General features: G+C 43.3%; 1 protein-coding gene and 1 long non-coding RNA gene across 2 annotated transcripts; one reads left to right on the top strand and one right to left on the bottom strand.

Moving 5' to 3' along the window:
- Positions 1-45809: 45809 nt before the first annotated feature.
- On the bottom strand, positions 45810-58663 carry LOC116496429. Its single transcript, XR_004254021.1, has 4 exons — positions 58497-58663; positions 49059-49270; positions 48079-48131; positions 45810-46867 (listed from the first exon to the last, which is right to left on the bottom strand). It is a non-coding gene; the product is annotated as an uncharacterized LOC116496429 (long non-coding RNA).
- Positions 58664-72819: 14156 nt separating this feature from the next.
- Positions 72820-106811, top strand: AKR1D1 (aldo-keto reductase family 1 member D1). The gene is made up of 8 exons (XM_032195184.1): positions 72820-73045; positions 88933-89100; positions 93691-93807; positions 97552-97629; positions 101381-101490; positions 101945-102110; positions 102917-102999; positions 106645-106811. Exons 1-8 carry the CDS (start codon positions 72953-72955, stop codon positions 106685-106687), a joined length of 858 nt encoding a protein of 285 aa, XP_032051075.1. The 5' UTR covers positions 72820-72952; the 3' UTR covers positions 106688-106811.
- The last annotated feature ends 26322 nt before the right edge of the window (positions 106812-133133 follow it).

The raw sequence follows: 133133 nt of genomic DNA on the forward strand, positions 1-133133 counted from the left end.
GGGAGGGCACTAAAATAGTCTGTGGGCAATTGCCTGCAAATTGTATCTAATACTAGAAACTGTTAGTAAATATCAATTATGTGGTGAGTATATAAGTTGTAATTCTTGTGACATCAGCACAACTAGCATTTCAATTTTCCAAACATTTTAAACAAGCATGAATCTGCAAAGGATTCTCTTCACAGAGGAAGCTGCTAAGAGAAATTCAATCTATTTAGTTTCTACGCAACACCGAGAACATAAGGTTGGGTTACAGCCTTATGCCACCACAGCAGGAAGCTCAACTTATGCGTAAGTAAGTAGCACATACTGTGGTTGTATTTTCTTGAATACAGTACTCTGCTTTCCTTACAGGTGAGCTTTTGATTTGGACTAGGGCTATACAGAATCACAGAACAGTTTGGGTTGGAAGGGACCTTAAAGACTATGGAGTTCCAACCCCCCCGACACAGGAAGGGACACCTCCCACCAGACTGATACCGAGGCAGAAGGACATATGGTTCTCTCCCTAACAGAATAATACAACCAAATGTTTTTAGAACAGATAGACCAAACCTTTAGTATGTTCAGCTAGATAGAAGGAAGTCTAGAAAATTTGTATCCCTGGTGCTACCTTACTCACTAATTAGTCAGCCTTATCTATAAGAACATACAGAATTTTATGCCAGGGCAGGAGGCAAGATAACCCAGACCTTGAGGATGTGTCTGAAAAGAATAGGTGGGAGTTCATGGTACACGTCCTTGGATGTGTAACCGACTAAGCTCAGTATGCATTCCTAAGTTGAAACAGTAAGATAAAATAAGAACAAGATGGCCTGAGCACGCGCAAGAACTGGATTCAACCAGCAAACATAGTGAGGAAGACTATCAGCGACCACCAGAAGACCCCAAAAGACCATCCCACCAGTAGAAACAACAGCACATGTGCCAGAGATATTTACATATTTTTAATGAGTTACAAGAAATAGAATGAACATGTTAATTATTTCTTGGAAATCTAATGAATATGTATATTTTGATTGCATATAACCCCTGTAGTTTGAGCAATTCAGCACGCACGCTAAGTGGAGCGATCCCCCATGCATCCGGTGCTGCAAAAAAAAGAATGTCTGCTTTTTAAAACTCCTTACTGAGTCTCAGAGAGTTTCTTTGACTGACTTTTACAGTTTCAAGGCCATGTTGCTCAAAGCATCATCCAACCTGGCCTTGAACACTTCAAGGGATGGGACATCCAGAGCTTCTCTGAGCAACCTGTTCCAGTGCCTCACCACCTTCATATTAAAGAATTTCTTCCTAATGTTTAAATCTAAATCTTCCCTCTATTACGTCAAAGCCATTACCCCTTGCACTATCACTACACTTCCTGGCATAGTCACTCTCCAGCTTTCTGGCAGACCCCTTTTATGTACTGGAAGGCTGCTTTAAGGTCTCCCCAAAGCCTTCTCCAGTCTGAGCAACCCTAGCTCTCTCAGCCTGTCTTCATAGGAGAGGTGCTTCAGCCCTTTGATTATCTTTGTGGCCCCGCTCTGGACTCACTCTAAGAGCTCCATGACTTTCTTCTGCTGGAGGCCCCAGAGCTGAAGTCAGTGCTCCAAGTGGGGTCTCACAAGAGCAGAGGAGCAGAATCACCTACTTCAACCTGCTTGCCACGCTTCTTTTGATGCAGCCCAGGATATATAGCTGGCTTTCTGGGGTGCTAGCACACATTACCAGCTCCTGTTGAGCTTTTTATCCACCAGTACCCTCAAGTCCTTTTTCTCAGGGCTGCTCTCAATCCATTCTCCATTCAGCCTGTATTCGTGCTTGGGATTGCCCTGACCCAGATGCAGTACCTTGCACTTGGCCTTCCTGAACCTCGTGAGGTTCATGCAGGCCCACCTCTCAGGCCTGTCCAGGTCCATCTGGATGGCATCCCTTCCATCCAGCATGTCAACCACACCACACAGCTTGGTGTTGTCCGCAAATGAAGTTACTACTTTCAGTCACAGAAACATTTTGCTTATCAGCAGGCAAAACACATTGCTTCTGTATGTGACTATCTGCAAACAACATGTGTGGTTACAGTCAACATTCACATAGAATTAAGTTGCTTTCTATATCTAAAAATGAATCTTTTATTGTAAAACAGTTCCTTGCTGTTATTCCAAGCAAAGGGAGAAAGTAACAGTAAAGTAAATAATAAAGGACTGGCTTGTTTTCTCCGCATCACTTCAGCAGTGCAAAGGGACTCCAATGGGAATGATAATCATGGCCAAAGCCATTACACAGCACAGCTGTAAAATTAGTAGAACAGTCCGAGGCACCAGCTCCACATTTGGACCAGCACTCCTTAAATAGATATTTTTCAGCCCAATCAACAATCAATTCCCTGATCTGGTTCACTGCACAAACTATTGTGCTGACAGAAAACAGCAGTGGGAAAGAGGGGTGGGCAAAAAAACTACAGGGTAAAACACTTCTTAAGCCCTCACCACCAGCAGGTGAAGGTGCTTGGAGCCATGGCCTTACACACACATTCCTGTGGAGTTCATCTTCCAGTAGCATTTTGTGGTGTCCTTACTAGGGGTTGTTAGGATGGAATAGATTTAGAACTAAGCAGCCTGTGGTAGTACATTTAGGAGAAAGTCCAATCTTATGAAATGGCCGACAAAATATAAACATTAGGTGAGAGCTGATCAATCTGTCTACACAAATCTAGCAACAATCTAAGTACCCGTGACATGGTAAAATAATACAAAAACAGCCTTATAGCACTGTAGAGCCACAACCATCAACTGATTTCTGCACACACATAATAAGCGCATACAAAACTCAAAAACTGTGTGTATTATTCAAACCTGAAGTGAACACTTGAAGTTAGTTTTCCCAACCCTGAATATAACTGTAGCAACAATGTCTTCAAAAGGGACTTTGGTCTAATCAAGGTATTGCAAGGTATATGGTGGCTATCATTTTCCCAGACAGAATTTTGGCCTGGCTGCTAGACAGGGAATTGTCCTCTTTGCTTCCAAAGCCAGCTGAAATGTAGTTGATTATTTTCTCAGAGTTTAAAATTCACCAACCTGAGGATTCCAGGCAAAGTTTAATATCAGCTGTCTTCTAAAGTTCAGATTATTTCAACACGGCTTAGTCTTTTTCAGCCCATAAGACTGGATGAGAAGTTGAATTCATCTACTTCAATTTATTTTGCAAAACTAAATAACTAGAAAATCTGCACTCCAAAGACCTGATATGTAGAAAAGTTTGCCCACAGCAAGCCAGACTGGTGAGCCTAGAAAGCCATGTTCACTGTTGTCTTTTTTTTTTTTTCTTTTTAAGTCTGTGAGGTCATAAAGATATAGATCCCAAATAAACTTGTATAAAAATAGATTGGACTAGCTATTTTGTTTTCTCCCAATCTGCTACATTTTGCCTTCAAAGACTGGAATTTTAATCATTTCTGCTCCAAGTTTCACTGTAGAGTTTTATATGTGTTAGCAAACTGTTCTATTACATATCTCTAGAGATGTCAAAACTTCATAAAACAAAGACACTTTGAATGCAATTAGACCACTTCTCACTCTATGTTGTTTGACCAGGGTGAAACATCTCAATGAACCTCTTCACCAGTTTTTCTAGGCTACTTCATTTGTCTGTCAACAGCTTTCCTTATGATCACAACAATTATAATTACAACACCCTAGGAGAGCTTTTTTTTTTTTTTTTTTTTTTTTGAAGGTACTCATTTCCTCATTTGTGATTTATTTACAAGCATAGTCTTGAGCCAAGAATTTGCACATAACTTTATGGTTTCTCTTTAGGCATACAGTCTGTCAGTATTACTAATTCCCTGTAAAATACTTAAGCAAAAATCTGAGTTTGAACCAGTTCAGTGAATTTACCGGAAAGATAAAGAAGAGAGGAAACAAAACCAGGATCTATTTCACTGACACTCTGTCACTGAGCAAACAGCTTCTACACTAAATGGTCCCTGAGAGCTACCAGAGAGTCAGAGCATGTCACATCATGTGGATGCAGAGTTGCCATGCTTTTCTTTTCAATGCTGTGCCAATACACATGCTTGTTTATGACATGCCTTGAGACAACTCTCAGCAACAGAAGAAAAACGTCCTAGCCCTCAGAGCTTCTTGTATTCCTACACAATGCAAGCAGGATGGCATGGAAAAGCTGGCCAAAAACACCAGGACCAGTAGCCACAGCCATAAATTTGGGGCTTGAACATTGGCAGTCTGCTGTGCACCATGTTTGTCCTGGTGTGAAACAAGTGTCATCATGCCTGGTAAAGATAGCCAAGAAACTGGCAGCTAGTGTAGTACTGAGTGTCACAGGGCATGGCCTTTCTTCACCAGCCAAGGGACAGAGCTATGGCACTCACACAGAAAATGTAGGGGTGCAACCACACTGCAGACGCAATGTCCGCTCACAGACAAATGCAGCTGGAGAAAAGTGGCAAGAGAAAACTAAACAGGTCTGTCACATGATTGGTAATATTAAATATCTTGCTGTATAACCTTGTCTTAGGTCTCCTCAAGTACAAAAAAAGCAAATAGTCACTGGAAGATTAAGGCAGATGTGAACAAACACACTAAAGAGGGAGTAGAAGCAGCTCTACCTTTAGCAAATTACCTTTTTCTTGGGTGGACAAGTAAATCTGTGCATATTCAGACAAACACACACACACACACATACATATATATAAACAATATGTCCACATTCTTACAATGCTCTGCTTCTTCATTTATTTACAGACTTCTGTTTGGAAAGAGCAGAATGGGTGACCCAAATGCAGCCCACCAATCAAGCAAGCACGCTCATGTTCAGAGAAGAGGTGCTATGCCTCTGGCCCATAGCAGCACTGAGAAATTGGACCCATGAGTTTCCCACCACCGTGGCAAAAGCTAGCCAAATGCTTGTCTTCTCACTCTTATTTAGTTATTTCCTGTTCAGCAGAATGATCTAAAATGTCTCCTAATTTAGCAACATTTTTATAAAGGCCCTGCCACTACATTTCCTGTCTGAGAGGGTATGTCTGTTTTCATATTTCCAAGACAACAACTCAATACAACAGTCAAAGTTGCCTCATCAGACAAAAGCCATTGGCCAGGTATCTCTAGCTCTCCATTGCTCTTTTGTTTTGCTTGGACTGGAGTATCCTCTCCTCTGGTGCATCATTTACTACTACATTCTCCATTGCAGATATATTATATATATACCTCTGGCAGCAGAGAATCAAAGGAGGAATTTCCCAAATAGGTGGCAAACCTTGTGCATCTGTTAAGACTGACTCCATTCCTCATCACAGAAAGTCAGTCCCAATTTATGCTCTTTGAGCAGAGTCTCACATCGCTGTAAAATCCCAGAGCAATTTGTCTAACAACTGCCTGTTACATTCAGCTTTTATTACTGGCAGGCTTGCAACCCTCAAAGGAAGAGGTTTCTGAAATGTGCAGTAGAAGAGCTCTTTCCACATCCCGCGGGCAACACAAAACCTCCACCACAGATGTACCTAGGGCCCCTTTCTTTGCAGTGGGCCTCCGACACCCCTGTGGCCAGATTTTAGTGACCAGTGACAGCCTGTGACATTGTTCCACCTAATTTCAGCTCTAATCTGCATGCATTCCCAGTCAAAATGTCCCAGATTCCAAAATTTCCCACTGCTCAAAGCATTTTCAAATCCTCAGTAATCCCTGTTAAACCTTGCAGGACATTGCTCTGCCCCTTCTATCCCAAAAGCTGCACAACTCCCTCCAACACTCATTCCTGTGGAGGAGCAATGCTACTCTTCCCATGAAAACTCCCTGCACCCAGCTGACACCCTCCCTGCCTTCTGCGCTCTTTTAATCGCCCTCATCCTTCCTTGCACTGCTGCTTCTGAGCTTCCCAGCTCGGGATCTGCCACTTTCTGACTATGGATTTGTGCTGGTTGACGTCAAGTGCAATGCTCCGTGCTGCTGCTGTACAGGCACCCTGCGTAGCCAGGGGCTCAGGCCAGCCTGCTCCATATGGCGGTTCTCATCCCTGAACAGGCTTCTGCTGCTCATCAGGCTCCCACACAGGCTCCAGTGCACCTATTAGGGCTCTTTAATCCATTGGTACCAGACAGACACACACCCAAGTCCAAAATCCTGCCCTTTGAAGGTTAATAGCCCCAAATCTGCCTTCTCTCCTTCAGACCTGACTCCTTGTAGCTTAATAATGGTGCATTACCTAGGAGACATTTTCTCACTCAACCACTAAAAGTATTTAAGGTGTTAAAAGCAAGCAGAGAGGTCTGCAGCTTTATTGTCCCTAACTGCCTCTGCTATTCTTTGCCCACCATTTCCTCCCCTCTCCCTGTGGGATGGCCATCCCACCCCATACCTCTGCAGCATTTTCAGTGTATGTAGGTCAGTGCACAGATATGCACACCCACATTCGGCCTGGGATGTGGATGGCACTACTGAAAGTGCAAACAGAGGCAGCCAAAGCAGCTGGGGTTATGTACTCCCGCCAACACCAGCTTTCTCCAGGCATGAAGTGTTTTCCTGGGCCTGCACAGAGACTGAGCTGCAATAGCTGGTCCTGAGCTCTTTCTTTGGCTACTCATTTGTCAAGTCTGAGGTCTGCTGAAGCAGCCAAGTAGAAATAATCATTCTAAAAGAAAACAAGAAAGCATGAGGTTTTTGATGACCTAAGATCCCAAGAGACAACTCGTTGACCAGCTCACTCTTTTTCACCCTCTTGCAACATAATCCCAATTGCTTTGAATCAAAAGTTCAAGGATTCTTTGGTAATTTGCATTTTAAATACACTCAAGTAAGCTCCAATAGGTCATTTGGTAAGAGGGTCTGCAAGAGGTGGCTCTGCCAGTCCATCTGGGGGGACCAGGAGGGCTCTGCAGGAGGCCTGTGGAGGTGCTGGGGGATGCTGATGTGTTTATCCTGGATGTACACACAGGGGGGAAGAAATTGCCTGAAAACAAACCATGAAAAGCTATAAAGGATGTAGCTACACCCAAAAGGCATCAGAGATGAGGCAACTTTTAGATTTGTTAAGCTACAGGGTAGGCTTGCAACAGAAAGCCTACAGTACATGGCCAAGTGACTGAGCTCAGGGAAGCCCAGCAGGCCAGCCCCAGCCAGGCACATAGGACAAGCCTTCCTGGACCCCTTCATCTTCTGACAGGACCCCAGTGTGACCAGTACCCCCTGCTCCTGACCCCAATATGGTTAGCACAGCCAGCAATGAGGCAAATAGCCATAATATGTAAGTGGGCTGTTAATGTACACCCCATCCCCTTCTCTCTCCCCATCTCTGGTGTTGGGGTGTAGGGACATCCATAGTCAGGGTGATAAAAGACATAAGTGTTGTCAAGACCCAGGTGCTGAACCACCAAGAGGGCATAGGAGCACCAACTGACAGGGTGCTTGTGCCCATCAGTGTTATCAATACCCAGGTGCTGGGCTGCCAGAAGATGGTGACACCTACCCTGGAGCAGGGAAGCATAACAGCACAGGGGACACTGTCTATAAAAACCAGGCAGCAACAAGCCCTAAGTGGGACTTAGGACACAACTGCTGCTGGATAGCAAAACCAGTGATCCCCCGGTGGCCAAGGATGCTTCCACAATGGTCATCTTCCTCAGAGGGTTGAGTGACTGACTCATGGTTCATTTGTGTAAAGACTGAATCTAGGTTATGATTGCATTGCTCGTTGGCTGAAAAGAATTTGACCTAATCTGCACAGGATCCACCCAGCTGTCTATTTGAGAATTCTAGAAATTCTGTGCAAATATAAGCTACTCTAAGTGCTAGAAATTGTAAATAAATTATGCTGACTGTTATTAATATTTTTTTAATGTAATAATGAACCTCTAACGAGAACTACAGCCTCTGGCAAGTCTTTATTCTGCCAAGGGTCCCTGAAGAACCTATCTGTCCTCCCTACTGTTGTTGACATTAAGGAAGGAGCCCAACTGCCAGGTATATCCAAAATCTCGGCCTCAATGGCCCTTTCACCTCCACGTATCATCAGAGCAGCCACTACACCCCACAGGCTGGAGCAAACCCACCCTTGACTGCCAGCATTGCTGAAGCTGAGGGGTTGCAAATCTAGTATGGGATAATGCAAGTTTGGGGGAGAAGGGGAAGGCATGGGAATTCAGAACATATGCTGGGAAAATCAGAAACTCTTGGGTTTCTCTGGGAAGCAATGTTCTCGGATGAAACAAATTGCCTTCTGAACATGCTAATGATGGTCCATCTGTTTTCCCTCAGTAAGAAACTGGCCTCAGTTGCAAGCTCCTTGTAAAAATTCCTGGTCCAGGGTGAAATTCCACCCCAGCAGCAGTGAGGGTTTGCAGGTGGGCTCTAATCTCAGTGTCTATCAATACTCAGCCTTCAGGATGATGTGCCAGCCATGATTTGTATTCCAGTTGCCTCTAAGACCAGCAGTACAACCAGAAATAGGATTGGTAGGGACAACCTCCCCATTAGGAGGACAGTGTTTGCCTAGGAACGAGCCTGTAAGATAATCTTGCTGTTGAGTGACCCATCTGGGTCTTGCCACTGAACATTTGCATGGCTCCCAAAAATTTAAAAAGTAGAATGTTTTTCTTTCATCAGTTCTTGGCAGTAGTAGGAATGGTTGATTAGTTTTCTTGTTAAAGGGTTACTGATGTGCCATTTTGGAGTTTTCAGACAATCAGATCTTGATTAATTTTGGTCATGTAAACAAAATTCTTACAAGGATTATTTTCAAGCCTACTTAACTCTATATATAAATACAGCATTATTTTCAAATTTCAGCTTCCCTTGCTCCAACTAAAAGTGTGCTTTTATGCACATGGCATGCAAAATGAAGAGCTTTTGTGGAAATATTTAAAATTCACTTTTGCAGACAAAGCAAGCATAGAAAATCTCATCCAAAAAGATCATTTTTCTTCTGATTAGAAGGTGCAAACTCTAAACCTTGGAAACAACATTCATCCTGCCAAAATAATTTCATTGTAATCACTCTGTTTACTGGATAATTATAATGCACATGCAGAAGATTAAAGATGGATGGATGGACGGATATAAACTGTGCAGAGCTTGGGAAAGAACCCCAGATTCTGGATTTGGAGAGTTCATTGGAAATTCTTGGTGAGAATTCTTATTTCCATAATAAAACCAGAAAGCAGACACCTTCCAAATGCACTGGATGCTCTGCAGCTGCCTATGCCCACAAGTACATGTACTTTGGGAAGAGCCCAGATTACCAAGCTCCTGGGCCAAGGAACAAACAAACAGCAACAGAAACATTTCTGGGCAGAGATGGACCCTTGCCTGGAGGACTGTGGGCTTCCCTGGCAGACCCAAGCATCCTCAAGGCAAGATGTGTTTCAAAAGCATGCAACACGCCAATCTAAACATAAATCCTTGATTCATCTCTCCTTGCACAACTTCACACTCATGCTTTCACTGAATGTTCCTGAAGGAAAAGGAAAGGTTCTGGGGGGGAAAAAAGGGCACATTTTCCAAAGTTAAATCAAAGCAAGTCTATGAGGAAAGCGCATTGACAGAAACATCCGCTCTACAGACACAATTTGTCTCATTCCTTGTTAGCCTGTAACTTTATTACATACTGTGTAGGGGGGGCCCAAGGCACAGCTAACGCAGGATCTGAACAGTGACAAAAAAGCAAATGACAGGAATTTTTAAATCATCTGGGAACAAAACTGAAATGTTTTTCTTCAGAAAAAAAAAAAAAAAAAAGTCAAAAGAAAATTTGTAGAAGAAGAAGAATATCTGATTGATAGGACAGAAAGAAACTTCAAGAGTCAGTTCAATGCAAGAAGAAAAGATCTGGGAGATGTTTTTTCCACAAGCAGTAAGTTTGAACAAACAAAAAGAAAATTCAGGTTGAATTCAGCTAAACTCTTGGCTGAAAGAAGTGTACAGGAAAAATTTCTGAAAATGGCAAATCCTTCCATTCCAACAGCTAGCAAATAAAATTTTGCAGCTTGTCCATTCAAAGTGTCATTCGATTGAAAAAGAGGAGGAGAGTTTAAATAATCTGAACACAAACCATTCCAGTTAGGTCCACTGAAGCATTTTGGTTAATTCAAGGTTTTGGCGTGACGTTTTTTTAGTTTCATTTTGCCAAAGAAAACTTTAGCAAATTCTGACCCAAGTCAAGATATTTTTTCCCTCTTTTTCAGTTTGGCCTCTAAACAAACAAAACCCAAACAAAAGAATGGTATTTGCCTCAACCTATTGGGGTCATTGAATGAAATTATGCCAAGGTAACATCATTTTATGATACTGAAATGGAGATGCTGAAGCATCAGTTTAATCTAAAGCAGCTGTGAGCTGTTTTTATGCTTGCTGACAGCTGAAAGAAATATAAGAACGACATAAAGCTGTACATGATGAATTCTGGAATACAGTCAGTGTGTCTAGATCCAGAAGAGAAGGGAGGTTTTCTCTCCCCCTTTGCTTTATTTCCTAAACTCCTGTCCACACAGACCAATAATCTACCATTACTTGGACAGACAGGTGATCCCCAAAACTTTTTTTAAAAATGACTTCACTGACAAACAGCATCTGTCTTTTGCTAGCACCAGGTATTGTCTTGGCCTTCACAGGTTATTTATCAATGCAGCACAGCAACATACTTCATTTCAAAAGACATAATTCATTATAGCTGTAAAGTTATCTGAAGTTCTTTCAAAATTGTGTGCCCTCACTTTTAATGGCAAATGTCCTCCAGGAGGCAAGAAGTGATGGTTCATAAGGCAGGCACAGCCTCCTGCTGCTCTCTCTGCTCCCATTTGCACAGCTCCTGTGGTCATTCCTGCCACTGCTGAGGCCACTGCTGGGACCAGTGAACTGCTGCCAGCATCAGGAAGAGCAGCATGAAGGAAAACATGTTTTGGACCCTTTTACGTATTTGGCAAACCTAAATTTCAGGGCTCATTTCTCAGAGAGAAAAATCCCATATTGTCTTCACCAGAAAATATATACACAGAAAACACAGAAAGAAAAATGAATGGAAGTTAACAGAGCAGGTATTAATGAAACAGGAGTTCTCACAGCACTCCTCTTCCAGCAACAACCTGTCCCTGCCTTGGCAATGATCCATGTCTGGGCCTTGGGGGGCCAAGAGCTCTCAGTCTGGGTAAAGAGCTCCTTCGTGCTCTCTGTTACAAATCCGCCAGAGAACAGCTCCATCTTACATGAAAATAAATTAACAAAGTCATCACCAAAAAAAAAGAGATCATCTAAGTAAAGTGCGCAGTCAAACCTGCTGGTTAAGTGCTTCATGACAACTGCAGTAAAGTGCAGTGGGAACTATAGCCAAAAAGGAAAGAGTTTTTCCAACACAACAGTAAACAAGGAAAGCAAAGGAGAAATAACAGAAATGATTAATTAAGGGCAGGGGCAACTGCATTTTGACACTCATTCAAGAACCTATGAATATTATTATTATTATTATTATTATTGCTAGCACAAAAACTGTAACTACAGTAATATGTGACGTGATATTTTCAGTGATTGTCAACCTATGAGACAGCACATGTGATATCCAAATGCTTTGACAGTGATATTAAGACTTGCTTAAGGCCACCTCAGAGGAGAAAGAGTAATTTACAGCAACATTTTTTGGTCTGGTGAAGCTCAGATTAGTATTCTACTGTGTACTAGAAAGGTTCAAAGACGAAGCAAGGCAAAAGAGGACTTAGTAGAGAAATGTCTGCTTCTTAAAATTCAGGAGGATAGCAAAATAACTTCCAAATGCGTAGCGGTACATACCATAAATCTCTCCTTAGATTTTATAGAACAATTCCAGTCAGAACATGGTTAAAGCAGAAATACTCTTGTCAAAAGGCAAAGACACTATAACCATTGGCTGAAACGTGGCTAGATGACCATTTTCCAAGTTATTGGAAAAAGATTTTACAGGAAGCACCAAAAAGTGAGCTTACACTCACATGCTCACATCCTCACTCCCATTCCCACACTGAAGTCATTCCCCAAAAGAACAAGTTTAGATTTAGAATCCTGATGTCATGTCATATTTATCATCCATCATGTGGCACACACAACAGGTGAGGTTTTCACTTCGTAACTTTCAGGTTTGTAATGAAAACAAGTCAAAACTGTATACCCAGGTGACAACTGGGATTCACCCACTGCGGATCTGGTATTGTGGGCACCTGCTTTGGAAGAAATCCTAAATAACAGATAAGGGACTATTATTTTTACTTATTGAACTTGTCTCCTTTAAACTGAGGAGTCACAGGAAATATCCTTAATGCGGAACTGAAAGAGGAAGATGTTAAATCAACATAAAATAAGAATGTTTTTGGAAACAAACAAAAGAAAACTTGCTTGTATGATTGTAACCAACCTTGATTTCAGTGTTAAGGACCCATTCACCAGCACTAGCACCCTATTCCCAGAGTTGCCATGAGCTAAACGGCAGGAGTTTGGAGACCTTCCCTTTAGACAATGGGTTTGCCAGTACTAAATTACCTCTGCTTCCTTCAACCTGGTATCAGTTTTCTGTCTCCCAGATGCACTTTGTCCTTGGTATTTGTTTGACACAGTTTACACAATCCCACTGGAATGGGACTGCCGCTGTCTGGTACACAGAGGATTCACTGTCATCCCAACAACTTGTCTACTTATCTATGTTTGCTGTGAGGACCCTACTTTGAAATGCTACTGCAATGAGCTGTGTTTAAAATGCCACTTACAGAACTCTTGAAAACAGGCTTAAAGGCAATTTATACTCTTCTTCATGTTGCTTGTCTTATTCCATGTCGAGTCAGTCCAGAAGTAACTCCGATATTTTCCCCAAAAAGAATTCAGGAGTTTTTCCTTTGCTCTGATGGCCTCTTCTGTCCCTAGGATCTGTTTGCTGTGTGGATGCAGCCTTCTCCAAACCCACCTGCCCTTCAGTGACGGCAGCAGGCAGACCACATCATCTCACGAGGGCAGGTGAGACCTAAAATCTTGGGCCTAATTTAGGGAGGCAAGAACCCCCAAGATGAGCATGGGTTACTAGAGCTACAGAGTGGCATAGTCTTCAAAGCACTGCAGGACCAGTCCACTGGGTACGGAGCAGATGTTGCTCAAGTTAAGGACATGAGTTGGCATCTGCAATACTGAGATTAGATTTTAGGATCTTTGCACCAGGAAAACCATCTTCAACTCCGTAGCACTGAGGTATATATATTAAAAAAAGCTTTCAAACGTGACAAAAATCTCTACTATAAATTATGCATTAGCTTTCTGTGCAAAGTCTTTCAGGTGACAGAGAAGCAGATGGTTTTCAAGTCATGTGTACATATGTTTCTCTGCACAAGAGATGCCCGTGGAAGCTTCTAGGAAGAAAGAACACAGAAAAGATCAGACAAAATCTTTTCAAAGAAGAGGAAAGTGCCATACCAGTCTTTCAGTGACAGTTAAAAAAAAGGAAAATCTCCAATACTGCAAAAGTTACTTCAGCATATTTTTAAGGCTGAGTGGAAGATTCCTGGTATGAGACTCAAATTGTTATATGAGGCTTTGTGCCTTTTTTTCTTTTTAGCATTTTTTCTTGAACACGTTGTTACAAGGACCCCTGAGAATACACCCAGAGTATAACAGAAGAGGCCTTGGACACAAGAAGTAAAAACACAAATCATAAATGGTCAAGGACTTGTCAATAAAGGAATGCAGCCCTGAGAATTTGGCAGGGTTTATTTTACAGTATATCAAAGAAACCATTAAAAATAGAACAAAGAACGTGTATCAGTTAGAAATAAACCATCTCTTATATGGTGAAAATGCAAAGGAGGAAGACAAGGATGAAGGAAGAGCTGAACAAGAGAAGGTACCCCTGCACTGTGCCATCATTCCCCTCCCAGGCAGTAACAGCATCATGTCCGGCCAACATCAATGCTCAGGTACTGCTCTCCTGCGGAGGGAGTGCTGCCCTACTGAAACCCAGCAGCCATCTATCAGGTGTTACCTTTTAAAATTCTAGTTAATTTAACCCATAGATGGAGTAAAGAGCTTTGTACACTTGCACATGTGTGCGTGTATTAATACACACGCATTTTCTGCTCCAGCCTTCCCACATAACATAGTGATTGAGACCCCAGCACCAAGTTGGACTAAATTCAGATGCAACCAAATGGGCTGTTAAAACTTGAATTAAAAATATGGAATAGTTAAAACCACAAAACCTTTAAATACATAAACATGTCTAAATTGGTATAAAATTTCAGTTAATGAGTAAATAATTCATTACACAAATACTTCCTAAAGACGCACTTCCTCGCTAGAGGAATTCCTGAAGCGAACCTTGGCAAATTCAATGGAACTACAAAAAGAACGACATTAATTCCAGAAGGTTCTGAATTTAACAGCTTTCTACCTTAATATGAGATGGGAATTATTATTCTGTCACTCTTTCTGGAATGATATTAAGATTCAGACGTCGAGCATGGCAATTGAGTGCGAAGGCTCACTGTACTCCGAGCAGCTCCTCACTGCACCTGTTTGCGATCGATTGCCTCATTATCATTTTGCACAGCAGGAGAGAACACAGCTAAATTCTCCTTCAGAGAAAACTGAAAATTCATTGGGCTTATTAACGTTCCTTTCATCTGCAGCCCGGCGTGCTGCTTCCTGGGGGCCGGGCAGCACTGCGCTGCCCAAACAGGGAGCTGTAGTGCCCTGTGCCGGATGGCAGAGAACTGCATCAGAGGGGACTCCAAGCTACCAAGAGGTCCAAGTGCATATGATGCAGCATGAAAATGAGAAGCCATGCCCATACCATGATTTCTGCCCCCAACTGACACCCAGTGGGTAAATCTAACAGAACAAAGGTGGCATAAAGTGGTGAAGAAAGCAGGAAAGTCATTGTGTTTTTCATGTTTTCCTCCCTATTTTAATCTCTGCAGCCATGAGGCCCCTGTTTTGCACTGCACAGAGAATTTGGGCTTCACAGCATGGCTTTTCACTTTTGGGGCAAGCGAGGGCTGGATGCTTGGCATTGTGGTCAGGGCTACCAGGAGAGATTCAGCCACCCCTCTGGGTGCTCCCCATAGTTAGTTTGGGGAGCAACTCTGAGCTGCAGCCTGCTGTCCTCTTGGAAATGAAGTTATTACAACCAGAGCATCGTAAGACAAAAGCAATGGAGATACTAATTTCATCAGTACCAATGTTTCTCCTGGCAATATCTGCAACCCCTTATCTCTATTTGTTTTTTTTCATGTAGCTGAAAACAAAACTTATTTGCTTATAGGGAAAGCTTGGAAAATATTTGTATTTTTTCACCCCAAAGAGATGCACATAAGAATCGCATGTGCAGAGGTTGGTAACAATCATGTGGAAATAGGTGACCAACCACATACCCCAAAATAGCAAATACCCAGTGAAATGGTGGCAATACTGGAATATCTTTGCACAAATTATTCACAGAATAATTGAATATGTGAAATGATAAGGCAAGTCAGTAGAACTCTGCACACATACATTTTTCCTTTTTATAATTTTTTAATACATTTGTTCTGCTGCTCCCTTTAATTCCCTCTCTCTCCCCCACAACCTTTGCATATAAACATAAGCAAGTGGCTCTTTCCATCAGCAACCCTCATAAATCAGCCTAAGCAATTCTGAACAATAAGAGCCGTGGTTTACCCAAGCAAAACAGTCAAATGAATATTCTTTTTTTTGTTACACCAACTGCCAGTCTGTTTTTAACCAATCTTATCTTCTTGATGCTGAAAACACTTCAGGAAAACGAAGAGAGCTGATTTGCTTTACTCCCAGCCAGAGCACTGCACTGGCTTTTGGCTGCCTAGATCTTACTCTGACCAGTCCACATCAATCTGTCACTTGCCCAAGAACTGCTCACTTCTAAGTGAGACAAAATACCAAAGAACACTAACTCTTAAGCACCTGTAAGAACATCTTGAAGGTCTAAAGAGAGGCATTTTGACACCACTTTGTATTTCTTGTGATTGATTCAACATTATACAAGTGGTACCTTGTAATAACTTCAGTCCTTCTGCAGAGTGAAAGGATGCAAGAAAAATAAGCATTCCTTGCTTAAAGTTCACCAAAGCCTGAGAATGAGGATTCTGTTGGTTCATCATGACCACAGTATTTATTCTATTCTGACATGTGCATTAATTTCAGTCAACACATCTTTGGGAGATAAGGTATGAATCAAACAATTTCATTTTATTTCTAGTCAATAGGATATAAAAAAAAAAATAGATGACAAAAATCTTACACCAATTTTCCTTTACTGATTCTCCAGCAACAAGTACAGAATATAGTGTTTTGTGCAGGGTTGTATATCCTCCTACAAACGTTGTTCCCTGTGGTATGTATGCACAATAAAACAAAGAGAAAGCAACGCTAGTTCGTGCCTGAAAGAAAAGTTAGAAAATTAATGTTTGACAGGTAGAAGAGGACAACCACAGAAGGAGAAGGTGGCAAACAACAAAGGTCAAATGAAAGGAGTAAAACAATCAAAACTTCTAAGAGGTTTTGGAGGCAGAAACACACTGCTTTTCTTTCAGTAAAGCCCTAAGCAGAAAGTCATTAGCTTGTGGCCACATGCAATCCTTATTTTCAATGCTGAACTGCATCCAAATATATTCTTATAACAAGTGTCTCAGGTTACATCTACATGGCACAATACCAGGCCGCACAGAGACCCTGAATGAACTCACTCAGAGAACTAAGGCAACTAAAGCCCCACTGAGAAGTGTATTAAGATCGTCACTTTATCCTGGCTAGACTGCTTTTGGTCCCGAGAGGACAATTGAATATAAATCTCTCAAGCTCTAGAGAAAAATGTAGCCATTGAGCAGTCTCTCCTAATCCCTCTTAGCTTGTGTGCCATCTGCATGGTACAGTAGTTTTCCATCTAGACAAACTCATCATTGCCCTGACTGATGCTGAATGTTTCTTCTGTATGAAAAACTTACAGGTTTAGTAATGTATACTTCATTTCAATTATTCTGGGAAGATAAATTAAAATAATAAGAAGAGTAAGTGGATCCACGGAAGCCAATAATAAAAATCACCACTGATCTCAATATTACAAGAACTTCATCTTTACAGCCAAAAACATCCTTCAAAAAGAGACAGAAAGGTCAAATTAGCATCAGGAACAATGTAGTCCTATTTGCCATAAATTTATAACTTCTATATCTATTAGGGATGACAATTTCACAGTTGCTGGTAGGTACATTTATCAAGCATATGAATCATCCCATCCACATTCTTCAGGTACAAACTCAAATGCCCCTTAGAGGACATCAAGATACTTAGCATCTAACCTCAACCAATTTCCATGGAAAACAAATAGGTGTTATACCTTGAAGAATCTGACACTAAATTATTTCCCTGAAGTCTTATAAGTAATCAACTGCAGAGCAGAAAGCTGAATCCAATTTCCCAAGTCCAAGGCTAGCAACCCAATCTCTGGACAGGTTCCCTCTCCTCAGCATTAAAGCAGCAGCCTTGGAAAGGAGCCACGTGGTGCACATTGGCCAAGCCCTTGACCTTTTCATGGCACAAAGGACCGGTGGAATTTCTTGGAGCAGGCTACAAGAGGGCTTGCTGTACAGTCAGCACTTAGTGTAGGATCTTATTGCTCAGAAGAGCATGTGCGGGTCATTATTGCTACAAAAAATACCACGAATGCAGAATTTATTTATTTATTAATCTCTCCCACTGTGTAAGTGTGAGCAAAATCAGTGCTATCCTTGAAAGGAGCCACGGTGGTAAATCCATGAACTCTGCACATTGCAAACACTGGCACATGCTGGTCCTGTTACCAGCAGCCCCACAAGCTTTGCTAAGAGCAGCCACTGAGGGCCTCAAGGGAAAAGAGAACTGCACAAGAAGAGTGGCTTTCTTGAGCAGGCAAGACCTGCAAGTTCAGAAGCAGATCTATCTTGGGCTCTATGGCATTTCTCTGTTCTCAGTAATTTTTTATTTATTTTTTTTTTTTCTCCACAGGCCCTAGAAGATGCTTCTTCCTGACCTCTAACCCACAAGTGAGTTGTAAGTTGAAAAACATCTCAAGGTGAATGTTGAAATGTTTTCTATGCCTCCTGCCCCACTTCTGCAGGCTTTACTCAAGAGATTGCTGTAAAAGCACCAAGGCTGGAAGGGCTCCCATAATCCCTGGGATTTACATGTAAAAATCCTATCAGGATTAGCTCTGCGTTCCTCATCTCTAAAGCAAATGTGTGAGACTTTGCATTTGTGAACTCTAGGAATGAGTTCTTTAAATTATTGAAGCCTGTTTATTCAATGCGGACAAGAAATCTGTTCCTCAGTGCATTTATAGGACTATCAAATAAATTCCACAGACAATCCTTAATCTTCCATTTCCTGCTCCTCATCACAACAGAAGCTTTATTTAAATCTAATTAGCTTGTTTATTTTTTAATTCAATTCTTCCCTTATGAAAGGTTATAAATTCTGAATGATTACTTGACAGAGTTCAGAAATTACTTAAACAAGGGCTGGATCCCAAGACTAGTGAAATCAAAATTTCCAATGGATTTTTTTTTTGAATCTGGCCCTGCACAAAATAAATTGTGTATAAATATTTAAACATTGCATAGAAACAGTCTAGAAATACTACTGCTTCCTTATACAACATTGCATTACTCTTATCTGTTGCTTCCTCAAAAAGATTTGAAAGACATTTGGAAAAAATCTTACCCATGTCTTGTACAGTGTATACTTTCCCCACCACTTTGTTTCAATTACTACTAGTATTATTAATAGTAATAAATCACAATTAGTTGCTATGGAAATAATTAAGTCAGCAAATAAAAGATTATGACTGAGCTTCCCAGGCAAATAAGCAGTAAGTATCAGGAACAGATTAAACTAACAATGAGTTTACATCCATGTAAGTCATGTAATCAGTAAAGAGACAAGAATAAAAAAAAATAGAACTAAATCACTCTCCATATCCAGCATTTCCTGATGTCTTCCGGGAGACATCATGGCTTCTAGAGTGCTTCATTTCAAAATCTGAGTATTTATTAAATTACATTATAGCCACTCCAAGGGCCTGGGACTAACGTTATCACACCAATATGGTACCACTGACAGCAATGGCAGTCAAAGACGAGCAATAAATGCACGGTATGCATAGCTTTGTATATGCACTTATTGAAATATGACTGCAGAGTTAGAGGCAAATACACACTAACTTTGACACAGATGTAAGCTTTAGCGTGTGAAAAAAGGCTTTAGCCTTGAGCTATGAATGTGACTGTACGAGGCTGGCAAGAGTATTTAAGAAGGGCTGCTAACAGAGCTTCTTCGTGATCTAGGCAGGAGATTTTTTTCACCTAGCCATGCCCAGAACACACAAGTGTTTCTGAAAGTTAGGTGGCAGATGGGAGGCAATCCCTTGGGAAAAGATTGAAATCAACATTTTGATTAAAATGCCTTCTAAATGGAACCACAGAGAATAAATTAGATGTTAATGTTATACTCAGAAAGGATCCCAAACAACAAATTTGGTTAAACATTTTTCACTGCACAGAGAAAAGACTCTTTGAGCTCATTTAAGTATGGGTGGATAAAAGAACAGTTTTCTTCTCAGTTCTGTCTCTAAATTCATTGTAATTGCATTGCCAGCATTTAAGCTATGTAAACAAATCCTCATTTGCATTTACTTTCATCTTTACTGCTGTTCAGGGTGATTTCAGGAGCACTAGAAAGCAATGAGGTGTGAGTGCAGTAAGCCTTGAAGCTCCCTGTGCTGGCCACTGCAATGCCATCGCCAGGGGCTCCCAGAGGAAAACTGTGCTCTTCAGGAAGCCAGAGGGGTTGAGGCCAGAGCTGGCACTACAGAAATGTCCATCCACACCCAGAATTATGATAGGTTTGCCCCTACAGCAGGACACCTAGGAAGACTGCCAACACCCGATGGTCTTATGTTGAGTTTGTACAGGAAAGCTTTACTCCTTGTGAAATTTAAGGAAAACAGTCCTCCCCATTAACACTTCTCCTTCCCAACTTGAAAGCTTTGTGTCAATGGAATAAAGCACAGCCTCTCTCTTCTTCACAAGGTTGACTGCATGTGGTCATGGTCAGAGTCTCACACAATAGCACACCAAGTGCAACTCCTGTTCTGCTAATTAGAAGAGGTTCTCAGCACCTCGTGGAAACAGAATGAACTTTAAAATAATAAAGTCAACAGCTGAGATAAACAGAGAACACTGCTAAGCAAACCTGAGATTTTGAAGATCAAAGCAACAGCAAAGACCTTTACAGCCAAGGCCTGAAGAAATGCCTGTAGGAACAGTCTTTTTCTTTATAATCTGGCTGATGCATCACTTCATGCGAAGGGCTGTTCAGACTTTCCAGCACATGTGTGTGACATAGTCCTATCACAGCCCTGATTTTTTCAGGAGTGTTCAATATCCACAAGGACATAACTTCAGCTAAACTCAGTGGCACCTGGATTTGCATAGCAGCTCTGAAAAACTAATATTTTATTTCTTTTCTTCTTTGAACAGGCTTTGTAGCACAAAACAGACTGAAAAAAATATAGAGAAAATTACACATTTACAGCAGTCCTACTTTCAGAAATTCCAAACAAGGCAAAGTATAGTGTTTTGGCTGATTGCAAAATGATACTTTAAACAGAGAAGTCTACATCTGACCTTCAGTGCCAAAATGGAAAAAATTTTTGAAATCATGGAATTTCCTGGGGGAAAATACAATACAATAAAATAATAATAATAAAAAAGAACCTCTGGTTCCTACCCAGGTCTGTTCTCTCCAGCTTTGCTCCTGGCTCAAGCACGAAACCTAGGAAACCCAGTCCCTGCCACACTCCCCCCTTCACATCTCATGGTCTTGCCAGGTGGCTCCAGCTGTGCTTTGTGCTACAGAAAAAGAGGCTCAGCTGCTTCTATTGCTGAACACAAAGACTGATAGTTTAGCACATTCAGCTGTGTTAGAGATTTATGATTGCCTTGGTATAAGATCTCTGCTCATGGGCCATTAAGCTTCCTCTTTTGTATCTAGAGCACATAGGAAATTTTGTATGACAAAAGAAATGCCAGATGAAAAAGTCAGTTTGAAAGCTTCCCCAAAAAGTACTGTCTTGGGGAAAAAAAGTCCAACACCTTTACATTTATTTTTTTTTTTTCCAAAAAATACTCAAATGCTTTCATATGACTCTGATGACAATCTGTGATTACCTGAATTTCCATAAGGCCTTGAGAGAGCTGTTGTTCAAATAGCTGAAGAGCATTCTCCAGCACAAGCTGAGCTTTTTGGTCAAACTAACTCCCACAATGAGCCCATTACTTAAAACATAAACAAAATAGTGGAAGTCCTCCAAAGAAGAAACGTGTTCCCCACCGCCACCATCTAATTCAGTTTAGAAAGATTTTCTCTTTACTGAGATTCACGCTTTCATCGGTTGTTTTCAAAGCAAACAGGCTTGTTGGATCTTGGATAAGATCTGCTCAGAGCCTCCAGCACCATAAGCACACTCCTATGATCGCTACTAAATGGCTGCAAAATCTCTCTTCAAGACTGAGCTTTCTTCAGTACATGAGTAAGACATGTTTTCCAGGGATTTAGCTGGAAACCCCCTGAAGAATCATTTCTGACACTTTTACAAGCCTACCTGGTGCACAGCCAGCCACAGCGCTGAATGTGAAGAACTTTACCATGCCCTAACAGGAACAAGTAGCAACCATGAGTTATACCCAGTTAGTTTGAAGATAAGACCCTGAGGTCTGAAGCTGAGGCATAAACTTCTACACTGGAGTTCAACTGAATGTAAACATTTGTTTTCTTTTAAGAATGCAAGGGTATCATCTCATGGTACAATCCCATCTGAATAGTCATCTTATCTGAATTTAGCTACCTAAGAACTAGACGCTGAATCTCAGCTTATCATCTCGTCTACCCCGTGATGTCTGCAGAGAAACACAAACACTCCTGGAGGTGATTCAGTCAACCTATCAGGGATGCTTAGACTAGGTACCTTAATTTTTAGCAGCTAAAGTTAAGTCAGGTAACTCTGGACTAATGGCAAGTTACCATCGAGCTTACTCAAGGCAACTTTTTAATGTATATGTGGGCATCGGTTTGTTTCTTTCTACTCTGTAACGAGTATGTGAGTGTCAGGGCCATGAAGGCACCGACAAGCTTTAATTGCCCTGTCCAGTTGGTAACCTCCTTTCTCTGTAGTCCTCTACCCTCTGCATCTTCTTCCCTCTGAGATTTAGCTGGCTGTGCTCAAGGTCAGCTCTGATGCATATAGCAGTGGTTTAGCTGTAAGTCCTTGAGGCGAAGATGACTAACCACATACTGGCTTGTTTTAGCAAGAGCGTAGCCAGCAGCTCAGGCAAATCAATCCTCCTCCCTTCTATTTGGCACTTGCAAGACCACCTGTGGGTTACCACATTCAGTTACAAGATCTCTAGTTAAAGAAAGACACTGACAAACTGGGATAAGTCCAAGGGACAACCACCAGCACAGGAGGACTGTCAAACTGGATCACACAAGTCCAAGGAGAGGATGAGGAACCAGGCTTGTTCAGCCCTAAGAACGGGAAAATGTTCAGGGGTGATCTATTAGCTGTCTTCAACAGCCTAATGGCAAGGTGTAGAGTAGACAGGGAAACCTACTCAAATGTACACAGTGAAAGCACAAGAGCCAAAATCATTCAACAGGTAGTAGCTAAGTAGCAAGGGAAATTCTAGACAGATATTAACAAAAGCATTTCCACACCAAGTGTGGACAATTATTGGAAAAGATGTTCAGAGAAGCCACAAAGTCTGCATCTTTGCGCTCAAAACTCAATTGGACAAGGCCACGACAACCAGACCTAGCTGACCATGCCATGAGCAAGAGGTGGGGTTGGATGATACCCTGGTGTTACCTCCACCGTACACAGATCTCTGTGCACTTCAGGGTAGACTCAGTTCCCACTAAGTTGATTCCAGTCCTCCTCCAACTTCGGTGTGGGTTTTCTATCCATTCCCGCATATGCTTGAAATATAAAGATGAAATTTCATGCTGAAAATGGGACAAAATAGTGAGACAGAAAGATTGCTTCAGAAATGAAGAAATAGTATTTCAACATTCCCCAAACAAAATCAAAATGTTTTATTTCAGTTCTAGATGTAGTGGAACCCCCAGTTTTACAACCTTCACTAGCATGCACATACAAAAATTAAAACTGAATTTTTCAAAATTGTGTAACTTTTGTACTTCAGAAAGGCTTTCACAGATCAACAGTATACAAAAGTAAACATAATTCAAAGGTGTGAAGAATAATGAATCACCTATAATCACAGGACCAAAACAAGATGGGAAACTTAAAGCCAGGTTTCTGCTCTGAAACAGCTCCCAGTAACAGTAGGGAGAGAAGGAGAAAGCTGACACTCTCTCTTGCATTCAGAGAGGCACAAAGCAGAATTACTGAACGAGTTGGGGTGGGGGGAGGAGGGAGAGAGAGAGAAGTGAATGGGCTGGACAGTGTTCAAGGCAGTACTGGTTTTGAATGCTAATGTTCTTGCTGCAATTCCAAACTAAGCCAATTTAATGTGATGACAAACAGCAATAAAACCTAACACTGCATCATGCTCCTACCATAACATCATGACACTGCACATCACAATTTAAAGATAATTAACTTAGTTCATCATAAAAGTTTTGCCATGGTGCATGGCCTTAAAGTACATCAAGAAGATAAGAAGATAAGGAAATTCTCCACTATTGTAGGGCTGGAGATTCACAGCAATTTCCCTTGAGGGTAACAGTGAAAAAAAATGTATGGCTACCAAAGTACATTTCCTAGTTCAGCAATGTTAAATCAATTGCTTTGTAGTCTTCATTGCAGTGTTCCTTTCATTAATTGAAGAATATTTATATAATCTCTAACAGTTGCTTAGGTTATTAAATTTACTCCCTATAGAATTTGAATCCTACCAACACAAGGGGCACAGATTTACATTACAAAGGTTTTTGTTCCAATTTTTCTTGCTTTGCAGGAAAACTCTGCATCCCACTCCTTTCTTCAGAGCATGGGGCTGTCCTATGGCATCTGAGCAACTCTCAGTCTTTGTTCATAGCCCTCACATTTAGGCAGGGCAATGTGATCAGTTTCCAAAGTTTGCAGAGCTTGTGTAAGGCTCAGAGCTAAGTATCTTCAGTCTTCAGAAATGTACTTTCCTAAGCAAACTTGATTAAAAATGGAATGTTTGATGAAAGATTCTGTGTCAGAGTTCAGTTAAAGAATTCATGGATAAGTTTCTTGTTTCATAGGACTACATGAAAGGGAGAAGGCATACAGTTCCTGAATTAGGGTCAAGAGTCAGGCAGAAGTGTTTGACCTCCACTTGGGTTATATCTATCAATTTGGCTTCTTTCTTTTATGCATGATTTTCCAGCTCAGCTGAATTGATGGTTTCAATATATTTTCTTCAGAATAAAAATACTATCATCTAGGAAACAGCTCCTGATATTAATTATTTTACCACCGTCCAAGAACATTTTAAAGATGAATCTCTCGGTTATCAATTTATCACTTGCAAGACTGTTGAAGATAAGTAGTATATCTCACATTGCTAACACAGGCTGAAATCTGTGCTGTCATCTCTTAGCTTTAATGATTTAGTCATGGTAGGATAATAACTAATTATAGGTATTTCTAAATCTGCTGTGGTCATGCTTTCAAACACAGGGTACCCACCCTCTCTGAAAGCTCCCCACACTTCATCATCTTTTTATCAACCCAGTTGAAGAAACACAATTAATGTTGCAACACAATGCCACCAATGTAGTAAAGCTCAAATCAAGACTGTATATGGAGGAGAAGCAGATAATTTTAAAGCAGAACTGATTTCATTTACTGAATGTCATACGTACAAGGACCAAGATTTGCATGCCCAAGTGTATTTGAGCACCAGCCTCCAAGAGATCTGGCCAACATTACTTGCTATTGCAGGGAAGACAAGCTGTGTAGTTGTCAAATCCTCACTACCTCTTCAGGGCTTTTCTTAGTTTGGTTTTGGATATGTATAGACTTTCATTCACTTCAGGAACTGACAGGGATTGTGATTCTCTGTCTCTTCATCCTGCCTTACCTCTATGAGTAATTAGGATTTACTCAGCCCTCCCTTTTGCAAATACAAAACCTTATTCATTCAACTTGTCTGTATGGTCACATAATATTCCATACCACTGAAGATTCAGATCTCATGTGAATTTCATCAATCTTATCAATGTTTGGTTTAAAACAGATATAGAAATAAATCAAACTGCTCAAAGGCACTGGATATGCACCCCAAAATATAATATGTTGATGAGTTCACAGGAAATTTTCGTTTCAAATATGTACATATAATCACATAGTAATGGTGTCTAAACATGATTCACACGCTATTTTTTTCCTTTCAGTCATATATAACCTCAGATATTTCTGGAAGCAACATTAGCTAGTACTAATTTCTCTTTAAATGTGTGAATTTATATTAAATATTTGTTCTGTGTCAGTCAAGTATCCAGAAATGTCCTGTAACAGTGTTGAACTTTTTTAGTAATTTTGCTAAGCTATTATTCTGTTTTGTCTATTAGTTCATTAATTAAAGTCTAAATTTTTCTCTGTTTAACTTGCCAAGCTTGCCTGCTTTCTTCTCCTGTCCATTTACTCTCTTTTTATGAATTTATGATGCTTTTATTTCCATTTTAGGTACTCTTCAGTGGTTTTATTTAAGGTGCTGACCTAAATGGCATTATGTACATTATAAATCTAAGCAATACAAAACTGCACTCTTTGTTCTTAAGTTATTCAGAGTTAGTACATTCCATTACCAGTGAACAATTTTCCTTAATCTTAATTTGATTTATTTTGGTTATTAAATAAATTATTACAGAACTTTGCTGATACAGTGTCTCGCTTCTCAGGACAAATCCCAAAGAAACTGTTTTCATTTATACACTAGAACACGCCTTCTTTAGAAAGATAGTATAAAAGAATCTGAGTATGTGTATTTACTTTCTGTTGTTCTTTTCTGATGGTTTTATTCCTTTTGTTATATTCTACAGTGTCCTTTATGCTGTGTGTCATCCAACTATCATCACCGCCACTCTGATTTTTCACTTAAACTAAAAATCCTTCCCTCATTTTCATTGTCTTTTTCTTGATTTGCCTTTTACTGAAGGAAATTGCACATCATTTTTTTTAAGGTTTCCTACAATGGGCTGCCATTTCTCATCTATTTATGCAAATGGCCACATAACCCAAAGATCCATAAATTCATATGTTAAATGAGTTGCAAGTAAAACCACCCAAAATCACTTTTATTCTGTTTGAGCTCCTCTTGTCATAGGCAATAATGAAGCCCAGCAGCAAACATGGGAAATGACTAGATGCACATCACAACCCCAAATTTATTTGCGTCTGAACTGGGCGTCTTTCAAAGAAAGTGTTTAATCAAAGATCTTTTCAAAATATTTTGCTGTTTTTTTTACCTTATCTCTGTTTGTTAATGCATTTTCCTCAGAATACTCATCCCAATTGAATGAGATAAAAATCTAGGCAAAACAACAACAAAATCAAAACTAGACACCAGGGAAGTGAGAGAGATTGTGACCTAAACAGTTCACATCAACAAAACTTCCCCTTCCCTTTATTGCCTCTGGTTCCTTTGAGGACTACCAAGAGGTTGCTTCTACCTCACCCTGTATCTGCTCCAGGCAAGGAGGAAAAAGGGAAAAACCACAACACTGAAAAGAAGCCAATCTTAACAAAATACTTCAGCACATGTTTAAAGTTAAGCCCACACATGACTTATCCTGTCTACAGACAAGAATTACTGGATAAAATACAAGGGTCTGTTGACAGCCACACTTATTTCTTCTGTCTTAGTATCTTAGTTTTCCCTTTCCCCCGATCTTTATCAGCAGCATCCATTGTTTTGTATGTGAGCATCATGACCTGCTCTTCAAGACCTTCAGATATGATCACTGGCTAATTTTAGCCCTCTTTCTTTGATATTCCTGTGCATAGAGGGCTACCCACTGAGGAGATTCTCCACAATCTTACTATCACATTTTCACAAGCTTGGGAGAACAGATGCTAAAAGCCTGTTGCAAGTCTGGACTAAGATGTAGATTTCTCACATGAGGTAATACAAACAACATCGATGACCTTCAGGAACGGCCAGGGTCAAGTTGCCAGCGGTCGTAGCTGACCTCTGTGTACACAGAGCAGCTCACAGCCCTGTGGAAATAAATTATTTCTTTCAGTTTTTCTTTTCTTTCTTTGTTGGCAGCTTTCCTCCATGACCCTTATTTAAAAAAATAATAATCATCATAAAATTGAGCACAAATTAAGACATCAGTTTCTCGACTCTGCCAAGACGTGTCTCTGCATGACAGGAGGCCCTCTACTGACAGTCTCCAAAGGCAGATGCTTTGAGCATGATTCACAGTGGAAAACAAGAACAGCAGTGAAGTTGCTCCACAGTATAGACAGATGTTAGCAATTAATGCAGTACAACAAACATTCAAAATTATGATTTAGGGGGCTAAAGAGCAGGAATTGCATTAGTCTTCAGAATCACATTCTGTAGGACACAACACAGGGAAGCAAAGTGCCAGTGAAAGGGAAAAACAGGCCAACCACTACCTCCACTAACAACTCTGCCTTTCTAGCATCAGAATTATTTCTGGTTCACCATCAAAAACCATCTGTCCTACCAGAATTACAGGATGAATGTCAGTGAAGCAGGGTGGGGGAGGACCACCTCTGCATTCTGCTGCATGAAAACATGCTGCTTTGTCTATTTTTTCATAAATAGAAAGACATACATCTTCATGAAAATGCTCCACACCTCTGGTGTATTTTCATGGTGGAAGTAATTGCAGAGCCTGCTTTTCATTGTAGCTAGAAGCTGTAAAGGCAAGGTCTTTTGTAATCAGTATAACAAGCGTTTTTGCTTTGTTACCTAAGGAAAACCTATTTCCACAGTAAGATTGCTGCAGATCATAGATGCTCATCTTCCAAGAGCAAAGGTGCTAAAAGTGTCTGTGGTGCGTGGTGTAGCAACTCATCCTACGCCATCAAATGCTTTTTCTGTATCAAATTTGAATGCTTTTGCAGCTTTTTCTGATATTCTGCACCGCTTGTTTTGGGTCATGAGGAACTGAGTAGAGTGGGAAACAGCTTAAATAAAGAGAAAGATTTTAAGGTGTACTTAGCTAACCAAGAAGGACAACTGAAGACTGAAGTCTTAGCTAAGTTGTTAAGAAGGCATTTTCCTAGGCTTTTTGAATCACAATCTAGATAGCTGAAATGATTATTAACTATAACACAGAGCAGTCTTCCTCAGGCTGCAAAACAATGCTAATAATTATTAGGTTGACTTAAAGCAATTCATTATGCTATATTAATCTTTTCTGAGTTATCACCCACTCCAGTCATTTTGTATTATTTTAACATAATTATTTCCCAGGAAGGAAAAAGCCTCAATCTGTTCAAAACTTTTAACAGTAGACATGGGAAGAAAGGTAGAAAATAGACAAGAAAACACTTGGAAGAAAACATCTCCTTCACACAGCACCTTGTATATTATCACATTTAGTACATGGTAACATGCTCTAAAGTGACAAAAACCAGGGCAGAGAGGTTTATTGGTACAATTTGGTAGAACTACTTTTCTCAGATAGTCACTCAAATTAAAAAAATAAAATAAAATAAATTAAAAAAAACACCACACTATCATTTTGACTTGCATATCTGCCTGCACTTCTCTGATCTAAACAAAGTTGATTATTTCAGAATATGGTACAAACTCATCACAAACTTGAAGCATAGGCAAAAGCTATGAAGCCATGGAGAGAGCAAGGACTGAGTCAACACTTTTCAAAATAATCATGGAAGAAGCATGATTCACATCACTTCAGAAAATCCCAGTGCCAGCCTAGTGGCACCCAAAGACACAAGTTCAAGGAATAGTCTCCACCTACAAACTCAGATCTGTAATCTCAGCAGAGTACTGGTTGTTGCCAAGATTTGAGTAAGGGCAAAAAGTCACAGATCAGTATCACCAGAAATTCTGCAGCATATGCCAAGAAAAACACTTTGCATGCCAGTATTTTAAAAGACCCTGACAAAGGACAATAGAGAAATATTTAAGAAGTGCTAGTGATGCTACATTATGAGACAGAATACATTTTTTTTCTGGAAGAAAAATAACTGACAAAAAAAAAAAAAAAAGAACACAAAGGACTTACAAAATGCTCAATAAGTCAAAGATGCAACACGCAGAGGGACAGTACAAAATGCTGCAGTGAAATAGATGGACAGCAAAATCTCTGGTTTTGCCAGTAAAAAGACTGTGGCTCTACGAGGTGTCTGACCCATTCTCAGATGATGGGAAAATTTTCTTGCAGGCTCCTTCTCACTGAAGGGAAAAAAAAATCCAGCAAAGTATCTAGTCTGTCTTTATTTGCAACCCTTACTGAACTTTTTTACTTACCTAATTACTACTGAACCTTTCAGTTATGTTTGCTAATTATATGAGTGAGCATAAGGTGCAGCACTTCAGCCACAAACACCAAACAACAGAAAGGGAACATTAATTATTGAATATTTAAACATTTTAATAGACAAACCCAGAATTTCCCCATACATGTATGTAATTTTTGAGCATACGTTTGTTTTTTTTGTTTGTTTGTTTGTTTTTTTTTCATTTTCTTTTCTTCATCACCCACAGCAACCACTTATGACAGCAAAACAAAGACAAGGACTGCATTAGGTAACAAAGCTTTCAGTACCACAGGCAAACCCCTCTGCTTCAAGCTAGCCAAAGACTAAGGTAAGGAAACTGAGCTTCGCAAAAAATCAACAGAAAAACACACTTATGGTGAAATCAGAGGCTGTTGTCACCAGAAACATGTTAATCCCTACGAAATTTCTGCACTACAAAAAAGGATTACTCCTAATTCAAACACTATTTACAAGCATTCAGTGCCCCTGATAACCTCTAAAGAAGACTGAGTTGTGCTAGGTATTACGTAGTATGATAAAAGGTGCATTTCCACACACACACAAAGGAACACGGAACAAGGACAGGCAGTGGGTCCCCAATAACCTCGTTAGGGAGAAAGAAGCCCCACTCCCTCCCAGGGTGGCCTCAGCCCCAGGGGTTGGGGGGACACCCAGCACCACAAGCAACGAAAAGGCTCTGGAGCACCTCATGGGCTGAGGCACTGCCTATGGGGTACGGGACTCATTATGGGATGCAGGAGAAAAGCATTTGTGGATTGCAAAAAAATTATAAAAAGGATGTTTGAGGGAGAGATTGTACATGGGGGAATGAAGGGATTAAGACTGTTTGGAAAGGAACACACTTGGGATAACAGAATCATAGAATAACCTGAGTTGAAAGGGACCCACAAAGGTCATAGAATCATTCAGGTTGGAAAAGACCTCAAAGGTCATCTAGTCCAACCTTTAAGATAGTACTAAAGTCCACCACTAAACCATGCTACTAAGTTCTAAATCTATATGTTTCTTGAAGACCGCAGGTATAGTAACTCAACCACTTCTGTGTGCAGCCTATTTCAGTGCTACACAAACCCTTTCAGTAAATAAATTTCTCCTAATAGCCAACATAAACCTCTCCCAGTGCAACCTGAGGCCATTTCCTCTTGTCACTTGGTGCTTGGGAGAAGAGCCTGATCCCCACTTCGTGATAGCTTCCTGTAAGGTAACTGCACAGCGTGATACGGATCAGGTCTCCCCTGAGCCTTCTTTTCTCTACGCTAAACAACACCAGTTCCCTCAACCTCTCCTTGTAAAACTTGTTTTCTAGACTTTTCACCAGCTTCGCTGCCCTTCTTTGGGCACACTCCAGCACCTCAGTGTCCTCCTTGCAGTGAGGGGCCCAAAACTGAACACAGCACTGGAGGTGCAGCCTCACCAGAGCCAAGCACAGAGGGACAATCACTTCCCTAGTCCTGCTGGCCACACTATTTCTGATACAAGCCTGGATTTTCCTGACCTTCTTGACCAGAGCACGCTGCTGGCTCATACTCAGCTGGCTATCAACCAAAACCCTTAGGTCCCTTTCTACCTGGCAGCTTTCCAGCCACTCTTCCCTCAGCCTGTAGCGTTGTAGGAGGATGTTGTGCCCCAAGTGCAGGACCTGGCACTTAACCTTGTTGAACTTCATACAGTTGGCCTCGGCCTATCTGTCCAGCCTAGCCAGATCCCTCTGCACAGCCCTCCTACCCTCATGCAGATCAACACTTGCGCCTAACTTGGTGTCATCTGTAAACTTACTTAGGGCGCACCCAGTACTCTCACCCAGATCATTGATAAACATATACTGAAGAGAACTGGCCCCACTACTGAGCCCTGTGGGACAACACTAGTGACAGGCCTCCAGCTGGATTTAACTCCATTCACCGCAACTCTTTGGGCCCGGCCACCCAGGCGGTTTTTAACCCAATGAAGAATACACCAGTCCAGGCCTCGAGCAGCCAGCTTCTTCAGAATACTGTCTGAAACAGTATCAAAAGCCTTACTGAAGTCTATCTAGATAGACCATATCCACAGCCTTACCCTCATCTACTGAGCACACCATCTTGTTGTAGAAGAAGATCAAGTTTGTCAAGCAGAACCTCCCTTTAGATAAACCCATGGTGACTGTGCTTAATCACTTATTTGTCCTGTAAGTGCTGTGTGATGGCACTTAAGATGATCTGCTCCAAAGCTTCCCCAGCACCCAGGTCAGATTGACAGGCCTGATTCAGTTCAGATCCTCCTGATACTGAACCAAAGGACATCTGGTTCTCCTGCTTTTTGATAGGGCAATGGAGCAAAATTTGAAATGCTTTATGAGCAGATAGGTCTCACCTTTACTATGTTTACTTATATAAATAGAAGCTTAGAAACTTTGTATTACTTAGCTAACTTCATTTGTAAGAAAAAACAGGCTTGTAACTCAAAGTGAGGGCAAGTAGACCCAGGCCTGAAGGATGCATCAGAAGATTAAGTGAGGAACTCATGGTATGCATATGTCCTTGGATGTGTAACCAGCTAAGCTCAGTATACAAGCCTGAGTTGAAACAATAAGATAAGAAAGAATGAGATGGCCTGAGCACATGCAAGAATTGGATTCAACCAGCGAACAATGAGGAAGACTACCGAACACCACCAGAAGACCCTGAAAGACCACCAGCAGAAACAAATATGCATGTGTCAGGGGCTTTTGCCTATTTAATGAGCTCTGGGGAATAATATGAATATGTTAATTTTTCCCTTGAAATCTAATGAATATGTATCCTCTAATTGCATAAAACCTTTGTAGTTTAACCACTCATGACACACACTAGGTGTAGCGTACCATGTGCCAGGCACTGCAATTAAAGAATGCCTGCTTTCTAAAATTCCAAATTGAGTCAGGGAGTTTCTTCAACTGGCTTTTATGGTACCACTCCTTCCGGTCCTTCTTGTAGATGTGCATCACATTTGTTAGCCACCAGTCAACTGGTACCCCACCCCCGATAGCCAGGACTGTTGATAAGTGATGGAAAGCAGCTTGGTGAGCACTTCCACCAGGACCATTGAGTCCATCTCCTGGCTCCACACAGGACCACCCAAAACTCAGACCTTATACCTGAGAGCATTGTCCAGACACTTCTTGAACTTCAGCAGGCTTGTTGCTATGACCACTTCCCTAGGGAACCTGTCCCAGTGAGGCCTCAACAGCACAGAGTAGAATGGTGCAATGACTTCAATAAAAAAAGAAAAAAAAAAAAAAAAAGGGAGCTGGTCAGTGTGCTTGCCTGGCATCAGATTACCGCAGTCTGCACCACAGTTGCACCAGAAACCACAGGTGTGCATGTCAGTATGTGATCACTAACAACCATCAAGTTGGACAATGAGTGAGAGGGTAAGTGGCCTGGGAAGCTAGGTGCACACCTGTGTGCTTGATGCAACTGGAGGAGCTGGCTACCAGAGAGACCAAATGCTGTGGAGACTATTAAGTCGAGTGACCTGTTTGCATATATGTGAACATATACATGTCCATACCTGAGGCAGCCTGAGATGACAAGATTCAAAGGCCAGCTACAGAGCAAAATGAGTGTCTAAGGCCATCATTGACCCACAGTGCATATTTGTATCTATTTTCTGCTAACAGATCTTCATGCCGATGAGCCAGAAAGGGAAGCAGGGTGAGGCTGTTGGTGCTGTTTATTTCTATAAGTGTTTGCGTTCATCTGTCAAACTGGCTGTGTGTATGTATATTGTATATGTGTTTGTGTATGCATCTGTTAGCAACACATGCTCAGCCCCACAGCTAGTTAGACCTGGGCACATAGAGCTCTGGCAGCTGCTTCCTCATTGGACTACAGGATTCAGGAGCCTTTAGCAATAGATTAAGTGATAATATATCTTGCAATATGCCCAAAATGTTAGAAAATAAATCTGGACAAGATGTACTAATGTTGACAAAGTAACAGGTTGCTTTGAAATTGATTTGTGCAGAACAGCAATGGGATTGTTCAAGGTTTTAGTCTATAATGCTACTACAACTTCCACAGTTAAAGAATAGTTGAGAGCTATAAAACTTCAGTAGAAGGAATGAAATCATCAGCAGATCTTTCCCAAGATGGACAAACAAGGAAGCTTTTATTACATCTTTCAGAAATTCAGATCCCACCCTAAAAGTAGAACTGAAGATGATGAACGCCAGTTCAAATCATGTCTTCAAAATAGTTAAGGATGACTTATTTATCAAATAATAGTTAAAATCTTAAAAAAAAAAAAAAAAAAAAAAAAAAAACAGTAGGAGCTACTGCAAAATACAAAGCAGGAATTTATAGCAGAACCTGAAATGCAAATCCAACATGCTAGAGCCAACAAGACACAGCCAGAAAGCAACATCAAGGGGAACTTGGACAAGTGGCAGAAGACTTGATCGTCAGGACTCGATATCACCAACCAAAGCAGCCCTGACAATCATGAAATACAACCATATCCATTCCTGCCAGATCAATGAATACATAAAAACAAATAACTGACTTCTATTTACAGACCCATGAAAAAACAGAAACCTCCACTAAAGGTCAGTGACACAAGTAATTTATGGGTTATGACTTAGAGGAAAAGAAGAATTTTAATATTGCTTAACACATCTAGTGTTTTCCACGTGCCTTCCAGCACAAGATACTATAAAAGTGAGAAAGGAATTATTACCTGATTATAACAAAATTTCAGTATTGCCTCTTGTGCTTTTGGCTTGCAGGTAACCTTCCTCATATACAATTTTCTACTGCATGGTTGCAAAGTACTTCAGTGTGTGTTGTACTGTAATGCTAGGCTTGCTGCTAGTGCATGCATCATTAACATTTTGTGCAAGAAGATAAGATTCAGACAGATTTTTCTCAAGCTTCTATAGCTCTAGTGAACGTGGACCTCATCTTTGTAGTAAGAGTTGAAAGCTGCTTTTGCTCAATTCTGACAATGCATATAATATCGGTAATGTTTCTCATTTTAAAGAGAAAATTTTTGGTTTTATGACCCATGCATAGCAAAATTTAAGGTGTAATGCAAAAACAAACAAACAAACACAAAAAGCATTTAATATCAACAAGGAAACATCATCAAGGCTGATTGCTATGCACAAGACAGTACTCAGACAAGGTTCTCATACCTAAACTGAGTCCACAGACTTAGATATCTCCAGAAAGCTAAATCAGAATTTGCCTGTTCAGGTGGTATCATCTGTAACATTTCTGGCCTTGGTTCATTGACAAGAAGATATTGCCTGTTTGGAACAGTCTGATAGAAGTACTCACCTTTATAAATAAGCTGAGCAGTAATAACAGCTAGGTAGACAACAAGAGACTTTAATTCCCTCCTTTATCTGTGAAATACATTTGCTGATTTTATTTATTTATTTATTTTTAACAGCCATTTCAATGGAAACAACTATTTCAGGGAGGATTACCATGTCAGCAAAACCTGTCACCCCAGCATAACCAGCAGTAAGGAAGTAGCATGACTTCTTAGTGCATGGGCTGGGTCCCACCCCACAGAGGTGAAGGAAGAGGTGGCGCATACAGCCACAACAACAACAACAACAAAAAACACTCCAGCACTGCTTCTCATGTCGCTATGCATGCAGAGACAGTGACCATTATGACCTCAAAGTAGGCTGCAATGTAAAATTTGAGGAAACAGTTGGGAGAACACACTTGAATGAGCCCTTGGAAGCAACCTCCTCTTGAACCATCACTGGAGATGAAACGTATGAATGGTGTTCCAGGCCACCCGGGTGCTTCACAATCTCATGTGCAAAGACTGTGCAGCTTTTCTTGGGGAAGACAACCAGAATAACTCAAGCCCCCACAGCATTTTTGGGGGGTGAAAATAGTAAATGAAGACTGAATTATTTAAAATGAGGACAGAAGAAAACTGACAAAGTGATATATTGAGCCTTCATCAAGCAGTGAGTGATTTTTGTTTTTTAAATTTGAAGTTTTAACTTCCCACAAAAGGTACATAACACAGGGCAGATGAAATTAAGTTTACGTTGTCATAAGAATAAAAATTGAACATGGCAATAAAGGAACAAAGAGCTGCAGTGCAAATGACCTTGTAGAGGTAGGATGGGACGTGGAGAGGACAGAATGCTGGAGGTGGTAAGTGCTGAGGAGACAGAACAGGAACATACACACGTTCTTTCCTGCACAAGACTTTCATGAAACAGTAAAATATGAGAAAAACAGATGAGTGAAGACTTCATATCTAGAGATTAATACTCACTGAATAACCAACCCATAAACATGTGATGTGGAAAATTGCACTGGGGAGAAATGCAATTCTCCAGTTCCTGGAAAATGGCAACTAGAGATATTCTCACACCTCTGCTGAGGCACATAAGGCTCACCCCATGCAAAGCAGCTTCCAAGCAGGTGGCTGCAAAGTTCACACCTGCCACACCAGCCACTGGTAACCATGGGAGTGAGATGACCTGTAAACCCACTCTCGCAAAGATGTTTCCTATATAGAGCAAAAAGAAGTAGCAAGAAATAAGTTACTCAGTGCTTTACTATCTATTAAACGTACATTAAAATTCATTTTTGAATTTTGGGTGCTGATCAAACACTGACTGATTTTGGTAGGAACTCAAGGTTTATATACCCTATTGTAAAGAACACTTGTCTTTGTCACCTCTCTTCACACCCATACTCTGAGCAGACCTGCAGACAAAATGTGCCTGGTGACAATTGAACATACACTGCCTTGTTCCTCCAACCATCTCAAGCAGCTGTGCTCTGGTGCACACAGTTAGCTCAGAAATCAGCACATTGAAAATAAACTTGAAAAACGATTTACGGAAAGTAATTTTCACATGTAGCACAAGAAACTGGATCTTATTGGATTTGTCCACATTTAACTTTGACCCATCCAAGCTTCTTTTACCCTAGCAAGCCTGAGCACTGGAAGCAATTTAACTGCAACAGCTGGTTTCTCTATCATTGACATCTAAAATATTAGTCTGTGTCATCTGGTGAGTTTTACAGATCGTGCTGAACTCCCTGCTACAAACACCCAAGTTAGTTTTAAATTAAATTACCTTTAAATACATCTACAAACCACACCTTCACTCTGCCCTGGTCCCACCTGTGAAGCTGCTGACTACTCCAGTCTGTTTCCCATGCTGTGTAGGGAGACCAGCCCTGCACTGTTACAAGTGCCCAGTAAGGTACCCAGAAATGCTACCAAGCACCTTCCTCAGCAGAGCACTAACCCTCTGCTTATTAATAATAATTATTAAAATAAAATCCCAGTCAATGCCCTTTGAAGATATGCAAAAGGAGAGGATGCTGATTGTGTACACACATTGCAGGGAGATTTCAAGCAGCACCATTTTTGGTGATAGACAAGCTCAAGCATAAAAGCAGAAAACTGTGACATTTCTCATAGGGTTAGCCCTGCAGGACCAATGCAGATCTGAATTTGGGTGGTCCAGGGAGATGACAAAATTAACAGAACTGCTTTCAAGTCACAGAATCTTTATTTTGGGTCACTCACATATTACACCAATATGCAGCTTCTCTGCCTTTAGCCTTGTGTCCAGTGACATCATCACAAACTGGAGCAGAGAGCTCGGCTTTAGGCTGAAGAAAGAAAAGATGCTGAACTGGTCTTCTGAGGGCTGCTGGAAATTATTTTATGCTAGGGAGAATGATAAGCCACATTAATATGTTCCAACATTTCTAAAGCACAACTTAATTGAAAATGCTTTCCCTCGGGGTAAAAAAGCTCATGATGGGATTTACTTGACCAGACATTATGGTGACTGTTGTGGTGATTAAGAAGTCTGAGATAAATTGTGTCTGGAATACATGTTGACATTAACCCCTGTAATCAAAGCAAGAAATACATCATTAACAGACAGTAATTCAGTGATGGATAATAATTATAGTTAGGATGAATTGTGATCTAAATCACAGGAAAAAGTGGGAATTTTGCATTCTGGAACAAATATTTTGCATTTTGAATGGCTGTGGTTTCACACTACTGTGAAGTTGCAGAAAGTGAATTACACAAGTTTTCATATGAATGTCTTATATAGAAGACAGTTATAAGGCATGTGAGTCACTGAAAGCCCCAAACCAGTGTATTATATATACCTTCATAAATCTATTACTTGAATCATTTTATATAACACAAATATTCTTAAGTGTCCCAAAAAGTGATTCAGCCCTAGTGTGGTTGAAATTAATAGGCTTAGAATGAAACTAACTTAATTTTTCCTGAGACTTACCACTGGAATTTGACTACAAGCCCCCTTCATCAACCAGCATAATAATTCACCCTGCCTTCAACAACAGGAGAATTTCTCTAAGCATTTAGGTCAATGGGAGAAAGAGCATCGGCCCCATTTGATGCTGTAACAAACAGTCCTGGTGACTGTACAGCCAAAGCTAAGCACTCTTTGTACTCAGTGGGTTAAGATTGTAGGGTGACCATTAATTTCCTTTTCAGTAGCAGCATCAATTCCAGCTGTTCTTAATAACTTCTGTATTTTCCCTGCACACACTGTCCTTCAGCAGCACCAGTATTTCTCCCCAGTAACACCCTGCATTAGCCCAGGTGCTCGAGCAGACAAGGTGCAGAGCTTACGTTGGCCTTGCCACCAAGTTCAACACCAGCTAGGCCATGCCCATGTTCTCTCAATGTCTAAGAGAATATATAGCTAACATAAAACCACAGATATATTCTTACTTTAATTATTATTATTATTTTTAATTAGTGTTTTCAGGTCTTATGGAAACTCACGAATGAATGGGGGAAAAGAAAACCAGTTTGCTGCATATAAGAAGGATATTAGATACTGAATGAAAGGATCAGAGATTTTGAGAGATTTAGCTGTGCTTTTTTTTTTTTTTAAACACTATTTCAGCAGTTCCATAAAGTTAAATTCATGCTCCACACAACTGTAGTGACCTTTAATGCAAGTAGCCCTCAGCCTCCAAGGCCTTGAAGCAGATATCAGAAGTTTGATTGGAAAATACATGTAGCTTCCACCTGCCTCTTGCCAAACTTGTGATAAACCACAAAGGTGGGGGGGGAAATAATATGCTCTTGAAACACCATGGTTCACACAGGCTCTCTCTTTAGTGTTTGCAGCTAAAGTCTCCACATGATCCTCAAGTACAGCCCAGTTTCTCCCAACTCCTAGCTGTAAGCAGAATGCACCCTGCCCTAGCTTTCAGTCATGCTTGTCCCTCATCACCTGTGACGGCAATCTGTAGGCACCACCACCCCCAAACACATTGTTTTCCCTCACAATGCTAACAGAAGCCCTACCCCACAAACATGGCTATATACCACCTATATAACTCAGAATGCTCAGACACAGGAAGCGGTGGGACAACCAGGAAGCCAGCTTGTGGCTTTTGTCAACAAGGTCTCTTTCACCAGATCTCTGTAGAGATGAGAGATTTTATTTACTCCCACAGAAAACTTCTCTTTTTTCTCACGTACCCACAGAAACAGCACACCATGAAAGAAGCATTTAGGTTCCCTACTTCACACCCTGAGGGCAGCAGCACCAGCAGCCACGCTGCTGTTCCCCCGGCTACTTATAAACCACCATCGTGCCAGCATAGAGCCTGAGGCCTTATCTGAACTCAGCAAAGGCAGAGAGCATCACAGTTCCAGCATACACCGCATCCAGCAGGCTACAAGGATTACACACGAGAGCTGGCTCCCTCCTGAGTAGCTTGCAGAGAGGGCTGAACAAGCCCAGGTTTGCAGCAGGCTGCATGGACATACCCTGGGCCTGCAAAACCATTATCCTAAGCACTGCACCTGCAGTCAAGGAAGTTAATGTAGGCCATGCAACTTAGCTCAGGCCAGCCAAGAGCCTACAGCAATTCCTTCTTTATTTCTAGCTGTTTTCTATTATTATTTAAAAGATTTTTTTTTTCTTTTTGGTTGAGCGTAAGCAAGAATGTTTGGCCTGAAAGCCTAATAACTTTCTTGTGGTTTATATGACTGTCTTGGGATCAAAGACTCCCATTATAGGCACCCAGTAACATTTTCTAGCTAAATAAGAAGCAAAAATAAAGCCTGAAATTAGAATTAGACTTCTGATTATGGAAGATTTTTTAAACTAAACACAGAATTTGTTTTTGGAGCCTGAAATTTTAGGACTGAGAAAGATTAAATAAGCTTTACCTAAAGTGAATTAAGACACTTTACTTAAGGTATTTCTGAGGACACAAGGATGATCCATTTAACATTTAAGGAAGTTTATTTAGGCACAATTGTGTGAAAGCTTCCCTGTAAACAGAAGCAACAAATACACATCAACATAAATAAATTAACAAGCAAAAAAAAAAAAAAAAATATGATGTCTGACCCTTGCAACCAGGTGCAAATGTTCCCATTAAATGGGGAAAAATAAAAATTGAAATTAACGTTAAAAAAAATCACCACAAAGCCTAAGCTACCAAATAGCATAGCACTGAAATATGCATACTGGCCATGGAAACCCAACACATGATAAAATATACAGGCTAAGACAAACAAAATTGAGCATAAGAACTATATGGGTCACAGGTTAGAACAGTCAATTTTACCCTAAAAAAAAAAAAAATAAATCAAATTTAGTGCACAAAAATAGTTACTGACCTACATGCTAAGAAATAGCAGGTAACAATAACCAGATCACCATCCTGAGGGGAATTGGGTTGGGAACCAGCCTCTTACCCTCAGAGAGCCATGCGCACCACAAAGGGGATGAAGCAAGACCAGATCTTCCCTCCACCATCCAGGCCATCAATGTGGAACACAGCCCCACAGGGCCAGACGTGCTGGGGATAATAATGAGTTTTGCTGACAGTCTACAGCACAGCAAGTGCAACTGGATGAAAACCTTCTATACCAGGAGCCACCTAGGAGAAGAAACTGAAGACTACCACCCACTAACAGAACAGGCTGAGCTGAAATGGGTCCCAGGCCATGGTGTGGGGGGTGGAGGTCCCAGGTGGGATTGATCGGGACCATTAAGGCCCATTTGGGTCTAGAAGCCTAACGCTTCCTCGGGTCGTTCTTGAAGCTACAGAAGAGCTTGAAAACACAGCCATGGCTCACAGCACATGAGAAACTTTGCAGAAGTAACTCAGTACATGACAGCCAAGGGAAATAAACTAAAGGTCTAGGCCTATGAACTCTCGTAGCCTTCCCAGGTGTCCAAACATATGCATAAATCCACTTGGCAAAACACAGACAAAAATCTGAATATAGAACTGGGCAACAACTTGGAATGAAGCAGTTTAAAGAGTCAGACAATGAAAATTTGATGCATTAGAATTTATATTTTCTTTTCATATTTTTTTAAGGATGTAATTTCTCATTACCTACTTTTGAAGGTGCCAGGATAGGATTTTTCACCTGTGTCAAAAAAACAATCACAGAGTTTGTTTCCTTCAGTTGGAACCGGGAAAACCTATCATGGATCCTAAATAATTATGCTTTGAAGTTCAGAAAATAAAATTCTGACTAATTTGATGACCTATAAGCACACAGTGAACTTAGGTCAATTATTGACCAACCTATTTTTTCCCAGATAGACCATTAAAATCAATAGGCATATGTCTAATGTATATATTCATACAACAATAATTTCCCTAAGGAGTTTGTATCACAGAAGCTAGTAATTATGTTATGCAACGTTTTCAAAATGTGCTCTGCACATTCATGATTAACCACACAACTATGTGCATGTGCCTATAATTTTGCTCTCTGAACTGTGCTTCTCCATGGGAACTACTGTTCTTGCATCAGTGCTCATTGCCCATGGTGAGGTGAGAGGAATCTGAGTCATGAGAGGAATCTTGCTCAGGAGCTGTTCTCAGTGCCCTAGTTTTCACCTCAGATTTCTGCAACCTGTGAGTCTACCAGCTGGAAGATGACAATCCCAAACAAGACAATTAAGATGAAAGCAGCTGTTGCGGAGTCCTCCGAATCTGTGGCCCCAAAGCCTATGCTTAACTTCATCCAGCCACCTTCCCACTGACAATTTTCCTGTGCACTGCTGCTGCTGTGTCATGATGACCAATTACTTCAATTCATCAATGCCAGCAAGAAACCTCTTGTGTTTAACCTTTACACACGACCTTTAAACAGCTATGTTAGGGCACACAACTTCAGCAACCAGTGGGATTTGGATGCCTAAACTGATTACAGAATTGGAAATCTCATGAGTTGCTCACAGTACCGTTAGATCCTCAGACTCTTTACAAATGTTACTATGTACCTGCATCCCAGGGATTTTCAGTGAGGCACATGCTATTAGATATCTTTAGACATCCCAGTTTTGAAAGTGGGACTTAGCTGTTTCTGACCCATGCCTTATACCTGCTGCTCTGCCACAGGAGGACCTCAGCCTTCAGGTGCCCTCTCATTACACAAGACACACAGCATCTTATCTGGTGGGCTTCGACGCATGATTTGAGGCACTTTGACAAATGGTGACCCCTCTCTTGGTGCACCCCTCTGGAAGGCAGATGTGGCTGGTGGGAACCACACATCCTTCAAGGGGCAGCAAAGGCATTGGCAGTATGGGTAAATCCCAAAAGCAGCCAGCACGCAACACTGGCAATAACAGAGAGCATAGTGGCACTTTTGCAACACCATCAGGTATACCAGAAGATCAATGCACATTCAGTAAGGACCAAACCTTCAGTGTACTGAGGGCAATGCCTGGTTTAACAAGTGATTTCCATGAGCATTTGCAGAGGAGGAAGAAGGGAGAGTGGAGCAGGATGTGGGCCATGGCTGTCACAGGGCTGTGGCACGTGCTGCCAGCCCTCCAGGCCAGGTGACATGGGAGACCATGCCACAATGGACACAGCTGTGTCCAGGAGTGCTGTAGGTGCTTCTGAGCCAGCACCTGGAGCCACCATGCTGAGAAGAGCTAAGCACCTGCAGTGAAGCCAGAGCCTTCAAGAACCACTGGATTTTCAAGACTTGGCAGTGTTAAATGTGAAGCAGTTTGACAAATGAGGCCATAGAGAAGTGCTAACTGCTTTTAACAGCCTGGCTTGTATTTGCAGGCGTAAATGGAGCCAGCTTCATTTCAAAACTTCAGAAAATCCACCTCAGGTCCTCCTAACATGATCCCTAGCTTGCCCTTGGCTACCTACCATAGCTACATTATTTCCATGCCCATGGGAAGTTAGTCCATTGCACTGACAGATGGGCTCAGGGACTTTTCAAACCTTTAAAGAGACTGAGAACAAAACTGAAAGTAAAACACTGATCATAACCAGTGTCATGGTAGGAAAATAATTAACCAAACCATGCAGAAAAGCAGTCATCTTCCTGTCTTGTTAAGGGAACACATATTCTGTTCTCATATTTGTTTTAAAGCTTTAGGAGGCAAAAGTAAATACTGTGGTGCACCAGCCTGGTGAGCAGGAGCGTGTCTGGAAGGTGCTCAGTAAGAACGTCATGAGTAGGACACTGCATTCCTAGGAGATGATACATACATCTTTGTTAGGTATGCAGCAAGAAGGGCAAATATTTCCATCTTGCTTGGTCTTGCAGCACTGTTCAAGACCAAGACGTTCAAGACGTTCTCTCCCACAAGTTCAGTGTTGTCCCATGTGTTTGTGCAAGTCAGAAGGGCTACATTTCCAGAGACTTCTGGAGACTGATGTGTGGCAGAGCGTTTTGTGATAATTCGTGGAGTCACTTGGAAGCTATCTCATCAGAGACTGAAACAAGGGTGCTGGCGGTGCTACTTAGTCAACACATATGGTGCTTTGCTGTGATTTCCATTTCAGAGTGTACTATCACTTATTCTCTGTTTTTCTCACAGCTGCTCACTCCCAGTGTTAGCACACCCAGAATAGCCTGCTGGCGTATAAATAGGGTACTCCCTCTGCCGCACATGGCACTGTTGCAGACTGTACTGTTCCAACTTAATTTTAAGATGCTGTTAATGCCATTAACATTGTTCTGCATCTTTCTGTCTTGGCATTGCCTGTTCTAGAGCCAGGACAAATGATAAAGCAGTTACATCCCAATTTAATCAGCAGAGAAAGCAATATCAAGGAGAAGAAGAAGAAGAAAAAAAAAAAAAAAAAAAAAAAAAGAGAGAGAGAGAAAGAAATAGATATCAAGAGAAAAAAAATAAATAAAAAAAAAAAAAAAAAAGAAAGAAACAAGGATCCACCACATAATTCTTGTGAAGTTCAAAATGAGCACACACAAAAGCAGCCCAACAAATAAGACAGAAATAAAGCTTGCTTCAGAGAAACCCTGGACTTTGGGCAATATAGTTCTCCAAAGTCAAGCTCTTGGTAGATCACCACCAGATCCTGACTGCATGGCCACTTCGGGCATTGTCACATATCCCAGCCAAGAGAGATGTTCAGCCCCACATCTTCATCGAGTTTCATTCAAGTAATTGTAGCCAGGCCCTAGAGGTCCCAGTGATTTCACTGTTCTGACCTACCTATCTGCAGAGCCTCTGTGAAAAGCAGTCCTCCCTTCACAAGTTGTATGTCCACATTAGAAAAGACTACAAAGTGCAGTTGTAGTAGCTAAAAGTAGCTGTGCTCCAAAAGCTTAAGAAGAAAATGAGAGTAGAGCATGATGCAAAGAAGTGTTATTGTATGAACAGATTGTAATAGTGAACATGGGAAAGACATACTGACATACTGAGGTTCCTGCCTTTTTCCTTAGCGTGATATATAGTTTCTATTCATAGTATGTACTTGGAGGAAGTTTGAAAACTGTATTTTGCTCTCAAAGTGATCTTCCATTTGGCATATTCCATGTCACAACGGGGAAGGGGAAGGGGAAGGGGAAGGGGAAGGGGAAGGGGAAGGGGAAGGGGAAGGGGAAGGGGAAGGGGAAGGGGAAGGGGAAGGGGAAGGGGAAGGGAGTATCAGAAGATCTTTTTCTGTCATCTCTGCCCTGACTTTTACAGTCACTGGTGCCAGGGCATTACAATAAACAAACAACAACAAAAAATATTTACATTCTGTATTTCTATAGCATCTTATATGATGGGATCTTGAAGTCTGAGTGGTACTCCTAGATATAATGAAAGTAACAACTCTAATATCAACTACAGGTGTTTAAATTGTTTTCCTCTAGGTATTTTTAAGCAACAATTACTTTTTAACAAAAACAGTAAATTCTCTGTGATCCAGAATGTCCAGTTTTCCAGACAATAAACCCAACCATCAATTTAAAACAGCTACTTGTACTGTCAGCAGAAGTTAAGATTGGATTTTTTGAAAATTAAAACACCCCAAACCAAAATCTTTTGTATTTTTACAAATGGTTAAGAATTCTAATAATTTTAGACAAAAAGTATGCTGTCCAAATACACAATGAGAAATGATGGTCATGTTTCCAACCAGTTTGTTAAATTAATAATACCACACAAATGCTCCCTCTATTGGTTGATTTTCAAAACCTATTCCAAATATCATAGGAGCATGCATTAAGAGAATGCTTTTTTCTTTAGGGAGAAAAAAAAAAAAAAAAAAAAGTGACACACAAGAATAATTTGTTCAAATTACTACCAATCTACAAGACAGGTTTAATTCAATTTTAACAGCCATTAAGCCAAATGATTTATGTCCAGAACTAGATAATATTCACACATCAGAACTCTTAAAATTTAATTTTGAGAGGTTTGCAGGCTAATTTTTTTCTGGACCAAGGAAAGTGCTCTCTTGCAGAATAATAAGGTTATTCTATTTTCTTGTGGAGTGAAAGAGCACCATTGTGTATCATTAAGAAAACAGTTCTCTATTAGCATTGATGACAATGATACTGAGGAGGAATTTGGGAGTTATGTTTATGTATATTAAATTTCCAACATGTAGTTCTTTAGGAGCTGGAATGGTTTTGTGCAGAGAGGAACCTTCCCGAGCCTAACAGTTGCCATCAAGAAGAAAAAAAAATCTGTTTCCATGGAAACATCCGAGGTGGACCAAGCATGGATTAATCAAAATACAATGAAGCCTTTTTGCAAGGTACTAGAGAAAAATCGAGTTTAAAGTGAGCACCACTGCTCTTTCCTTCCATTCACACTGGAAAGCATGGGAAATTCTCCCCAAATGCCTATGTGACATACAGTTTAATTAGCATGGTAAAAAGTTAGTTTTTCTTGCATTTTTTAATTACCATGTGGTTATGAATTAAGGGACAAAAATATATTAACATGAAAAAAGAGAGGAAGTGAAATCAATCAATGAAATTACATTTACATTCCTCTTTATTTGCTACTGATTTTATCAAGTGGCCCTTTTTACGTTTAAAATTTTGATAGCTTTTTCTGTAATCCTAGTACCGCAGGCTTGTTTCTTAGTACCAAAGGCTCATTCTGTTATTCAAAATCCTAGCTATGGCTTGGGGAAGTTTCCTATGGTTGTACATGATATTATATCATCCTCAGCTACCACCCCAGGAGAAGCTTCTGCCATCAGAATTAGTTGTGAATTCTGCCATTGCACAAAGATGGACAAAGGAGACTATGTAAAAGCCAACCTCCCTTAGCCGATCTTCTCAACAAAGACCTCACTGAAAAACTGCAATACCTTCCATTTTTATAAGAGCACTTCCACTGAAGCACTTCTTTTGTCCATTCTTTCAGTTAACAAAATAAACACATTTCACAATAACTGGGGTTATTTTCTCATTATTACGTTACTGGAAGGTGCTTAAAAATAGATGGAAGATATAAGAGCAGCACACAATAATTACAATGCAAACCAATAAATGTCAAATAATTGTAAACTCCCCGTTTGTACACAATGTGATACTAATGCCATAGATACAAAATGCACTTCCAATTCTAATGCTATCTCAGAGAGAGGCTCTGGTCTGAAAAATTGCCAGCAACAGTATTGGCAGGGTTCCATTTTTGTGTTTTTCAAAGGTTTGGTAGCAAATACACTCGTGGATTTTGTTCCTCTTTATTTTATTACTTTCCAGCAGGGATCTGAGAATCAAGCTGGGTTTTCCATCTCCAGCATCACCATTAGTAATAAAGGCTGTGTCAGCCAAATTATGATCACAATAATCTGCAAGCAGTTGCTCTGTTTTTAGGAGATTTGCTCAGACATTGCTTGGTGAAGAAGTCCCAGGTTGGCGAGTGGCACATGTGGACACCTTGGTGCATGAGGAGGATGAGCATTACTGGCTCCCGCAGGTTTAAATAAAGTAGAAAGCAGCAAATACTTCATTTTGGTCATTTGGGCAGGCAGATGTGACTCTGAATACACAACAGCTTGGTTTGTGCAATTGCACACCGCAGCAGCACATCCTAAGAAACAGATTACAGTCCATCAGTTCTTACCCACATTCAAGAAATACTTATAAAGCACTAAACACCATCCGGGCAGATAATCCCTCACTGATGCTTTCAGAGCAGTGTGGGGACACGTGCATCTCCCTAGGTGTGTGGCAGCAGCACAAGGTACATGGAGCACTGTGGGGGACAGGGGCAGGGAGGACTTGCCCCACACAAGCTCAGTTGAATCCTTGCAAGGGCACGGGCTTGCCAAGCGGCGCAGATGCCCGCGCCGAGGTGTCAGCTGTGGGAGCTAGGGACATATGGAAGCGCAGCTTCCACTCCAGTGAAAACACGGCCACACGTCTACGGCACGGGGAGGAATTAACTCTTACAGGACTGCAGGAGAGACCAGCACAGTCCTATTGCTGGGGCTGGGAAATGTAAGGAGAGGTTTGGGGAGGACAGGAAGGAGCAAGTTAGGGAGGTTTCCCTGTGCCCCCTTAGGCGCTGCCTCCAAGAGCCTTGCCAAACTCTCCCTGCTCCGTGCCATATACCTACAACAGCCCACCTCCCCCAGGGGCTGCTGCCTCTACCCACAGCCCCTTCCCCTCCCTGCAGGGAGGCACAAAGCTTCTGGGGCTACGGCCACACCTGGCATGTGCCTTCTGCTGTCTCCGCAAGGCTGGGTCCCCAGTGGGTGTCAGTTTCAATAGGAACCCACCCCAAAGATCCAAGTCACCACGAGGGTGCAAGGAAACCCCAAAGCTACGTGCCCTTGATCCCAGCAGCTCTGCTGGGGGGCTGCCAGGACCCCCTCATGCTGCCCAAGCCTGCATTGGGGTTGGCAGAAGTCAGCCACCGCCACACTGGCCGGCTGAGCTACCCGGCATTTCCTAGCGCTACCAGCAGGGAAATTTGGGTTGCCCCTGGAAGAAACACCCCTTCAGAACAAACGCCTTTCTACAAGGGACTCTCTTTCCTTGGAGAATTAAGTGAAAAGAGGAAGAAGAAGCCAGGGGGACGAGCCATGTACTTCACTCGGGTGACAAGGGACACCTAGTGGCACCACGGCTCCCTTCACCGCGCACACGGTGCTCCTGCTGCAGCCCGTGGGCAGGGCCAGCTGTCCCATTAGGGACGGACATTTGTCCCTGCAGGGACAGACTGCCTTGACCTAGCGGTGTGCCACCCTGCTGCTGTCGCACGGAGAAACAGCACCTGCCTCCCCCCGAACATCTCACCTGGCTGCAGAGGTCCTTCGCCTCCTCTGTGCTCGTCTTTCAGGACAGCTTCTCTGTTAGGAAAAAATGTAAATATTCACAGTAAGGGGCCACTTATTTCTAGGGTCTGTGATGGATAAAAAAGCATGTAACCCGCTCCCTTTACTCAGAGGAGTATATGGCTTTAGAGGAGCTCATGCCTGCATGAAAGTAAAATAAACTATAACACAGCTATACCAGGGCTCTTCTGGTTTGGAACCCAAATCACTTGGCAGGACAGGGTTTCAAACTAGTGAGAGAAACAATTGCACCAGGAAAGCTGAGGCAATGGCTTCTCATGGCAAGATGGGGGCAGACTGAGGATGAAAACCTGCTATTTCCTTAGTTCTACTGCTTGCTCAAGTAAAGCTCAGACCAGGCTGCTCTGCCTCTTGTACCCACTCCAGTACCTCTGAGGACTGCTGCCCCCCGGGTCAATACATGCAGGGCCCTTCCTGCCAAACTGCTCCCCAGCCTCTATCAGCACCAGGGTTCATCCAGCCCAAGTGCAGAACTCAGCATCTCTCCTGGTTGAATTTCTTAAGTCCCCGTTGGCGTACTTCTCCCACCTGTCTGAGCCTGTCTGGGTGGCAGTCCTGCCCTCGAGCACACCAAAGTCATCCAGTCTGTCTTCACTACACCAGAGACATGCTTTTAAGCAGGGTACATTCCTTGAAATTGAAAGATTGCTGGCTTGTCCACTTAGTTCAGTTTGACCCTGGAACATTTTCTATCAAAGCTATAGTGAGTTTCCGAAATTTCATGTGCAGGGAGGATCCTTTAAGTCCCTTGGGAGTCTATGAACTCCTGGTTGGTCTGCTCCAAACCCTCAAAGGATGTACATAAGGAGGAACATCTCTCAAAGCTGTATTCTCTTTTCTCCGGTAGCATTACAGACCACACCTTAACTTGGTCACTGAAACAAGTAGACAAATTATCGTAGACTTAACATGCATACAAACCCCGTGTTTTCATGTATTCCATAGGAAAAATGGATGAGGAATGACCAAGAGCATTCTCCCACAGCACCCAGGCATGGCTGCTGTTGACGTTTGTGTAACTGGATTGCTTCTCACACAGCTGCAGCCTGGAGTTGGACGGGCTCGTACACTTTTCTCTGCTGTCAGTGCTGTTGCTTGTCTGATTGCACGGCTGGAATGGTCAGAAAGCAGCCCTGCAAGAAAAAGAAGTGGAGGGAGAGACAGGACTAATGGTTTACATCCTAAACAGTCAGTGAAGATGTCACCTGCCATGTCCCTCCCTGCAAAAAGCTTCAGTTTGGTTGAAGGTACCTGAATCCCACCTGCAATTGCATTGTTCTTATCTCACCTTTGAGAATGAATTACTGATGCTTCTCCTGGCTGAAATATGGTAAATTTTAACTTCTGAAGAACTTCCTAGATAGTTGGTTTTGTTTGGTTGTTTGTTTGTGTTTTTTTTTGTTTTTGTTTTGTTGTTTTGTTTGGTTTGGTTTGTGTTTTTTTTTTTAATTACCTGTGATCAGCTGCTAAAAAATATTTTCAATTTGCATTTTCAATTGGTTAAAAAATGCTGTCTTATCTAAAATAAAAGTGTTTGAATGAAAACCAAGAAAAATATTTTTTTGCAGAACAACATCTTCAAGATTGCAGCCACGTCAGCCAAAGATTTTCATTTCGTTCAATTACATAAAAAATATTAACATGACATCCAGCTCAATTATTTATATCAGTAACAGTCAAAACATTGTCATTAGCAACATACTGGTTGTACTGAAGAAATCAATTTCACAGAATCTTCTTCATAAGTGGCTCCTTGTTATATACCTTTGCTCACATCTGGGTGTGCTCCCGATGTGTGAGATGGGTTCAGACCCTTGGTGCATAGGAAGAGATTGAAACCTGGAGATTTTGGGAAGAAAGCAAGAGTGGCTCAGGGCAAAGAGGGACAGTGCAAGGGCATCTGAGTCCAAACCAGACCAGTAAGGTAGATGTTTTATTGGGAAAGAAAATGCTACACGTGTTCAAATAGAAACTTGAGACTGGTCTTTTAACCACTCACCAGCTCCTGGGGAGCTTCATAAGATTTTTGCAAGTCTCCAGGCAGAAGCTACACAGCAGCACTCAGTACCGATGGCAAGTTAATAGGAAAGAACAGTCCTAATCTCTCTTTTCTTCAGCACATGTGCTTTATTTTACTTTTGATAACCTGAGAAAATTTGTTAGGGGGGTTCTTTTAGTGGAACAGCTCCCCTGAAGGGGACATCCCGTTCTCCTGCATGTCCCATTGTTTCTGTGCTTTGTCTGTTGCTTTTCCAGCCACTTCTGGCACCCCTCCCTCCAGCTTCCAGACATGCCTTTACTGACTCAAATAGGTTCCTGCTGTTTACCAAATCTGTGATTTTCTTTTCTTTTTTCTTTCTTTTTTTTTTTTTTTTAATGAACAGATTTTAACAGTTATTTTATAGGTTCAGCTAAAGCTGATACAAATAAAACATTAAAATTGCAGACCTCAAAAGACTCATAATGAGCAACATAAACAACAAAACTTATAAAAAATCCTTTGTGAAATCAGTTTATAATGCTAAATAAAAACTTCTTACTCTGCAATTTAAAATAAAACACAGCAATTAGGTGATTCAAGCAATGAACATGCAAAGAAGGAATCCAACTGAGTGCCACGTAATATCCAAACTGAAAACACAAGTATCACAATAACATTTCTTATTACAGAGCTTTGTTCTTGCACAATGCCAGCTCAGTGTAGTTGGCCCATTAGATTAAATCTACCCTCATATATTAACATGCTTGTATGTTGTCTACCTCCCAAACACCGTGGCAAAGTTATGTGGTGTGGCTAGGGCCAGCCTAACAGCTTGCTGTCGCTGGAAAGGGGATGGTTATACTTCACTCTCCTCTACACGCTTCCTTGTGCCAGGTCTGGCACACATTTCTTTTGATAGAAAACCATCTGAACAGGCAAAACTGATGTCCCCCTTCTTCCCCTCTCACAAAAAAATAGTTTAAAAAGAGTTGTGAGAGCAGTCAGCTTGAGTGGCACTCGCAGGTGTTACTGTGAAGTAGTTACCATTCTGATTTGCTTGGAGTGCTTGGATCTGCTTCTTTCTCTGCCTACAGCTATTGTTATAGTCACAATTACAATAATTTACGGTAATTTTCAAAAGCATTAGTTAATAAACAAAGCAAACAAACAAATAAACAAAACAAACAAAAAACAAGAATCCCAAACACTCCTTTAACTTTTTAGCTCAGGGCAGTAGCCGTTTTCTATTTAGTTAGGGGAGCCTAGAATTAAAAACTCCTTTTCTGTTTATTTGCCTTCTGCTTTCTGAGATGTTAGGCAATACCTGAGTTTCACTTTTCAACCATTCCCAGCACCCCGGGAATCAGGAAATCACTGACTTGAAAAACTGATTGAGATTATCCCCTAATTGCTCAGATTTCCTGCTCCTGACATCCACCAAAGCACCTGACAGCCTCCGGACCCACAGTGCTGCACGTGCATGCAATTTCTCTGCTGAGTTGCTGTTGTCATAGGGCTTCTAAGCTTCACCTGACAAAACCTTCCCCCAAAAATCTGAGGTTTTAGTTTCACTGAAGGAGATTTGATGTTCCTGCCTTTCCACGTAGCATCAGTTGTTGTTGTTTTTATTATTATTAGTTCTAGCCTGCCTGGCTTAGATTCCCCTATGAAGGCAATAGAAAAAAAAAAAAAAAAAGGCATCCAAGACAAAGAGTAACAGAGGGCTGGAAGCAGTGCTAAGCCTGCTGGGTGGCCAAAGGTCTCTGACCTCAATGCAGAGCCCTCGCATGGCCGCAGTCCACCTGCACCTCAGCCTGGACTCACCACATGTATTTAAGAATAGCTGATTTATTTGTTTTCCTCTTATGTCCTGTTCCAAAATAATTAGGAAGAAAATTTGTGGCTGGGAGGGAGTTAAAAATGGTACTTTGTGAGGTGCAAGAAAACCACAGAAACCCTGATTCATCAAACTCGCTTTCAGCTTGTTTGGCTGCTTCTCTCCTCCCATCCATCCTTTTTTGTTTTTCCAGCAAACTTTCCTCAGTCATCCTCCTAGGTTACTTGCTTCACCCATTCCCCTCCTTTCCCCTTTCTCTGCAAGGCTCTCACTCTTCTTACTTTTCTTACTCTTTTTTTTTTTTTTTTTTTTTTTTTCCTCCAGTCTTCCAGTCTCCTACTACCTATTCATCTCTCCCCACCAGCACCTTTTGCAAACACCATGACCACTAGAAAATTGCTATGGGCAGGAAAGGGAAAGAGAACAGGGCAAGACAATGGATTATGGATCAAACAAGAGAGGAGAACACCTTTTTGTGGGATACTCTTAAGGAAACAGACTTACCTTTTCCAACTGATATTATATTAAAAAAAAAAAAAAAAAAAAAAAAAAAACTACTGAAGCATTTCACTGGAAAGTTAATGAAATTAAACATAGGCTTCTAAGTATCAGTACATTCTCTCCTTTTCCCCCTCCACTTTCTTCCTCTTTTCTTTCTGACCAAAACCCCAGTTCAGTGCCCTGCACAAAAACACACAAGCCACCACCTTGCCAGAGCGGACAGTGACTGTAGCACAAATGAGAGTCTCAGATTTGCAGCTGGCAAACTGCTGCTGCCATCAACTGATGAAAAAGTCATCAGAAAAGCACACAACACCTTCCACAGCCCCTCCAGTGCCCACAGCAGCGACTGTTGGAGGAAAGGGGCTTGAGAACAACCCGAACAAACGTGCTGGAACAACAACAGTGCGAAACGTCCCAAAGAAAGCAACCAGCATGGGCTTACCTGTCCGCACGGGGATATTATTTTGCTACGGAGACAGGGACTAACTACCAAAGGGAGAAGCCACTGATGAGTACCCAAACCATCAGCAGGGTGCCCTCCGAGGGAAGAAGCCCGGCCAAGCACCCCGGCAGGCAGGCCGGCCAGGGGCAGCAGCCAGCAGCTGGCACTGTTGCTCCACTGGAGGAGCAGCCGGGAGCCGGGGGGCTTCGGAGCATCCCTTGCACACCAGTACACCCGTGCGGAATATACGCTCCCTGCACAGACTGCTCAGGAGGAAGGAATAACATTTCCATCTTATCCATACACACTCCACCCTCGCTTAGACCCCGCACCCGCAAATCTAACCTGGTCAGTGAGATGGGTGGAAAATAGTGCAAAACAAAATTGGGAGATTCAGGTTAATTTGCAGTGCCTTGCAAAGCAGCATGTGGCAAAATCCCTCATGAAAGCAATGAGGTTCTCGCTGTAAGGATAGCTAGGACATGAAAGCTTTCTTCCAAAGGAGAGGGACTCTCCTCTCCTCTGGGGGTTTGCTGTTTGCAGCACAGCCTGAAGTAGCAATAGCTGGTGTTAAAGGGTGAGGTGAGAACGTAAGAGGGGGTATTACTATGGGAAGTCATCCTTGCAGAGCCTGCTGATACAAAGAAATTGGCATTTGCTATCTTTTCCCATCACAGAGCCCTTCAGTAGTACCTCACAAGCCTTAGAGAAGTCACGGCACAACAAAAAAGTAAAAATCCTGTGACTTTAAAGCTACTGCATTTTTTTTTTTTTTTTCAGATATTGAATTGATGAAGTTAAAATGACATACACTTGTGCAGCAAGGGCAGGAAGAGTCTTGGGGTAACAGGGGGGGAATAGTACCCCCACCAAAAAATCTGCTCTTCACATGCTTTAGTACATTTCTTGGCAAAATAGTAAGTGTATGAAAGCAAGGAAGAACAGGGAAGAATTAAATAAAAGCATCTTAACTTAAAAAAAAAAAAAAAAAAAAAAAAAAAAAACTAAAATTACACATTGGAAAAATCTGGGAGGTGAGAAGGAAGGAATTAAATTGGAAAAAAATCAGTGTGAATCCACAGTAAAGGAACCACTTCAGTACATCATGTGGGCAATTTCAGCCAGCCCCAAGCACAAGACAAGCTTTCATAAGCTTGTCTGAAGGAAAGGTAGGTGTCTGAGCTCTGCCTGTGCTCCCCGTTCCGCACCAGAGCAGATACATCATAGAAGGCTGTTCTGTAATCAAGGTAATGACTGGCTTCAGGCATGTACAAGCCAGAAAGTCAGAGAAAAGTCTGGGCTAAATAAAGAAGATGGACAAGAGTGAAGGATTATTACTCAAGGTCTTTCTGCTGGTCACTGGTTTTGAGGAGGTTTCTTCATTCAAGGAAGGAAAAAAAAAAAGGGAAAAGAAATTAAAAAAAAAAAAAAAAGAATTATTGAGAAATAGGAAAGAAACATTAAAGGAAATTAATAAGTTAAAGGGATTCAGAAAAGAAAACTGTCCAACAAACTACAGCAGAAGTTTCCCTCTGCCTAAAAAAAAAAAAAAAAAAAAAAAAAACAAGAGACAGCTTTGTCTAAATAATGTGCCACAAGAAAAACACAGCAACAGCAGCAGCGAAATCCTCCCCTACTGTGACTGCAGCAGCAGCAATTCCAGAACACATCAGGGGGGCATGTATACATTGCATTTGGTTTATTAGCCTGAAAAATAAGTAATTAGTTCCTTTACATTGAGGAAACATGATGCATTTCTTGGACTGGGGAGAAAGAGGAGGTGGTTCAGCAATACATTAATGTGTCTGCCTGTTGCAATGGTCTTCAGCAGGAGAACCATCGCTTGGGAGCTGCACCTGAGTTTCTCCACCAGTTATTGGCACAGCCCCAAAGATCATTTTGCCAAAAAGCAATCTTTCCACCGGCACATTCCCTCAGAGCAAACCTACCACCAACTACAGAATATCTAATCTTTGTAAATCCCAAAAGAAAATAGGATAATATTAACAATCCCCCCTTAATCTTCTTTCACTATTTATTTATTGTATTGTGTTGCACTGATACGTGCAGCTACATACATTTGCTATAGTCTCAGCAGCATGTGTGTGGAAAAGGGGGATATGGTGCTGTCTCTTTCAGCTTTACCCCATGATAAGGCCCCAACGACTGCCTGAGGAGAGGTGATATGACCACAGAAATCAGTACATATAATTGAGAAACCAGCAGCCAGTTTGACAGTGCCTGTGCTGTGCAGTGGGATCTCACTGTGCTGCCACAGCCAGAAATGTCTTACATATTCTGTGGAGCTCAAATCAATCCTAAAATCTGGGGTTTCAGTGCACAAAGGCAGAAGCCATACACAGCCCATCAGGCCAAGTCAGGACAACAGCATCAGTTTTGTACCAGTAACACCTTTCTTGCAGCTGGAAGTCCTCCTGCAGTCACAGAGGGATCCCCACACAGACTGAAAGCTGAAGTTCACCCACATCCTATCATTGAATTTGAGGGGTTTCTTTTTCAAGGGAAACATGACACAAGGCACTTCTAATCTCACTTGTGCCCTCCACAAAATCACTCTGGAGGAAGCTGCAGCAACAGCAGAAAAAACAGATGCCTGTAGTTACGGGGAGATCTGGATCTTGAAATACCACCACTAGACGTCTCCTTAGCTCCAGCCAGCAGAGCAGAGCTGCTTCTGCAGCCCAGGGAGCCTCTTCCCATCTGCACGCAGCATCAGCAGCGAGGGCAGGGCAGCATGGGCAAGCAGCGCAAGCAAGGACACTCAGGGCCCTTGCCTCCAGCCCGGTGGTTTCCAGCCCATGGTAGCTCCACAAATGGTTTAAGCACGACGGTCACACCCCAGCTCACCCAGCAGACACATACCTTAAGCAGTAGTACTTGGCTGAGAAGAAGGGGTCCATTCAGGCCTGGTCACAGCCTGCCTTCGCCACCCCGACTGCATGGGGAGCGCCACCGAGGTGATTTCCTCCGATACCTTCATGAAGAAGCTGGTGTAAGGCAAAGCAGCCGGCACAGGAGTAACGCCAGCCTGCACTCTGTGAATCACCCTCACCTTTCAGAGGAGAAACTCGTACATCCCCCACATCCTGCCTGTGACATGAGGCGAGATAAAATATGCTTAGGAGGCATGACCTGGCCTGCGGCCCGGCTGTCTGACCACAGTAACCGCACTCTTTCCTTATAAACAGGACACTGTTCCTTCTGGGTATCTGTGATTTGCTAATTCAGCTTTATTCAGCTCGCTAGACATTTTTTGGAAATGAATTCTCCAAAATCAAAGCAATGGCTGTGGAATGCTGTCGGAAAGCACTGCTTTTCCTGCCGCTTTGGTAAAACATGGAAAAATCTGCAGTTGCACAGCTTCTTGAAGAGGGCTGTTCAGACACCTGAAAAGGTGTTTGAGGAGACACACCTCCCTGTTTGGGAGGTGTGTTTGTGTCCCGAGACTGAAACATGCTTGCACCTTGCATCATGGCCCACTAGAGTGACATCGCCACCATCACCTCGGTCACTTACAGCAGGAATGGAAGAAGCAGCTGATAGCTGAGGTAAATTCTGCACAAATAGAGTGTCAGGAAAGCCAACTAAATGGCCCTGGAGAGGATTTTGGTCTGGACTCCAGTTAAAGCAACCACCATTCGCCTCCCCACTATTTATTGTCCCCCTTCATTAACATTACTGTGGGACTCTCTCTACCAACAGGGGGTATTGTAAATAACTCGCCATGCTAATTACCTGGACACAACCATTAACAATCACCACAAGATTGTCTGATCTCTTGCTGTGCTCACATATTTCACATTCTCTGTTATGCACTCGAGGTTGTTCACCCTCACCTGAACGAGGTCTCCGTCACTGCTGGGCCTTGCTCCAGCCACATGGCAGATCACAAGCGTGTTATAAGGGAACAACTGCTTTGTGACACATCTTGTACTCCTTTTGCAGTGTCCATGCACTGCCACTCATTAAATACCAGCAGCCAGGACGCCCTGAGGTGCTTTAAGACCATATTGGCATGGTATAATTGTCTTCCAGTCAAGCCCCTGCTCAGCCAAAAAGGCTTGTAAGTCACCTTCTGAGGCCTGAGTTCATTTTCTTTGCTTCTGCGTGCTCTCTGAAACATGAACACTCAATGTTAAAGCAGATGGAGCACACAGAGAGTGTACACAATGATTTTTGGGGGATAGGGTAAGAAGAAATAGTCTTTAAATGACGGGAAGATCCATGTGAAGCTTGAAGGCCTGTTTTCCAGTAGTAGGGATGATGAAGCAGTGTGGCAGAGTGCCTGGGCATGACGTGGGACCTTGATCCTTGGGCATCCTTGAAAGCAACCCTGAGGGACATTTGCCAGCAATCGATTCTCCTACTAAATACGCCTCACGGCCCTATCACCCCTGATATGCCACAGCTCCACAGGGCCGCAGTCTTGTCCCTTAATTTTAGATGACATATATTCCGTTTGGGGACTGTGACAACAGCCATTGCAGGAAATGCAACTCTTTCAGACCTCAGCTGGGGTTGTTTTATGAGGACAATATTCAGATCAAAAAGGGGGCAGAGATAATCCATTCCTCTGCCAACGCCACCCTCCGTAAGTAGATGCCAATCTTTCTTTGGACTTTGTCTCTGAATTAGAAAGGTAACCAGAAGGCATCAGATAAGAAACTGGACACGACAAAATAGACAAACAAAACCTGAAGGACTTTGAAAATAAACACACAGGGAGTGAAGGCACTTTCAGAAGGATTCCTGTGCTTCAGCGTATAGAAAGGCCTGTGACAGGAATTTCATTTAGGAGAACAAAATGCACCATCGAGATCCTTATAACAATCTCCAGCCATTCCCTGTGGGGCTTTTCATCTCCCACACAAACCACAAGCTACAGAGGTGTCATGGTTTGGGCACCACACAAACACAGGACACGTGCAGGAGTACCATGGATGGCAGCGTAATACAAACAGAGATAAACAGAGATAAACAGTGAGCAAATGCAAATGCACCCCGATGACCAGAGAAATCCTGGCTTCCTTCCTAGAAAAGCTGTGGTACCACCTGAACCAAAGAAGATCCCAGAGCAGAGGACAACATACCATTAGGCAACATACACACTGGCTAAATAAATCGAGTAAGAACTTCATCAGCATGACAAAACTAAAGACATCCAGATAAGCGCAACGAAAAGATTTGGTTTAAGAACAATGTACTCACAGCACCGTAAAAGGCCATTTAAACAAACTAAAACCAGTTAAGCTGATTTAACTTAATAGCTTACGCAGCAGTGCCGTGACAGCACAGTGCAGGCCACTCAGAGCAGGGGGGTAAGCCCAGGCACATGCCCTCCCGAGGTACCTCTGCAGGCAGAACTGAGGGGACCAGCCATGGGACAGAAGCACGTGGCTCTGTGGCTTGGAGGTGGCCCCAATGGGCACCCAGCACCGGGGACAAATGTCCACCCACAGCAACTGACACCAGGTCCTTCAAGAGATTAAAACCTGCTCCTGAACCTGCCTGTCACGACGACCGGGTCTGCATTCCCTCCCCAGCTGAACGTGGTGGGCATCGGGTCCTTCTTACCACTCTCTTTTTCCCATGCATGCATACACAGGCATACTGAAAACCTCCAGTGTCCCCTCACTGCAGTTCCCTGGGTTTTGCCTTCCAGCAGATTTCCTCCGCAGCTGCCAGCTCTTCCTCAGGTTTAAATGTGCCCTTTCACTCCGGTCACTACAGAAAAGGGGGAGTTTTCCTTTTTCCTCCAGCTAAGCAAACGAACTGAATCATCACAGTGCGCAACATGACTGCATTTTAGCAGTGGCACCAGTGGCACTAACATGTGGGGAAAAAAGGAGGTTCAGATGGAAAGTCTTTCAGCTCTCAGTGTCAAAGTGCAGCTCTGCTTGGACCCATGAATGGACTTTTTTTTTTCCCATTGAACAATTCTCTCTCCTACCACTTCGATGCCCAGCTGCTATCAGTATTCAAGAATGCAAATCTGAGTGAGCCACAAAAACAAGCACTAAAATCATCCCTGGGAAGAAAAATACTGTTTGTACAAACTCTTCCATCCTTCTCCCAGCCTCCACCCAAAGGCTCCCCTAGCAGGTGGTAGGATGAGGTGGGAGCAGGAAGATGACGGCTTATCACCACGCACCGTCTTCAATGTTTTGCTGAGCTGGGAAGGGACAGAACATCAGGCACATTCCCAGGCACTCTGCCAGGCTGGGGCCCAAAGGGTAAACAGAAAGTAATGCACAGGATGCAAAGCATCTTTAAGAAAGAAAAAAAATCAACACCAGATGGTCAATGAAATGATCCAGAACAGGAGACTGTGAATGAACATTTCGAGTACTGCTTTAGCACCTTATTAAACATACAAGGATCTGCGGGCTGCATTCTGGGAGAGCCACGTCAGAGAAAGATTTTGGAATACCCCATCTCCTCTGCAGCCACTGTGAGACCGCCGTAGCACCCGAGCACCCTGCTCCCTCCGGCACTGCAGTGGGGCACGGTCTTCCCATTTATTCCCCGATCAAAACTCACTTCCGATACCATTAAGCAGAAAATCACCACATCAGGTTCTGGCTGTTTTTTAACTGAAGCCTCGTATAACACAGCGTGCAAACCCCTGACGAAAGGCATTTGTGCGCCAGTGTGGGTCGATACCATAGTTTAACACAGAGCAGCTTTGTGAAGGGAGAACAAGGATACTGCAGTGTGCTTTTGGGCTTTTGCTTCCTATGGCCAGCCCCGGATCTCTGTTCTGTGTTAATGAACGGCTGCTGTATTCTGCATCGGGGTGGTCCAGTGGGACGGCACTCGTGGGACAATTCAGAGGGGAACTGCTGCATGCGAAGTTCCCCCGCTTCTCTGGCCACTTCATGTGAACAATGCTGGCAAAATCACCCATGCATATCACGGAACCTGGAAGTCATGCTGCATCGTTTAGGGTTCATGCTGCTTGGTTCAAAGACTTGGTGGGCACGAAAAGGGCTCTGCTTCTCACAGAAATAAGCTCTCTTGTACCCAAAAGGCAGTTACAAAAGCAGCATCTCTCCAGCAGGCAGCTCCAGAAGAGCTGTGGGACTATCACAAGGGCTCCTCGTATGCTGCGGCATGCAAGAAGCCACCCTCCCATACAAGCTAATGTTCCAGGGATTTCCTTTTGGCTTCAACAGCCTCCTACCTATTTCATGAAATACACCTCTAAAATTTGAACTCTGAATTTAAACTGCAAGCGTCAGAAATTTCCATGCCTTCATCCTTGCCTCTTTCAACAGAGAAGCGTGCATTTGTTCTCCAAGAGGTCGCAAGCAAAAAGCTTGGGAACCGCTAGAGGAGACTGCAATGCTGATACCATGGGAAGGAGCCTGGGAAATGTGAGACACAGCTGAGACTGCCTGGGGATCGCTTTGCAAGAAGTCCACAAAAGCCTCAGTGGTACAAGGGAAACCAGTTCCTCTTCACCCCTCTGAAAAGGAACCATGGTTTCCCAAGCTTTGTTCACACAGAGTTTTCTACAAGTTCAAATACCATATCAAAAACATGTGTGAGGAGGTGTGAAAATGGTGTATTAATCTCAGTCTTAATCTCAGTTTAATCTTAGTTTAGCTTAATTAATCTTAGTTTAGCTCTGAGCTAAAATAACTCACAAGCCAATTATTTTGTGGGGGAAAAGTAATTAAGTTAGTATCCTAATGAAATAAGAGGACAGGCACTTGCACTAGTTCACTGGAAACGTGTTCGAATGCACAGCTTTAAATAAAAGGGTGCAGCTCTTCTCACAGACACCTGGACAAACAGCCTTGCCTAAGGATGTGTTTTGGGAACAGAGTGCTGCAGGCCAGCCTAGGGAAGACCTGGCTATGTGAATGCGTGCTATTTTTTGTGCTTTGCTCCTCTCCCATGCTCACTGTCAGCCCCGCCTGGGCACCACACTGCCTCCACACATGGAGAGTGAGCTGTGCCTCCTGCCCCACTGGCCTCCGACAGCTGCAGTCAACCCACTCTTATCTTCCTTCTCCCTCCCTTGAAAAAGCAAAGAAAACCACCAAGCATCTTCAAAGCCAGTTACCAAGCAGCAATGAGGCAGAAACCCCAAACAGAAACACTGCTGGTGAACCAGACAATTTACAGGCTCAGGATCGGCAAAGCAAACACATACCCAGTGGTTGCTCTATACTTTTAGTTTCTATTTTCTTACCTTTTTGTTTTGGCACAAGAAAAGCTAGCGTGTGACTGGAAGGTCAGGGCATCTCCAGTTACAGCAGCATCTCAGAAGCGTTGTTCTGGTAAGATGATATCCTGCACAAGCCACGCTATGCAAGAAGCGGAGCAGGCACGGGGAGAGAGATGCAAAACACTCCAGGCACAGGGATATCCACGCTACCTTAAATGACCATACCCCAGCTACAGATCTTGCTCAAAAAGCAGGATGTTAGCCCAGGCTAACCTCGGCACGACCACGGCAAAGCCCCTAGTAACACCCAAAAGAAAGAATTCCCCCTGGAGCGTCTGCCAAACCCACACAGCCTGCCCCATGCACAGAGCTGGCACCTTGTGCCGTGTCGCAGGGGGCTCCTGGCACACCTCTGTTTTGGGTAAATCATGTCAACTTGAGGACATCTTACTCGTTCTGTGGCCAAAGTCATCATCAAAAGCTGGGGAGGTGGCTATCCCCCCATAGAGCCTTTCTGCTAGTGCCACCCATGATTTCTGCAGATGTTTGCCCAGGATTTCCCATCCTAGGAGTGCTCCTTCCCTTCTTTTCTGCTTGGTTTGAATCCTCAAACTCTTGGGTTTCACACAGTTTCAGAGGAGTAGCAAAACATCAGTGTAGGTTCATTACACGCAGCAGAGGCTCTCCAGAAGGTTCATAAACCTTTCACTAAGCTGGCTGGAGCTGCGGTTTTGTACCAAAAGACCTGAAAGCAACTTGCCTGCTTTCCCATTTCATAAGGAGACTTCTGCGCAGCTCTAGCCCTGGTATTGCAGCAAAGACCTTTTGAAGCGGCTACTTGGCATGTGTTTTCTGTTTACTTTCTAATAAAAAAAGAATCATATGCACAGAATTTTCTAAAAAGCAATAGCAGCAGCACTCAGCCACAGGGAAAAACTGTAAAAGTCCCTGATGCTTTCTGTTAACTTTACATTCAGACAGCTTTGTTCACAAATAGAACTGACCTCTTAATTAAAATTTTTAAGAAATAAAATCTGGGAAAGTTTATTGGTACACTATGGCAAATGCATTCGCTGGGAAACAAACAGGACTCTGATCACTTTTACTTACATACAGACATTTCAGAAGTGGCTGAGGAGATGGTTTTCAGTCTGCAGCTACCAGAGGGACTCATCATGGTTTAGGTGTTGGATCCTGCTCCCACTGAAATTTACAGCTGGATTCCCACCAACGTCACTAGGAAGAAGAGCAAGAGAGAGTACTTCCTATCAATAATATCAGCTTTTTCACACCATGATGGCTAACCTAGAGCTTCCCTGGCTACCATAATCACATTTCAATAGCTCAACCACAGTAACAAAAACCCCTTTCCAGCTCTTTGAAGACTGGCAGAGCAGACAAACTCACAGAGGTGGAGGTCAGCTCTGCATCCAGGGGCAGCCTGAGCTGAGACTCGGAATTGGTTGTCCCCTCACCTCTGTCCCCACCAGTCAGGACATTATCTGCTGGAATCTCCCCAGCTTTCTTCCTACCAGCATCCATAAAACTCTCTTTTTGCTTTGATGAAGAATGAAAACCAGACGTGTGAATTCTGGCTTTTTCATGAGAAAATCTTCCATTGTCATTTCCTGCCAATCCCCCTTGTTGCCATATTAACACATACCTATTTCAGGGGCACAGGCTGCCTTCAGAGTCATGGAAGTGTAGGTAAGAATTGTGGAGCAAGGGAACAGCATGCAACGCAACAAGAATTTAGATAAGATGAAAAACTGGACTGTGAGTATTTGTACAAATGTGTTTCTGTAGTGTATATATGATGATTTCTGCAGAACAGAGGGTATTTCCAAAAAAAAATCTCCAGTTCTGGAGACTGTCCGGAAGGGAAAAACAGGAGAAAGTGAAGAAAGGAGGAGAGAAAAGTAAGACATTTATTAAAGAAAGGGACCTTTAAAAATACAATGGTGGGGCAGGCTGTAGTGAAATTTAAACACCAGCCTGCAGTAAACTCCATGTAACAGGATCCCTGAGCACAGCGCAGCTCTGAGGGAGGTTTCAGCTCCCCTTTCCAGGCCTATCTCTTCAGCCTTGCTTCTGTCACATAAACGAACTGAAACGAACATATGTTTTTAGGTTTGTTTCTGAAATAACCGGAGCAAAGCAGAAACACTGCACTGCCCACACCAGGCTCCCCCCCGCCCTCCTCAGGGAAAAGAGGAGAGAAAAACCATGCGTGTTCACCACACCAGATGAAGTGCTATGGAGACAAGGATTTATACTGAAGGGAGTCAAAGAAATGGTCCTGCTGGGTGCCAGCTGGGCACGCCAAGGCTCTCAGTCCAGCCTTGTGGCATCCCCCAGGCATGTGTCCGCCTCGCCAGTAGGTGAACCACATCCAAGGGGCTCCAGGTGCCAAGGAGCTGTTTCTGTCCTTCAAAGGATGCTAAAGCAGCCTAATGGGTGTCCTGATGGGCTCCTTCTTAAAGAGCAAGGGTCCTGCAGTTTTAACTTCAATAACCACCAAAAAAAAATGTATAGAAGTAGAGACATGGATGGATCTGACACGGAACAAGCACAGGCAGGGGGTTAATGGTGGATGAAACCAGCCACTTCCCAGAGAGACAAGGGACAGCAAAAAGAGCACACACACACAGTCCATTTTGCTTGATCCCAACAAAAGCAATTCCTGTTTCAAAATCAAAACATGAAGGAAATAATCAGAATGAAGACATCTAGTCCTAAAAGCCACTCCTTACCATAATTCATTCTGCACTGAGCAAACACTGTAACCTCAGGGGTGCTTGCTTTATTTCCAGGTTAGTAGCCCAAGGGACAAGTTTGTGACATGGGAAGAGAGGGTGAGCCCAAGGCTCTGACAGCCACCAGCCTTTTAGTCCCAGTCTGACTTTCTCTGAGCTGCATACAATTCAAAGCAAATCCTATGCCCCAGCATCAATGTTTTCCTGTAGTTTCTGTATGTATTTCTCATATTGTTGCAAGTATACAGTTACCTATGAAAGCCAACTATAACAGTGTCTACATCACTTGTCTCCTTTCTGCCTTAAACAATGAGCCCCACTGGGGCAAAAAAAAAAAAAAAAAAAAAAAAAAAGCATTTTACACCCATGTCTACAATAAGCAGAACAATATATGTGAAATGTTACCTTGTCTTTTCATGCCACTTCAGTGGAAATCAGACATACAGACTATTCAATGATTATTATTACACTGACAAAGGTATTGTCTCAACTCTCAGTTTGGAGACTTGATAGTTTTCAGGAAGGACAATCTGAAAGACACATCATCAAAGTGGAAGGAGAACCCAAAACTTCCTACCTAAAATGTCACTTAATGAGACTACAAGTAAGACTTAAAATACACCTATACATTAAACACACTAGAAAAAATAACTTTCCATTTTAGAACATTTTTTGTTGCCTTCCCACAAGAGCATGCGCACAACTTGAATTGCTATCAGCGTACAAGGCCAGCATCAGAAGAGCTTACGTAGCTACTTTTTTTCAAAATGATTAAAAGTTTCAGGATCAAACACTTCAAAGGTGCTTTGCCAACAACAGAAGAAAATTACTTTGCAAAATTTTAAAAAGCTTAATTTGGCAATGTTTCTTTAATTGGTTTTAAAACGCTTAATAAAACGTTAATGATACGGTCCTACCCTAGGGCCACTGTTAATCCATTGTGGCTATGACAGACACTAAGTAACTTGTGGGATCTAGAAAAGAACATTTTGTCCATTATTTCCCCACCTATTAATGTTTACTAAAGTAATTACAGAAGATTTAATAGATCTTCTCAGAAAAAATAAGTTGCTGCAAGCTCCCCTTTCTTGTTATGACAGGCAGGCCATGAGCTCCTCTGGGTTCCATCCCCAGCTTTTCCTCCCCCCGCTTTTCCATTCTTACGCAAACGAGGAATTGCTTGCCTGCCTCCATTTCCTAACCTGAAATTGGACTGCTACCACTCGACTTGCAGAGATGCTGCACAAGTCCTTGGAGAGAGGAGGCTTTCGAGCCCAGGGCGGCGTGCTGCTTCCCCACACGAGATGGCACAAGGCATGGGAAAGTGGTAGAGCAAAAGGACAGACCTTTAATAAAAGGCAGATAACTCAAGCCTAAGCTTGAATAAACCTGACAATGAGGTTCAAATGAGCAAGCTAGCCTGGAAGACTGGCGATAGGCCGGCAGTGCTTGGCAGAATATGATAAGCGTGTTACACAATGCACCTAGAGATTTCCCAATTTTCCAATGTACATGTGAACATCAAAAATTGAACAGCAACACAGGAAAAGAAAAGCAGAAAATTAAAAAAAAAAAAAAAAAAAAAAAAAGTGGGTTTGGTTTGGTTTTTACCTGCACTGCAAAGCAGACAAAAGAAATGGTTGTTCTCAGCTGAGAAGACAAACCCTTATGGTCAGTGAGCGGCACCTTGGTGATAAACACAGAATGAGAAAGTGAACACAGCTGTAAGTCCGGCCAGCCCAGATAAAACTCATAACACACAGGCACCCTCTTCCCCAGCTGCCCAGATGGGCCACTTCAGCACACAAAAGTTATTCCGGCATGCCAGCTCCAGGAAAAAGCTAGACCACACAAAACCTAGTTTCTCCAGTCCTTCACAGCACTCTGGCACACTTTAAAAAGCACACAGGTAGACTGAAATGCATCAGTGGGCTGCCTGGAAGCCTACTCTTCTAAATTCCCCATTTCTTCCCACTTGCAGGAGGCACCAACAAAGCCTGCAATGGTGCCTATTCCTAAGGCATTCACAGGAAATACCTGCAAGCAAAGAAACCAGCAGGCTGTCAGGCCTTACCTGCAGGGGTCTCTTTCCAAACTAACAGTTTCCTCCTCCTGAGGTTGGCTCTGGCCCAGGTGAGATGTACTTCAGAGGGAGAGCCACCACCGTAGGGACCTGAGGCTGCAAGTGCTATGATCAATGGGGACTGGACACTTTGGCAGCCTCATCTCCAAGCCTGCATTGCTTTCACCCTTTGGAACAGCACAAGACGGGGAAAAAAAGCCTGCAAGTGCTTATATCCTGCTATTTTATCTCGACACCTTTTGCCAGGTGTTATGCCATGGAAAAATTTTGTTCATTTTAGCACGCTGCCCCAGTTGCAACAAAGGTGCCTGTGTGGCTCTGCTGCAATTAGTCAGACGTGTCTGCTTGTTGCTGGAGGCAAGGAAAGAAGCAACATGCCAGCGAGACTCTTAAAGAAGGTAACATAGAAAACATCTGTTTGTTCATCACAAGGAAGTAAAATGATAGCTCTTCAGAGCTGAACTGAAAAGACCTAACGTGCAGCCCTAAGGTGGACCCAAGAGAAATGTGTTAGGTTACCTGCAAGGTAAACCAAGGAGACGGCTGGAAGAGTAGTGCAGCACAGAGATAAGGGGAGACCCCAACCCAGCTCTGTATGAAGAGGAGGCAAGGAAAACCTCAAGTTGGGGGAACATGTTAAGATCTGATGGATGCTTCTTATCTGATGGTAAGATCTCATGCTTGTCCCAAGAGCATGATTTGAAATAAATGACTCAAGTGGAGACATGGTCCTCTCAGTGAGTCACCTGCAATGAATCAGGAGCAAAGCAAAACAAAACAAACAAAATAACAAGAAAACCACAACCCCCCCCCCCCAAAAAAAAAAAAAAAAAAAAACACTATAGCTCCTCGATATAGGCATGAACTTCTTCCCACTGTGGCTATTGCTCTTTTGGATAAAAAGATCTGACAGGGAAGAAGCTACCACTGCTCCCCCAGCCCCTGGCCTTTGTCAGCAGGAGGGTCTGTGAGGCACTGCCACATCTTCTCCTGCAGCTCCTTCTACGAAGGCTTATTCAGAGCTGGGTGCAATGCACAAAGTATTTTCCACCAGCATCAGGTGGGTGGCATACTGGAAATCCTCAAGACAGGGCTTGGATTTGCAGGATTCCAAAGGGAAGATCATTATATCGGGCAGGATCAAATAGCCAGCCAGACTAAATGAGGTGAGATATGAGGACGCTTACTTAGGGCCAAAGGTTAATGCCTCCCCACATGACGAGGGCTGGTATCTGAAGAATCCAGAGGCCACCATGCAGATATTGACCTTTGCCTGGGGAGCTGAGAGATGGTGCTCACCGGCTTCAGGGTCATGCAAGTGCTGCAGCAGAGACAGTCTGGAGCAGAAACTGAGATAGTGTTGCTAAAAGAAAGTGATAGCATCAGTAAACAGACCTGGGAAAAAATAAGCTGTCTCTGGCTTGATTCATTGCGAGCCCTGCTAGCTGAACTCAAGCACAGGGACAGAGCCTGAAAGACTGCAGGCTCACGAGACGGTGCCTCCACATAAATGACGCTGGAGGACTAGAAGGATTACCTTTCCAGAGGATCAGAAGGATTACCTTTGCAAACAGAGCATCTCTTTCCCTCCCCTGACAGCTCCCAGACCCCAGAGGGTGATGCTCTGTCAAACCAACCCAAAGGGGACCAGGCGGAGATGTCAAGCCATCCTGCACGGCCACTGACTCTTTCATTCACGCCCGTAGAGCATCCCCTGGGCTCCACGCCAGCTCCGAGGGGAACGGGGACAAACCAGGATGGCCATGGTGGGAACAGCCCCTGGGAAGCCCCTGTGCCTGGCCGGGTGCAAGCACAGCCCTGCAGTCGCTGGGAGCAGCCAGAGGATAATGCATAGCAGCTGCTGGCATTCCTCGTGTGCCCTGGGCGCAATCAAGCCCAGCAGTTGACTGACTTTTCCAGCATTACTGAGAGCAATGGAACAGCGTCAAGGATACCTAGGAATTTCCCTTTTATCACAGCTGTAGCCACAGCGTGTTTATAGGAAGCAGAAGGGATCAGTGGCCCAGCCATCAAGTATTTTCCTAATTCTCTCCACAGCACAAGTGGTAGGCACATTTTCTCCCTCTCCTCATGCTCTCCTTGTGGATCCAGCACAAATGCTGTACCAGTGCTGGAAAAATGGGGCCAGCTGAGGTTTTTGGAGGTTATGCATTGCTTTCTGGGTCTTGCAGTGAAAAGTTTCAGCAAAAGCACACGTGTATTATACTGCCAGTACTACAGAGCTGTAAGTCAGACACCATTTGAAAGAAAACTTCAGGGCTCCAAGGCAGGACTTACCCAAACCAAATCCTTCGCAGACATAAAAATTATTTAAATAAACCAGAACAAGTCACTTAAGTATTTCATTGTTTGCGAAGTAGTTTATATGCAACAGTAGGAGGCAGAGGAAAAGTGTTTGCATAGAAACTCCTAAGAAGGCCCATTATATGGCACTTCCCAACAAAGCCCAGGCTGTTATCCCAGCTGTAATCAGTCTCATTGTGCAACAAACACGATCAAAGGGAAAAGATCGTGAACGCTCCCATACGAGAAAACCCTTGGCCACTGAGCAAGGAAATTACCCGGGCAATATAAGGTATCGCTCATCTCGCTGCCTGTCCTTGAGAACTAGACCATGGCATACAGGAAGATAAAAACAAGCTGAGAATATGGAATTAGTAGATGCTGAAACTCTTTTTTTTTTTTTTTTTTTTTTTTTTTTTTTTCCAGATAGAAAGCATTTTCCAGCTCAGTTTAGACCATTTGTTTCCATATTAAAAAAAAAAAAAAAGTGGTAAGAAAAAAAATCTCATTTCATTTCTAGTTCACCTACAAAACACTACACAGACATTTCTTAGAGTTGATAAGAGAGATTGGAAGTTTCTCTTTATATGTATTAGTTAATCGTATTTAGTGAGGTAAAGGGAAAAGAAATATTGGTCTTGACACGTGCTACTAAAACCTCTAAGCTAAATAGTTGTAAATATACATTATAAATAGATATCCCACAAGCACAATGGATGCATGCTACTTTATATGAGCTATTAAAGGACTTGCCTGAAAATATGCAGACTTTAAGACCATGTTTTAAGAAATTCTAACCAAAAACACATGCAGAGTATGCATTGTAGCAGATAATTGCACAGAGTGAAGCTCAGCTCATACAGAAAATAGAAACGGTGTAGCAACATGCGTTTTTTGTCTAATAGAGAAGCCCATGTATTATAAAAACACTTCCCAGTTTCCTTCTAAGAAAGCTAACTTTTTAGGCACTACAGGTCACTAACCTCTAGAAACTCACTAATCTAATCTGCAGTGTGTAAACACACACAAATTTACAAGATCCAAGAGAATGCTATTTTTAACATCTTCCCTTGTCCAAAACATCAGCTTGCTAAAAAAAGAAAAAGGAACTGCAGCCCACAAATCTCAGAAAAAAAAAAAAAAAAACAAACAAACAAACAAACAAACAAAAAAACCCAAAACACAAAACCCAAATGCTCGTCCTCTCCAGTCAACAATTCTTTCTCATTTCCGTCTTTCATCTTCCGAAATCTAGGGAGGCTGGTTTTTTTTGTTGTTTTTTTTTTTTTCCCAGGATACTCAGCAATTCAGTGCAAAATGAGAAAAGGGGTGATCTCTTTCCTTTAAAAGACTGCTGACAAACTTTGTTTGGCTAAAGGGGACATTAAGCACTTTCTTTAGCTGAGATTTCTACCGTTTTTAACAGGAAGAAACCTCAGCTGTCTGATACACTTTTCCTTTAAGATCTTGTATGAAATCATTACCTGTTGCGTGTATGTACAGGGGAACAAAAGCATTTAAGTATAAGCTGCTGCTTTTCAAAACCCCGTTCTTTACTGGTCTGAGATGACTAATGGAGCTATAAAACTGCACCATCAATCCAGGAATCATGAATATACCTTAGTTGCCTTTTTAAGGTGTTTTTGTGTGCTTTACAAGCCTTGCTAGAGGCTGCGGACTTGTGCCGATAGGATGGTAATTCTCATTACTTGCTCCTAAAGCCAGGCTGAAACCTCATTGTTTTTGTTTCCTAGAGAAAGAGCTAAGATCACATCTGCGTTTTATAAAAGCTCCTGAATAGTTGCTGATCAACAACAACCAGCAGCCAAAGCTTTGCCTCCAGAAACTTGCATTGTTTTTCAGTTGGAGTTGCTAGATACAGTGTCCTCGTAAAAAGTCTGGTTAAGTCATTTAAGCCCTGAAACCAAGAACTATACTTCCCTGGACAGCTAGCATTAATTGTTACTAATGAGAATTATATCCAAAGGATTCTGGACTGCATTGTTCAGCTTCCTTTGTTCTTTAAAGGATACTCATCATCGAGCTAAAATCCACCAGTACTTCTAGGTTTTGTGCAACGAGGCTATTTCAAGCTAGTAACTCAGACGTAAACGGGGAAAAAAAAATACATTTTCCTATCTGTTTGCCGGTTTTTATTATAAGATCTGTGCAGGCATTAAAACAGTAGGGCAGGGAGCTGGAGCTGCGATGGGAATTAAGAAGTTGCATGTGTAAAAGCATTCACGCTACTCGCTATTGGCCAGGGCTGGGGGAGGACTCATAAACCTCGCTGCGATTTCTCCAACCAGCACATGGGCTGAATTTTACAAGGACCGGGCTCGCAGTGAACCAGAAGAGGCAGCTGATGCCTGCTGCCCGAGGGCTGCCGGAAACCCCCACCGCACCGAGTGCCGGGGGCTCGCAGCGCAGGGGGCCCTGGGGCTGCCGGGCTCTCCTGGCAGACCACTTTTCCTGACTGTTCCTAGAAGCTGGAGTTGTTCTCCTGCCCCAGCTCAGTTTTCTGTGATTTACAGCAAGTCCATCAGCCCCCCTTTCCCAGCTGTTGGTGCTCCTTGCACTTTTTCATGTACGGGCACCACAGGCACAGTTTGGGGTCACACACAGCTCAGTGCATGCATAGCTCTGATGCCGGAGCAGATGATCCAGCTGGTTGTGCCCTCAGGCACCCCAAGGCAAATGAGCAAGTGGTGCCATAAATCCCCCACAAATTGTTGGATTAGGGGAAATGATTGGAAAAGTGCTGGGGTTGGCTTGGAGTGTGGGAGCTCAGGGGTAGGAACCAGCCACAGGGCAGTGGGGCCTCTTCACGGGATACCAGTTGGGGAGTGGGGATGGAGGGGTCCCCAGATGCCCTCTGCCACCTCAGACTTCTCTACTCACAGCACTTCCATCTTGCTCCATGCTGTTCCCTGTTGGAAGCAGGGCAGAAGTAGGTCTACAGCCAAGTGCTGTGGCAGACTGTTCCACACGCTGGCATCGACTTGTCCTCCCACAAACACACGGTACACATACACATGGCTGTCACAGAGAGGGGAGATAAGAGCTTCTCCTGCAGCAAGCAAATTGCAGCCAGTTTTGCTGGGAAGGCATGGAGGAGGTCACTGGGTTCCCTTCCTCCCTATCCCGTGGGAACCCCTGCACTCCCAGGTACCCGCAGCTTATGATAACGTGGGATGGGGTTCAGCAGGTCCGAGCTGCCTACAGTGCCCACAGGCAGGCTGTAGTTTGTCCCAGTTTTGCTCCCCAAGATGATAACTTGGCCACCGTACAGCTAGATCTTTGCAGTACGTTGTACAGGTGGTCAGAAAAGCCTTGGCCGTGCTCAGTTCACTCCCCAAGGAGCACTTTACACCACGTTGTGCTCTCCTTGTCCTACAGCACTGCACATGCTATCTAGTGGGTTTGCACTTAGTCACAAGCTGCTTGGTAGGCTCCTACCAGCAAAAGCAGCATTTTTTCCATCTCCACTGGAGACTCTTGAAGGTGTCCAACCTGTAACACTGATCTAAAAAGCTCTCTTAGTTAGCATGGTGTTCTTCAGGCAGATCTCCAGTGTTAACAGTCATTACCTTTTCCCCAAATGCAAACTAGCACCTACCTATTGATTTCAAGGACCCTGCGAAGATAGCTTATGTGATGGATCCATGAACCCCTCGTTGAATTGCAGACCTGCTGAACACGCACAGAAAGCTAGGTGTGGTATTACAAGAGTGAAAATAACCTTCCAGGTGAAGGATATTGTTATGTCCAAGGTATAATCTTCTCTGAGGGCTTATCTTCAGGTGGAACTAGGAAGATATGGAAAGCCATACGTTTCAAAACAGGATGGGGAAAGCTCGGCACAGCACAGCTGCAGGACACAAAGTAGCTGGCTCAGGACAGGGAACATCTTTGCAGCGTGGAGCAAAAGCTGAGCCCCGGGTGGATTGGGAGTCAGAAAGGACAGCAAGAGCTGTGGGTTGGATTTCACAGGGAGCGTTGTCCCTTTCAGGGAGAGCAGCAATAGGAAACACATACATTTTTTTTCCACCGTGGTGCAGAATTAGACTGCGAGGAACTGTAATTCGGGACTCACACTGAGGCAGGGGAACAATTCACCACCCTGCCGGCTGAGATTTTCTTCATTCCTCCCTGCCCCTAAAACACCAGTCACCAACCTGCGGGCAGGAGGGGAGCCCCCACCCGGGGCAGACACCAAGCGAGCCCCACTCCTTTCAAAACCAGCCTCACCCCTCCGCGAGAAAACTCCCCAAACCCGCGATCCCAAAGCCAGGGAAGCCTCGGGGAGCCCCCGACCCCCTTGGGCGCGGGCGGCTCCGCGCTCTAAGGCGCGCCCCGAGTTTCCCACGGAGCAGCCGCTGCCCGGCGCGACCCGGCGGGGCTGAACCGTGCCTTGCCGAGCCGTGCCAAGCCAAGCCAAGCCGAGCCGAGCCGAGCCGTGCCGTGCCGGGGCGGTGCGCGGGGGCCGCCGGTGTCCGCGGAGCCGGGGCGGGGCGCGGGGCGGTGCGGAGCGGGGCGCGGTGCGGGGCTGCGACGGGCACACGTGGTGGCTCAGCCCCCCAAAAAGGCTTCTCCCGGCCGGCGGCAGCGGCCACTTCGGAGCTCGGCCCCCGGAGGTGGGTCGGGGCGCAGGGGGCTGGCTGCGGAGCGGCGCCGCCCGGCCGTGCAGGCAGCCCTACCTGGCGGCACGATGAACCTGACGGCCGAGAGCCACCGCGTCCCGCTGAGCGACGGGAACAGCATCCCGCTGCTGGGGCTGGGCACCTACGCCGACCCCCAGAAAGTAAGTTCGGGTCCCGGGGCAGGTGGGGAGCTGCCCTCCTGCTCCTTTCCTCTCCTCCCTCCCGCGCCCGGCTTGCCTTTTGCTTCTTTCCGCGCAAACTTTAAAGAAAAAAAAAAAAAAAAAAAAAAAAAAAGCCGACTTCTGTTAAGAGCACCGGCAGCGCGCAGAGGTGGAAAGGTGGGAAGAAGGGGAGAAATATCCCAAAATCCTGCTGATCTCAAAATCCTTGCACCGCGCGCCTCACCTCCCGCACCGCCGCCGAGCTCCGCGCTTGGGGGCGCACGGGGAAGGGGCTGGGGACCGGGGACCCCCGGGGGCGCCGCGGGCAGCAGGAGAGGGGCAGCCCCCGGAGAGCATCGGGTCCTCGTAGGGGGTCCCCGAGCCCCTTTCCCAGGCTGGGGCGCCGCGTTTCGGCTCCCCCGGGCTGGCCCCGATGCCCCCGGCGCTGATAAGACGAGGGATTTCGGACCGTCTCGCAGCTGGCCCCCGCCACTTTCCAAGGAATGTTCCTGAAACAAAGACCCAAATTCCTGCATCCTGATTCCTGCGGCTCCCACAGCTGACTGCCAGCGGCCAAACCACTCTCAAATACTCTGCATCCCTCGGTTTTGTGCGTCCCGGGCAGGCATCCCAGCTAACTGTGGCACTTTTCTGCTGCGTCAAGGCCGTGGAAGCACACCTGATGCTCCTTCCCTCCACACACCTGGGAACATGAAGGCAATTCCCTAGCAGCTACCTTTCGTTCTCCTAAGCAGACTGATCTTTCAGCAGCTCTTTTGTGTTTGTTTGTCCGAAGGGAAGCGAAAGAGGTACTGTCGCCAGCCCCCTTCTTGTGTAATAGTATCAGAGTTGAGATGCGATGTTGCATGCATGACTCTGCATACCACGAGGTATTTAAAAATACCTTTTCTTTTTTTTTTTTTTCCTAAGAAAATTCTTGATTAAAGCCATTTAACAACTGCTAAATGCGGCATATTAATGTCAAAGAAGACCCTCAAGAAATGCTGCTGCAGGCAGTGGATGAGTGATGCAGAAGGGGTGTGAGAAATCCCCAGAGCTGCCAGTATCCTCGCTTAGCAGCGCCAGTTCACGCAGGGAGAATCAGTGGGAATCTGCAATTTCAGAGGCTGGGCACCGTCCCCCACATCACTAGAGTTTTTCTGGAGATATTTTTAGCTAGTGATGTTCCTTGAATAAGGGTTGGCGAAACAAAATTAAACTCTCTAACAGGAGCTTTAACATACCACAGCCGAACATTGCATAATTCGGTGACAAAACAGTTCTGAGCAAACTTGGAGCCGCTCTTTGCAGTTCTGCCTGCCGTGCCCCCAGCCCTTGGGTTGCTGACAAAGGGGTGACCCAGCCTCACCATGCTTCCCACCTACAGCCTGGGTGAGCTGTGGCATTATTTAGCTAAAGCTGGCTGCTCAGAGCGGTAGGAACCTGCCTCAGCCCAGCGGGGAGGCGAAGGGATTCCCCATCCAGGGGCAGCCTTCTCGGCTAAGAGTAACCCTGCTAAGAGTTCACTCTGCAGAAGGTCCGATGTCCTGGAAGCACCACAGCTGCAGTCCCGCTCCTTCTGCCCCAGCCCTGCAAAATCCCATGTCCTCCTTTGCCTGCCTGCGGGTCAGAGCGACGGCGAGCCCTCCCCGTGGAGCTCGTCCAGCAGTCATCAATCATTTTTAGGTGCTGGTGGTTTCCAGCCGAATCAGCCTCTGGGAACTGGCTTTCTGCGTGTGCCTCCTTTGTTTTCTGGGGACAGGACAATGCAGACAGGGCTTTGCTATGGCAACCCGAATTGAGAGCAATTGGGACCCCTGTGTAAGGACACCCTCCGTGGGGATGAGTGTGTGTCCCAGCCACCCATTCACACTCCCCCCACATGTCTGTAGGAGTTTGATTCTCTGAGCTGTCTCCCTTGCACATGATAAATGTGTTAAAAAGTTGTGAGCAGGAGGAGGAGCTGAGAAGAGGTAGCACGAAGCACTGAGAAGTCCCTTGCAAAAGTCTCCTTTTCTCAGGAGACCAGGTGAAACACTACGTGTTGATCCGGAGGCGCTGCAGCCCTGTGCTAGGATTAGGACAGTGTGTTTGAATTGGGGAACATGCCAGGGAGGGCAGCTGGGGAAACGTGGTAGCAGGGCACTGCTGGATTTGTTGCAGGATTGTTTGCAGCTGCTGGTTGGTGATGGGGCAGGGCAGTTAAATGGGTCATAGCTTAGAGCTTGTCCATCCCAAAAAGGCTGCTTTGCCAATGGGAGGACGGGGGGCTTCTGTTAAGGTCTTGCCATGGCAGTGAAGTGTGGCTGAGCTGGGACAAGCTGCTCTGCTGAGTGCTGACTTGTGCCTGGCGCACCTTCCACCGGGATGCCTGGCAAGGTTTCCATCCTGTTCCACTTGCCTAGAGAGTTGAAAGGGATTGTGGCAACAAGGGACAGTTTCAAGGTTTACCTTAGCGAGCAAGGCTATAAACTAGCACTGACATGTTTCCCTTAAAGCAGTTAGCTGTAGCCTTTTGTGGCCGAATTGCTTCAGAAGCTGCATCTGAGCCACCCGTTCACCAGCGGTGGGGGCAGACGGCTGGTGGAAGTCGCGGTGCCAGCCGTCCCAGGCACGCTCTTTCTGCTCATGACTCAGATCTCCGCGACATGTAGCCATTTCGCGCTTTGATATGAAACGCAGAGCCGCTCACTTGTCAGATTATTCATCTTGCTCTTGGAGGCAGACTTTTTTTTTTTTTTTTTTTTTTTTTCTCTCAAAGGTTATTCACCCTGGCACCTCCATGTCAGAGCAGCTTGTCCAAAACAAATCTGTTTTCTCAATCTGGCACTGTAGCCCAGTAGCTCGTAACGAGCCTGGAGCGTTCTTCCTGAAGTGCAGGAATGCACCCACTGGTTAAGCAAACCAGGCATATCTAGCTAGCCACGGAGCAGGGAAAGCTGTTCCTCCGACGGCTGGTTACAAGGAAACAGAGGCAGGAGGCCAGCTTTCATGTTTCGGGCTTTGTCTGGGTAAGCTGCACAGCAGTGCGTTCAGAATTGAAATGTGTCAGCAGCTCAGCTTAAATAACTTAATTGTTCTCCTAAAGACTACTTCGGAAGATAAGTCATGCTCCTGCAGTTGTGAAACATCAGACAGAAAAATAGAATCTGTTGGCTGAAGCTTGGTCTTGTGCACGAGCTTACTGACTCAATGAAGCACATCGCTCGGCTGGAGCAGAGCTGGCTGCTGGGGAAGAGGGCTGCTTGACAATCAGGTTACTTTGTTGAAAGCTTTTTCCCCTCACTTAAAGGAGAGCTGCTCTTCTGGCTGGATACAGGTTGAACTAATTACTCAAGACTAAAACCACCCATAGCACAAAGTTGGGGGTTGCTTTTTGTCTTATGCTCCTAGCACAGCAGGAAAATGCAAAGAATCCACTTGCTATCAGCTCATCTCCTACCAGAAAGAAAAGAATCCTCATCGGGTCATAGAATTAGTGATAAATCTGGACTGATAGTTAGAAAAGCACTTAGAAAACACTTTTGCTGCTCTAAGTGGTGTTTCCTATTCTTATTTCCAAGGAATGCTAATAGCTGCCTTACCAAAAAGCTTAGTTTGCTTTTTGGTGCAGATGCCAGCGCACTGAAGTTGATTTTGTGCTCTCCTTGCACAGGGAAGGAAACAAGTAAAATCTTGCCTGACATAAATTCGTCTCTCTATCCTAGCAAGGATAGACTCAAGCAAAACGCTGAAAATCCCAGTTGCTGTCTCCTTCTCTTTTTCTCTCTTCCCTTCTCCCCAATATCCCTTCCCTTCATGGATCTGGGAGAGAACCACAGCAGGAGCAGGGTGTTGGGACTATCAAGGCCCTCCAGATGGCTTTAAAATTTGAGGCCAATTCTGCCTCTGTCTGGCTGCATGGATCCTCCTGGCAAAGCCCTGAGTGTGCGGGACTGGCTCTGCCAAGGCTGCGCATCCAGCTTTCCCTCCCCGAGGGCCTCCAAGCTTTTGACCCTATTCTTGGGGGTATTAAACACCTTAAAGGGGGAAAAGTGGGAGAAGGCAGCCCCAGGGGGGCCAGAGGGGAGGGTGGAGGAGGAGGACAGCCCCCATGTTGAGCCCGTAGCATCACCCCATGTGAGTGCAGAGCTGGATCGGGGGGCTTGGTTCCCATGCCACCAGTGAGTGGTACCCACACCTGGCGGGCAGTGGATGAGGCGCGGATATGAGCAGGCTCAGAGGGGAAAGGTGCTAAAAACGCTCCTAAATCCTGGAAATCCTACGCCTCGTTAAAACTGCCCTTACGCCCGCTTCACTTCATAACTCATCCCTGTCAACGCGGCTAAGATCACCAGCCCGGTGCCTCCACATAAATACTGGCTGTCTCCCTGGAAGGTCAAGGGGCCTTGGCCGCACATCCTCTCCTGCCTTCCTGTTTTGACTGAGGGAGGAGAGGGCTCGGAGGGAAGGTTGTAGCAACCACACTGTACACAGGCACTGCTTCTGAAACATAAGATTGGGCAAAGCGCTCAAGAATAGCACTGGGTGAGGGCTTTTGGCAAGTTGTGACTCTGCTAAAAATGAGGTTCTGAGGTAGCCAAATCCATTCATAAATTGGAAGCAGTTTTGTGGAATAGTTTCAGGCAAAACAAATGGCAAAGCATTTCATTTTGGGCACTGGCAGTACAAGCTGAGGAGTCAAAGGATTATTAAAGCAGTTGGAGGGAGCAGTTGCCTTACCCCGAATAGCCCGCTGGTTAGGGAGCCCACATGGGCGGTGGGAAACCAGATTCAGTTCTCCCCACCACCTCCAGGGATCAGATTCTTATCACACCACCCAGGGAAATAATGTGATCGTTGGGTATGCGGTAGCTTGAGGGGGGCAAGAAGAACCATGCACACGTTGGAGAGGGAGGAGCACCCGTCCCACAGCCCGGTGGCTCTGGCTGCTTGAGGGCTCTGTGTGATTTCTTGCCAGGCAGGAGAGACCTGTGCCTGAACCCCTAACTGCCACAAAGTCACCCTCGTGAGCGTGAGCCTGGCTTTTGCTTAAAAAGGGATGGCTGGTTTGAATCATGGAAAGGAAAAGTTCATCCAGGGCTCCCGCATCCGATCTGAGTGACCAAGTGAAAAGCCTTTTTTAGTACCCTGAGCTACTTTCTACACCCTAGCTAGAAGCTGAACAGAGTAAATTTTTGCTGTATAGTCCCAGCAGCCCCTAGTGCTCTCGTAGGAGCTTTTATGCCAAAAATGTTCCTTGCACGAGGGTGCGCACACAAATTATTTCAATCAGCCCTCATGGTGTGGGCTGCATCTCTGCTGCAGGCTGCCCTTCACTGGGGCTGGCCACAGGCAACCTTAAAGCCAAAAGAGGTATCAGTTAACTTGTCCCCATGGTGAGATACCTGGATCTCTAAGCTGCAGTACAGGGAGATTACACATGATTTAATTCTCTTTGTTTTCCTCCTGGCCATCAGCAGCTTCTGAAACATGATCAGATGAAGACAGCAATGATAGCAGGTGACTTGTAGAGTCACCTGGCTTGACCCAAATCCATGAAATGGATGGGGTATTGAAAGTCCCAGGCAGGAGCGATATCTAAGATCTTCACAGTTGGGGTTGAAGCTTAAAGGCTTCCACTTCCTGATCTCTTCTCTATTATTTTCTCCTTCTCCAAATCCAAGCTTTCTTCTTCATCCCAAGGCAAACCTCCCACTCTGCTACAAGATTTTACTTGAAAGAAGTAATAGAGGTAGAAGCAGGAATTGCCATAACATGCACATGTCCTTACAGCCTTAGTTTACTTCTCACAGCACACTATTAAACAATAAAAAAAAAAAAAAAAAAAAAAAAAAAAACCACAGTCCTATTAACATGAACAGTAGCACGCAAATATGTACGTGAACCCAGAGTACCTGGAGTGTGAAGTTAGCTCTGTAATGAACCTGCACAAAATCACCACAGATGTAGGCCAGTGATACATTTTGCCTTTTTTTAGCCTTAAAAAAAAGATATCAGGAACCCAATTTGAAAAGAGCTCGGGGGAGTCAGCTGACACACTTGGCTACAGACTGTCATATTCATGCCCTGAACTTAAGCAGTAAAATAAGCTCCCAGAAGAAAACTTAGTAAATAAATAAATAAATAGATAGATAAATTGTGGGGCCATATTCCCCTAGCAGCATTTCCAGAGGGCATGGTGCCCCTTTACAGTCCATGCTGGTGACCACTACTGTCTTTATCAAGCCATTTGCTTTCTGAGCAGCAGCATTTCCCTGTGGGTATTAATCGACCTTATCCCCAGCGAGCAGCAGAGACACACTGCCTCTCAGGGCTGGGATTTCCAAGGCATCTCTCAGAGTCTCCAAGGACATCCTAAAGCCACACTCCCAAGCTGAGACCCACACACTAGAAGCAAAGGTGGGAGGAAAGAGGCACATTACTGCAGCCCGGGGAGAAAGCCGTGCCTGAGCTGCTCCACATCCACCAAGACAGCTCCTTGCTTGCCTATGAATAAACCATTAGCCTAGCCTTCAGGCTGAACAATATTTACCCCCAAACTATGCTTCTGTAGCCAGATCAAAGTTATGCCTCAGTTGGTTTCACACTTGCAGAACTAGACCCTACCCTAGCCATTCTGCTTGCAGCATGCAAGTGGCACACCTCACCTTCGGTTATGGGCGGCAATGCCCTCATTGCTTAATCTCTCAGATTTTGTTCCTTATTCCTCGACTAAGCAATGCCCTCATTGCTTAATCTCTCAGATTTTGCTCCTTATTCCTCGACTAAGTCACAGTTACTGGCAAGACCTGGTTGCCAAGAGCGGATGAAGGCAGCATTTCTTAGTATTTGGTCCCCAGATGCCGGGATGAGGCAGCAGCAGGCGCCAGCAGAACAACATGGCTCTCGGGCAGGAGAGCAGCCAATGGTTTGGAAACACAATCAAAAGCCCCGTAAGTAAGAAGTGACAGGAGAAGGAGTCCGTGCGAGGCTTCAGGAAACTACAGTGACTCTGGGCTATGTTACCACCTTAATCCATCCCTGCTTTTTGCTACACAGATGGCGAGTATGCCAGAGCACAAGGGACGAACGCTTAAGGTCCTGCTTTCACGGGCTGTCCTTCTCATCACAAATAAATAAGGGTACCGAGTAGAAAAATGCACAAAATCAAACGGTTTTCAAACAAATCCTGCTTTCATCACTGACTTTTGCTAAAAATCTTAAAGTTGCATAGCACATTTTTTATTTCCCTGTCATATATACTTTAATGGCGTATTTGCCACCAACGAAGAGCAGAGTTCATTTATCTTGCAAATAATCAGAGCCTTTTCCATTCTGCCATACAACTTTCCTGCTCTGCAGCTGGAACAATCTTTCTACACTCCCATGCCTTCAATGCTTTCTCAGCCGTGACCTCTCCTCCCCCTGCCTGCTACCACCTCTTGACGCCTCAGTTCCTGCTAACTCCCTGTAATCTCATGTTATACAATGGAACAGTTTTGGCTCGCATAAATGCAAGATCGCATCTCTAACTCATTAAGAAAGAAAAATTAAGTCATCTAATTATATATATATAAATAAAAAAAAAAGACCTGTTAATCAGAAAAGCCAGCCTATTTTTTTTCTGATATGTGGCAAGCTCAAAAGCTACCTTTTGCGCAAGATCTATCCTTTTACTGGTGAAGTTGGATTTGACAAAATGACTTATCACCCTCTGTCAAGCTGGAGAAAAGATTCTTGCACATAGCTTTCTTTACAATGTAAGCTGTGTTTTTATGAGTTTTATTTGCACAAAGCTCTATTTTATTGGCTCTAAGTGCTGAATTCACAGAATTGCCTGTTTGCCTTTCTCTATCTTCTCTGCTGAAATCTCTGTGGTTCTTAGTTTCTATGAATCCCGTAGCTTACAAGAAAACAAACTGATAGTATGACTAATCTCTGCTTCATGCCAGTGGCTTCTGTGGTGTTTCCAGCTCTGAACACGATTAGCGTCTAATCATATGTGGCAGATTAAAAGCTTCATTCACTGAAACGGTCAACATGTGAAATGCCTGATGGGAACAGACCTAGTCTCAAGGAAGAAAGCAAATGAAAGACTGACTTTCTAGCTACAAAGTTCATCAACCTATGGAGCAAAACGGCCACAGAATTGGTAGTTGCAGAAAATGGTAGGTTTCTTAGTTTGCCCTGATGAGCAGATGGCATCACTGGTAAGTCAGAATGACTTAGCCCCCCACCCTCAAACATGAACATGCCTTAAACTACGGGACCAAGAGATGCGTCCAAGACCCTTGTGCAGGGCGGATGACCCAGGCTGATGAAGGCGCTGACAGCTAGATAATTGCCTGGCCCTGGTGCAGCGCTGCCTGTGTAATCCAAGCGGAGGGGCTGGCTCTTGCAGCCAACCTGGCACAGCTTCACTTGGCTCCTGGAGGCGGCACCGACACACTGCCGGAGCGCTCCGGGGGGAGAAGTTCCCAGAGCAAGGCGACATTTAGGAGATGACAGCTTTGGCTGGGAGCTGGTATGGCTCTGGGACGGTGGATATCAGATGCTAACATCACCCGCTGAGCTAGATGTCTGGCTGTGACAGAAGGTGGAACTGCATTTAATCGGTCCAGATGCAAAACTAATAGAAGGTTAATCCAGATAAGCTTTTAAGGACGGTAGCACTACCCAAAAACAGTCTTAAGGATTCTTGTTTGAAAAGTAACCAAACAGGAAGCAGACCTTTTCCGTTCCATAGCTGCACACGGCAGTGACGAGCACGAGCTGTTTCAATACATCCCTCTTCCAAAAACTACAAAGCTAGCTGTTACCAATGCAAGAATATGCAGCCCAAATATTGACCAAAAAAAAGATTACTTTTTCTCTTTCTCTGGCTTTGTAAAGATGCTGGATTTTTAACCCTGCCCAAGAGCCATAGGGAAAGCCCTTCTATGTAAATAAAAGTTCTGCAGACTGCTTTACAGAAGTGGAGACAGGGAATCGCCAGCATTGTTGAAGAGAGTGGAAAAACTGAACCCCTACAAGTGAGTCATCTGAATTAACATGACTGAAAGATACACTTTTTGGCAAGAACACTTAGAGCCCAATTTTCCAGGCAAACCTGCTCCATTTTCTGAAACGTCCCTGAGTGACTCCATACGTTAAACGTGGCCGCGCACTCCCACGTGTCCCTGGTGCCGTGCGGTTCCCCAAGGAACAGCGTGAGCATGTTCTTACAGCTCATGCGGGAAGTGAACATCTGGGCTGCGTCTTTGGTTGACCCAGGAGGCCACATTTGTCAAAACTTGAAAACGCTGTGCAGAAAATGCCTCTTTAAGCTTCATCAAAGCCAACTTTTGTTGGTTCAGATAACTAGGTGGTGGAATTCCCCAAGCTTTACATCTGCCTTCACAAACGTTTCTGCCAACTGGTGCCAGAAACCTCTCCCCTTTAACTCTAGGGAATGAAGTGGAGGAACTACTGGCAATCTTTGCTTTCTCCTCTGCTATTGCACAAGCTGGTGCTTCATCCTCCCCTAGTACCTCACACGTCCATGGGATCACATTTCTTGTTTGAAGGATGTTTAGCATCCACCCTTGCAGTTAGATGTGTGCTTTCTAGGGCTGGATGGCTGGACATCGTGTGCTCCAGCTCTACAGGAAACTGTCCCAGTACACCCCGCTGGCACTGCGAGCATGGGACCCCAGCGTGCACATCATTTTCTTGGTTTGCTTTAATCCTCTAACTGCTTAAAACTGGGGCATGGCAGCCCTTTTGCTTAGGCTTGCCTTAAGTGAAAACTTGCAGCGATCCTCAAGCTGAGGATTCTGCAATCAAGTGGTAAGAAAAACTCCAGCAGCCTCTGCCAGCTACAATAATAAGGCTTTCCTGAACACAGCTTTGGCTAAATCCTAGAATAACAGTGTCACAGGAATTCTAGAAATGCTAAATCTGCAGTTATGCAATCTAGGTTGCTGCTGTTCAGGCAGTCAGGCCTCAGGCTTCGGACCACTGACGGGACACCACACCAGACAAAAAGGCAACCCTTGTCCATGCTCATTTGCAGCACAACCCGAGGCAGAGCGCATCACCATTCACCACATCTACTGTGGGTGCATTTGCCATCCTGTACTTCCTAAGGCAATGCAGTGTGTGCTATGGAGCATAGCCCCAGGCCAGCACAGCAGCCCCTTGCTGTGCTCCCTGCCTCCGACCTCAGCTCTACCTGCTTTTGCAGAGATCCCTTCTCCGGGTTTTGCTTCCCGGATGGTGGCTGCCAACACTTCCGGGGGAGGAAAGCCAGATTTTCCTGTGTACAAGAGAGAGAGATGTGCTGGCGGTTGCGTTTTCCAAGAAAGAGGTGTACGGTACAGCTTCTCCTTTACAAGATTAAACAATTCTAAGAATGTACCCTTGTGCAGCTTATATCCTCTGGCTTTGTAAACTCAACCTGCACTTTCCTGTAATGCCTTCAGTACACGTTTTCTGTGCTCTGCTCCTGACATCTTAAGCTAGTCCTCTTTGTCAGTTTGTCCAGAAAACAGGCAAATGGAAATAAGCAATTGGGCTTCTAGAAACTTGCATAAGAATCTGTGTGTGAGTGCCGAGCTCTGGCAACAGAGGCGCTGAGCCCAGGAATGTACCTACTTTCTCCTTCCTGTATTTAGCTGACTAAGATTCCTAAACAGCAGCTCCACATCTTAAATTATAGGTTAGCACTGGAGCGCTTAGCCCACAGTTTGGATCCCTTGTGTAATTCAGCTGCAGCTCGAGTCAGATTTTTTTCCAGGAGTTGGCCCTGTCTTTCCCAACATCTCAAGCTCTTCCTCCCAGGATCACCAGTCCCAGAGAGGGTACTGGATACCACTCACTGTCCACGTGAGGTGCTCGGGGCTAAGGTAAACTGCTCATCCCATCAAGTGTTGCTTCCTCAGCTCCCATGCACTGCCAAGGTGAGGGCAACTGTAAATCAGCGTGCATGAAATAAGGCAGAGAAGCACGTGGGAGCCTGAGTCAGACTGTTTACCGTATGCGCTAATAAGGAAAAAATGACAATAGCGGTGTTAAGACATTGAAAAGTACTGCCATGGGAGCTGTTCATGTGGTCTTGCAAGATTGTTATCTACCACTGATATGTCCTGTTAGCTTTGTCTTTGGAGGTAACCATAATCCCTCTCTACCAGCTATAAAGTAGGTAGAAATTCCTGACCAGAAAAGGATGCTACAGAAAAGGCAGACTGACTGGCAGGAAGCTGGAATGCAACACTAAATCGCAGTAATGAGCTGGACTACCCCAAACACTGCTAAGCAAATATTGTCCTACTTGAGAGACAACAGCAAAATTTGTGGGTATGCCTGCACCAAAAATATAAATAAATAAATAAATAAATAAATATATATATATATATATATATATATATTCTCCTGTGGCTTGATCACGTGCAATCCTGAGCAAAACTGAAGCTGTACATTTTCTGTGGTAGGGAGAATAATTTCTGACAAAATGGGATGTGATGAAAGGTGTCTGGAATAAACATTAAAAAAAAATTTATGGTCTCAGAGGAAAAGAGAGCATACCCTTTCAGACAGGCAGAACTGATGAAGCACATTGCTTTTTCAGACTCATAAAATGTGGTAACTGGCCAGTTGGCTACTTCGTCTATGGAGAAGGGGCCAAATTGCTTCTTCCTTTCTTTCAGTGAAGGTGCAGATCTAAGCCTGCTCCCCACATCCTTCTGCCAGATTTTATTTACCATAGAACCTGAAGGAAGTGATTGCTGGTTTAATCTGTCATGCGTGCCAGTAAATCAGTAGGTTTACAGGCTATTGACTGATAAAGGGAAAAAGCTGCGTGTGTTGTTTCTTTAAACTGTATGATCTTTAAAATAACTTAGATGCTATTAAAGGTGTTCTTAGTGAAAGAGCAAATGGTTCTAGTTAACTGACCAGTTTTTCTTTTATCAGAGTAGTTGTAGTAAATTTAATACTTTTCTGGCACACAGTCACTGAATGTAACAGCACTGCAGATAAAATCTGGCTTACAGTGTACAAGTGGTTATAAAATTCCAGTTCTAAAATAACAGCCCTTGATCAAAGTAGCACGGTTGCAGGGCACACTGATTAGAAACTGAAGCATTCATTACAGCCAAGGATCAAGCACACCTCTTATCTATGGCTAAATAAAATGTAATAAAGAAGTAAAGATTTGTCTTAAGGCCAAAGCCTCCTGAATGACTACTGACAAAGCACGAAGGTTTATAGCACTGAGACATTTCAGTACCTTGTCAGGCATTCATACTGCTCAAAGCCTAATCCCCACTTACTTGGGAAACGGTGCAAGAACACACAGAGGCATGCATGAGGGGAACAGACAGCATGGGCAACCACATTGGCACCATACTTGCTGGTGCGATGCACCACCACCCGTAGGTACACAGCCCACGGTGAGGCTGCTGAGGTCTGGCTGCCCTGGTAGAGGTGAACCACTGCCTAGCCCCTATACCCTTTACTCCACAAAAGACTGAAAATTGAGAAGTCTCAGGCTAAGCAGGTGAGCAGAGAGGAGAGACCCAGGCTTGCACCTTCTCTACTGGAAAGACAGATGAGCCGTGGTGATCTGAGTCATCCTGCTTTAATACAGTCTGTCAAAAACAATGGAATAAGATACGACACTTAAGGCAGCACTTCTAAAAAGTGGCATAAACCACAACATAACTAGCCTGTGCAACTCATCAACGCAGTTTACCACAGCCCATTACTGCAGGCTTTGGAAGGATTAGAAATGTGAAATGCTAGAGATGATAGTTTCTCCATCAGAATGAAAATAAACATACAGTATAAAGTTTCCAGACTCGCAGATGTCCCAGTCCCAGGCCTTCAGCTTAGAGGGTTCAATAAAGGCAGAAATTTCCAAATACCATTCCCTAGGTTCCCTTGCATTTTCATCTGAAACACCTTAAACCAGAATCTGTCAGACATAATATACCACATCAGATGAAATGAACTAGCGCAATGAAAACATTTGTATTTAATGTAAACCCATCTCCAGCCCATGGTAATCAAGGCGTGATCCAAAAAAAAAAAAAAAAAAAAGTCTCCTCCAGCCCCTAAAGAATAAGATTAATCCTTTAATCCTTGAGATGGAGGAGTCTTTCATAAGATTATTTGTACAGATGTATATAAGTCCCATGCAGAAGATTAAGAAATACATACAGCTCTAACATAAACTAGCCAATTCAGCCAAAGGCAATTGAAGTAGCTGCAGCTTGCTCATTTTCCTCTGTTCCACCCTCCTGCCAAGCCTGCAGTGATACCCTTCTGTGGTATGTGACACTCTGCTCTTCTTTACCTACTCTTTCTGCTTCTCTTACTGACCAAATGGCCCCAGTGCCTGAGAAAATCAGACAACTGAGAAAATTAGCAACTCAGTAATCAACTCAGAAATCCTTGCTTTGTGGAGTTTAGTTTACAGCTTGAGGAAACAACTGGGAGCTGTGCTCATGCCATATGACAAGAGTGCAAGAGAGGTGAAGAAATCTTAGGATCAGGTCCTTAACCCATTTTTAGGCTTTTCAAATAAAAGAAAAAGAAAGAAAGAAAGAAAAAAAAAAAAAAAAAGAGAGAAAGAAAGAAAGAAAGAAAAAGAAAGAGTTTTAAAACCTGTACTATGGTAATATGTCACTGTAATCAAAATGTTCTGATTGCATACACACATATAACAGAAATCAGAGCTCTGAGGTTACTGTCAGCAGCACCTACAGGCTCACGGTGCCCGTGCCAGAGCTTTTCCTCTCTCACCTTCCTCAGACCCTGCACTCGCAGGTTCAGGCAGGGACAGAGCAGTGAACGTGTTGGAGGTTGTCACTGCTCCGTGCCTCGCGCTCTTGTCATGCTGCCCGGCGTGCCCCGAGTGAAAGCTAGCCACTGACTGCTCCTGAAAGGCTTTTAGCCACCCTGATCCTCGTTACATCCTATCAACAGCTAGGCGAGGGCCCTGAGGGGGCTGAGCATGCCCTTTGGAGGCTCCCACAGCGAAAGTAGCAGCATTCAAACAAGCATTTCGTTGTCTCTCTTAATTAAGCAGACAATATTGCATCGTCACTGCTCTAATTACTTGAGCATGTCAAATTGCACCATTCTGCCTCTCGGCCCTCTGTAATAAATCAGGGCAAGCACAAACGGCTTTACGTTTTTAAGTAACATTTAGGCACTTCATCCTGGCACGGTAAGTCTCTGCTGAATCTGAACAGAAGCCAGCACAGTCCTGTCTGACAGCAGCCAGCCCCGATGGGATGCTGAGGAGCAGAGTGAGCCAGCAGGGATACAGTCCCATTACTCCAGAATAACCCGCTGCCAGCCCCCAGCCCTGTGATTTTAAAGACAGAGATGTTGACCCCCGTGTGTCTTCAGTAAGCCTTCATAGATCTTTCTTCCATTAACTTGGAAGAGTAGCCCGGTGCTCTTGCAGGCTGCAGCATCCTGTGGCAGCTATGAATTTCACACCTTCCACAATTCAGTGGGTGGTGGAAGAGCAACTGCTAATTTTATGGGAAACTCCTGGAAAGCCAAGCCGAAGGCTTGGAGGCAGACAGTGATCCTTGTGGGGAAAGTGGTCCTCCCTAGCAGAATCTGATGCCAGTCCCATTTTTTGTCATTCCTTGTCGTCAGCAAAACCAACAAATTCGACATCCTCTCTTCATATCCCGTCCCCATTCCAGATGTCTCTGGCTTCTGTTTTCTTCACAGGAGAAGTTTGGTTTTGGTCTCTCGCTTGGAAATAGCAAAATTGACTTTTTGATATTTGCCTGCTGGCAGACAGCAGCACAGCAGGTTGACTCACCCTATTTCAGTTTTCCTTGGAGTGAATCAGATGCCCCTGTCTTAGCAGAGCTATGCCTACAAAAAGTGGGAGAAAAGTGTTGCCACGTGTTATTGAGAGCCCTTGACCACCACTGCTTAGAGCTGCTCTGCTCACACATAATGCAAACTGTGACAACAAGGAGATGTTTTTTCAGCCCAATTTCAGTGTGCAAATGCTTCCAGCGAGCAGTCTTATGCTTTTTTGCTTGGTTTGGCCTGCGTGTATTTTGTTTGCCACTTTGGCTTATGGAAAATCTGGCTGTTCCAGAAAGAAAACACACACAAAAAATGCTTACTCTGAATTTCAGCAAAGATGAGTAAGCATAAGTGCAGCACACAGTACAAAAATGTGCCTTGAACTTATTAAGAGTTTTTTTGAGCTCATCTTAAAGCAGAGCAGTAAGAGGTGTATACACGTACACTAAAAGCCTGCTGATTCTTAGCCACGCTGCAAAGCAACTGTCCACAGCTGGGAATACCAGTAGACCCCCATGAGCTATTGCCCTTTGGACCATGATGCCCCCCCAGTGGTAAGCCAGTTTGAGGAGAAAGAAGTCACATCCAAATTCCTTCTTGCCCTGCTGAAAGCCCTGATGAGTCACAAGGTATTCAAGGAGCTTCTGAGCAGACAGATGTTGACCAGCTCTGCTCAGCCAAAAAGCCTTCTTCCATTTGAGGAAGGGAATTTATTGAACAGCTGTTATAGGACAGCCTTTACTCTCCAGATGAGAAATCCTGAAATCATTTCCATCTCAAATATAGTCAGTTCTTATTTTCTGAGGACTCTCGTACTCTTTCTTTCCTAGACACATAACAAATGTTCTGCTTTTCCAGCTCATTTTTCCAGCCTGGTTCCACATTTATGACAGTTTTGAAGAAAAATATGCAGCCCATTTTTGTTCAGAAATTGAAACACAGGTGTTTGGAGAGGTAGGGGATGGTGAAACTGGGTGAAATATATCATGAACCTTGTGGCTATCTCAGCAACTGTTTTATATTTAAAGAGTGGGGAGCAGGATGCTCTCTTGCATACCTTTATTCTTTTTCTTTCCCATTAGACTCCCAAGGGCTCCTGTTTGGAGTCAGTGAAGATTGCCATTGATACTGGTTATCGCCACATCGACGGCGCTTTTGTCTATTTCAATGAGCATGAAGTGGGACAAGCCATCCGGGAGAAGATTGCTGAAGGAAGGATCAAGCGAGAAGACATTTTTTACTGTGGCAAGGTGAGAAACTTGTGCTCAAATTATTTACGCTAAATCCAGGATTTCTGTGAATGGGCTTTCTTAAGAAAGCCAGTGCTCAACATCTGGCACATTTCCAGACCCAACTTCCTTTCTTTTTCTTTCCCAGTATTTCCATAATGCCTTGGCAATATCAGCACTAGATTTGCTATAAAGCACGGGAATCCCTGTTGTTCTCAGCTTAATGCTGAGTGAGCAGTGGGAACAACACAACATGTACGCTGCCTAGCACTATAGGCATCTGCAAGTTCTGCCCATTGCTACACTCAGTGTTGCTACCTAGGCTGTTACTGTCCCACGTGTTGTGCTGGCACAAGCGTTTGTATAGTCGCACGCTGAGCCAGACCTGGACAATGATCTTGCAGATGAGTTATTTTCTGTTAGAGCAATTCCCCATACAGGTTTGCCACGGGATTGCACAATGAACGGTGTGGGAGCAAACACGTGCATGCCAGTGTCTGTGTACGGGAGAACAGCAAGTGCTTGTGTTGGTACTGCTGCCAGAAAATTACTCATCAAGCTACACCCTAATTACTGTATCACCTGTCATTAAAGACTTCTCTGATCATGTATCAACTCAGAGAGAAGAGGTCATCACACTTCCACTTTAGAACAGCGAGTCTGGAGTAGTGCATGAGCTACTTAATGCTTTAAAACCCTAGCTGTAAGAGCCGATTCTCTGCTAGAAGAATTAAATCTCTTGCCTGAAGAAGCCTATGATAGAAGCTGCTATAACCACGATGACTAGATTGCAGGTGTAAGAGAGAGAGCTCACTGCACGTTGCTAAATAAAGATCAGATGACCCCCAGAAAGTTCATGGTTTCTGCCTAGTTTCTAATGGAGTTTATGGCCTCGAGTTCCCCTTCCGGCAGTGCTACTTTGGACATATCAGCCTCATTTTTTCCCTTTCTCCTTTCCCAAATAAGACATAATCCAGAGACGTTACTCAACAGCCTTGGAAATAAATATCATGGTTCCTAGAGTGAAAAATCTGATGGGATAAAAGATCTGTTTTACTATGAGCAATTTGGTTAAGCTTTATGATCGGGGAAACTAAGCTTTGGATTGGGTAGTTTGCAGACCAAGTGGATTTTCTGCAGCTACAGAGCAATTTCCAAGTAAAGCAATTTCCAGTCTGTAAAGTATGCAACTCTTTTCCTAGTTCCCTGCTCAGTTCTGCTGGTAACAACCTTGCCATCTCGAGAAAAGCTTCAAATCCTCAAATTTTCCACCTTTATCAGAGTAATCTCTCAATCTTCCATATGCCAAAAAAGTTGATTTGGGTCAGGCGAAATATTTAGTTTCAACTGTTTTATAGCTTTATTACAGCAAATTACCAGTAATACTTCAAATCAAAAACACAAAATTGTGCCAAAAGTTTAGAACCAGATGTACTAACAATATTATGCCTTTAACTTTCCCAACTGCTTCCCCTGCAGTTTATTTTTCCATATAAATTTTTAGGATCTGCAAAAGTGCATCTCTTGGTAAAATTTTATCTTGATTCCAAACTTACTTTATTAGGGCTTTCTATGTTCAGTTGTCTGTTCTAATCACTCAGTGGTTTTCCCCACTGCTTAAACATTGAACCATCTGTGAAACCACATCTTCTGTTTCTTGATTGTAAGTTCAATTGTTCCCTAAACTGCAGGTCCTGCTAGTCTCTAGGTTGCAACTGGCAGTACCACAATAGTGCCTGTAGTTCCGGCCTTCCTTGTGACTGTGAAATAGGACATGCATGGACATATGATAGGACACAAACATCTTTCTATTGTGTCCTGGTTTTGCTCAACAAAATGAGGGTTTAATTTTGGGTGGTCACATTAAGTACCTCATTAACATTCATTAGAGCTTCTCTGTAGTCTTTAGAGTAGTCAAGGGCAGAGGTGGAAAACATACAGCAACCAACTCAATCCATCACAAGCCAGGATTTTCACAGGTTTCCCTAGACATTTTCACAGCAATTCTGACCTCCCAGGAAGACTGGGACTGGATAACCCTTATCTTAGGAGCCTACATATCTTCAGCTTTGTGTACCTTAGGCACTTATGCACTGCATAACCCATAGGTAAGTATCAAGCCACCAATAGATACATCAACCATTCACAGGTAACTGACTAATAAACTGTTAATAAACTGTTGCATCTTCTGGAAAACATGGTGATAGACCACTCTTGAAAGCAGCAGGCACAACAAAAATTATGTTTGTTTTCAAACTCTCTGAAATCATAAGTCCTGGAGATGCAGAAGACTGCACACTGAAGTCCATCATGCAGACCTTCCCTTAAACAAAGATGATGCAAAGCAAAGGTCCATCAGTGGGTACTAACAGGAACAGCCCCAGTGAGTGGCAGTGTTACTGGAACAGTGAGTTGGTGCAACCGTGCTGCATCTGCCAGCTGAAATCATCAGCACTTGCACTTGGCTCTTGCTGCTGGCTGGCTGATCAGGCACAGCAGCTCAGCATCCAGAAATTTTAGAGGTTTTCTATCAATTGCCAACAGCCTTCTTGGCTTATGTAGCAAGACCTTTTTGGTCTCCTCTTTCATCCCAGGATATTTCTTTCATTAAACTAAAAGTAACATTTCCAGGAAATGTGGTGTCCTGAAATGCCAAAGCCAACTGGCAGCTTTGACTGCTCAAATGTCTACATGGGTTCTATTTAGGTAGATAATACAATAACTTGTACAAATCTTGAAAACAGTTGTGAAACTCTTAAGTTTCCATGGTATCTATGTATTAAGGTAATACAAATGTTTGCTATTGCTAAAGGCTCTTTCCTTAGAATCTCTGCAATTTTTTTTTTTAAGGGGATGGATATTCACTGCTTAGTACTTAGCTCACTAAGCTAGAAAGGGCACTTGGAAAAACAGCTCCTAAGCTGTCAACATACCTCTGGTTACAGAATTTCTAAATCAAAGTAACAAAACAAACTGAAAATGGAGGGTATACAGACTCACTTCCTTACCTATATTTAAGCTCAAAAGAACACCTCATTTTACATAAGAAATGAAAATCAGAGATTGGCAAATGTTCAAAAAAACCTCCCAACCAAAGGCTTTCAGGAAATCCAGCTGAACAGCTTAAAACTCTGAGTGCAGGACCTTGGTCCCTGTACCATAGTACCCCTCAACCCAACACTAGTAACCAATACTTCACTGATCATAAACCCTTCGTGCCTTGCACCACACAGCTGGGGTAAGGCCCAGTGTGAATTTCCAGGTGCCAAAGCCTGCTTTGGTGTGTCAGCTCAGGGCAGGGACAGACGTGCTGCTCTTGGTACAGCTAAGCTTCAAGATAATGTGTCCTTGCCTTTGCTGGCACAACTGAGCAGGTAATTACTTGCTGGTTAAATAACAATCTAAAACACTTCAAAAACTTGGGTAAGTTTATAGGCTTCAAAGGACATAAGACTATGTCCTTTGAAGCCTATAATCCCCATCTTCTCCTGATAATCTCATTTCAAGCATTTCGTGTCTCGAGAATAGATTTATTCTACACCTTGGCATGCTATGGCTGTCAGCACTGGTGGCAGAATTGGCCAATGACCATATCGACAAATATCTTTTTAAACTTTTTTTTTTTTTTTTTCCCCAGCCAATAAAGGTGCTGAAAAGCTCAACATGACTCCAAATGTCAGGTTTCTGCATTAGGGGGATGGGGCAGAGAGGTGGCGATAAAACAGCCTAGTTTATTTTGTGCAATCAGATGGCACTTTTAACCTTCTATTATGTGTTAATTCCACTTTTTGTAGATTTTAACTGCAGCAACCAGTTTGCAAAGAGCTCTTGGTTACTAATTACCATGCTTTGGCTCCATTCTTGCAGCAAGAGATTTGCATCAGCAGAGTTGCTGTTAGAGGTAGCACTGCACGCCAATCAACTGAGCATACCCCATGGCAACCTCGGGGCATAGCCCTGAGGGCAAGTGGCTGTGATTAAAGAGGATGAAAAGGCTGTGCTTTAACTAGTTACACCTGCATTACAGCAACAGAACAATAAAATACTTTTAGTGAGGCTAGGGGAGTAAGTTAAAGCTTCCCTAGGTCAGGCAGTCACTCAGGCTCCATGACCACAGGAGAAAACCAACAGATCCTCTTCGTGCCAGGTGCCTGGCTATTTAATAGCCAACTCACATGATGTGAGCTTCTGCCTTCAAGCATAAACCTGACCACAGATTTCTTGTGGGAACAAAGTTTTCCAGTGAAAGCATATGCTTGGAAAGCTCATAAAACAAAAGGAATCTGCCTAAATTCATTGAGCAAGAGTTTGTAATATACTCAACTCCAAATAACCTGTCTTGTAATAAACAAATATCTAATGGCTTTACTGTGTCAGCACACAGGCTGTCCTGGGCAAGGATTCCTGTCTTAACCTCTACAATTCCCTCAGGCAGAAGGAGGATAAGACGCCTTCTCTTTGTCTTGCAGTAATGTAGACCACAATGGCTTTGCAGTATGCATGCTGGGCTCTGTCAGAAGGACGGGAGTGTGCGTGGGAGGTAGGAATCAGATGAAGGGTTCTCACTATTCCTCTGGCACCAAAAAAAAAAGCCTGTGTTTGCCTCCCCAGCTGTGGAATACCTGCCACCCCCCAGAGCTGGTGCGCCCCACGCTGGAGAAAACCCTGAAAATCCTGCAGCTGGACTACGTGGACCTCTACATTATTGAGCTGCCAATGGCTTTCAAGGTAAAAAGAAAAATTGCCCTAAAAAGTACACGGTTGGCTTGAACCAAGGCATCCATTTAACATCATCCTTGTAGCCTCCAGTCCATGTTGAAGATAGCATTTTGGTGAGACAATGTTGTGTGTGCACTGCTTGCTCACATTTCTGTGCATTACCCACACAAACAGGGGCTTATAGTGTTTGAAAATAGTTACTGACAGCTTTAGCACAGGAAGGACAGGACTCCTAACTGGGATTGAGCACTTCATATGCTGAAGAACTGTGTAGCTGAAGCTGTACATGCCCTACAAAGCAACAAGGGGCAAGGGGAAAATCATGGAGGTGGGGAGAGCAGTGTAAAGAGCCACCAAGCTGATTTCCATTATTCTGTCTCAAAACCAGAAAAGCCTCAGTAGCACTAAAAACAATGGGCAAATCATCACTGTGATCTTAATCTCCTTAACTGTAGTGCTCCTCTCAGACAGCTTCAGTAGATGTCAGTTGGACTTTTTCCACTTTTTTTTTTTTTTTTTTTTTTTTTTTTTACAAGGCAGGTAGCTCTCTGATTATTAAAATTACATTCTACCATGGCTCCAAACTGCTGTAAATCATCAGGTAGGAAACAATTTACCAGTGGAGCAATCACTTTAGACCTGCAGTTCCTTTTTCCCTAAGTCAGCAGTGTCCCATTAAGATCTATCTAGGAGTACTGTACTTAGATATTAAAACTTTATTTATACGGTCCCACGTATGGAATCCTTTTGGGTGCATTTTTAAAAATTTCCCACCACTTGCGATTTCCTGTTTCCCCTTTCTTGTGTTTGTATTCTCTACTAGTTCATTCTCCCACATAGTGAAGGTCATTGTCTCACAATATAAAGATACAGACAGCTGGCTTTAAAGCAATGTACATCTGACTCCCCGAGGCTTGTATCAACAAGCTGGCTTGTTAAAAGAGTAGAAGTCCTGGAGACTCATTCACGTCCCCCTTGAGAGGAGAGAAAAAAGAAATCACCTTCTGCCTGAAAAAATACACATTTTTCTCTGCCAAAGCTTTCCTTTTTTTGCTCCCTCCCTCCCAAATACACCCATCCCACGCGTGATGCTTGCCTTTGGTGAGGAGCGCACAGGTACAACACACTGACAAACTCCTACTCTGCAGAAGCTGGCACTTTGCTGTCTCCCCAAAAGCCTCCTAACAAAAGTTCTTTTCTGCTTGAAATCAGTGAATATCTTGAGCCAAAGCTCACAGTCCCACTCTGGAGCCAGAAGGAAACATGCCTCTGCACAGCCCAGTGGTGCAAGTTCTCACAGGGGCTTTTGGGCAGACTGAAAGGCACCTGCTTCCTGGGAGCACCACTCGGAGCAGGAAAGCCCCGCCATGACCTGAGTGGATCAGGAATGCTGGTATCTGGGGTGGCATTAATTCCTTCCTATTGCTTTCTGTTTATGCAATAGGCATTTACTAGTAGTTACATTGCTTTCTTGAGAAAGCCCCTTTGTCAAAGAACACTGTGTGACAGCAATGGGACGTGCATACCTGTCCCCCTACATCTGCGTTGGTGAGGAAATCGTTATCATGGGAGAAGGTTTTTCTTCTCAGTGATTACCAGCTGCTGTGCTTTAAATATGCAAGTAAATTGTCTGGTAGGTTTTGGAGTGCCCCCAGACTTGGAATATGATGTGATATGATCAGAACCCTGCATAGCAGCAGTGGCTGCACAGCGTTGTCCCAACTGTTTGTGCTCTCACACAGCAATGTGGCACAAAGCCACCTTATCATAGAATCATAAAGGTTGGAAAAGACCTCTAAGATCATCTAGTCCAACCATCCACCTACCACCAATACTACCCAATAAACCATGCTCAGTGTAACATGTGTGGCCATTTCCATGACAATTGCAAGAGATGAGAGCATTTGTGGGAATGGACTGGTGACGTACAGTCCGTAGGAACCCAAGCTGAGAAACATGACAAACTTTTGAGACCTTTTTAAAGACCTAGTAACCACCATCCCATCACCATCAAAACACTGACTTTATCCCTCTTTATCCATCTGCACCCAGGTCTTTCATTCAGGGACTTCCCTGCATAAAAATATATATATATATATATAAATTAAATTTTAAAAAAAGTGTAGCTTGGCAGAGAAAGTACTGCCTGGAGACTATTGAGCAGAGACAACCATACTTCAACATCTTGTGCAGTTCCCTGGAGGCAGAAGGAAGGATTTATCCTTGTGGAACTCCTAAACTCAGTCAAGAGAAGTTCATCTTCAAGCCACTTTCACCCTGAATTAGTTGACTTTTTAGAACACAAGGACTAGAAATAGAGGAAGTCAGAAGAGAATGATAAATTACCTAACGTAATTGCTGAATATTGGCTACTATAAAAAATAACAGAATATAAAAATATAGAAATGGAACAGAGAGTAAAAAGCGTTGAATTCAGAGCCATCTATCTGCTATGCTTGCATGCACTGAGCTCACACTCCTTGGACAGCCTGTTGGGATATCCTAGGGATGAACAGTTTGTTCCAAATACCAGAGGGTGGTTTTGTAAAGAGGATCTCCCCACTTCAAACTATGATAGCAAATAGTTTGACTTCTAGTACAAAAATGTATCTAATGACCACCTGCCTCCTTCTACTCCTTTTTTTTTCCCCCTCCCAGCAAGACACAGCAACAAAGGCAACAAGTTGTCTTTGTGGAATTCATTGAGGAAAGCCAGTAAATATGAAGGAGACAGGCTTATGCTTGCAACTTAGACCTTGGGGTCTGAAATCTGAGGCCATATTTTCCCTAGGCTCACTTTTCCCATGAAATGCCTTGATTTTGAACTTGAGAATTGAGAGGCGCCGGTTACTGATCATATTAGTCACAGCTGCATGTTCACAAGGAATTACCATGTCAACATCTTGTACCCGGTCCTTTGAAATGTAGCAGCTTGCAGTCAGATCAAATGTCAAATAACACTGAGGGGCTTTTATGAATAAAAAATAAAATTACAATCAGACAAAAGGGAAGGAGGTGTTAATAAATTGCCTGCAATAGCAGTGAAACAGTTGGCAAATAAAAGAAAGCTGTGCTTGTGAGATACCAGCTCATAACTCATCTCTGAAGTCTTGTTTGTAGAGTGTAGAGATAGGAAGGAGGAGTTCCTAGTGCCCCAAGAAAGGAAGACAACACACTTAGAAGGTTCACAACCTGCACTAAGGCTGTGCATTTAGACCTCTAATAGTAGTATGTAACTCTTGGAAATGGTCCCTCCAGCTGGAGCTGGACTGAGGTACTCATCTCAGGTGCCCAGGACAAAAAAACGTCAGAGGAAGGCTGGGAAGAAAGGAGGGAAGGAAAGAAGGGGAAAAGAATATAGGTTGGCATTCTAACCCAGCTCTTGGAAGCAGATAAGCTCTTTGGTTGCCATACCATAAGGGTCAAAAGTTTATTGAAAAATAAAGCCATCCTGGAACTCCTGAGTATGCACTCATGTAACAGTTCAGAAGGGTATCCAAGGACTATAGAGCACTGGAGGATGTGGTAAGCCCAGCATGAATGCCCTGTTGAACTTTGAGTGTTTCAGAAAAAAAAAAAAAAAAAAAAAAAAATCACAAGCTTTTTTTTTGTTTGTTTGTTTATTTGCTAATAGAACACCCAAGACTGTAAAAATCTTTGTTCCGAGGTGCAAGAGTTCTCCACCCCCCTTCCTTTCCTCTTCTTTTTTTTTTTTCTTTAAAAAATAGGAAAAAATGTGGTTTTACTTTTCAGCCTGGAGATGCACTCTACCCAAAAGATGAAAATGGAAAAATTATTTACCATGAGACAGACTTATGTGCCACTTGGGAGGTAAGCAAACACTACTTCCATATATGCTTTAAAATAAATAAATAAATAAATAAATCCTAATTTTCAGTCCTGCTTGTAGCCTTCATAAACAAGTTTGAGGTGTATTGATAGAGCAAATGGATCAGATTCTACTAGCTCCATGGATAAATTTGACTCTTGTCTCTAGGAATGTTGCTTCTTGCCATCACTTAATTATTTTTATAACAAAACAAAACACTGTTGAGATATCTGATGTCTACATTCCTTCATTTGGAGAATGCATATTTGCTAGTTTTTGTAGCAAATACTCATATCTGTAGTGTTTTTTTTCCAGTCTGTCCTTTTTATCAGACCCTTATAGCATCAGAAAGTTGCAGCCCTGAAGGAGAAAGTGACTTGATCCTCCTCGAAAAAGGAAGCATTTTGCCTTCAAGATAAAACAGAATTTGCTCTAAAGTTCATCATTAAAAATACACACACACACATATATATATATATATATATATATATATATATATATATATATATATAGTGAGAGAGAGAGAGAGAGAGAGAGAGAGAGAGAGAGAGAGTCAAGCTCTATTCCAGGTCTAGTAGATGAAGGTGGAGAGCGGGAGAAATTCTGAGTAAAACTTCAGAGTGGCCAAGAGCCCAGGGCAGGCCAGGGCTTTCTCCTGCCAGCTGAGACATGCAGGCAAGGTCTCATAAGGCTGAGGACTTCCACATTAGTTGTTTATGTTTCCCTTATCTTGGACTCATGCAATTCATTCCTCTGTTTCACAAGCTAGTTGCCCAAAGCAACAGCTGTCTGAACACTTCAGGCTGGTGCTTTATCTTGAAGGATATCCTGTAGTAGGTCTCTCTTTCCAGCTAAAGAGCTGAGAAAATAACTAGTGGTGACTGTCTGGAAAGAATACCATCAATCTAAATAAACTGGCTAAACTCAATCCATGTAATTTCACTCACACAGTATGGTGCCAGCAAGCCAAAAGTGGCTCCAGATGATATTTGCCGACTTGTCACCGGGTGATACAAAGCATATGACGCCAACTAGAGGTCACCAAATACCTGGTGCCTCTTTACCTCCCTGCTTTCAGCTCCTGCGAGACATGAAAGGAATAACAAAGCTGGCAAGTGGGGCACCCAGCTCCTCTGGGGGTCTGAGCCTCTTTGAAGCTGTGTGCACAGAGTTTCTGGGAACAAAGGGGGGAGACCACAGGAAAGGGCCCTCTTTTTCCTTAGAAAGGCTCAGCAGATGAAGCTTAATGAAGAGGACTGTAGCACATGTTCATATCCAGCATTATTAAAACTTTCTCAGTTTCTAGGATTTGTTTGAATTGTAAAACCTCTGGAGTTCCTCTCTCCCACCTTTTTCTCCTACTTTGTATTGTACCGAGGTTTCTGAGTTGCTTTTGTGATGTGCCTTGCTAAGTATTTGGGTGATTACACAGGATAGAGAGAGTTTACATGAAAAACTCTCATAAAATGATCAGGAAATGAGTATGTTTTGTTTGCTCTCCCTTCTCCAGCTTTGAGACAGTGCTAAAGCAGTGCAACTAAGCAAAACTCTCTGAAAGCAAACATGTGACATGAATATCTATACATCAGATTAATCTGTCTGCTTTCCAGACAAATTCTACCCTCAGAGGAAAAACATTAGTGTTTGGTCTGAAAAGTGGGTCTACATGGGAATGGAGTTTAAATAGCGGGATAGCACCATCCCTTGCGTAACAGAGCTGATAGCTGTGCTGTTGCAAGGGTTTTCCAGCAGTCTCAAGAACTGACTGGCTCCACCTCTCCTAAAACACGTGCTGCAAGGAACAAAGCCAACACTTGGTACTCCAACCAGCCTTTGTTGTCTTTGCAGGTATGGAGCATGCAAAGATGCAGGCTTGGCAACGTCTATTGGAGTATCCAACTTCAAACCGCAGACAGCTGGAGATGCTCCTGAACAAGCCAGGACTCAAGCACAAACCCTGTCAGCAACCATGGTATGACAGCAAGCCGAGGGCAGTGCCCACCGCAGCACCACTGTCCAGCCGGGAACACGGAGGCAAGACGTGGCTTAAGATGGCACGTGCAGAAGGGTGATACATGCTTGCCATAGCTGCTGCCCTCTATACTGTCACATATTTCTAGCTTTCAAAATACTGTTCATCCTATCTAAGCTAAAGATAAACACTTGAAGGTGCTGGAACTATCGCTTTCTCAGTTCCTGCTCCAGGAACTATAAAAACCCCTCTGTGCCAAGCTCCTTGACAAGGTTGAATGCTGAGTCAAGGCAGATTTTTAAATCTCTGCCACGTACCTACTTCACATCCAAAAAGTTCGCAAGACAAATCATCAGGGCTAACCAGTCCTCAAAGAAGCTACATCTACATCAGCTGACACCAAACCTAAATAAACCCTAAGCATCAGAGATCCTGAGTCACTCTAAGCTTCCTGAGATTTACAGCCATTAGAGGTAACTTCTAAGTTTCCCATAGATTGTCTCTTCTGCCTTTCCCCTAAGGCTTTCAGGAAGAGTTGGAGAAAAAAAAAAAAAAAAAAAAGAAAGGAAAACACAGATAAGCAACCAACTGGAGCTGAACAAGCCCACGAGGTTGATAGGGATATCTGGGGTTACAGTCACAGTAGCTAGGCTCAGAGATGGTGGTAGGCAGCAGTGACCCATTCAATCGCCCAGTATCTTTGACTGGCATTTGGCAGCTCACTGCATTTCCTAGAAGTCACTGGGAAACTCTTCTGACTCATCTGGCACAGATGAACATCTATGTTAGCAGTATCAGAGAAGAGGCCAGAAACCATCTGGGGCCCAACTTCTCACCCTCTGCAACGTGGTCTGGAGGGACTGGGATTGGCACAGGACACAGCACAGAAGCTGGCCATAGCCTTCATTTCTGCCTTTGGCCTGCACAGCAGAACAGCCTGAGAGAGGAGATTCCAGCACCCTTCACTGGTACTAACATTCCCAGTGAATACAAAATGCAGCTGCAGGTTGTGGAGTGCCCCTAGGACTGCACTGTGCATTGCTGCCTTATGGGTCAAGGGAAATTGTACAAAAGATTAAGCCCAGCTTAGGGCAGCCGGCCAGCAAGCGTAGGTGTGCCAGTTAGCTTCAAACTGTATACAGAGGTTGCTCCATCACCTTGTAGACATCCCTTTCCCAGAGTCCAAAAACATAGCCAGAATATTCCTGCCTGTAAGGGAACGAGGCACAGTATTTGCAGTGTGGGAGGGCAGAACTCATAACAAGGTCATAACCGTTGTTGAGATCTCACCTTTTACATATTCCCCCTCACCTTTCTTCCTGGAAAAGCTCATGCCAACACTTCCCCTAAAAAAGACATTTACAGCCTAAATGCAAGTTGAAGTTGTCCTGAATGCAAAAGGCAGAGAAGCAATGATCTGACCCACAGGAGATGAGTTGCCTTCTCAGCCTAAATCTCTAGTCAGCCTCCCTCACCTCCATCCCCTACTTGTTGCCACCTTTCCACTGGGACCAATACAAATGCTCTACAGCCAAACCGCAATCATAGACATTGATCTGCTGCCCACCAATAAATAAATACATAAATAAAAATCCATCACCACCCAGCAGCATACCATTAGAACTGTAACCACAGACTGAATTTCCCTATTCTTTAATATGTATCCTTTCCTGAAAGCTGAGAAGTCATCCCTAGTCTGCAACACTTACAAATATTAGGACACTGTTTGGTTCCATATCTGGTCCTATTGATTAATCATTCTTTCTATCTTACTCTTGTAGGTCGAATGCCATCCCTATTTCACCCAACCCAAACTCTTAGAATTTTGCAGGCAACATGACATTGTTATTGTTGGGTACAGCCCACTGGGAACCTCAAGGGATGAGACATGGTAAGTCCCCTGCTAGCCTCAAATAGCAGAGCCATTGTCCAGAAAAAGAATAAGAGGTCTCCACTGCTCATTCTGTGTAAAATGCGTGTCCCCACTTTTCACAGTAGTTTTGAACTTGAGTGTCTAAATATCGCAGTTGTGAATGTAAACTTGCAACACTCCTGCTGCATGCTGTCATCAAGAAGTGCCAGTTGGTCTGTGTGGGAGGTCTCCTCTGCCAGAAAGCAAATGTCTGTAGCTGGGAATGCTGAGGAAGTAGAAACTAAGTCAATGTTAGGACATCACATAGGATAGAGGACTGTCATAGACAGCTTCCTAAGTGTCAAAGCTTCTCTGCTGTCCTTCACACTATTTGCCAAAAAGCTGCAATGTTCTGTCCATGAATGAGTAGGTCCTGTATGTTTTGACATTAAAAATAGGGAGATTTTTTTTTCTTTTCCCAATTCTTTTCCAGGGTAAATGTGTCCTCCCCTCCTTTACTGAAGGACCCTGTGCTGAATGCCATTGGCAGAAAGTACAACAAGACAGCTGCACAGGTTGCTTTGCGTTTCAGCATCCAGCGAGGGGTGGTGGTCATCCCAAAAAGCTTCAATCCACAACGCATCAAAGAGAATTTCCAGGTACATTTGCACTCTAATACTGCACACATGAATCCATTTGCATTGTCTTGGCTCCTGAGGAAGGCAGTTTTCATATTTTCTTCTATAGACACAAAGCTTGACCAATGTCAAGCTTTGCCACATCGATTCTTGTTCTCCCCGTCACTTCATGGTACAAAAGATACGGCAATAACAGAAGAATAGAGAAGCAATTTTGGTGCCTTGTAATCTCTGAGTGGCTAAAGTTCCAGCTGGCAGTGTTCCCCAGAGTACCCATTGCTGCAACTGACACAGCACAAGAGAGATGAAGTAATTTGATAGGTCAGCAGACCAACATTGCTGGCAGTAGTGTTGGGATGACTGATTTTTTCTGCCCCATCCTCTGCCCCCAGTTTGTGGTGAAGAGAAGGTTATGCATAGGGTATGTGCCGGGAATCTGCTCATAGATACTCCACCAGAAAGCAGATGGCTTGACCACCACCACCACCCTAAATAAGATGAACATTTTTTACCTGTATCCCTTGCAGCATTCAGTACCACCCCACGCTATACACTTTCCCTGCGAATGTATCACCTCTAAAGCCAATGGCCTGGTACTTACCAGACTGCCTTTCTCTTCTTGGAAGAGTGTAATTGAACGTGACTGAACTTATTCATGTCCTCAAGACTTCCCTATAAACACAAGGAAGTGTAGATTTGGGGGAGAGGAGATTGTGCAGGGGGGGGAAAAGAAGGGAAAGATTTTTCTGGACTTTCTGAACATGGAACATATTAATATTGCCTGTGACAAGAACTGTTAACTTACTCCGAACTTCTCCTTCCATTAGATCTTTGACTTCTCCCTCACTGACGAAGAGATGAAGGAAATTGCAGCACTGAACAAAAACGTTCGTTATGTGGAACTTTTAATGTAAGTCCAGGAGGAATCCTATATCCTCCCAGAATGCTCCTGTCTTTTCAGAGATATTTTTTTTAAATCACTTTTAAGATAGGTTGTCTACCACAAATATGAATATTAAAGTAAAACTTGGATATAGGAGCTATTTCATGCAGCCCAAATAGACGCCATGAGCCATTTGCAAAGAAGTGTGCAACATGTGCTACAACTCAGATGTCAAATGCCACCTAGATAAAGATGACTGTATCTGGCTACTCCACCTCTGCACCACCTCCTTAAGCACCTTCCACTATATGTTGTGATGTCTAAATACCAGTGTTGATAGCAGAGCTTAAATTCAAATAAGAACAACTTTCTTGTCTTTCCCCCTCCTTCACACCTTCTCTCTCAGTGCTTAGTGAGTCATGTTGTTGCTCAAGTGCTACTGCTTATGGATTGCAACCCTAGTATCTCCAGAGGCAATTTGTCCCAAAATGACATGCAGAAGAATAATAATTAAGAGCAATCCTATAAGAAACCACAGGACTAGTTTAAGGAGAGCTCTGCTCCATCTCCCTTAATAGGGTTTGGTCAGAACATAATTTGCCTAACCAACTTCCTATTAAAAACCACAGACAATCAGAAATTGTTTTTGGCCTTCCCTGAGGCCAACTTCTTCACAGCAACCTCCCTTGCCTGCTGCCATGTCGAGTTCTACCTTCTTATATGGAAAGCAGAAAGCCATGCAGCTCAATCTGACTGCTAGAACCACTTCCTCATTTATCTTTTCTGAGAATTAACAAAGCTTGGTCTCTTGATGTTTGGGATCTAAAGCTTAAAACCCAACACAGTTTTTCTTCACCTGAAGGCTGCACTACCCAAGAAGGCTCAGGCTGACCCAACATCTTCTCTGGAGAATGAGGCACATTTGTTTTCCCTTCAACTCAAGGGCATCTACAATTTATGGCCAAACTCTATGCTTTCCCCTTTTCAGGGCACTCAGTGTGTAGCCAAAGGGATTCTTTTCCATGTGTTTCTCCTGTTACCTTGGATTATCTGCATCTTGCCAAACTGTAGTGTGCTCAAGCACTAATGATAATGAAAAGCAGGACAGCTGCATCAATAGCACTCTAAAATGTTGACTATCACTCAAAAGATCGGGGGAATTTTGCAAAGGAACAAATAAACCACTTACTGTGCTGACTAAATATGATAGAATATGAACAAGTTAAAAGCATCATAATGGAGTTCATTCTTTCACATTTAAGCTCAGCAATGTGCTCTGAAGCTTCAGTTTCTTAAAACAGCCTCCATCAATTAGCAGTACTCAGTTCCAGAAGGCTTCTCACAAGAGCCTAGCAGATTCTTACATATGTTTTGGTACTGGAAATTGTTTTTTCATAAGCCAAGTTGAGCTATAGCATCATTTAAACTTTGTTAGTGAGGATATACATAAGTAACCTTGGTGCAAATGTGAGAGCCTTTTCCAGAAGCAAAATTAACGAATGTAAATGCCCACAGGATAACTTTCTAGGCTACTAATCCAAAACTAATAAATGAAATGTTTTGCTTCATTAGACTAAGTTTAGTCATAAAAGGCCATTGAGGACAAGGAAAGCAGGATGTATGGGATGGACATTGACAGCTCCAGTTATTACACAAAGTGCCATGTTCGGGGAAAATGCTTAATACAGTATGGCCTCAACTTAAAAAAAATAACTTCTTGGAAAAATGATGTTGACATGTAAGGAGGCAAGTAAACCCATATCTACCTGCAAGTGTGTTCTTGCACTGAAGTGCCTGGAGTTGGCACTGCAACAGATGAACTGATCTACTAGTCTAGAGGGATGATCTTATTTTATGCAACAACAGGTATCTGAAAGGTTAAACCATCATACAGACGAGACTTCTGTGGTTAGCCAACTTGTGGGAAAACCTTCCACTGCTGCAATGGCAGATGTCAGGGAATAGAAAAGTCCAGATTTCCTGTGGTTATTCCAGTTATCAGTTGTTGTGAGTACATCATCCGAATCTGTTGTTCTGATGATATAAGCCCATAGAAACATAATATTCCATTAATTGGAATGAGCTAGCAAGTTAAACATCTGAGCACAAAACTGCTATTTTTCTGGATTACTCATATTTTTTCAAGAACTCAGTCTGAAATGGTTTCTTCTTTTGGGAAATCTAAAAGTACTTGTTCTGGCAAGTTTTACAGTAATCTGTCTGCTGGATGTATCATTGTTACTCCAAGTCTCTGCTATGAACATTCTTCTTTACCATTTATTCCAAGCTACATTATCTCCTTTGGGTGAATCATTTTGGTACACAAGAAGACTCAGACCTTCTGAACATTGTGATCTGATTAGAAAGCATGCTCCATAGATAGAAAGTATAGATTATGACACTGATGGTTTAGAGATTGTCAAATTATACCAAAACCAAAACATACCAAAGTGTTGTGGCTTGTTTTTTGAACCCATCTTCAATCTGTTAATGTGTAAACACTTCAGCTTGGCTGAATATCAGAATGAAATGTTTTGACCAACCAATTCAAACATGTTTGATGTATTCCAGTCAGTTAGCTTCAATATTGTGAAATGTATCCTTCCCAAATTGGAACGATTCACAGCTGGGATAAATGCCAGTATTTGTTGTGCTCTGCTGTAAGGCAAGGCAGCCAGCTGCCATGGTGCACCTGAGAGAGTTCTTCAGAAATTCTTGGTTTGCTAATGGAAAATGTTTGTCAAGCCAGGACTTGTGGTTTAGCACCATCTTCTCAAAAAAAAAAAAAAAAAAAAAAAAAAAAAAAAAAACACGCCACACACACACCCCACACAACCCACATGGTAGTCAACACTCTGCCATTAATGGACAAGTGCTACTTTTCACCTGCAGTTTACCCTGGGAATTTGCCTCTTGCCTTTTTTATAATGCTCCTGAAATCATGCATCTTCCTTGAGTTTTTAAAACCAGAGCCTGAAGCATCTCTGTCTTTGATAACATGCAGCTATGAACATCCCTTTCTTTCCTGAACTGTATCACCCCAAAGCTTCTTTGTAGCTGTACATCACTGGTGCTATTAACCCTGGCAGCATATCTACACCTGGCTGAGCTAGTGGGTTTTAGCTGGATACGGCAGCCACTTGGAGAAAGGACCAACCAGACCTAGACCTGTTTGTGCCAGTTCTATGTGTATAAACCAAAGCAGTACAGTCTGGTGTCTCCACCTTCACTCTAACTATAGCCATTTTATCTGAGGGTATTTCTGGACATCCAAACAAAGTCATCCTCCCATTCCATAACATGCACATAATGGGAACATACCCGTTCCCTACAACACTTCCAGTAACATGAGTTAAATCCACAAATAGAGTAAGAATGACTAACCTCCACACTCTTGTTGTTTCTTGCTCCATCTGTCCTTAAGGCACATGATCTGTAGACCTGAAAAAAAGTGGTCCTTCACTGTCCTCTCCATAGCTGCATGGGTTTACTTCCTGCAGGGAACATTATGCAGAGCAAACAGCATCTGAATCAGCAGAATAACCTTCCGTGAAGGCTGCCTATATTCTGCAGGAAACAGAAGAGGTTTGCTTGGCACAGCACAACTGCCTGAGTGATGATATAATCTGCTTCACCTGAGAAACTTACTTGTTCAATCTGACCTCTCCACAGGTGGCGTGACCATCCAGAGTACCCCTTCAGCGATGAATACTGAAAACAAAGTGTGTCCAGGCAGGTTCCTAACTCAGCGTCATTACACTTGGTTGAAAGAGACCCAATGTTTGGTGCTTTGGTTTTATGGGAGACTGTTCAAATCAGCATTAAAAACATGAAATTTACCTCTTGTTGTCTTGTCAGTTTGTTATTGCCACTGAAGAGCATGCCTATTTAAGCTGATGAGTCTAGGGTTTTGGCTCAAGAGACTTCAGCTCCGTAAGCATCTAAGTTCCAAAATTGATAACTGATAAAATTGAATATTTCTCTTGAAAACAGGCTCACTCATGCAAGCCAAACCATCTTAATTCAATGGCACATTCAGCATTGAATTTGAAATGAGATTTTTTGCCTCAGTAGATGTAAAGTGGTATTGATCTGTTTGACAACTCAAGTGAAATTTAGAAATAGGGAACTAACTGGACTTTAAGAGTGTGTGCATATAAATGTCCATTACTGTGGAATGAAGTGAAGCCTGTTTTTCTCTGACCAATGTATCTGCTGGTACCCGTACAACTATTTCATGCCCTAACACAACATAAGCACATTTACATCCCTTCTGCCTCAGCTGAGCAGCCTCAGTGAAGCACAGGCCAGTCTCTCGCTCTACCTTTGAGCTGCTATGCAAGGATGGTATTGAATAGTGTTGTGTGATTATAGCCATCCTGGAGCTAGCACTGTTGTGGGTTCTTAACAAGAGCCTCATCTCCTGAAAACAAAAATCCCTTGAAATTTCCTATCCCACAAACTGTTTCACCCAAGAAAATTTCTGTTCACTTAGTTCTTACAGTCTTTTGTATTAAGAATTGTCTTGGCCGGAAGTTAATTAGTGAACTGTGTTTTAAAGGAGGAATTAGTTGTCTTTGTTAAATACCACTTTCTACCGTGCTTTGAGATTGCAGAGCACTGTCAGGTCCAAGAAATGGGTAGGAGTAAGGCAGAAGAAGCCAGGCTGAAGCTTGAGCATTTCCTTCAATCTTGTCCTCAGCTTTCTGTAACAAAAGGGGAAAAGCGCGGACACCAGTGTAAGAAAGACTAACCCTACAGCATGAATCTCTTTCACAGCATATTGCTAAACTACTTTAGCAGCTTATAAATCTGTCAGCCCATGTCCTCATCTGCAGAAGGCTACTTTCCCTCCCTCCCACGCTCAGGCACTCCAGTTTCCTGCTGCAGGAGAAGATACACTAGAGAAGAAACTAAATCATACAGAGAATGATTAGTTCATGTACTAAAACCTATATGTTGCAGGAAAAGTAGGTCATAAATGATCTTCACTCTATAGCATCTGCTTTTATTTGTTACTATTGATGTTCATTATCCCTGGAGTGTCTAGAATAAGAAAAGCACCAGAGCAGACAACCCATGGAGACACTTCTGTTGGGACAGGGCATGCACCTCAGAGTTGAGGCAAAGAGGTACAGGGGTAACCACTTCACAGGAGGAAGCAGGCAAGGCTCCCAGGTGGACTCAGTGGATCCCAGCCCTGGATGAGCTCCATGGGCACCTCTAGAGAAGCCAGGCCCTGCCACAAAATGCAGCATTTATGAATCCATTAATGAAGCTGTGGCCATAAAGACACATTCTGTTTGCCGAGGTTATCCAAGGGCAATTCCCATTTTATTCTATTACACATTTAGACCAAAAACCTGGACAAAATCCAAGTCTAAAAATCTGGGTGCCAGAGAGGGGCACAGTCACCACCATACCCATCGTGTTATTCCAGTAGCTTCATAAGCACAGGCTTTAAATAGAGCTATCAGGGCTCAGCAGCTACACAGTAGCACTGTACAAGCTTTTGCACTGTAACTTGACCAGGTGCAGGTCGCTGGCCACAGATGAAATTCAGGTCAGCTTTGACAAAGCTCTCATTTTGTACACTGCAAATGTCAACTAGTGCCCAGCTTAAATGCTCATACCAGCTTCTTCTCAGCAATCTGTTCCTTCCAGACATTCCCCCCCCACCAAAACATTAGGCAGAGCCTGAGGTTGTAATAAATCAGAATCCCTTCATTTGACCTTGTAAACGTGAGTAAGACGATATGCTGAAGCCTCTCTAACAGGAAATACCCTATAATCAAGTCTTCAATCTGTACCAAGTTAACAGGCAGGATGGACTGGGAGAGCTCCTCTGGCCCAGGACATGCCAGCAACTCCCTTTCCCCACCGCTCCCCCTGCCTCTAATTTTAATAGCGCTCTCCTCCTCTGCATTGTCTCATTTGAATCCAATGAAAAAGATTCAGCTTCTTCCCAGGGGCAAATGCTCCCATAGTTGTTTCCATCAGTTATGAAACTGCTACTGACGTCTAGCCTAGTTTTTCCCTCGCTTTGCTCAGTTTCAGACCATTGCTCCCCATTGTTCTCCATCTTGCCATACAAATGAAAGACTTAGAGGAGGAAAAACAAACGGGCCTGCAGATAGGGGGCTTGGGAAACGCGTTCCACCAGCAGCTGCACAAAGAGATGGAAAAAAACAAGTCCCAGCCCCACGTCCGATCTGCTCCCATCTGGCAGGTTTCAGAGGCACATTGAGCAGGCTGCCTGGTGTGAACCAGGTCACTCTGAGCACTGCCTGCAGCCCTGCTCCAACACGAAGGGCCAGGAGCAGGCAGAGGGGGCTCAAGGACCTCCTGCTGTAATGGCAGCTACATGTGGCAGGAGTAGACCAAGACCTGTACTGGGAGATCTCAGTTGCCACAGGTAAGCCAAGGAGTTTGTGACTCTTCCTGTCGCTGCAAAGTGAAATGAAATACAGACCACAGAAGCTTGCCTCAACCATGCACAAGTGACTTTATAACATACAAGGACAACCCATACAATGTCTTGCACTTTTGCAACCCAAGAGCTGGTCTGATCAGCAGAAAACCAAGTGGTACACTCATGTCCACAGCAGAAAAACAGTTGCCACAAATGTGTGCCTGAGCCCGGGCTTTCCTGGCTGTCAGAGGAGGAAGCTTTCCCTAGTGTTACACAAGCTGAGGGCAGAGCCCAAGGCTTTTGCTGCTGCAGCATCTTGGCCCTTCCTCAGGCATGGGCATGCTCATGTTTAATAGGTGAGGCAAAAAGAAAATGCTGCTGAGCCGTTACTGTGTCACACGGGGTTGCTGCCCAACTATACTACCTAGTTATAGGAACTTCTTTCCTCATGGGACAGAGCTTCATCTTCTCGCAGACTAACTGCAAAAGGGCTCCATTTCAGAAGGGATTTCTATGTAGTTTTTCCTGGTGCTGTGCAGCTGCCCCCAGGAGCTAGAGGAAAAACACTGAGAGGCAAAGTGGGATGGGCCCTGTGTATGTTTTACAGCTTTACATTAAAGACTGCCCTTTGTGTTTATATCGCATATTTTTGTGCCACAAAGCTATCAAGAACTTTTACAAGGGTGTGAATTTCACCCTGTGGAGGGAAGGGTGAGTGCTGCAAGCCTACACCGTGCCATCAGCCAGAATCAGAGCAGCTTTTGGGTAAGCAGAATTGGACTCAGGGAGAAGGGAAGGAAGCACCTCCCATGCTTTTCATCTCTTACCTGCCATTAAGGGCTAGGTGCTGTGGAGATGGATGCTCTGTAGTGAAAACAAGATCTGTTTTCTCCCAGCCAAAGTGTAGTGATAACCAAGGACAGAAAGTATGGCTTGCAAACATCAGGAGAGGTCACAAAAGACAACTCCTTAGGTTACACAGAGCAGATTCCTCACTTGATGATATTCCTCACTTCATTTAATCCAACAGACCTCCGAAGCTGCTTACTAACCTCCAGGCTGACAACGCATCCAACCTTTACCATATCCGTTGGACTTGCAAAGGAATTCAACAGAAGAGGGGCTGGTATTTTCCCAAATTCACATTACCCTATAACCAGAATCAGAGTCCATTCTTCAGTGTAGTTCATGAGCCACTTAAATAAACATGGAAACAAAGCTTGTGCTATAGAGACACGTAGAGGAAAAGAAAGCCTGGGATGTGCAAGACATGTTTCAGGTCTCCATATCAGGTAGAGGATAGATTCAAATCCCTCATATATTTTATAATAAACGTGACTCATAGCCTTAATAAGAGGCATGACCTTCCTCCTTGTGAGTAGCACTGAAGTTCCCTTGTTGCCATCCTTCAAATGTAAACACTGAAATAAACTGCTTTGGCACTTCCAAGACCCTCATCCCCTAATTTTCAGGCAGGGAGGAAGCTGCTGTTTCCATACATATTTTGCCCAGTTCTCAACAGGGCAAATTTCACAATCTAGAAGAAAGCACCAAGTTGACGAAGAAAGTCAGTAAGAGAGTGACATGTTGGAATGAGATTCAACATGCTTATTTCACTTATGACCTAAACTGCAAACACATTTGCTTTTTGGGGTGGGGCAATCAGCACACAGTTGGGTACTAGTGCAGTTTTTTGTTAATTGATTCTTAGCAGTGCCATATTTCAGCTCTTCCCAACATCCTACTACCCTGGAGCAAAAACCCCAGCTTATAATAAAGGACTTTGAGAGTGCAAAAACAAAAAAGTTCATTTTAATTTTTCAATGCCAGACAGACTCCTCAGGGAACCTTAACTCAACATGCATGAGCAATACTCACAACAGGACAACACATTGCAAATAAAATGCAAAGCAGAACCAAATGGAAAAAGAGGAGGCAGAGAAAGGGGTGGAAAGAAAGATGCATGAGTGTGTGAACACGTATATATGGCACAGAGGGGCACTCAGTTTTTGCTCTGTAGACTGCAAAGCTACCAGGATGGCACCCTCAGATTAGTCCAGAGATCTCCAGTTCAGAGACCACCAAGCTGTTTGGCTCGTGCCCCTGTGTTCACAGAATGGGGCTGTTTGGCATGAAAGACTTTGAGGCAATAAATCTGCTCTCAGAGAGCATGGCTGGAAGGTGAGGAGGGGAGGAGAACATCATAGCTCCCTTCCCACAGCAGTCAGAGCACAGATAAGTGATGCAGCAAGGCAGGTTCTAATCCTTATGGAGGCTTAAACCTACATGTCTCAACAGTTACTAAGCTGTACAGCCTTTTGAAAGGGATCTGTCTACAGTCACCCCACTGAATCTTTCAACTTTGCACAAGAAATTCATTAGGGCAAAAGTGGGAAAGACTTGGTAGCTAACAAACATAACATGTTTTCTTGAGAAGGAGGAAACTCGCGGTGCAATCCTCTCTCAGTTCTCTACTGACTGTAGAGCACTCCCACAGAACAAGAATCCCTTGTACTATGGCTCATTCCTATGTTATGCAAGTTGTTCTCTCTCTTCTGTTTCTTTTGGACACAGCACCAGTTATATTATCAGAGAGGATTCTGAGTCTTGGAAAAGATGAGGTAAATACCCCTTCCATCACAGTATGTGTAAATATGAGTCTTGGTTTTCTGCACATCTAGAGATTATTACCACAGCAAAAGCAAAGCCTGTAGCATCACTTCCCAACACAGATACTACAGATCCAGATGAATTAAAGGCATCAATTTGCACCTAGTAAATAAATGTCTCTTCCAGCATTCCATAGTCATTGGCTATTGAACTTGTTTAATTACCTTGGACTCCTCCAAACCTAATTCTTTGTACCTTCTTTCCAGCTAAGTGCATCCATCCTGACTCTGCTCTCCCAAGTTTCATTTTGCAATATTCGCATTTTGCCCCAGTAATAAGTTCAATCAAACTTAATTGCCAAGCAAGACTTCCCCCCACATGCTGTCACTCCCTGTAAAGCTCTCTCAGCCACTTGTCCCCATTCTTATGGTTTCCTCTCACCCACCAAAGAAAAAGACCTTAGCGTGGTCTACCTCCAGGAAAAGGTCACTCACTCAAGCTCTTTCCCAGCTCTGTTAAAACTCAGCACTTAAAAAGAACATTGCAAGTGAAATATTTATTTCTTGTAGCTTTTGTCTTGGAAACATGACTATGTTGTGCTAGATAATAAGACATACAAACCAAAACTATTTAGGAGAGAGAAAGCATGAGGAAACAACGTTGTACGTCTCAGTCACTTTGACCCTGTGAAGGATTATGAACCTTGCACGGAAAAAGGCAAGACTTGCCCCACAGAATACAGCTTCTGGCAGAATCAAAACAGAAAAAGGGTAAAAACAGGAGTGGGGAAGCTAAAGAAGCCAGCTAAGAGCTACAGAGACTGGCTTGTTTAGGGTGGTGAGGAGAAGCAAGATCCTCATATTGCCAACTACATAATAAGGGATATGCATTCACCTCTGTATTTACATCTTGTATCATGGTACAGGAATGAGGAACTATTCAGAGAAATCAAAGGGCATAAGATCAGTCAAGATATGACCTTTTAGCTATGCAGGGCTACTCTCTGGAACTCGTGGCTACAACCGTTAAAGGGTCAGATAAGGTTGTTGGAGTTTTAACCTAGCTGTTTGTATTATGGCCAGTGCATGATACCACTGTATCAGATACTGCCTAGCCAGCTGGACAGGCACGCTGTGGGAAGAGGAGAACCTTCCCACCTCGCGCTACATGCTGTACGTAGGATTATATGACTGAAGACTCAAAGGAATTTGTCTGGGGCCAGGGCCACAGACTGTTTGAGGCTTAATATTGCCCAGTTACATCCAAGAAAAGCGCCTCTTTAACAAAGGTAACCCCAGTGCTCCAAGAGGAATACCAGAAAACAGAGGTATTTGGAGCTTTGCAGCCAGGAGGCTGAGTGTACTTATGACTGCAAAATCCTGCCCGCTGCATGGTGCTGGCATGGGGCACATCAGCTTCCCCAAGTGTCTGGAGTGCCTCCACCACAGGCACACACACTCAGCACCTCGCTGACACCCAGGGCTCACAGGCAGAGAGCAGCACAGCAGCCTAAACCCAACACACGCACAGCAGACATGGCCTGGCAGGGAGTCACCGGGGTCTAAACAGTAAAACAAAACACCTAAGCCCTCTGCATTAACTGGGCATCAGCTCGGTATTACCACAGCCTAATTGGTTGGCGTCAAGTAGATTATTTCAAAACCCAGAGATATTTTTCCTCCAGCACACACCCAGTCCTTCCTCAGACACCACCACAGCACCCTGCCTCGCAGGCCAACCTTCAAGCAAGGAGCAAAAGGGCTGCTGGATGTGCTGAGCAGGCCCACACCACTGCAGCAGGTTTGCTCCATCCAACACTTTCCCTTCCTCCTTCCATCCCCATGTCCCTACAAGTGCAAGGTGCAAACAGTTTACCTGAGGGAACGAAAAGGTGCAGTGAAACCATCAGCCCTCAGTCTCAGCAGCTTGAACTGGAACCAGGACAAAAAACTAGGAAACAAACAGGCTTCCCAGGCCCCTGCATTTAGGAGACCCAGAGGCTACAGAGAGCTTATGTGCTGCTAATTTAAGAAGTCACAGGTGCAGCTATTCTCAGTTACCCTGACCTGACAGGGGAAGAGGTAGGAAAAAGCCCCAGAGCAAATCCTCGGTGTTGGCTGGGGCTCAAGCTGTGAGGTAAACCAGTGAACCTGGGAAAGTAAAAGACCATATATGCGTTATTGTCTTTTGACTTACTTTTTTATTTTCCTTACGTATGAAATTTATCTCAACCGTTTCTGGGTCATCAGTCTGCAGATCTACCTTAGTCATCCAGCAGGGGTGTTCACAGAAGAATAAATAAATGAATCACGCTCTGTGCAGGCATTGCTGTGAAATAATTCTCCTTCCCTACTTTCCCATCCTTCCCAAGTGGAGGAAGCTGAAACAGCGTGCTTTGGTCACTGAGCATTTCCCAGGGCAGCTTTGTTCTGCACAGCTGTGCTGCTGCCAGCGCCTTGGGGTAGCTCACTCTGGGGGTCTGCATTGGCCTCAGTGCTTGGCCAGGGCCCTGGATGTGTCCCTGTGGCACCAGGAGACAGAGGACAAATCCATGCCCATAGGGGTGGCACAGAGGAGGCACACCTCACACACTTTCCCTGCTTCTGGGTATGGGATGTATTTGCATTTGCAACTTTCTTAGATCTTCAGAATGAAAGCAGGCAAATAAGAAAAGGCAAAAAGAGAAGTTTGAGATAAATAATTTAACATTACAAATTCCTTCCGTATATGGACCTGAGGGACTTGAACCCATGGTTTGCACTGGGCTGCTTAGGTGTGATTTTGGAAATCACCCCACCCAATGTAGAGAGCAATAGGCAGAAGGAGGTGCATTACATGTGGCCTGATTTGCAGGGTGGAGGCTTTGGATGGTATGGTGCCAACCACCACAACACCAGCGTTTGGTCCAGCAACATTTGTGTCTCTAAGATTGCAGCTGGGGCTCTGGTAGGCAACAGGACCTCAGAGGGCCTGCAAAGGGCAGAAGAGTCAGAAGAAAGCTCAGAGAGATGTAAGCCTCAGTCTATTTCCACCATGAATTAAACACCAAAGTTTTGGTTGTAGGAAGGTTCTTGTTTCCAATTTACCTCTCTCCTTGAGAAAAGCATGGAGGTTTTCCTTCTGAAAATGTGGAGGGTGGGCATTTGGTCTTTTGAAACAGTGAAAAGAACAAAAGTAATTTCCACTACCCTTTAACCAACTCCCTTCTCTGCAGTCATTAAGCAGAGCATTAGACAAGACCATGGAAACCCTTGCTTTTCATTTCTTTCCTCCCTAAAGAAGGCTATAACAAGGTAAGGATCCATCTCTTCTCCCAAGTAGCAAGTGATAAAACAAGAAAAAATGGCCTTAAGTTGCACCAGGGAAGGTATAATTTGGGTATTAGGAAAAATTTCTTCACTGAAAGAGTTGTGAAGCATTGAAACAGGCTGCCTTAGGAAGTAGTTGAATTACCATCCCTGGAGGTCTTAAAAAAATGTGTAGGGGTAGAGCTTAGTGACGTGGTTTTATGGTGGTCTTGGCAGTGCTAGGTTAAAGGTTGGACTAGATGATCTTAGAGGTCTTTTCCAACCTAAATGATTCTATAAAAGATTTGATCTCCTTCATGTTTTTGAGGGAAGTGTCCTAGCTCAATATTTCAGATCTGCTAAATCCGTGTTCCTATAGCTTCTCTAGGTTGTGCAGTGTGTTTAGACAACAGTCTCTGCTGGACAACTCTCACAGCCTTCTTAGCAATTGCATTCAGCGCTTCAATTCACTCTCAGGGTTAAAGTTTGCTTGTCTTTAACTGCCTACTGTTTATAACAGGAAACCTAAAGAGCACTCCCAGGATCCTATGTGCAATTGCTCTTGCCTATTTATCACTACTACGGTACATGAAGATGGGACTTTCCACCCACCTGGGGAACACCAAACTGCACTCTAATTTCCCAAAGACTATCTTCTCTTCTGGGATTAGTCCCCCTTCCAAGCTGCCCCTTTGTTGAAAGCCCTTGACAGAGCAGAAGAGATTTATGTGCAAAGTGACCTCATTTTTTTTTTCTTTCATTCCACTGATATTTTTTTTTTCTTTTCCAGTACCTTAAGCACTCATCATTAAAAGCTGAATTTTGCTAGTTTCTGAGTGCAATGTTCAGTATGAGACTTCTGTGAATAAAATACTGCAGATCATGTCTCTGAACAAGCTCTGAGAAGAGCTAGTTCTCACGACTTGCCTATAGTTACTTTTCTGCATTTCTAGTAATTCACGGAATAAAATTACTTGTCCTTCTGTACTTCAATAAAACTTTCCTTTTCCAAACAAGGTGTAGAGGCCGTTGTTATGTTGTTACAGCTCCACAGAAGACTTTTTTTTCCTCCAGAGGAAAATTACTGCTATGGAAAATTTTCAGCTTTGGTAATACATGTACAATAAAGTTATAAAAGTTTATTTCTTTATGTATGGTCTTATACTTAGATTTACCATTCTGTTTATCACTTCATTTATCCATATTTCTCCTCTGGGAGTTTATGTTGCCTTTGAATAGAAAGGGCAATGCATTTGCCTGGAGTCTTGGTATTCTCTAATATTTTCATTCCCCATTAAGCAGATTGTCAGGATATTAATTAATAGTACAATTCTAGCAATTTAAAAAAAAAAAAAAAAAAAAAAAAAAAACAGATAACATCTAAAAGTCCATGAATCCTTATGTATAACAAACATGCCTAACAGCATAAAGTAAGCAGTCATCTATCTGCTCAAGTAATCAAATGGAACAAAAGACAGCTAGCCATAACACATCCAGTCTTATTTACTAGCTTCTTTTCCTGATCCCAGCCATACATACAAATGTATTGCTAACTGTGATTCATTTTGCCAGTGTGAGAATAGCCAAACACTGTCACGCCCCTGCAAGGCTCTCAGGGCTGCAGCCAACAGCAGTGCTCTGCCTGCACCAACCACTGCGTAATATCTGTCCCCTCTTCAGCCACTTCTGCATCGCTGGCACTCACAGGTCCCCATGGGTTTCCAAGATCTGCTAATAAATGCAAGCTTTTGTAGCATCTCTATGTAGACAGCAGGTTAGAGTTGAGCTTGGGTGGGACAGATGTGCTCCCAAAAACTGGTAAAGTGGCCCCCAGACTAGTCTGTGGTGGTTAGAAAGATGAGGTGTAAAATCATGATCCAGCCAAACACTTCGAAAGTCATTGTTTCAGAAGATGTCCATAGTCCCTATAATTCCTAGAGTCTCTAGTGCCTGTGGATGATATCTGGATGTGTAATTAGGTTTCTCCAGATTGCGTGCCAGCTGCTATTTTTTTTCCTCCATCGGGAGGCTAAGAGTGCTTTGTGCAACAGCAGGATGCTGTTTTAAAGGCAAATGGTTGAAAATTGTCTCGGAAGTGCTTTCTGTCAATAATCATGGTAGTAGAGGAAGAAACACCTAATAATGTTTTGTGATCTATGGTAAAAATACAGAAAATAGTCTGGTCAGGCCTGTAGGAGGCCATCCAACTCCAAGGCAAAGCAAGCTGCATCATCTGACAGACATTCTTAAAGACTGTCCTGAAAGGGATCCTCACCTTCCTCAGCGATCTGTAGCAGGACTGAATTGGTACAAAGTGTTTTGCTGAAGTCTAACCCAAATCTTCCCTTGCTGACACTCACAACCTCTGCCTCTTCCTCTGCCCAGCACAGGCTCTGCCCTCCTCGTGCTCTGAAATCCCCCTCAAATAGCACACAGCAGCTGCAAGGCTGTGTCTTTTACCACAGACCTCCAGGTTGTCATGAAGCCCTTAGAAAGATTTCTGAGCCACCTGGAATACATACATAGTCTACCAAGTCCTTTGAACTAACCATCTGTGGCAGGCGTTGCCTGTTAGTACCGGGGAACCAGCCTCGTGACTCACCTGGCTCACTGCAGCAGGACCTCATGGTGGTGGAGCTTTTGCTCAAGTTAGCCACCAATTCTGCTTCGTGTCATCTGAGGGCACAGCCTGGGCACTTGAGAGAACATGACGCCTATGTTCCCAAAGCACACAAACCACCGTGTCAGATCGGATCAGGTCATCCAGCAAAAATAATAAAAGAGAACAACTATGGGAAATCTGTCCATTGGAGAAATCTTATTCTAAACACCCATCAGGTATTGGGGTGGGTCATGCCCTGAAACGGTGAGGGAAAGTTATACTAAAGCATGGTTGAGAGGGGAAAAGATTGGTTTGGACTAGCCAAAAAAATAAATTCTTTCCAGCAAAGGAAAAAATTTTAATGGGATGAGTAGTCAGCCTTCTGCAAATTAAAATGAAAGGACACTCCTTAAGGGAAAATTTGTTTCAATAAAACAAAATAAAAATGTTGTATTTAGAAAATCTAAACATGTGAGTTTCCTTAGCTTTCTTTGTTGCTTTCACTCAAGCTAGTCAGGATTTGCAGAGCATGTGATCCATCAGCTACCTAGGCTGTCCATGCTTTTTCTCTCCTTTTTCCTTATTGATTCAGTCCATAGCTGCATATGGTTTCCAGGCATCCTTCTTCTTCTTCTTCACTCAGTTGCCACTCCAGACATGATTTGTAGAGGATGTGCTAAAGAGAAGGACGCCAAAGATGCCAAAATTAGCCATTTTGCCAATTGAGCAAAATGTGGATAGATCTCCTTATCTTAGGAGCATCAAACTCCTCCTGCATTTACTACTAGGAGCTACATGCACCCTATACAATCTCAGACTGAAGGTAAAAAAGTTACATTGGATTCTTTAACATGTTCTTCACAAACAGACCATCACTTTACTTAAATTCAGTGTTTGGGAGCTTCTTGGCACAGCCATATCACCACTATCCACATCAAAGACCTCACCCCTAGCCACAAGATGGGCATCCCCTCCTACATATCATGCTGAGGCCCAGCTCACACATCTTGACAGCCTGAGATCAGCTTGGGATCTGAGCAGAGATGCTCATTGTCCATCATAGGGGAGAAGATGATGGGGAGGGGAGGACTTGGTGCCTGTCCACAGCAGGGCTGCTGCTTGATGCCCCCTTTGTGGTTCTTCTTAGTGTCCTCTTGCCAGAGGAAGCCAGGTCGGTGGTCCCAGGGAGGGCAGCCTCCACAGAGAGGCTTAGGTGGGAGAACAGGTGCTGGGCTGAGCACCAGGAGGGAGAACTGGCAACCCAGAGCCCTCAAAGAAGGGCTTTGTTGTTTTTCGGTCACAATCTCTGACTGCCTTTCCAAGGAAGCATTAACCAGGAAACTCCTGCTCTGATATGCTTTTCCATTATTTTTTTTGGTTGCTGTGGCTATCTACTGCAAGGGCACAGTTCTCCCTGGGAAGTGAGGTGTCAGTGCTGATTTGTAAGCTGGCGCAGCAAGAAAACACATACACACTACATGTCCATGCTGTGGGTGGAGGATGTAACACCAACCACTACTGGGTTGCCTCATCCCTCTAGTTTGACACCTTGATTTTCACCGCAGCTAGCTTTGCTCTATGTAAGTATTGAAATTTTCCATGTTGGAGAACTGCTTCCGTGTGGTTGTGTTGTTATTTAACAACATTAATATCAAGAAACGTTGTAACATTTATTCCATTAGGAAAACTATGCGTTGTAGCAGAACATCAAGCCTGGCAGAGAAATGGTTTTCATGGCAAGGCCATGTCTTTGCTAATCCCCAGAAAACCTGCCCAATTTGGTCAGTTTATAAGTCTTTACACAATTACTCTTCACAAATGTGCTGTTGAAATGCCTTTAGACTTCTTGGCAGCTAAGTTCCCCTAAGGTTTCTCTTCATTGCTCATGCATTTGAACAGCCAGTCCCTGGGGCTGATGCTCCTGCAGTCTTCACGACCTTCACTCCTGACCTTCTCTTTCTAACTTTCCTCAACCACTCACTTTTGCACTCCCAACAATTTTTTTAACCTCCCAATATTTGTGAGAGTGTAATCGAGTACAGGCAGGCTATCTTACAGCAACAGTCTGAACTGATTTTAAACCATTAGAAGACCTTGGCAGTGGATGCTAGAGGAGTATGAAATGTTTATACTGCATCTGTTTGCTTGTAATGCACCTTTGCCAGAGCCTTAATCAATTTATGCATATGGATCAACTTTTTAATACCTTCCAGGAATAATTATTTTTCATCATTTTATGTTTCAGTGTGTGCATTCAAATAAAACATGTTGCAATTGGATTGAAAAGTTTAAATCCTGTTTTGAGAAGTCTCATGAAAAGTTAATGGGTTTTGGCACTTTCAGAATAAAAGTCATTTTTAAAGATGTGATGCAGCAGTCTTACAAATATTTTTTTTTTGTAAAATATAAAGACTGATATTCCTCCCTGTTCTAACAGAATTCAGCTTAATGTAATAAGATTTCCTTGAGTAGCTGTCAGGCATTTATACACATGCATGTGATAGAATACATATATATACACACACATATGCATAATATATTTATAAATACAATATATAAAAGAAAACCCAAAGTCCACAACTCTGTGTGTTCCAAATTACTTCTGTAACCTTACCTAGGACTATTTGAAATGTGTAATTATTGCTTCCTGACTTTCATCTGGGAGCTTGTTCTGGTTTCTTGTTAAGGAAATTGTCAGAGCTCTATGCTAAGATGCCTGCATTAACAACCATGTAGGTGGATATGAGCAATGCACCGCAATCCTATATGATTCCTGCAGTTGCAAGGAGTGCACTCCCCTGCTTTTCTCACTATTTTAACTACTGAATGTAAAAATATTAAAGCAACCACCCTTTAATAAATCATCACCAAGGATTACTGTAATAGCTACTTTCTTGATGGTCAAGGAGCACCGCCAAAATCAACAAAACTGTTCTCTGTGGCAAAATTTGTCAGCACTGCTATGAAACATAGAAAAATATTATCAGTTGTTTTCTATAGATGGATTTGTTTGGTTGTATTTTCACTGTAGGCAGAAAGTTGACCTTTCTGTTGGCCATTAAATGAATGCTCCTTTTTGCAGATGGCCACATGTCTGAGATCGTAGGCACCCTCCAGAACCCAGCAAACCTATATATGCTGCCAGGAAGGATTCCTCTGTGGATGGCTATAGAAGACTTCAGATGACAGTGGATCTGTTTCTGGGCTGTAGGGAAGCCTACATAGTTTCCATAATTTAATTCACGCTGTGACTACAAGTACAATATCTCATTATGTTTCTTGTCTAGTCACAGCAGTTTATAATATTCCTCATGTCAACCTTAAGAGGTCTAAATGTTTGCTTCACTTAGTATAACTGGTGAGGGAGAAGCCTTTGGAATAGAAGTTGACAATAAAATCTGAAGTGTAATATGATAAATTAGAATAATTTAGTATAACTTGATTTTTCACTAAACAGCACTCAGTAATAGACCATGTTATTCTGACCCCAGCAGAGCAATCAAGGAAGAATTCTTACTCCAATGGCTTCTGAGCTTCCCTCAGATCAGCTGGCCTGATTTTCAGGCTGCTCTTCAAGAGCATCAGTTACAAGCAGGGATATTTTTTTCCAGATTAAAAAAAGAAAAAAAAAAAAGAAAAAAAAAAAAAGAAAAAAAAAAAAGAAAAGGGAATCGGAACAACTTTTCCAATTACTGCAAGAACAGCTACTATTAAAGATTTTGCTTCAGAGTGGGAAAGAACTTGTGGTTTTGTACAGCAGCCATTTTTTGTGGCACACGGTCAGCACCACGTCCTCTTCTCAGAAGGCAGCCGATTTCAGTCCGCGGTGTTCCTGGGGCAGCAACAGCCCTTGGAGGAACAGGGCTGGTGACCACCCTTCTGTCTCCCCTGTTGCTCCAAAATGCCTCTTCACATGCTTATTTTTCAGAGAACGACAAGCTTGTTTCACAACAGCTTTTGATATACCTCACTTATGTTTCTTTCTCTTGCTTCCTTCAAGGAAGAAAACACACGAATCCAGCCTTTGTTCACATCAGCATTAAGCCTCCTGAGTGTAACCCACGCTGCCCAGAGATGCACACCAGCCACACGTTGTCACCCCTGTAGTCATGCACAACTCGGGATCCCACCTTCATGTGACAACATCTGCCTATGTTGGCTTCCAGTTTCAAAATGATGCTCTAACAAACCCAAATCTTAAAACTGAGGTACCCATCTCCTCCTTGGTACTGAAAATTGCTGAGTACTTTATACGTTACTGGTGCTTTGCTTACGCCTTGCTTAGAGCATTATACTGGTGCTGCGGGTGAAGAAAATCACTGTTGTTGGCAGCAGCGGGTCAGCAGTAGCTTTGGCACACATAGCAACGTGCAAAAACCTCCGAATTTCAGACAGATGAATTTCCTGTTCTAACACTCAAGATATTTAGATCTCTGAGCTCGTCCAAACTGATCATATTTGCCCACGTGTTTTGCAGGATGCTTAAACCAAGCAAATATCAACATACATCTAATCATTAATTACTGTCTTGAATGTTGTTAAATAGCAACAGAGGAGTGACACAGAGCACAGAAGAATCCACAACTGTTTAACAGCTCACTCACTGCACACCACTCTCAAAGCCCAAGTCTGTAGCAACGTACGAGAGGGCGCAGGGCAAATTATCATAGGTGCAACTTAGAGAGAAAAATAAACGCTGGAAAGCACAACTTCCTTTTAAAGCAAATGGGCTGATGAAGAACAGAAAGAAAGAAAGAAACTAGGAAACCATCAACACCAACATCAGAAACTTTGCAGTTTCAGTAGATACTTCCACAGAGATAATTAGACAACAGTTTGGTACTTTGTGTACAAACAGCATTATCTTAAAAAATGATTGAAACCTTTCACAGAAAAATACATCTTCTCTGGAATTATGAAAATAAGCTTGCAAGAACGCTGCTTTTCAAAGTACCATACTCTTATCCTAAGTTTTCTTTGATCTTTCATTATTGTGCTAAGAAGCAAAGTGATTACAGACCATACCCTGCGTTTCAGTCGCTGTCTGGTAAGTTCAAACCCCATCCACCTCACTGTGTATGTTCCGTACTTTGAGCTGCTGATCCTGGCTGAGGCTGGATGCTGACAAGGGTATCTGCAGAACCACCCAGAGCTATCAGGCTCTGCTGCTGCCGCTACTGCCACCAGGGTGAATGATGGAGTAGATGACACCAGCTCACCCCCAAGTACCAGCTCAACTACAGAGCTGTGGGGCGTGCTGAGAAAACCCTGCAGAAGACCCCCTAACAGCTGCCACACTTTTGCCAGGGCTTAATTTGTTAATCAAGAATAAATTCCACGAGGCTGGGGAAAGAACTGGCACAGCTGATGATCTGCAAACCTAATCAAAGAGTTTCTGTGGTCTCAAGCTTGAAGCTGAGCTGCAGCATTAGGACATGCTGCAGAAAATGAGTATACATAAAATACATAAAATGAAGAATGCAGCTGTTGACAGCCAGACACTGAAACAATTTGTTTAAAAAGAAAACAACTCAAAGAAAATATACCAGCAACTTCACTGCCTTAACAGAAGCAGATGCAAAATGTCATAAAGTGATGATTAGAGTGAATTGCCTGAATGCATAGTGATGTTGTGCAAGACGGATCAGTTTAGAAATGTACAGCTTGTGATGAAATATTTGCTTGTTCCAAGCCATAAGAATACAGAACATTGAGTTTTGTGTTCTGAGGGCGTGGGGCTGTTTGGTGGAGCCAAGGCCCTGCCGTCCAGAGGGCACCCTGTGCTCCGGCAGGCAGCACCTTCTGATAACATTGTCTTTCCTCCTGCTTGGGGAGACAGACCCTGGGAAACTAAAGTAATGACCCAAACCGAGAGCATCTCCCACTCTTCCACAGTGCCAAATTTCAGGCTTGCACCATACTAAGGTCCTGCCAGAGACTGTGACAAGGACGATGCTAACACCAAACAGGTATCACATATTTGATTTGTAAAGCCTGCCCAAGAAGAGCAGTACCTATCTGCATGTGTGCCTGTGCTGTGTGCACCAGACTCTGACTTTGAAAGGAAGCTGTTTGTTTGGGTGAACTGATTCTCCAACTTTTTTTTTCCTAACTTTTTTTTTTTTTTTTTTTTTTTTTTTTGCATAAGAGCTCTCTGGCAGCTTGCCTGATTCCAGAGCAGGGTTATTTTGCAATTATTGTCGTCTGCTTTGCCTTAATCTTCTTTTTCCGTGAGATGCACTGCAGCAGGACAACCCCATGGTGTACTCTCTTGCTCCTGCTTCCAGGAAACAAACTGATGGCTGCAGAGAGGCAGGGGAGGCACTGGGGGAATTGAATGGCAGAAGGGACCTGGGGGTGGTTTCCGTCTGTCAATGCACGTACCAGGGTTAGGAGCCATACAAAGATGTATGGGAACAACCAGCCCTTCCCACTCAGCCTCCCTAATGACCCATGTAGCTAGGGGTTTTCCTTCCAAACATACCTGCAAGGCCCCATTGCCTGTGCCAAAACAAGGAGGAGGGTTGTTGGATGCTGCCTCATTATTTTTTTTTTTTTCGCTTGGCTTTCAGAACAAAGTCTGGCCCAGAGACCTTCCTTAGCGTGACTGTGGCATTCACCGTCCCCAGCTGAAGGAAGCAAGGTCCACCTGCCACCTGGCTTTATACCCTGGTGGGTGTGCAGCCCTGCTGAGTTTTCTCCAGAAATCTGTTGTTCCCACAAGACTGCTATGGATGGGCATGTCTGCAAAGAGAGCTGCTGCTTCACTGTGAAAGAGAGCCATGGATCAGTCTCTGACCAAGAAAATCAGCTGCAGGCAGATGCCTGCATTGTGAGAGCTGCTCCACAGTTATGAATATGAATTTATTCTGGGAATCCCAACATTTTCTGGGAAAGATGGAGGAGTAAAGGGAGGGCCTTGGATGGAAAATACTCCTCCGATGTCCTGAAGCTGTAAACAAAATTTCAGCTTCCAAAACCAGGCTAAGAAGTAGATGTCACAGTCCCTTTACTCATCTTTGAATATTCACTCATTTATTCAAATAGAGAAACCTAAGAAAAATTGGAAAACATATATAAGAAAAAATATATAAGTAGTCTTACTCCATGTAATTACATGTTCCAGTCCATTCTTTCTAGGTTTTGAAGGAAATGAGTTACCCTCTGTATTTTGTCTTATCCCCTTATCTCAAGATTTATTATAAGTTCTCTTACGCTCTCAGGTACATTTACACACAAATGTGACATCCTAACATATCACTACATATATATATTTTTGCTAACAAAACTGGAAATCAAAGATGCTTAGATTTCATTTGGCTAAAATAATTTTTTTTTGTTAATATGTGCTCACAGTCACTCCATGTGTGTGCATATCTATATACACATTTGCTTAAAGTTGTTTGGGAAAAAAGAGTGCCTACCACTGGATACACAATTTTAGGATCAGTCTAGTAAAATTAATATTTTTAGTGGTAAGGAAATACTGAAGTTAAAGCCATGGTGGGAGGGAAAGAGGCAAGAAAGGGTCTGATTTTTAATGTTCAGAGAGAAGCTAAAAGAAAAGGAACGGCACCGTGCCGAGATACTAAAATCCAAAACATGCCCCTGACATGGAAAATACACTAAGTGCCTTACAGGTTAGGCTTTTTGAAACACAAAAGTCATTTCTTGTTTGTTTTCAAAGTGCATTGCAACCAGAAGCATCAGTAGCTACTGAAGTGTGTCTGGTATGGACATCAAGCATGAACGACTGAGTTTTCAATCCCCTCCGGAGGTACCGGCGATTTGATGGACTATTGTTGCTGTTGCTAAGCAGCTGACATGAATTGTAAGTGAAGTGGTCAGAGCAGTATTTCCATAGCACACAGAGGAATTCAGATCAGCAGTATCACTTCTGCGAGCCTAGCGCGTATTAAGCAAACCAAAGCAAATACAGCCATTAGCTCAATAAATGTATGGTGAGCTGGGAGTCCTCGTTAATTCATTCAGTAAGGGGGCACTCGCTAATTTGTTTGCCAGGAGCGTTAATAAATAAGATCCAGCTGAGTGTGACCTAAGCCATAGGACTTGTTCTCACTCAGCTTTGAAAATATATGAGCAATTAGTAAGGCAAAGAGCAGAGGTTCTCCTAGAAGGAATTTAGTATTTTAAAACAATTAAAAAAAAAAAAATCAGACCTGCTCAGCTGGAGAAAGGACATCATGTTGTTTTTGTTTTGAGCATACATACACACATCCTACTATTATTAGGACTCAGTTTCTAGCAGAAGCAGAAAACCAGATGGTAATCCCCAGTCTCAATAAATGGGAGTATTTCCGTGTGCTGTCATCTGCTCACCCCGGCTGCACAGTGTGAACTCAAGGACCAATGTGGGGGGAACAGAAACAATTTCACTGACAGGCAGACTTGTTGCTATATAAAGACAAACATTTGTGCATGGCATTCATTAAGGTCTGCATGTTGTTAAACATCTGGTTACAAGAATGAGAAAAAATTTCAGTGATCGATTTAGTCAGATGAAAGGTATTTTGCCCAGTCAGGGTTAAAGAATTCCACATTTATATATGCTACTACCAAACAAAACTAATTTCATAACTTACTTAAATAAATTTGTTTAAAATTAATTCATAATTAACAAATTGCAATATTTTTGTAAGACGTTCAAATGCCTTTTGACAGTTTTGTTTTTTTTTTTTTTAATGTATGTTTAACATATGTTCTTTCCTTTCTTTCTGATAATAATGATGCTGTAGCAAAAGTTGTGTAAAAAGACACCTCTTACCTTACACAAGAGAGGAACAAGGTACAGAGGAAATTTACACTGAAGACAGACAGACCTATTAGAAAAATGGGAGAAGAAAAAAAAATTAAATGTATTCACAAAAGCAAACTAACAATCAGATGATCATTATGACCATCTCCTGCGATCAGATCCCAGAGCTATTAAAGGGATTTGAGATTTATATCAACCCCACACCCGGGTCAATCAAATCCCAGCCTCCGCTCCAGGCAATATTCAATATTTTTGAACGATGAACCAATCCAAACCACAGTACAGACCTAGGGGTGCACTCCAAAGAAGTAGATACTGCTTGGATATATTTGAGGTATTGAAGGAGCATTTAATGTACTCTTGTGTGTTTGACAGAGTTACATTTTCCAGAATCTAAATATTGACATTTAGACTGTTTTGCTTATCTTATCTTATGTGTTTGTCCTTACAGTCCCTGCACCTCCTGGGAAACAGATAGTGTTTTTTCCTCGTATTACAATATATCCACTTGATAAACTCTCATTTGATGGCAAAGCAAATTTGTATAAAACATCAAAAAGCACCAATGCAACTAAATATTGCTTGCTGACTCAAGAGACCTTTTTCTTTTTCCTTCACTGTAGGCTTTAAGAAAAATTCTAATTTCCTGAAAACTTGAAGGGAGAATTGGGGAGTGAGAAGCAGGAGCTGTTGAAAATCTAAAATTTGCTACTGTAAATTTCAATTTTGCAGATCCACCCTATTTCTTCAAAGAACATTTCATGCCAGTGCTATCAGGGATGGCCATGTCAACACCTACATTTTAATACTGATAGATGAGAAGCTGTAATAGTGCACTAACCAAACTAATTGGAACTACTCATGTAGACAGCATCCTGACAAAGGCTTTGACATTTAACGATTTCATCTGAGTCAACTTTCTGTGAAAAACCCATCATCTGAGTCAGTTTTCTAACCCACTGGTGATTTTGAGGGGGCAGAGTGCTAAGGGGATTTAGTGTTGCTCCCTTCTGTATAAAGCTCATGGATTTGAATTGTACTTTAATAGAAAGCACAAGACTCGATTGCTGGAGCTTAATATTGGTCTGAGCAGTTAACTTTCTCTGAGATGAAAAGATGGACTAGAGTTGTCATTTTATTTTAAGCAACAGAGTATTTGATAATAAATCCTAATAAAATTAGAAAGGAATAATATTAAATAACCTTTACCTTGCTCTGGCTCCCACCTGGTTATAGCAGATAATTAGAGAATTGGTGACCATCTGGATTTGGGGTTGAGGTGTGTTGTTAAAAAATCAATAAATAAATGTTGCTTTGAAGACCAAAATGTGAACCCTGAAAGCTCACTGCTATTCTTTCACATTCTGCTTTACTTTCTGGTTCCTCAAGTACCTTTATTATTTTCATATGCATTTCAAAGGGAATTTTAATTGTTTTAAGCTATATTTTGAACTGCCAAGATATACTCAGTGCTAGAGAAGTGACACTATGACATGGGCCTTGTGGCACACTCCCAACTCCAGGGCTGCAGGTGGCAGCAGGTGAGGAACCTCTTATCCTATGGCCAGTAAATGCTAGCAACCACTCTCTCAGAGGCTTTTCCCTACAAGAAACATCTGTTTAATGTTCAGAATCAGGCCACCTGTCCTTTTATGCCTACAAATCCCTTATTAATGAGACTAGGAACCAATTTTGGGGGGTTGTCCAAACATTTCATAACAGCCTTTATTTACCTGGATGGCAGCCTGGGTGACTCACAGCTGCTGCTTTCTTGCTCTCTAGCACCTTGTCCGGAGTCCCACTGCCACTGGCCAGCTAGGAGATGGTGACATTTACTGCACCCCCACTGACAGGGAGGTACATCCACGTGTGGCCACATTTGGGGAACCCAGCCTGGCTCCCCTCTGTTCCAGCAGCAGCCAAAGGCCTCTTGCTTTTGGCCATGGTGGGTAGGCAGCCTTTATTTTGGGCTGCCAATTCACGGCTCCTGAGTCATGGTTTTGTCATCTGAGGAGCTGAATCTGCCACATTATGTTGCTGGGGCTGAGTAGACTCGGCAGCTGATATTTAGGTATTGACAGAGGTCTTTCCTAGTTCTCACATCAACAGGATTTCTAGCTGGGATGTTTTGAGTGGCGTTAGTTTTGAAGGTTCTAAATGGTATAGCTGTTGTCTATGTTAGAGGTTAACATTTTGCATACCGTCTTCCAAAACAAGTGCTATCATTACAGCTCTTTATGTTTACAGGGGCCTCTGAGGGTCTGCGGACCATGGAGGATTCTTTCCATGGCCAGAAGTAGGCTGACAGCATTTGGTAGCTTGAGCAGTCACTGAGGAGCCAGGCGTAATTTGAGCTGCTGGGTGTGTGACCTGACTGGAAGGCAGCGGGTGCCCACAGCTCTGGGTGCTTTTTTTTTCCTGCTATTTTGAGGCCAAAGACAGGAAATAAATGGCAATGAAGGGATGCGACTGCAATCAAGCTTTGCACTGCCCCAGAAATAGTTTTAAAACTAGAACCAGTGCTTAATACTTAGCTGTGAGGCAATCCTTCCTTCTTTCTCAAACCATCAAATGCCTGCAAACCATCAAATACCTACAGGAGCTGCAGCATTCTGCCACCTTGTGAGGCCAGGGAAAAGAGCACAGGCAAGAAGCCCATTCTGTAAGTCACTGATTAGGAGGAAAACCTTGGCCACATTTCTGTCTGTGAGCACTCTGCAGCCTTTAGGGATGTTGCTGACCCTACTGTGGTCTGGCTTTCTGCATGAGTACCTGACCAGAGCTGCAGCCCCAGCCTTGCCCTCGGCTCATTTCCTCCTCTGGTTTCTAATTCAAAACCAAAAAAAAAAAAGTTTCATCCTTCTTTAAATACTAAATTTAAATACTTTAAATACTGCTGTCCCCCATTCCCATATGACATCTATGAGCTAATCCCAGAGAAACCTAGTCCTCCTCCAGCAAAAACCTGCCACCCTGTCCTCCACACTGATATAGCAGCTAGCTATTAACGCGCCTCTCAACAGCATTTCCTTCAAACACTTTTCAATTAGAGAGAAAATCTTCCTACCCCACTGGAATATGATGATTGCTAAGGAAAGATATATTACAGCCACTGTTCGTTACATGAAGAAGACCACTTGGACAGCCTCAATGCAAGAGTTAATGCAGAAATGAGAAGGCCTGGCCCAAGCAGATTGAAAGCAGGCACTGATGTTTCAGAAAACTACCTGACTGTCAGCAGCCCTTTTGCAACCACCTTTGGATTCAGTTTCAATTAGCCATTGCTTCCTATCGCCAGAGCAGCCTACAACTACCAATACTAAACTGGAATATTTCCTATGGACCCTTATTTAGATCTGCAGGAAGCAAAAATCATTACTTCCCTTAAGAGTTATAAATCCCAGCCAGCAAAAAGAGCTACATTTATCACTCTTCTCCCTGTGTATAGCGATATAGTGTGTTTATTTGTGGGGTGATTAAGTAAGTATTCAGTTTAAGCCACGTGGGGCTTTCTGGAGGCTTAGAGATCAGCTTATCTACTTGGCAGACATCACAACCTCTTCCAGTAAATACTCTACAGCCAGCTGGTGCTGTCCATGGCTAGCAGGAATTCCCCTGTACTGGTCAAAGCACATTATCTCCTTCGTTTCCTCCTGCCATTCAATGGACTCTAGTCACAGTTTCCTTTACCGTATGATAATTGAATTGAAATATAAGAGTAAATTTAGCACAGTGCTCCGGGGTGCTCTTCCCTGGAGACTCAGTCACCTGAAGGGGCAGGGTGCTTTCATGGTGTGGCAGCCCTGAGGTGAAAGCTTGCTGGAGAGCTGAGGAAGACGCACAGCAAACAGCAAGAAAAGGCATTGCATTCAGTCCAACAGCACTTGTTAGCAAACAAGTCTGCAAGCATTCAAAAACACAAAAAGCTCTAAGCAACTGCATTTTTTGAAACTATAGTCACCTGCTTCCTAACCTTCAAAAAAAAAAAAAAAATATATATATATATATATATGTGAAATAAGATGACTGGCTTTTGAGTTATGAGGTTTAAGAACAGAGCAGGAAGGAAGCAAGCTGTTTACCTGTATGTGATTTAACTAACAGTGTTTGCTCTGTTACAAGCCTGTTGATGCAGGGTGTCTTTGTTAAACTGGGAATCGGATATGTGGTTTCCACAAAAAGTATAGCAGCAGACTCCAGTGTCTGTGAGCAGTCGGAGTCAGGAAGTAGCTCATTTGAAACCCGTAGGGGTGTTCTGCATTACAGAGCAAATGTTTGTACCCAGCCATGGCAAGAGGCCCTCTCGGACGCCTCCACACATGTGCACCTCCACCCCTGAATTGGAAACTAGTGATTCAATAAAATGGGACCCTCAGAACATTATGCAGAGATGAAATTCATGCGCCAGGTTTTATCAGTGGAATTAATCTAACCAGGTTTCACTACAGGAATGCTTTAGGGTCACAGAATATGAGATTTGATAGCCCCTTAATGAAAAGCACCTACATCCCAGCAAATCCCAACAACACTCAGCAGTACTGGTGGCTTGAGGGAAACAGGTCTGGATTTGGTAGGCTGATTACTGGAGAGAAAGAGAGATGAAAGAAAAGTCTTAATACTAACTGGACATGTCACCCCTTCCAATGCATCCTTCACCTCCTGTTTTTTTTTTTTTTTTATGGACCTGCTGGAGCTCTCCTCATCCTACAATTCCTACACAAGCATGGGAGAGCCTGATCATCCCTCACCCAGAGCAAAAACCAAGCAACATCTGCCTGAGATGGCACCACCCCTCTGCTCTCCCCCAGCCCTGGTTTAACACCCAAACGTGCCAGCGCTGCCATCAGCACAGGACAGCCAGGCACATAGCAGGCTTCTGTACACCTATGTGGCAACACAGGGCAGAAATCCACTACGACATCCTGGTGTGAATCCAGGGAACCTTTTACACGCCTCCTCTGAGTTTGGGGAGGTTGTGTAATCCCCTTAAAGCGGCACCCAGCCCAGCCTGCAGTCCGGGAGGGCACAAACAGCTCAAAATAACAACTTAGCTCTTTCTAGAGGAGCAGGAAATTAATGTTGTTCTGATTTGTGGTATGACTGGACTTCAGAATAGCCTGTGGCAGCTACCCTTTCTCTCAGAGGTGCTAAGTGAAAACGGGTTCCTTCACAAGCTGCCTGGTATGTTGCCTACTCCAGCTTTAGCAACAGTGAAGGCAAACTGAGGAAGGCCAATGAATCACTTGCTTCTTTGTTATCCAGGAATTTTTATTTTCCTGTCTGAATTGGAGCCCTTCTGACTCTTAGTGCAAGATAACCAAATGGGACCAGCAGAGAAATTAGGGAACATGATGTAACTCTCCTTTAGGATATGATCTAAAAGCCTTTTCTTGCCACAAAACTCAAAGCAGCCAAACCACAGGACAAAAACAGCTCAGAGCCCATTGTCTACTTTTCCTACAATGACAAGATGCTGATGATCTTCACTCTGTGGATAAACAACTCCAGCGAGTCACTTCTCAAACATGCTTTTTTATACTCCATTTTCCCTGTTTTCTGCATTCATTTCCCCAAGCATGTCCTAAATAACATCTAGTTATATACCATATTGTACATGGAAGCAATTAGTTTTATAAATTAATCATAACACACATTTAAATTTACATCACACTTGCATCCAAATCATCATCACATTGTCATGGTTATATTATTTACTACAATTTAACTGCCACCAGTCTGTTTAGGAGGAAAACAACGCTCATAGAGGACCCAGCCATTCCACAGGTCACCATTCTTGTAGTTTCACTCTTGCAACTGAAACAGAAATGCAGTGTAACTGAAAGTCACCTACAAGGTACTTACAGGCAACGTAGAGTTGAAAAAAAAACAACACATATGGTTCAAGTGTGGTTCATATGGTTCAGACAAGCTATCATTACCTCTGACAGCATCCTACAAGTATACTCCAGGATATAGGCAGGATAAATCTGGTTCTTCTCAAAGATGACAAAAATTGAAGGATTTTTTTGATCATCTACACAGCTGTCCAAAAGTCTGTTTGAAATCTCAGGTCTAGGTGGAGGGCAAAGGTAGGCCTTGTTGCCATGAACAAAGTCTCCAACAACAGCTAGAGCTACAAACACACTGTGGTAGCTGGTGCTGGATGGGCAGTACCGATGAGAGCAACTGGCATCTCTCTAAGGAACAGAAAAAGCCATAAACAAGAAAATGCTTAAACCAAAGTAGCAAACATCTGCTATCGACATTCTGGCAGCCAACAACTCAACAAGCACCTTGTCCTCCTTCCTCCCCCAGGTAGCTCTGAACACATCCTTACCAGATGTTTCCCCATCGGTTTATTTTAAAGCATCAATAGACAGGGCTGATCTGGCAGCTTTCACCACTGCTTTTTCTGGTTCACTGGTTATAAAAGGTCAAGGAAATAGAATCAGGCCCACACAGTAGGAAGTGCAG

This window comes from Aythya fuligula, chromosome 1 (assembly GCF_009819795.1).
Source record: "Aythya fuligula isolate bAytFul2 chromosome 1, bAytFul2.pri, whole genome shotgun sequence".
Classification (NCBI taxonomy): Eukaryota; Metazoa; Chordata; class Aves; order Anseriformes; family Anatidae; genus Aythya; species Aythya fuligula.

What these genes read in the sequence shown, in the direction of transcription:
- AKR1D1 (XM_032195184.1), top strand. Translation starts at nt 72,953, where the DNA reads ATGAACCTGACGGCCGAGAGCCACCGCGTCCCGCTGAGCGACGGGAAC. An exon ending in ACCTCAAGGGATGAGACATG is followed by an intron (nt 101,491 to 101,944) that starts GTAAGTCCCCTG and finishes ATTCTTTTCCAG; the next exon opens with GGTAAATGTGTCCTCCCCTC. An exon ending in GCATCAAAGAGAATTTCCAG is followed by an intron (nt 102,111 to 102,916) that starts GTACATTTGCAC and finishes TCCTTCCATTAG; the next exon opens with ATCTTTGACTTCTCCCTCAC.